This window comes from Centroberyx gerrardi, chromosome 17 (assembly GCF_048128805.1).
Source record: "Centroberyx gerrardi isolate f3 chromosome 17, fCenGer3.hap1.cur.20231027, whole genome shotgun sequence".
In the NCBI taxonomy this organism is placed as follows: Eukaryota; Metazoa; Chordata; class Actinopteri; order Beryciformes; family Berycidae; genus Centroberyx; species Centroberyx gerrardi.
The window spans coordinates 11062696-11201921 of NC_136013.1; the positions used below are offsets into that span (position 1 = coordinate 11062696).

At 43.0% G+C, this 139226-nt stretch overlaps 11 protein-coding genes across 22 annotated transcripts in view; 5 read left to right on the forward strand and 6 right to left on the reverse strand.

Moving 5' to 3' along the window:
* The first annotated feature begins 676 nt into the window (after nt 1-676).
* Nucleotides 677-3540, forward strand: LOC139913302 (uncharacterized). The gene is made up of 3 exons (XM_071901274.2): nt 677-1502; nt 1884-1939; nt 2406-3540. Exons 1-3 carry the CDS (start codon nt 1017-1019, stop codon nt 2506-2508), a joined length of 645 nt encoding a protein of 214 aa, XP_071757375.2. The 5' UTR covers nt 677-1016; the 3' UTR covers nt 2509-3540.
* A 214-nt stretch (nt 3541-3754) lies between these two features.
* On the reverse strand, nt 3755-10745 carry LOC139913297 (kelch domain-containing protein 1). Of its 2 annotated transcripts, none has more exons than XM_071901268.2 (14): nt 10641-10745; nt 10132-10247; nt 9198-9268; nt 8783-8900; nt 8412-8524; nt 7471-7558; nt 7038-7121; nt 6723-6803; nt 6535-6593; nt 6116-6225; nt 5945-6017; nt 5164-5248; nt 4306-4358; nt 3755-4123 (listed from the first exon to the last, which is right to left on the reverse strand). In XM_071901268.2, exons 2-14 carry the CDS (start codon nt 10237-10239, stop codon nt 3982-3984), a joined length of 1185 nt encoding a protein of 394 aa, XP_071757369.1. In that variant the 5' UTR covers nt 10240-10247; nt 10641-10745; the 3' UTR covers nt 3755-3981. The 2 variants fall into 2 exon arrangements, with proteins under 2 accessions (XP_071757369.1, XP_071757368.1); XM_071901267.2 differs by having other exon boundaries at nt 10623-10737.
* Nucleotides 10746-11038: 293 nt separating this feature from the next.
* On the forward strand, nt 11039-16932 carry pole2 (polymerase (DNA directed), epsilon 2). The gene is made up of 19 exons (XM_071901262.2): nt 11039-11132; nt 11380-11480; nt 11602-11677; nt 12107-12184; nt 12363-12456; nt 12596-12670; nt 12833-12916; nt 13127-13183; nt 13306-13354; nt 13657-13729; nt 13912-14084; nt 14552-14641; nt 14765-14819; nt 14927-14986; nt 15079-15156; nt 15735-15843; nt 16147-16323; nt 16515-16582; nt 16794-16932. Exons 1-19 carry the CDS (start codon nt 11062-11064, stop codon nt 16810-16812), a joined length of 1587 nt encoding a protein of 528 aa, XP_071757363.1. The 5' UTR covers nt 11039-11061; the 3' UTR covers nt 16813-16932.
* Nucleotides 16933-17509: 577 nt separating this feature from the next.
* klhdc2 (kelch domain containing 2) lies at nt 17510-24299 on the forward strand. Of its 4 annotated transcripts, none has more exons than XM_071901257.2 (14): nt 17510-17626; nt 18766-19047; nt 19162-19241; nt 19375-19492; nt 20049-20161; nt 20804-20888; nt 21160-21243; nt 21469-21549; nt 21757-21815; nt 21943-22052; nt 22177-22249; nt 22598-22685; nt 22801-22853; nt 22963-24299. In XM_071901257.2, exons 2-14 carry the CDS (start codon nt 18775-18777, stop codon nt 23084-23086), a joined length of 1341 nt encoding a protein of 446 aa, XP_071757358.1. In that variant the 5' UTR covers nt 17510-17626; nt 18766-18774; the 3' UTR covers nt 23087-24299. The 4 variants fall into 4 exon arrangements, with proteins under 4 accessions (XP_071757358.1, XP_071757360.1, XP_071757361.1 ...); XM_071901259.2 differs by having other exon boundaries at nt 17530-17626; nt 18769-19047; XM_071901260.2 differs by having other exon boundaries at nt 17594-17640; nt 18769-19047.
* Nucleotides 24300-24310: 11 nt separating this feature from the next.
* On the reverse strand, nt 24311-34281 carry nemf (nuclear export mediator factor). The gene is made up of 32 exons (XM_071901256.2): nt 34140-34281; nt 33973-34041; nt 33646-33748; nt 33335-33460; nt 33066-33214; nt 32757-32824; nt 32517-32606; nt 32268-32341; nt 32100-32170; nt 31900-31975; nt 31571-31711; nt 31136-31344; nt 30845-31021; nt 30697-30760; nt 30129-30217; nt 29872-29975; nt 29688-29750; nt 29424-29536; nt 28768-28825; nt 28570-28628; nt 28334-28454; nt 27906-28215; nt 27661-27703; nt 27497-27546; nt 26787-26934; nt 26587-26664; nt 26096-26308; nt 25486-25521; nt 25153-25259; nt 25004-25047; nt 24814-24893; nt 24311-24664 (listed from the first exon to the last, which is right to left on the reverse strand). Exons 1-32 carry the CDS (start codon nt 34196-34198, stop codon nt 24587-24589), a joined length of 3270 nt encoding a protein of 1089 aa, XP_071757357.2. The 5' UTR covers nt 34199-34281; the 3' UTR covers nt 24311-24586.
* A 1047-nt stretch (nt 34282-35328) lies between these two features.
* mok (MOK protein kinase) lies at nt 35329-39683 on the forward strand. Its single transcript, XM_071901266.2, has 12 exons — nt 35329-35361; nt 35572-35686; nt 36082-36171; nt 36296-36366; nt 36528-36606; nt 36707-36755; nt 36862-37040; nt 37236-37337; nt 37488-37661; nt 37866-38025; nt 38234-38431; nt 38653-39683. The coding sequence occupies exons 2-12, from the start codon at nt 35667-35669 to the stop codon at nt 38728-38730; spliced, it is 1200 nt and encodes a 399-aa protein (XP_071757367.1). The 5' UTR covers nt 35329-35361; nt 35572-35666; the 3' UTR covers nt 38731-39683.
* Nucleotides 39684-39767: 84 nt separating this feature from the next.
* On the reverse strand, nt 39768-47833 carry wdr20a (WD repeat domain 20a). 2 transcript variants are annotated; one of them, XM_071903419.2, is made up of 4 exons: nt 47570-47833; nt 45543-45725; nt 42368-43717; nt 39768-41441 (listed from the first exon to the last, which is right to left on the reverse strand). In XM_071903419.2, exons 1-4 carry the CDS (start codon nt 47831-47833, stop codon nt 41388-41390), a joined length of 1851 nt encoding a protein of 616 aa, XP_071759520.1. In that variant the 3' UTR covers nt 39768-41387. The 2 variants fall into 2 exon arrangements, with proteins under 2 accessions (XP_071759520.1, XP_071759524.1); XM_071903423.2 differs by lacking the exon at nt 42368-43717 and having other exon boundaries at nt 47570-47818.
* A 5433-nt stretch (nt 47834-53266) lies between these two features.
* dync1h1 (dynein, cytoplasmic 1, heavy chain 1) lies at nt 53267-86475 on the reverse strand. 2 transcript variants are annotated; one of them, XM_078289690.1, is made up of 78 exons: nt 86157-86475; nt 84780-84867; nt 84392-84565; nt 83762-84017; nt 83314-83500; nt 82939-83210; nt 82467-82694; nt 81540-82193; nt 80946-81368; nt 80542-80721; nt 80202-80351; nt 79698-79844; nt 79168-79308; nt 78720-78896; nt 78407-78517; nt 78167-78286; nt 77813-78052; nt 77445-77600; nt 77097-77210; nt 76853-76963; nt 76451-76660; nt 76048-76194; nt 75777-75943; nt 75430-75603; nt 74883-75228; nt 74571-74765; nt 74199-74481; nt 73976-74076; nt 73655-73814; nt 72533-72773; nt 72262-72445; nt 71608-71820; nt 71237-71475; nt 70908-71064; nt 70368-70592; nt 70020-70250; nt 69591-69731; nt 69177-69410; nt 68692-68898; nt 68280-68401; nt 67887-68052; nt 67454-67617; nt 67083-67212; nt 66793-66926; nt 66484-66598; nt 66232-66393; nt 65723-65937; nt 65384-65588; nt 65076-65249; nt 64765-64884; nt 64452-64572; nt 63512-63707; nt 62906-63023; nt 62405-62620; nt 61938-62150; nt 61523-61650; nt 61131-61284; nt 60880-61026; nt 60547-60697; nt 60151-60404; nt 59817-59951; nt 59628-59722; nt 59338-59512; nt 59040-59115; nt 58729-58889; nt 58515-58626; nt 58319-58379; nt 58115-58238; nt 57839-57952; nt 57531-57701; nt 57058-57275; nt 56805-56908; nt 55391-55599; nt 54992-55145; nt 54662-54804; nt 54312-54480; nt 53927-54051; nt 53267-53762 (listed from the first exon to the last, which is right to left on the reverse strand). In XM_078289690.1, the coding sequence occupies exons 1-78, from the start codon at nt 86404-86406 to the stop codon at nt 53634-53636; spliced, it is 13914 nt and encodes a 4637-aa protein (XP_078145816.1). In that variant the 5' UTR covers nt 86407-86475; the 3' UTR covers nt 53267-53633. The 2 variants fall into 2 exon arrangements, with proteins under 2 accessions (XP_078145816.1, XP_071759534.1); XM_071903433.2 differs by lacking the exon at nt 63512-63707 and adding an exon at nt 63894-64089.
* Nucleotides 86476-89076: 2601 nt separating this feature from the next.
* On the reverse strand, nt 89077-94192 carry tmem30b (transmembrane protein 30B). The gene is made up of 8 exons (XM_071903418.2): nt 94067-94192; nt 93416-93614; nt 92963-93070; nt 92736-92843; nt 91956-92046; nt 91698-91835; nt 91090-91296; nt 89077-89852 (listed from the first exon to the last, which is right to left on the reverse strand). The coding sequence occupies exons 2-8, from the start codon at nt 93602-93604 to the stop codon at nt 89674-89676; spliced, it is 1020 nt and encodes a 339-aa protein (XP_071759519.2). The 5' UTR covers nt 93605-93614; nt 94067-94192; the 3' UTR covers nt 89077-89673.
* Nucleotides 94193-94568: 376 nt separating this feature from the next.
* Nucleotides 94569-111062, forward strand: kdm1a (lysine (K)-specific demethylase 1a). Of its 5 annotated transcripts, none has more exons than XM_071903427.2 (22): nt 94569-94619; nt 95552-95603; nt 96271-96564; nt 96937-97105; nt 97663-97796; nt 97981-98059; nt 98152-98244; nt 98533-98639; nt 99094-99175; nt 99563-99657; nt 100753-100770; nt 101889-102031; nt 102177-102267; nt 102701-102835; nt 104766-104839; nt 105834-105945; nt 106144-106276; nt 106420-106607; nt 108073-108187; nt 108648-108775; nt 109342-109488; nt 109911-111062. In XM_071903427.2, exons 2-22 carry the CDS (start codon nt 95559-95561, stop codon nt 110109-110111), a joined length of 2583 nt encoding a protein of 860 aa, XP_071759528.1. In that variant the 5' UTR covers nt 94569-94619; nt 95552-95558; the 3' UTR covers nt 110112-111062. The 5 variants fall into 5 exon arrangements, with proteins under 5 accessions (XP_071759528.1, XP_071759529.1, XP_078145720.1 ...); XM_071903428.2 differs by having other exon boundaries at nt 96940-97105; XM_078289594.1 differs by having other exon boundaries at nt 94574-94619; nt 95552-95588.
* A 3451-nt stretch (nt 111063-114513) lies between these two features.
* Nucleotides 114514-139226, reverse strand: part of luzp1 (leucine zipper protein 1) — a 54228-nt gene continuing 29515 nt past the window's right edge. The window contains exons 3-8 of one of the 2 annotated variants that reach the window (XM_071903429.2): nt 133777-134189; nt 131277-133557; nt 130067-130668; nt 129667-129846; nt 121928-122222; nt 114514-121398 (exon numbers count right to left, since the gene is read on the reverse strand). In XM_071903429.2, coding sequence (XP_071759530.1) covers nt 121971-122222; nt 129667-129846; nt 130067-130668; nt 131277-133557; nt 133777-133908 — 3447 coding nt within the window. In that variant the 5' untranslated portion in view covers nt 133909-134189 and the 3' untranslated portion in view covers nt 114514-121398; nt 121928-121970. Of the gene's footprint in view, nt 121399-121445; nt 121883-121927; nt 122223-129666; nt 129847-130066; nt 130669-131276; nt 133558-133776; nt 134190-139226 lie in introns of those variants that run through there. The other variant, XM_071903430.2, reaches the window with a different exon arrangement.

Here is a 139226-nt window from a genome sequence, read left to right on the forward strand (position 1 = left end):
GAATCTCTGGGAAGCCCAAGCTGTTGGAAAGGAATGCCCCTCTCTTGTGTGGCTCAGCGCTCGAGTTGTAATCATTCACCATGCAGTGGGGCTGCGGAGCCGGGGGCCTCCCGGACCCGCCGGACAGGAACTCAACATCCCTCCTGTCCTCACTTGCCTCAATAAAACCTATTAGCTGAACACAGACGGGCAATGGGCCGGTCATTGTTGCTGATGACATGCGGTGCAGATAAATCAAACTAATTGCCCTCTGTCACTCTTTTCACGGTCATGGGCCTCGGTGCAGTCTCCTCCTTAGTCCAGTGAATGGCTGCATTCTGAAGCAGAGGTTTGCATAAGTTTTCCATTTCAGTTGATTTGTTGATCACAAAGTGCAAATAATTTCTTTCCGTGCCAAGTGAGTAAAGACAGGCATGATTGTGTGAGAGAATGGCTCCTGCATGCAGAGCTTCTAAAGTCAAAGTTAGAAATTAGTTTTTTTGTCCAGTAGAAACAACGGAAACATACAGTAAAGGGTGTCTCGTTCTCCCTCTATAAATATGACGTAGAAGGCGGAGTTTTCTCCCTGGGGTCCTGAGCCCAAACTGGTGTTATGTAACGGATACAGTGCTTGATCTCATCCTCATGTAGAAATGCTCACAAGATTGGTGATTGTAGGTCCGGTTCTCTCCATGGTTGCTTTGAGTTTTTCAGTCCAGTCTGGTCTGTGAATGTAGACTAAACTTTTGCGGGACCGTTTCATCGGCGCATCCGCACATCAGGAACGCAACATTTGGAAGGATAAACCGGCGGGACACCAGCTCAGCATTGCACTTTTCTTCAAGTCAAAGAACTGTCTCATTGCAGTAAAGCGTTGTGAAAGCCGGCCTTAACACGCTGCCTAGCTGGATCAAGTTCTTTCTCGGTGAATTTTCAGCCCCGGGGAGCTCTTGGTGGGCTGTAAGGGAATCTGGAAATGGGAGAGAGTGTGTTTGCTTTCCCCTCTAGGTTTTAGTAGCAGCGGGGCCAGACGGGACATGGGCAGCGGCACGAGCAGGGGGAAGAAAGTTGCACCTGCGCGTGTCGGCGAGGTGAACGTGACCAAAAGAGATGCCACTGTCACTTCTCCGAAACACGACAGCCGTTCATTCAAGCCGCTGACGCTTCACGCACATTTGCGCAACTGCCGCAACCGCGCGCAACTGGACTGCCACAGCGAAGGGCACGACTCGGAGTTTTCTGCGGAGGACGAGGACATTGATGCGGGACTGGACCCGGTTCTGACGGACTATGAGGACCAGGGCAGGGCTACGAAAAGGAAAAATCCGCCCAAGAAGTCTTTCATCAGATCTAAAACATACGGACTGTGTAACTTCAGTCGCGTCCACACTGACGACGACTTCAACTCTCCTCAGTCTCCAGCATCAGAGACAACCGAGGAGCCACGTGGCTCACACGGTGGTTCAGGAGATGTAAACAAGAGGGGCCAAAAACACACACCTTCCTGTCCCAGTCAGCACAGTGTAAGAGCTTTACTCGTTTATCTATTATTAGAAAAAAAATCACTGTTAGGCTACTATATTCCTATAATGGGGAACAGATAGGCTGGTGAGTTTATAGTATCCTTATCGTACTTTATGGTGTTTCATCTCCTATGACATCACTATAATATTCTTATAATATTCCTACAAGGATTTATGGTTTTATTATGATATTTTACAGTAGCCTATGCTATTACAAGAATAGTCTTCTTCTAGGTTCTTTTTAGGTCAGGAGATCATTAGTTTAAGTCAGTACATTTTGGAATATCATTAATAGCATGATGATTTATTAATTAGGCTACTGTTATGTTAAAGGATATATAATGATACAATCCTTTTATCAATTGTCACACCTCCTCACAGGGCTTTTTGACAAGGGGTCCTTGTGTGGAGCCTGTTCCCAGATCAGAAAAACAGTCGTAAGTATAGACCACTCTGATAAATAATTGATTCCCGGGCTCAGTGATGCTCACTACGAGTTCTGTAGTAAAGCCGACCAGAGCCAGATCAAATTCACCTTGAAGGGGTCGAAATACCAAGCTAATTGTTCTCAGTGCAGATCAGATTAGTCAGATGTCTGCAAGCAACCCAACAACAAACAAGCGTCTATTGTTGCTGATTTGCTTGATATGTTAGAGGTAAATGTGAAGGAGGGTTACAGCGGAACTAGGAAAAGCATGTATTTGTTTTTGCATAAAGGCCTATCCCTCATAAAGCCCTTTGTACCCCTTAAGCATGAAGCACTGATTAATCAGATGGTTGTATATGTAGTCCTGGGTTAATGTGGTTAAATCTGGCTTGAAATAATACATCCAACTGTACATTATCACTCTACTTTCTCCTCTTATTCAGCATGTTGTTGGTGTGTTCCTCCACTCTGCCCAGGTCCTTTGGCAGCTGCCATAGCTCCTCTCTCACCATGCCAGTCATCCTGTACGATGGATCAGAAGAGGAGCTGATGGATACTATTGAGAGGGAGTTTAGTTGACCCCCAGCTGAGACTGCTGCAGCGAAGTGGCTGCTGGCCTTTTCCGCTGTCTTCTTGGGATAGAGCGCAGTTGGCTGAAGAAAAGTTAAAAAGGGGTTTCTGTTGTCAAATTTTCCTGCCATATCCTGACTCCATGGGAGATAATAATGCTGCGTTCATTGTGTTTATGCAGGGTTTTCTTGGATAGATTTAGCTTTGTTTGTGTATAACCAAAACAGCTGCTCCAGTCCTTTGCCTAGCTCTTATTTAACAACATGAAGCTGTGTAATTGCCCAGGTATAACAACAACTTGAATTGATGCCAGGAAGACTCCTCAGTCGGACCAGGGGGTGTTAACTGACAGAGGCCACCTTGGTTTTATTCCCCTGCATTGGTAAGGTGTCACTGTCACCCCCTGAATCCTGTTACGCTCCCACAGAGCATGCACTTACTTATTTGTAACCTATTACTTACTTTACTTTAACTTGTCTGTTAATAGGAAACAGAAAGGACATGTGGTGAAACATTTCTGTTGTTGGTTAAACTCAGCATAGTTTTCTACAAAATACAGCCGCGGGGCACACTGTTGAATAAACTGCATGAATAGATCACATACAAAGATAGAATTCTCCACCAGCAGTTTTGCGCGCATAATGTGTGCAGTTTCACTTTTTTAGTAAGTGGCAACTGTGCAAAGGTACGAGCTGGGATTGTTTACTTAAGGTTCATTTCCTGACCACAGTTCCTGCCCCTCTCCACGCTTCCTTACAAGGAATGTGTGGCAGCAGGGAGATTTTAGATCGGCTCAGCGTGGCCTCTTCTTTGGCAGCTGCTTTTCTGCTGATGGAGACAAGTTTCCAAGTTTCAGCCACGTTCAAACATAAAGGCCTTACTGCCACTCAGTGGTGGAACACAAGAACTGTGTGCACACGTGCATTTAGGCACAAATGCACGCATGCTTGCACATGCACATGCACACACACACATACAAACTGCACAGTGTGATTGTTTGTTGTAAGGTTATCATACAGTACGTTTCAACAAGAAATCTACAGCAAGAATTTTGTAACTTTTATATTACAAATAAAAATGGACTTTTGTCTTTTTATCTTGTGTGAAGTTTTTTGTAGGAAATATGTGTGTGTGTGTGTGTGTGTGTGCGTGTGTGTGTTATTTAAACTGTCCCAACAGAACATTCCAGTCATTTAGTACAGATTGATACTTAAGATACCCGGTCATTAGTCTGACAATAGACATCAGGCAAAACCTTTTTGATGTGGCATTTATTCAACACAGTAGCTGTAGCTGTTTTTCAGCTGGCAGACAGTACAATATAAAATATCTGTAAAACAATAAAATATGCACAATATGTTTTCAAAATAAAAATGCTACCCCAAACCGTAACTAAGCTGTTCAACGGTGAAGGGAGTACAGTACTTAAATAATAAGTTGCATTGTAATGCATTAGGCTGGGCATTTAAGAAGTGCTTTAAGCTAATGCTGTTTCTTCTTAGAAGGCCTGTAGAAAGACATTCTCCTCTGTACTGCAGTCAGTAGTTTGGGTGGCAGCAGGGGGAGCTGGTTTCTAAGCATCTTGTAGGTGCTCACATTCTTCGCAATGTAATCCTCACAAATTCTGTAAGAAAACAAGTCTGTCACCTCAGAGTATTTGGGAAAAAGGATTGTATGGTATTTACAGTACAAGTAATGTCATCCACACAGCAATGGATGCTGTCAAATTATTTGTGTTGTCTTTATGTGGCTGCAGCTAGTAAATTTCTTTCTGTTGTTAATGATAAAATACGGAAAAGGTTTTACCTGAATAGAGGATATGGCTGTGTCTGGAAAACTAGAGCATCATTGCAGTGACCCTGAAGACAAATGTGAAAGAAAGGTTTATTCAGTGTCTTGTAATTCTTCACAAGCCTCACAAAATACTGCCTTTCAAAGCCGTGCATTCTACAGTCTCCAGATAATATTATTTGTGGATCCATTGTAGAGCTAAAAACAAATCGATTTTTGTTGAATGTATTGATTAAAGTATGAGTTGTGGTACATATTGACATAGCTTTTTCAACATAATTCATTTTTCACCATTTAAAAAAAGCAATTTATGGGGGGAAAATGAGATGCTATAGGATATAATGCAGGTTTTCTCTGACGTGCAGCATGATTGTAGGGCAGGGATTCTGCACAGCACCTAAATACTTTGCTTATGCCGGGATCATATTACAAGAGTTTAAATTTACAGACGTTTACATTATGCGAGTCAGGCAGCTCTCTGGCATAGCTTTTCTAATGAAAAAAATTGCAGCAGCATGGAATTTGTATTAGTAATTAATACAATTTCGATTAGCCTTTTTTATTTGATTGTAGAGCCCTAATCATTGTTCTGAAACTGTTTGTCTGAACGTTCATTATTTCCTTTCAGCAGTTGGCATCCTACCTAGTGTTTCATGCCCAACCTCTTCACAGTTCCCTTCACTTAATTTCAGAGTTGTGCCTGTGGTAATGTGAGTTTAGGTGGAACTTGAAATATTTGAAAAAAGTTGCTTGATTTAGTTTGTCATGTGGTGTTTTCAGTTCAATAACGGTCCAAATGTCTGTGAAATTAAAACAAGCGCACATCAATTTGTTCCCCTCCCCTCCTCTGTGGATTCTCTCTGTGATACCTACAGTGTCAACGAGGAGGATGTAGTCGCAACTTCCACCAAACACAATCACATCAGAGTCTTTGCCCGCACATGCTGTGTGCCACAACCTGGAGCAGGAGAAACGATGAAAGCTTTAGTAAAAACATAAAATCTGTTCACAAATTAACATATTCTCACAGCAGACCATGTTATCAACTGCGTCATTATGTGAATGATTGTAGCAGAAAAAGATCAAACTCATGTCATAAAATGTAAGGGCATTCTCATCGTGTAACTTTTGGTTACACACTGTAAGAAATACAATGAATACTGTGTTTTTTTATATGAGTAACACACTCTGTTCTTTTGTTCTTTGTTCTCAGAGTAGAGTGTCTTTTTCTCTCTACATACCATGGTGAGGTAATCAGTGCATGTATGCGTGCACGTGTGCTATATATGGTTATGAAATGATTTTGAGTGTTCTTATAGGTGAATAATAGTTTATGCTATTCATACGTGTGTTTCCGTGTGTCCCATATTGGGTGAGGTTTTTGGCTTTGAGTCAAGAAATATGAACTGTGGGTTTGGCTTTATGCCGAGATTTATGTTTTTGTTTACTCTAGTGTATAAAAGCGAGTGTATTGAGCTTCACTTCTTTGTCACTTCTTTGTTATATGCTTATCTGTAACACTGAACTGAACCATGCATGTCTGAATAAAGAATCCACGGAAGACTCTTGAACCTTTGCTCATTCATTTTGACCCACAAGGGTGAAGCTTATTTTTCCCCTACAACACAATAAACAAATATTCATACTTTGCTACCTGGGCTTGTTCTTAAACGGATGCTCCACTTCTCTCCATTTCTTTGTTTCTACATCAAGCACCCAGCCGTCGCCTGGTGAAGAAGGAAAAATATGTTTTAATGAAAAGAAACATTTTGTTATCAAGGGGAATAAAAAAAAAAATCTGAATGCATCTGGTGCATTTTCTCACTCATTGGTTTGCAGTCTACACTGAGTCCGCCAAACAGGAACAAGGCACAGTCTGACACTGCAGTGAGGGTGTGCCACGATCTGCCCACTGGGACGGGCGACTCCGGGACTCTGGAGAAGACATTTAGCACAGTGACATCAAAGATAGACCTAGCAAAAGGTTATGCCTTATTTAAATATGTTAAGAAAGAATAAGTCATTTGGGAACACTTGTGGTTTAGTCTGCATACCATGCCTTGCATGTAGTATTTGAATCCTGGCACATGCTATGCTGGCCCAACTCTCTCTTTTCCTTGTTTTCCTGTCTCTCCTTACTGTATCTGTCATATAAAACTAATACAATGCTTGAGGAGGGTGGAAGCACAACAAAGCATGTCATTTTAATATGTTTTAAGATTGTCGTTGTTGACGATAACGTACATTTCTGACCACGTCCACGACTCGAGGTCCAGACAGTGAATGTCATTCGTCCTGGTTTCCTACATTTAGAAAAAGAAGAGCCTGAGTTATGTATGGCAGACTTTGATTTATGTTCCTGGTCTTGTAACCTCCTTGTAATGACTGAATACAAACATGGAGAACAACTGAGAAGAATGTAGAGATCTCACCATGACTCTGCCTCCACATACGTATCCTTTACAGCCCAGTGTGGCGCTGGCATGGGCGGCTCTGGGGGCTGGAGCGCGACCCTGCACACAAAAACTGTCACTTTATAATGTTCACAGAGTCCAAATATCTCTGCATTGATCTCCGCACCCATTTCGTGCAAATACCTACTGTTCAACTTGCTGTGCTTTTAAAATTTAAACTTTCTTTTATTCCTTTAATAGAGAAAAACCCCTTATCTTGAAAATAAATGTCAGTAATCTGAATGTATGTGCTTCAGTTTATAAAAGTGTGGATTACACTCTTAACTGACTTACATGGGTTTGTGGTTCACTCCAACTGGCTTGCGTCGGATCAAACATGTGGACCTCATTGTTCCATCCCCAGAACACATTCTCTACCTGAAAAAAAACAAAGTGAAGAAGTTTTAAAGGGGCAATAAATATGATTTTTATTGTCCTATGGCACAAAATGACCACAATATATCTGGAGGGATTTGATAGGGTTGTTGATCAGTTCCAATGACTCAGCAATTACTTCGCCAGGCGGTGAGATTTCTGGCTTCCTAAACTCACTCGCCGGCCCATACTGTGTTTTGGAACAAAATCTCATATAAAAATAAAACACAGCAAGGACACATCACCGCCTGCACTCCCAAATATGTGCTGCTGATCTCTGTTTTTTTAAATATAAATAGCCAAAGTGCACAGAGAACTGTGAGAGATCTGTAGCCAATAATAAAAATAATACCCATGATGCCTCATCAAGAATGAAGCTTCTGTTCCTGCTATCGATGTCTCTCAGTAGTTTGTGGCCGTATCCTCCGAAGTAGATGATCCTGGAGAATAGTACAGAGAAATTACCCAAGATAGGTTGTGGCTTTGTGTCAGGTGGGTCTCTTTAACATAAAAGTAGCAGTTTGTTATTATAAGACGGGGTCCCAAGATGAGGTGAATTCTTCAAATTTGAGTTGAAAATAATAGAACTCCTGGATATACCATTCAGCTCCTTACTGACTTCTATGCATTTAATCTCTATATGTCTTGTGGATAGATCAAACAGTAATAGGATCCAGCAAAGAAAAAATTGAATATTAAAAGAAAAAATAGAATACAAACAAGAATATGACCAATAGGGGTTATATAAATGGAGGCAATGGACAATTTCAACACTATAACATGTTAAGTAGAATGTGTGAATGAAACATATGGGGAAAAGTACGGATTACAGCATCATAAGGATGTGCAAAATAACAGTGGTAGTATTTACTGTGACAAAGAAAAAGAGAATGAAGAAAGAATGAATGCAGAATATATGAAAATATACCAAAAACATGAACAATACACAGTATGAACTAGGTGGAAACATAAAAACAACAACATATTGTATATTCAATAAATAACAATGAAAGAAGAATCAAAGAAGAATACGTGAATATGAAGTAAACAGAACCAAATTAATAGCACACTTTAATTGGGCTACCCCAAAAAGTCAGTGTCATTCGAACCTTGCAAATCTGTATGTGTGTCGCATCAAAGCTGGACATCAGTAACTGTAACCAGTAACCTGAACCTGTGTACAGTTGCTCATGGAGCTACTGTAACACTGCAACCTTCCCTCTGTGAATTATGCAGCAACACAGTACTGGATAAAGTGATCCATTAAAATTCACATGTTCATATAACGCTTACCTGCCATTATAAACCCAGCAGGACAGTTTGTCTCGGGGCGAAGGAGGAGAACCAGTCTCATGTGTGATTTTCCTCCAAGCGTATTTACCGTCCGCCAGGTTGACACAATAGATCTGTTTCAAGTCAAACACGGATCACTTCATCATGCCAAAGAGAACTTACAGTAATTTAGTCTAAGATGTGACCTTACATGAGGTTTTACACATACTTTAGTATTGAAACTGTAATTCATTATTTAATCCTGCAACAATCAGTCACTCACAGACCATGTAGTTTATGTAAAGTAAACCATGTAAAGTAACTGTAGCATCATGGCATGGATTGTATGGATCAACAGTGTGATCACTAATTTCCTCCGAGATCAAGCTCACCTGATTGGTCTGTCCATTGTCATCACAACCTCCAAATATGAACATGTGTCCATTCAGAGAGCAGCTGCAGGTGCCGGACATGGAGGGCGGGACTTCCCCCGTCATTCTGCACATTTCCCTTCAGAAAAAACAATAAAAAGTGGATAAACTATCCAATCAACTGCAGATTGACAGCACTGACTGGTGTCATGACACATCTTTCAACAGTGACAGGACAAGGGAAAGCTCCAGGCAAGTAGTTGTCAGTTCAAACAAATGTATGAATGTGATATGAATGTGTCAAAATCAAAGAATGAATGTAATCAGAGAGAGATAGAGAGAGAAGAAAGAGACAGAGTGTGTTATCAGAATCCACATATTACTTTTTCTTTTTTTTCCAAAAACAGGCATATTTGAACTTATTTAATATCCTTACCATACACCTCGTTCTAAGTCATATACCCAGATTTCATCATTGGGTAGGAAAACTTCATCACCAGCAATTGACTGTAGAGAATGATTACAACATGTCTATTACTGTGAAATGGTGTGAATACGTCTAGTGTCTATCATTGTAATGGCACTGTTTCTTCAGCAATTGTGCAACACTAACCATGATGCAAAAAACACATTTCACAGATACTTAGAATATGAAGAATATGTTTGGAGAACAGAGATATGCTTCAAAACACACAACAATTGGCCAAAAAAATCCAGAACATGTAGCTGACATTCATTCCAAATACATGTTGGACACTGGAAATACATTCTTCCTATACACTGGTGACATATACATATACTACTGCTACTACTATTACTACTACTAATACTGCTACTACTACAGCTACTAACAATAATAATAATACTATTAATAATGATAATAATAATCTTTAATTAAATAGCACTTTTCAAAACAGAAGTTACAAAGTGCTTAATAATCAACCAGTAAAAAAACACACGGCAAAATAAAAAATAAAAATTCAGTTTAGTATAAAAACAAGCAAGTAAAATTATGAAAATGCAATTTTGTACAAATGGGTTTTGAGAAGTGATTTAAAGGATGGCAATGATTCAGCCAGTCTTACTCCAAAGCCGGGATCTGCAAGTATATCCAAAATACAGTTTGGCCACTCAACATTTATTGTGGGTAAATGTAATCTAAATGTACAATGTACAATTCTGGACAGGTTTTGCATATTTTGAAATATATCTCAAAACATACTCCTAAGTATATTAATAAGTGATTTGTTTGTTACTTTTTTGCAGTAGCCTATAGGTATGCATGATGCAGAGAAAGGCCTATCTTTTAAGCAGAATGTAAACCATGTAGGTCTGTAACTCTGCACACTTGGTAATGTTTTTTTTCTTACCACATATCCTCCCCACACATACAGCAGATGATCCTCCACCAGAGCTGTGTGGCCGCTCCTCTCCCGGGCCACCAGCTCCGAGCAGTGCCTTTCATGTAAGGCATCCATGACTGCTGCTATAAATAGAAAAACAAAACCGAAACGTGCCTGAGTCAGTATTAGAAAATCAATCTAAAAATGCCAAATACATTCTCAAGACTTGCCAAATCCAATTTGACACCTACAAGCTGTTTGTTGGCTGCTATGGCAAAGGAAGTGACACATGACAGTTAAAGCTAGGAGGAATGCACAGACACAAAAACAAGCTTTTCTCCTCCAGCAGGATGTTGTCAGTTCAAGGTAGAAAATGCTCTTGACGGCTTTATATGAACCTTAAAGCACTGTGGTTGACCGTATTTGTAGAAAATGTGCCACGTAAAGTAGCTTATCCAGTGTATAACAGTGACATACAATAACAAACTAAATAGTCAATAACTTGAAAACATACTCACGGGCTACAAAACACTTACAGCTGTTCTTCTACTTCCCCTCTCGCCAAAGGTAGTAGGTTACGGGGGGGTGATGTAAAAACCATAACATCACATAACATAAATGCTGGCAGACCTGTTTCTCTCATAACCAATAACAAGCTAGCCAGAATAAAAAACACAACTTCCGGTCGTTTTTTCCCCTTCAAAATAAAAGCCTTATTTTGACGAATATACATATTTTTGGTAATACAAACTATCAAAGTAAAAATAAAGAATATGTTAAAGGAGAGGGACTCTGTAGTAAATTTAAATAAAGTTCTTGTTTTTGGGTTTGTTTTTTTTCCCTTTTATTTATTTCTTCCTTCGTTTTGGAAAAAACCAAGCTTTGCTGCGCAGGAAGTGATGAAATACATGCGGAAGTTGACATTTAGCGCCAAAGCTTGAGTTGACAACAGCAGCTATGGACGTCGTTCGCAAAATAAAGACTAAAGTGTCTGCAGGCTTCAAGATGCGGGGACTTATACTGCGACCGTATGTACTTTAAATTCCGGTTGTATTCATAAAAAGTGTTTTTTTGAACGTACTGCTAGCTAACAACATCACACAACTACAACTTCTGTGGGTTTCAGTTGATTTTCCAGGCTGTCACCTCAAAGTCAGGGAAGGGATTGGATACTATCGAGACTATGTCCCTAATCTAACATTATTGGTCGCACAGAAGAAAGAATAAAAAAATATGAACGGGTTTTCATATGCTTTTTATTGTTTGGTGTTCCAGTGAAGCCAGCAGATACCTTGTGGAGGTACTGGAGTCCGTCAGTCCCATTGAACTGGATGATGTTATTGAAAAGGTCCTAGATGCTGTGGAAAAGCAGCCATGTAAGTACAGTAAGTCTCAGCAGGGGACAATATAAGGCAAGATATTAGATGTTGAGTATACAATCTTTCTGTGTTTGATGCTTGTGGTGTGTTTTGAGTGTGTGATCATGTTTTCCAACAGTGTCCTCTACCATGATAGAGCTGTCTGTGGTGGAAAGTGCTGTGCAGGACTGCAGTCAGTCTTGTGATGAAACCATGTAAGTTATATGGTGCTTCCTCTCACTTCATTAGACAACTTAATTTTTTTGTTGAATCGGTATTTTTAATTATGTTAAGTATTTAATAGAAATTATTCAGTGAAACGCTAGGCACCTATCAGTCGTTTACAAATAGGTGTTCATGTAAACAAACCTAAATTTAAAGTTGTCGTTTTGTATGATTACATTAATTTGCATGATAGCAATTGCATAACAGACTGTGGATAAGAGACTAGGACTAATAGTCGACTTAGTGTTTCTTTATGCAGGGACAGTCCTGGCATCAATGCTGTATTGTAATAATGCTGTAATTACTTAATGTGGTACAGTGAGACATTTTTATAGCTAACCAACCTAATAATTACATGTATCTCTATTATCCTCAAGCAAAACTTACTTGTTGATGAGAGTTATTTAACTGTTTTCCAGAGATAACGTTTTCAACATCATTGGAGCCTTTGATGTGCCCAGATACATTTACAGTGTGGAGAGGAAGAAATTTGTACCGTAAGTAAAGTGAAGGTTTCTCTCTCCTTTGTGTCAAAATGAACCCAAAAAATAAACAGATTTACAGCTTTTTTTTCTGCAAATTCCTGACCTAGACTTCTAGCACTTACTTATGCAGACCTTATGGCATACTGTGGGTTTCATCAAAAGTGTTTTTGATTATGTCTCTGTCTCTCAGCATCAGCATGACCAGCTATCCAGCCCCCAGTCTGTGTGGTCTGGCCAAAGACAAGGCTGAACTCTTCAGAGAGCGCTACACAATGCTACAACAGGTCAGTGAGCTCTGCTTCACTATGCCTTTCGCTGAGGTTTTAGTGTCCAGACTGAGGAACTGTCCCAAAATAACCCTCCTTGCTGCTATTTCCAATATGTGTAGTTACGATGTATTTACATAGAGATGTTTTTTTGTAGCGAACGCATCGGCATGAGCTCTTCACCCCACCTGTGATAGGAGCTGCTGTTGAAGAGAGCAGGAACAAATTTCAGGTATCAAATCTCAAACCCCTATATTGGCCACTGTATAGACTAATGGTTCTCAAATCCGGTCCTCAGCATCCAGGGGACTGGATTTGATAGCTGGAGATTGTTTTATTGAATGTAAAACACTTTTTAACTTGATTGTTTTGCTCTAAAAAATGTTTTTTCCAGCTCAAGACAATTGAAGCACTGCTGGGTAGCACAGCTAAACTGGGAGAGGTCATCGTATTAGGGATGATCACACAACTGAAAGAGGTGAGTTAGTGGTACAGATGACTTTATCCATTCCAATTCAGATGGAGAAGTTCATTACGAAGCACAAAATTCTCCCTTGACTGTAAAGTTCCTTCAAATTATTGAAAAGTTATTCAACCAAACTTGTGAATGTGTTGCTTTCCTGTTTATTTGTCAGCATACTGTGTATTTTTATGTCTAGTTTTATATAGACGTCTTACTTTTTTCTAGGGTAAATTCTACCTGGAGGACCCAAGTGGAACAGTACAGCTGGACATGTCCAAGGCAATATCCTTTCCTTCAAGTAAACACATGATGCAGTGCAGCAGGGACTGTCCAGTATAATTACTTTACATTATAGAATATTTTATGGCTATTAAAATGAATGTGTTCCTTAACCATGTTCTCACCAGTTTCATAATGGCCTGTACACAGAATCCTGCTTTGTACTGGCAGAGGGTAAGAACGAATATAGACTACTTTTTAATCCTTTATTGAATCAGATAGTCTTGTCTTTTTCAAGAGACACCTGAGAACATAAACATCCATAAAAATAACAAAGAAAATACATAATATAATTTTTAACTTTATACATTTTATTCTAAAGCATTATACATTACCCTTTTATACATTTTATTATACATATATTCATTATACATTTTATTCTCAAGCATTATTACATATTTATGGACAAGCACAGATGTTTCTGTAAAGGGAAAGGTCTTGTTGTGTGAGGTGAAGCCGTGTCCTCTGTCCTCCAGGTTGGTACGAGGACTCTGTGTTCCACGTCAACGCCTTCGGGTTCCCTCCAACAGAACCGTCTTCAACCACAAGGTCAGTCGGTCAGGAAAAAAAAGCGCTGAGATTGTAGCGACCTAATGTATCAGTCAGTGCAGTAGCTTGAACTCCGGTCGTCCCGTTGAAGCTCAGTGTTCCTGCTCACGACACGACCCTGCTTCCCTAAGTAGCTAACAACATGCTGAACATCGTGTTTGAATACTTGGCTGTGTTCCCAGGGCGTACTATGGCAATATTAACTTCTTTGGCGGTCCGTCCACCACGTCGGTGAAGGCGTCTGCCAAGCTGAAGCAGTTGGAGGAGGAGAATGAGGACGCCATGTTTGTAGTCGTCTCTGATGTGTGGCTGGACAGTGTAGAGGTGATGGAGAAGATCCACCTCATGTTCTCAGGTCTGGTATTGACCCAGTTTTATACTCTCTGCTAACTGACCACACTGGTATTTTTATGTGTACGATCATAAGTGAAGCTTTTTCTAGTGCATTGAATACTACAAGGCAAATGACAGTAGAGGCTCAATTGAACAGCAATGGAACGTATAAAACCTTAAGACAAAATTGAAATTATTACAAATTTACACCACCAATTCACCCATTTTAGAAAGAATCTCTGTGGTATCTCATATTCTTTGGTAACCACCCCTCCCACACTTGAAAGCATATTATTAACACACACACAGGTACACTTCTTCAAATCTGCAATTTATTTTCAAGCATTACAATGCTAGATAATGGACTTCAGATTTGCTCTAACTTTATGTTAAGGTTTTTATAAAGGTCGTGTTTTTCCCCTTCGCAGCGCCTCACACTGTTTATGTTTGATGGATACAGGTTAAGATATTTCATGTTTTTTCTTGTAGGCTATGCTGCAATGCCTCCCACCTGCTTCATCTTCTGTGGAAACTTCTCCTCCGCGCCTTATGGGAAAACACAGATCAAATCACTCAAAGGTGAGCGCTTTAGATTCTCATCACTCATAATGTTCTTCCTGAGATCTCTATGTATATTTAGAGGTGCAATAAAGGGATTGATAGACAACATTTCCGACTGTAATGTATTCTTTTCTTTTTTAGAGTCATTAAAGGCTCTTGCCGATGCCATCTGTGCATATCCCAGCATTCACAGCAGGTAATATCTGACGGAGTTGTTGCTCTGTTCCCTTCTGTTCTCTTCTATTCAAGTTTCAGCTCACATGACATTGTGTTTGACTTAATGTATTCATCTTAAACCTGCAGTAGTCGCTTTGTGTTTGTACCTGGTCCTGAAGACCCTGGTCCCAGCACCATCCTGCCAAGGTAAGCATTCAAAGACATCTAGCTTTGAAGTCCATGATGTGAGTTTTATTCAGTGGGTTGGACAAATATAGATGAATATGTGTTTCCCTCAGGCCTCCGTTGGCAGATCACATCACTGAGGAGTTCAGACAGAGGGTCCCGTTTTCCGTGTTCACTACCAACCCATGCAGGTGAGACAGATATGTGGCTTTTGTTAAATGCAGAAACATTTATATACATATATATATATATAGGGTTGCACGTTGTCATGACCATGGTCTTGTTTGTTTACAGACAATGATAATGACAATGATAAATTGATGTTATAAAATGCTACACCTTTAATTAGGGCTGTATGATACAGCCACAGCATAAAAATCTAAATCATAATATTGACCAATGCAATTTCCAGATCTCAAGAGGCTGCAGTTTTTCATCATGGGGAGAGGTGTTTCAGACAGCTGCTGAACAAAGCATTTCTTGTGCTGTGCAAAGTCCCAGTCTACAAATTAAGCTGTAAATCAGAGATCCAACAGATTTTTTTTTTGTTCTGTTTTGTTTTTTTGCTGAAAAGGCTGTAGAAAAAGCTGTATATCACAATTCATATTGCAGTAATTGTAATATTTGGCAAGTGATTAATCATACACCAGTTTGCCTTGGAGACGTTTGTGGGGTCATGTGACCTGACTCATGATCCTAGGTCAGTATTTCTACCTAGGAAACTGTGTGAAACCGGGCTGTGATTCTGGTGACATGTTTTTCCTGTCAGGATCCAGTACTGCAGCCAGGAGATCGTCATCGTCAGAGAAGACCTGGTCAACAAGATGTGCAGGAACTGCGTCCGGTTGCCCAATAACAGTCTTGACATTCCAAACCATGTGAGTTTCAGCTTCTCCATCCAAGCCTGTGTAGACTTGAGTGAAATACCTCTCATTACATCGACAAGTAATGAGTTGTTTTAAACCTCTATTAGACGTCTTTCCTCTTTAAGTAATATTTCTTGTAGTGATGGCTTGTTACGCCAAACCTGTTGGTAAAGTCATCATGACCTCAACTGAAAACTGTACCTGCTGATCTGGTTTAATGTTCTGAGAAAACATAGCTTGAAATATTGCTGACATTCTCCGAAGGCTTCAGGACACCTTTGATCTTACAGTCACTTTCCTCCTGTCTGTCCCCAGTTTGTGAAGACCATCCTGTCCCAGGGCCACTTGACTCCGCTGCCTCTGTACGTCAGTCCCGTATTCTGGGCGTACGACTACGCCCTGCGCGTCTACCCCGTCCCTGATGTCATCATCTTCGCGGACAAATACGATCCCTTCAGCATCTCCAACACAGACTGCCTCTGCATTAACCCGGTACGAACCCACCTATATCATTTTTAGTGAATTATCTTCGGACAGAAACTGAAAGAAAAGTGTTTTTCCAGCTGGTAGTTATTTTCTTTATGCCTTTGAAAGTGCTGTCATGGTCTCAGTGTGTACTCAGCTGGTATTTATTGACAAAGTGCCTGTTGCTAATATGTTTTGTCATTGATTTATTATCGCAGGGCTCATTTCCAAAAAGTGGCTTCACATTCAAGGTGTACTACCCATCCAACAGGACTGTTGAGGACAGGTGGGGTGGATTCGCCTTAAAGTTTCACTTTTCTTTCCAGGTTATGTAGTATAAATAATTTAAAACTTAAAAAAAAATCTTTGTAATTATTAGAACCACAGGTGTAAAAAAAAAAAAAAAAAAAGACATATAGCCTATTGTTTGGTTATAACTTATTCGTCAACTCAACAGTGTTCTTTCTAATCTGTGTCATGTTCTTCTGTGTTCACAGCAAACTTCAAGGACTCTAAAGAAAATTTACAAGATTTACAAGTGGATCTTGTTTTCATACTTATTGTTTTGTACAATGCCGTTGTAAAATATGTTTAAAATGAACTGGTAATGAACCCATTGTGTTGTTTTATTTTGTATGTACCTTTTCTATCATGAAAAATAAAGGTTCTTATTCGTTAAATGAATGTGTTATTTTTACTGAACTGCCTGACATCTTTATTTAGCACGAGCATGATATTCATAGTAAAATCCTAGTTTGAGTATGTGTGCTTGGAAGCAGCTGCATTGTGTAACCTGTCTGGAGGACAAGTGTAATGTTGGGAGACATTTCTTAGGCTACTATAAAACCTCCTTCATGCTACCTATAGGTTTGCCTGTCAGGACTTATAGTAATTTATATGGAAGCAAAACGGGTATTTTAGGGTTAGGATTGGGAATAGTTAAGATGATTTATGACTAGGGATTCCGTCTTAATCAAATTCCTATCCAAAACCTATCAGTTACGTTATGCTATGTTTACTGTCGCACACAAAATCTGTAATTGAATTGATTGGAATTCACCTACCAAACCCAAATTATAATATGATAAACACAAAGTAACTATTCATACTTTTTCATTATTGTGTTACAAGAGTTGTTTTGGAGTTATCCGGGACCGAGACAGGCTTTCTGGAACGTGCGTGACCCCCCTTGCAGATTTCTATTGACCTTCTAAAAATGGCGGCCGTAAGAAGACGTCATCTTCCTGTCGGGCCCCCAGAATGCCTGTAGCGACCTCACATAAATGGCGTGCTGCTTTTGAAATTTGCACGAAAACAAACATCTGACAAGGTAGGCCAAGACAGGTGCGAATACTTTCTACTAGAGCTGGATATGCTTTTAATACGACGCTGAGACGATATGTGTAATGTTGTACTTCATTTGCCTGACGTAGCGTTAGAGAGTAATGCATTTTAAAGTTTAAAACCGTCCTGTCTCTGGTGTATTCTCTGATGAACAGCTGTTCAGTGCTCGCTGACCTACTGAGCAGCAACTATGTGGTTTGATCAAAGATGTTAGTGATAATGGGGCTTCATTTGTCTCTCTCCGCTTGATTACAGAAACTAAGCTATCAGCTGCTACTAGGGAACCGAACTAGTCAGTTTGACGTTACCTAAGCAGGTCAGTAGCTGCACAAGTTGCAAGCTAAGTTGTGTTTTCTACCTTGGATAACGCTTATAATCTTGGTAACAAAGCCGTGACGTGGACTAAAAAGATGAAGGCTCTCGTCTAGCTAGAGTCCTGTAGACAGCAGGGTTTGGATCATCCATGAATTGAATTGAGAATGCATGGTGAATTCCAGTTCAGTCCCTGGAGCTGGAATTGGAATTGCATCTAGCTCTAAGGAAACAGAATTGGAATTTAATTCGAATGACGGGCAACAGAATATGATCCCATAAAATTCCATGAAATTCCACTTGTAAGAGAGGTTGTCTTGACTTGCTAAACATATAAATCAAACATTATGAATCAAATAAAAGACAGTCAAAACAAATCAAATACATTCAGTCATAATGTATGTATTACGATTACATGTTATACATTTAACATTTTATGATATTCAGTATTGATAATATTAGATTACTATGTGTAATCTCAGATATGTGGTAAGAAAGAAAAAAAAATGGAATTTCATTGCATTAAATTAAACTTCCTGAAATTCCAATTCTGTTTCCTGTAGGTTTTTTCAAATTTTGGTTCCAATTCCTCAGTTGAATTTGAATTGATGAGTTCCTTCATGAATTGACCCCAACCCTGGTAGACAGAGTATGCCAAGTCAGTGACCCTTGGCTAGCATGCACATGTGGCTATGTCCCATTGTCTCCTATCTGGGTGACATCATCATTTACAGACAATAAGAGTTCCTATATAAGTGGGTGATTTGTCTTTGAACCAGAGACTGACTCCTCTCTCTCTCTCTCCCGCCCCAGCAGGACACCATGGCAGAGATGGAGCAAGATGTTGGAGACCTTGCGCCGGCTGGGGAGGATGACGATGACTCAGACAGAGATGAAGAGGATAGAGAATTTGACTGGATAGCCGAAGATGACGATGACGATGAGGAGGAAGAAGAGGAAGAGGAGGAGGTGGAGGACGAACAGCCGCTGGATACCGAAGCGTCCGAGTCGTTTGAGTTGGACGCCCCGGCTGAACGCAGTGGTCATGTTGCAGTGGTTGATGGGAACTTCATGTATGTGTGGGGTGGGTACAAGGTAAGGATCTTATTACATGAATAGCCTAACAAGTGTTTCCCTTATATTTATGTATTCTGCCCACAGAGTACATGTTTATCTAAATGATTCTTTTATGTTTTTTCCTGCAACAAGAACGCTCAAAACCACGGATTCTTTGACTTGTACCTGCCGAGAGTTGAGATCTGGGCTTATAACATGGAGTCGGGAGTATGGTAATAACCATTTATATTGCGTATTGATAACATAACGGTTAGCAACCATCATCAACACTAAAATTATCATGTCACAGACGCAGATCATGAAAGGAAAGTAGGGTAATTAATAAAAATTCCCATGTATTTACAGGACAAAGCACATAACGGGAGGTAACCTGCACACCTCCATGTCGGGCAGCTGTGGGGTTTGTGTCGATGGAGTCCTGTATCTGTTTGGAGGGCATCACGCCAGGGGAAACACAAACAGGGTAAAGTTTGTGTTTGGGCCAAGCAAATTCCGCAACATCCTCTTGTCATTTTGAAATCCTAATTTAAAAACATGTGCACAGTACAGAGGTGTGACCGAGTCAACTTTGCTTAAGTCCCCAAGCCAGTTTCAAGTCTTGAGGCACATTCTCGAGTCTAAATGTAGAACACCAAGTCAAGTCAGAACAAATCAAGAGTCCAGTATCAATATCTTAAAGAAAACAAAATATCTAGGACTTTTCAATTCAATATAATTTTAATAGGATAAAATTTGGTAAGTGCATCATGAGTTTGATTTCTATAATCAATAATTCCATACAAATTCAGAAACCAAAATTTTAAATTCAGTTGTCTGGTGGAACAAATCTCACAACTTTCAATCTGATTTACACATACACAAGATCTTTTGTCAAGACTTTAGAAACCTTTTCAGGATCAATATCAAAATATTTGCTGAGTCAGATGATGTCAACCCAGTCCGAATGCAAGAGTACTGTTATTTGTGCTGATCTTCTACCGTCTCAGCTTGTAAACAACTGTATTCTGTGCTGTTTCCAGATCTACCGGCTCCCCCTGAGAGCTCCCAGCCTGGTCTGGGAGGAAATGAGGGATCTGAAAGGACTCCCTCCGTCCTGCAAGGACAAACTAGGCTGCTGGGTTCAGAAGAACAGGTGAGGGATGAATGCAAAGTTTCTCTCTCTCTTTTGCTTTTCACCAAATGTTAATCTGTTAAAGAAGATGTAAAAGAAGTATGAATAAGTTTCAAATCCCAGGTATTCACCCACTATGCTTGGGAAAGTGGTAGCATGCGAGTAAGGGATAAAGTACAGCAAGCCGATCATTATTGCAAAATAAGCCCCCCACAGGGCGACTCAAGAATAATGTGAAGCAGAAGCGACATTACAGTCCCACTTGATACAAGACTACTTACCAGACTTGAAATACAAAGACATGAAATATTGATTTAAAATTTGTTTATTAGAAGTTAAAGTAATTTACCAGCTTCCGCCAACAGAAATCAACATAATGGACTAGACTTCTTGACTGCGGAGTGATACGATTAGATGTGAAACAGCAGCCTGTTATTCAGCAATAACAGACTCAGAAGAATGTGTTCATTAGCCAATCAGAATTAAGTATTCAACAAAGCTGTGTAATAAGCATGATTAACATATTTTTTATTTCAGTTATTTTTAATCGGTTTACAGTGAGAAATGCTTAAGAGTAACAGCAGAGTACACAGAGGAATCACTGATTGTTTTCACGGGAGAGATATTGTAAACAAGTTATGTCTCATCATATTCTGCCCACAGACTAATATTCTTTGGGGGCTATGGCTACGCTGCACAAGGACCTCATCGAGGGACGTTTGAATACGATGAATCGTCATCATTTGTGGTTTGTAAACAATAATTCCCTTCATATGGTAAACGGAAACACTGAATTCAAGTGTCACATCATTTACTCTGTGTATATTTTTGAATTCCATTTGATTCAAACTAAAAAGGAGAAAAATATGATTTTCATGCTATTTATAGCAAGTTATTCAAAGAAGCTTGAGTGCCCACCTCCTATAAAGACACTTCTTTTATAACATTATAGTAATTGGATTTTGGGTTGTCGCATTATTATGACTTGAAATGTAAATTTCTCCCTGCGGTTGTTGCAGTGGGACAGTCCTGGGCGAGGTTGGAACAATCACATCCATATCCTGGACCTGGAGACCTCTACATGGAGCCAACCCATCACCAAGGTGAACATGTGCACACACACAGCCAACGTCAACACACACGCACACAAGTGTGCGCACATTGAGAGCCAACTTCTCTGAACCTCGGGCGCTTCCCAATAGCAAACAGTAGCCTCATATTTCATAATAAACCCCCTTTTTTTTTAATACATTGTACCTGTTATGTGCCGTAATCCAGTTTTTACCGCTGAGAAATACCCTTGAATCTTTCTGTCTGACCTGATGTAGGGGAACACCCCGTCTCCCAGAGCGGCACATGCCTGTGCCACAGTGGGCAACAGAGGCTATGTGTTTGGAGGACGATACAAGGTAAGAAAAAAAGCAACAATTTAACATTTGGGCCCATTTAGCCTATTTCTTGAGAATTTCTGTCATGTAAGCATGGTATTGCTAATGTAGCCAAACTATTAAAAAAATGCAAACATTCAGTTTACTACAGCTTTGCATATTATGCCAAATATGTATGATGAGTGAAATTTTATCAGTCAGTCTCACCACCTCTCATTCTCTCCACAGAACTACAGACTAAATGACCTGTACTACATTGACATGGACACATGGGAGTGGCATGAAATGTAGGTGTTGCACAGATGTCAGCCTATATCAGTCTGGCCTCACAATGACTTTTCTGGGTTACAGTTCGTTCACTTTCCGGTTTCTCCTGTCAAATCTTCCTCTTTTTCCTCCCCCGCCGTCCTGCAGGAGCGTCCCCCAGCAGGGTCCCGTGGGCCGATCTTGGCACTCCTTCACTCCTGTGTCACCAGACCACATCTTCCTCTTTGGAGGTTTCACCACAGACAGAGAGACACTGAGTGAGTGTGAGACTTGTCCTGGAGTAGCAAATGATCCAAAATGATCCCTGGTCCCATGCAATCTCTAACCCAAGTTCTTACTGCCTGTTAGTTCCCAGTTATTTTACTCATCTGTGTCTTACAGGCGATGCTTGGCTGTACTGCGTGAGTAAAAATGAGTGGAAAACGTTCAAACATGGTCACACAGAGAGCCCCAGGTAATTATCTCAGCTCATAGTGTGTGTGTGTGTGTGTGTGTGTGTGTGTGTGTGTGTGTGTGTGTGTGTGCAGTGGCATATTAAGTAGGTAGACTGTTCTTCAACCAGAGAACTGTGTTTCAGCAAGCATAATTTCGCCCTGCTGTAGTGTTCTTGTGCAAGACACTGAATGCCTACCAGCTCCAGGGGGCGCTGACCTCTGACCTCCCTGAGTAGGGGGGACAAGCAAAAACAAAATCTCCCTACTGGGTTCAATAATGTATGACAGTATTATGTGGTTATGTGCTTGTGACTACTAATAGAAACATGCATGGAGACATCTCCTGACGTTGTGCTTGTGTGTTTCAGACTGTGGCACACAGCGTGCTCTGGTCCAGACGGAGAGGTATTTGTGTTTGGAGGGTGTGCCAACAACTTGTTGTCTCATCACAGAGCAGTGAGTCGCACATCATAACTTCATATCACACACACAAAAATCAAACCGGCTCTCTGTAGAGAACATATTGAGATTCTCTTGATATTGACAGTCTCTCTTTGTTCCCCCCCAACAGGCCCACAGCAATGAGTTGTTGGTTTTCAATGTTCAGCCCAAATCACTAGTTCGGTGAGTATGAGCAGAAGGCAACTCAATGCTTAACAAAGTGGACTTGTATTTGATATTCTCCTCCTGACGCTGAATGTTCTGCGTCTCGATCCTGTCTGTGTCTCTCCAGGTTTTGTATGGAGGCCGCTCTGCAGCATAGGGAGCGCCTGGCTAGTTCCTGGGACTACTTGCCCAAACACCTCCTGCACAGCCTCCAGCAGAGAATGGCACGCGTCAACACACTGGGCTCCTAGTCTAGGAGGAAGCCATCAGTCCAGTCCAGGGGATGATATGTATGTATGTATGTATGTATGTATGTAAGAGATGGAGAAAATGAGAGGAAAAAGTACTGGTTGGTACTCTAAGAGCAGGTAGTCCTTTTTAGAGTGCCACAAAATATTTGGTTTAAAATGTTTTAGCAATAGTGAACTGCCATGGCTCTGTGGAAAGTGAATTCTGACTGTCCCACCAAGGTTCGCAGGTGATCCTCAAAGTCGTTTATATCAATCAATCAGTCAAGCACCTATGAAGCCAGTTGAATGTTCAGTAGATTGGTGCAGCGATGCTCAACCTCGTCTTAGCATTACACAGTGTGCGTTTAGCCAACCCCCTTTTCTGTAAAGAGATTACACAACCAGCCTGTAGGGTCAAAGGGAGAGTTCTGGTCCTTTAAAATCCACCCAAACAACACCTGCATCAGTGAGATGGTTGTTGAAATATTGGAAACCAAAGTGAACATTGCTAGTGAAATCGAGTGAGACTAAAAATGTTTGTGTAAAACAGAAAATCAGTTCCATGTTATCGTTGTAAAACTGTTAGATGCCTCCTGTTTTGAAAGTGCTGAATGTTGTTTTAATGAAAGTTTCCAGCCCCATTGATGTTCACTTGTCATTTTAAACTTCTGTTTCCCATGTGTCAACACCAAATACAGTGGTGCAAGGCTGAAACTGGAAGTCAAACTGGTTCCTTAAAAATCTGTACTATTGCTTTAATGATACATATAACTCTAGTTGTTCTACTAATGTTTGGCAGGATCTTGATTGCCGTAGTGTGCTACAGTTCACACAGATCTAAAACTAGTGCTTTAAAGACTATCTACTCTGGAGCCGTGGCAATTTTATTTTTAGTTCTCATATGTATATATTGTAATTTATATATTGCGTGGAATTGTGTGGTTCCTGTGTTTTGAAAGTGTTTAATTATGACTTACTGAAGAAGGCTTTAAAGCCTTTAAAATTATAATTTTCGTAAGTGACTCCTGTAGCGTTTAAATCCTATTTAATCAGTAACTGAAAGATTACTAAAGCTATATTGTTGTTGAGCCACATTGCACTGAAATGCCTCATCAGTAGGAATTTTTTCTTATTTGTCTGGTTTGCACAATCTGCCCTTGGTGTTTTTATTGTAGAATACAATGCACAAAATGTGTTTTAAAATGTTAATTTGGACTCAAGAAAGAATAAACATATGCTGGATTAAATTGTGTTATTCATCGTTATTAATTTACATGTCTTTCATTTGAAAAAAAATAATCTGCTGAAGGTCAATAACAGACACAATCCATCTAAAAGATAAAACCACTTGCATCCAAACAATCCAAATAGTGGTGCTGTACTACTAATCAGATCTCAACATTTAATCCTCATCATGTTTGTAAATATGATGTAGAAAGTCGGCACAGTATGACAGTCTGCGGTTCTGTATCCATGAATAAATCCCACACTCCTTGCCAGGCCCGTATACGCCCCCGTCTCTTATTTCTTCTTGGCAGCCAGCAGGTTCGGAGCGGACACTTTAACTTTGCCCGGCATGTTTCTGGATAGGTCAGTATCCTGTAACACACAAGAGGATGTGTGACGGCTTGCCTGGTAACACTAACCAAGACAAACTAAACTTATCACTGTATCATTTAAATTCTAAACACTTTACACAACAGACTTTTTAAAATAGATTTTCATTCCTATGCAATAAATCTCTTTACCTTGACACTGCGGAACAAGTCTTTTTCTCTGACTGAGGCCTCTTTGGCTTTCATGAAGCTGAAAACTGCAGTGCGAGCAGCTAGAAGAGACACAACCACAAATACATTTACATTATTGTCCATTCTAATGGTGATCTTTGTCACAATGGAAAAAGCATTTGAAGCAAAAAAAGTCGGAATATTAAAATACCTTTTCCTTTCTTTTGAGTTCCCGGTGTCAATTTCACCTTGTGTCTAAGTAAAAAGAAAAACGACTGATTAGCCTTCATTTTCTACAGCTCTATTTTTCTCTCTTTTGCACAGAAATAGGTAAAAAGTGAGAAATGGTATTGCACATACTTGTAGTTGGACAGGGCGGTGTAGGGAGCACAGACCGGCACAGCGAACAGCAGCACATCTTCAGGATGAGGCTGACCTGTCAGAGAGGTGAGCAGGTTCTCTGCTTCCTGGAGAGACGACAAGCACAAACAAACTTACACTAACACACTAGTGACAGTACTAGTGGGGCGACTGCATGATTTAACATTAACATGCATTTACCTCCCAAACACATCCCTTGAATTGAGGACAAGGACCTCAACAAGGAGTATAACATGATTTCTGTCTATTACAGCTCCTGTATTTATCACCGTGAAATGTGTAAATAAAGTTACTGAGATAAAAGGACCTCACCTCTGCTCCAGGGTTGTCCTGGTCCACATCATCTTCCTGAAAGACAAGGCAAATATATGTTTTATTTGATACTTTTAAAGCAAAGACCAATTACAAAAATGCAAAAGTTGTATTTGGAGGATAAAATCAATAAGGGTCACCTGCCACACTGTCCGGTAACTTTTTGAGACTAGAACAGTTGAATGCCTTGGTTACATACAGTCTATGTTTTTTTTGCCTGTCTCAAAGTTTGTCCCTGCAGGCCACTGTACACTCTGACAATGAGCCAATCAAATCAAAGCAAAACAACGCTTCAAAATTATATGTAATATGAATTCTGTTGCACTTCACAATGAAATATAAACTTCATCGATTGTCTAAGTGAGTGAGCAAGTTTTAAATTAACACATAGTACTTAATTCTGTACACCAAATGGCACTGAAAATGGGCAGGGTAACACATTTCTTTGGACAGTGTATAAATCTATACATTATTTTGGCTGGTAAAGCTTACTCTTGGCAGGTACATTTTTTTTTAGTTCAGTAGCCCTTGGCAAGTGAGCCAAATAGTTAATTTCAGACACTGGTAGTGGATCTGTTTGGTTCCCAGCAGGAAGTGTGTCATCTCCTACCTTGTCCTCCTGTTCAGCTGGACCCCCCTCCACTCCAGGCTGTCCCTCCTCACCCTCCCCTTCTCCTGTCTTTTCTGGTTTCTTCGCAGCAGTCTCCACACTATGGGGTTTCTGAGGCGGTTTCTGAGGGGCTTTCCTGGCTGGTTCCTCTTTCCCCTTCCCCTTCTTCCCTTTCTTCCCCTTGTCCTTCTCCTCCTTAGTGGAACCGGCCGACTAGGGGAGACAAGTGGTTCTGAATTGTTTATTGTGTCAGGATGAAGGATTGTGCACATGACAGATGCTTAGACATGATATGCAACAACGTTTGAGATTCTCGGCAGCTGTTGTCATGGCAATGGCATTGTAGTAACAGACGTTTGCATCCAAGATCACACCAACATAATTCAATGTCATATTCATACTCTGTTAAAGCAATAACTGTCCAAAATGTGGACTACAATGACAGCAGGACTGTGTGCTGAGGGTTTTATTGTGGTTTTTATCTTCCTCACCCCCAGCAGCTTCATCATCAGCTCCCTGTCCTCTTCATCCTGGTCTTTGTACTTCTCCTTGATCTTCTTCAGCTTGTTCTGTAGTGACACCAGAGGAGAAACACACACATGAACAACACATGGAAATATCTCATCACATACGCTTTAATGTTTCCAAGTTTTATCCATGAAATCCTTTGTGCTTTAAAGTCCTCTCTCACCTTTTGGCCTCTCTTCAGAGGCTGCTGGGAGGCTCCTCCTCCTCCTCCACTCTTGGCTCCCTGATTGGCTGCAGAGTCACCAGATGAATTCTCGGTCTTCTCCTCTATCTCACAACCTTCCTGTTTCTGCTTCTTCTTCTTCTCTTCTCTGGTGGCAAAGAGGAACACCCAAGGATTAAATGGATCATTGGCCATACTGTGCACTTGGGCAGATCGCACATGGGAAGTATTATAAAGGCTATATGATACAAAGTAGGCTGCAACTAATGATTATTTTCATTATCGATTATTTTTTGGATTCATCCATTATTCATATAGCCTATAAAATGACTGACCAGCAGCCATTTAATGATATGAAATGGAGAAAAGCAAGCAAATCTTAGCATTTGTGAAGCTGTAACCAGCAAATGTATGCATGTGTTTTTACTTGATAAATGAGTAAAACGATTACTGAAATCATAATCGATTAATTTTCTGTCAATTGATTATCGACTAATTGTTTCAGCGCTAATACAAAGTCCTCTTCAACCTCTTGATAAATGGAGGGATTTCCACTACTTATTTCAACCAGCCAGCCGTTTTGAGACTACCTGCTGCAGAAAGCCTCATTAGTGGGCCGTACTGGAGGAGCTAAGCGGGAAGTGCAACATGGTATTCATCCATCACTGTAAGCCATGCTGGGGTGTTATATTTCTGTTCCATTAGCTCACCTTCTCTGCTTGGCAGTCATGTGTTTCCTCCCCTGTGTATCTACATCAGCCTGAAGACAAAAGGTGAGTTAATATTAGCATTATTATAGAGAACCATACATTTCTAATTGGCACGATTCATATCCTTCATTAGGTAACGTTTGCCTAAGACAGTAACTGATTACCTGTGTGGTCACTTCCTTTTTGAAGCCGGCGTTTTGAGTAGTCCTGGAAAAAGGGAGAGGTAATTTAAGTCAGTACTGGGTATTGTCATATTGAATGATAGAGCTATTAGGTTTGTAGAAATCCAAAGATAATGGGAGAAAAGTAGAGAAAGACCTTTCCAGTCCTGATGTGTTTGATAAAGTATGCAGCAGCAGGATATTCTACTTGTAAAAACAGATTAAATGCTGACAGGTGAAAACGTTACCTGCTGGACTGCAAGTGGGAGAGGGAGATGGTGGTATCTGGAAAGCTGACCTCTCCACTCTCTCCGTCACTCTTCACCTCGCTCTCTTCCTCCTCCTCCTCCTCCTCTCCTTCCTCCTCCTCCTCCATGTTGCTCTGCTCCGACGGCATCCTCTCTGCGTCCGCTGTGGACTCCTCGGGGACAGCGGCCAGTTCTTCCCGCTCCGCCTCATTTTCCTTTTTTATCTTTCCCGTCTCGTCTTCCGTCTCTCCGTTCTCTCCGTCTGCTCCTCCTTTGTCCTCGCCCTCTCCTTCGTTACTGCTGTCATCACCTGCGAAGGCCACGGAAATAGTTACAGGTGTGTTCCGTGAATTCCTTTCATTTTCCGGTGCACACCTGAATATAACAGTTACAAACATAATAACTGCGGTTGATTTTGTGTCCCCTACCTATCAGCTCCTCTCCCTCCTCCAGCAGCTCAGCGGTGCTGGATGTCACCTCCTCCATGTCTTCTTCTATGGTTTTCACCTTCCTCTCCCCTCGGTGCCTAAACACACTCTGCTCATCAACCTACATGGAGGCAAAGAAGCAAATATGTACACACACACATTATTGTTTAAGGTTGTATTATTGGTGAGACTACAAAGAGTAAAAAATGTAGTTAAACCAACATGATAGTGTTTACCTTGAAGAGGAAGCTGAATCCCATCATCAAGTAAGAGGGTGGCAGAAAGTTTTTCTTTCCTGACGAGAAACATATCAAATGTTCAGTGTTCTGCTGTTGCACATCCACATCCTCATAGCTCAGTTACAAATCACACTTATTCTCTTTGGGTCTGGTGTCTTATACAATGCATATACCTTGGACGCAAGTGTTTCATACCTCTGATCATGAAACTTCCGGTGGTCAGGTACTCTCCAGTGGGAGCCGTCTTGGACACCTGTCCCAAGAGAGAACATCAGAATAAATAATAATAATAATAATTATAATAATAATACTTCTGCTGATCAGTTTGTCTATTTTCTTTCTGCTTATCTTCAGCTCTTTTTGTTTCCCTCTGATAACACAGACACTTTGAACCGGCTAGTTAAGTTTTTATCTTCAACTCCATTTGCCCAGTGATAAACACAGAGGAGATTAAAGACCACACACTGTTATAAAATACAATGATAACAAGGCAACAGCAAACATGTCGTCCCCCACGAATGATCCAGTCAGCCTCTCGGCCATTCAGTAACAGATATACCACCTTGTTTTGACCTGTAATTGTAGCGCACCCCTTGGCCAATCAGTTTAATTTTCAAAATGACGTAACACAGTGGTGAGATGCATCATTTCCCCAAGTTTTGTCAAAATCCGATAGGTGGTGTCTGAGCAATCAAGTGTGACGGACGGACACATGAAAGAACAAATGGAGACTGATCCATCCAACCCCAAAGAAATGTAAAAAATAGAAAGTAAAGAATTAATAATCAGTGCAGGAGGGATACAAAAAGAATCAAGCAAGTCAGTGCAGCGGCCTGGTATTCATGACCGACCTGGTGATGGTGGACCCACCACGCACTGGTGATGATCTTGGCATCCCAGGCAGCGCTGTAGCACACAGACATAGTGCCAGCCTCTGTCAGGGTGCGGGGAGGGATGGGATCACCTAGAGCAGGGAGATGAGGAGGAGGAGAAGAGAGGAAAGATACGTAGCATGAGTGAATTAAACAAAATGTCATCATAAAGGAACAATGTTAAGCCACAAGTAGAGAGAACAGGAGAGATAGAGAGTAGTGAAGCCAGGTGAGCAGGTTTACCTGAGGGGTTTTTGATGACACAGCTAGTCGCTCCATGGAGGTCAGCGTGAACATAGATATCACCTGACAAAAGTAAAGTTACACATGAGGGGATAAACCAACTCTAAACCATCGTCTGTAGGAATCTTTATACAGGCCTGTGTGTGTGTGTGTGTGCGTGTGTGTAGAAGAGTTTATGTGTTACCGGCCCTGAGGTAGCGTTTGACAATCATCTCATTCTGTTGCTGGTCCCTTCCTGCGATGACGAGGTAATTCTCTGAGCTGATGAACCATAAGAACTTCTCAAACCTGACAAAGAGGACAAGATGGGCGACAGAATAAAAAGGTGCAGAAGATCTCACTGTTTGTCAAAGGTATGTATATTGAAGCAAAGCCTGAATCAGTATATCTAGTTCCCCATGGTAAAGGTCTGATCTTATGAGCTGCTGCTGTGTGTCTTACCAGTAGACCTTCCTGGCCTTCTGAATGGTGGTCACTGTCTGCACATCTTTTAGTGTTTTCTTTGTTTTCTTCTCTGCAGATTTAAAGGCCTTCGAAGACATGAAAACGGAAAAAAAAGGTCAGGCGACTTGTCCACAGCATGGTCCTTTGAATCTCTAGTGCAAGCCTTGGTTTGTATCAACTTCACCAGACACTGTTCTCCTCTGATTATATAAGAAGTTGTCATCATATGCCCAGCCTTTTAACCCCACCACACTAAAACACAATGTCAACAGCAAAGGCAAAGACAGTGCTATGTGTTTAGAAGGTTTATGTGTAGCCTAACAGGTTATCATCATTAATAAATTTCACTCATTCCCTAAAGCAATCCCCAAACCTCCTTTAGCTAAAAAAAGAGTCTGAGAGGTAAAAAGTAACTAGAAGCCCAAGGTGTGGAGACTGTGAAACCCCAAAAATTAACCCAAATAAATCCTGGGTTTGTGTGTGGGCAAGAGAAAAAGCACTGGCTCCCCTCACTACACCGACCTTAAGCCTGTCTGTGGAGAAGAGGCAAAAAGAGCTTTCTCACCTTCTGTGCTGCTTCAACAGTTTTCTGTTCCTTCTTTGCAGCAGTCCGTTTGTGGTCATAGTATCTAAAAAGGCAGAAGGAATTTGGTTCCTCGAGTGCAAAAAAACTTGTGACTCTAACCACATGAAATGTTCACACCCAAACCTACTTTTTGGCATTGGCGTAGGCTGACAGGCTGAGATCCACGTCCACCAACATGGGCTTGTTCTTTTGCAGCTTGTTCTTCTGTCCTTTGTCTTTATTCTTGTTCTTCTTCCCTTTCTGCACCTCCTTCTCCTCAGCCACATCCTCCTCTTCCTGGTCCTCCTCAGTAATATATGGATTCCTGGAGAGGAAATTATACTGTGTGAGCTGAGTATTATACCAGCTGGAACTCAAATGATATAAGGGCACAGAATGGTCCACAGTACTTATGTTTCTGTATCAATGATGGTCTCACTTTAAGAGCATAGTGATGTGGTTGGTCTGCAGCTTCAGCTCCTTGATGGCGCAGGCCACCGGGTCTCCAGCAGCCTGGGCTTCCTTCACGATGAGGCCTATCTCAGTCCAGTCCACCTGGTTGGCCAGAGCGCTGCACACCACCTGCAGCGCTCGCTCCACCACAGGCAGGTTCATCTCCACCAGCTCACCCTTTATCCTGTCCACCTCCTGCAACACACACAACAGGAGACAAGATTGCTTTAGTTTGCATTTAGATTTCATGAAAAACAAACTAAAATCAGCTGACGTTTGCAGACATGAAATGATTCTTGTCATCAATACCAACGTTAACACTTTAGAGGGCAGGGGGATGAATATATGGAGGGAAGATAGAGTTAACAATTGCAGCGTCTGTTTGTGGCAAAGGAAGCTCAAAGCTGCTGCTGATGCCGACCTGTGCTTGGTGCAAGGCCTCCAGCCTGTGCTCATGGTCCCTCTTGACGTTGTCCAGCTTCTTCAGAGCCTGTTTCTCCTGCTGCAGGGCCTTCATGTCGATCCTCTGGCTCTCCATCTTAGAGTAGAACTCATCCACCGCCTGAGGGAGAGGATCACTTGAATTTAATATCACAATCTTGCAGAAATTTGACTTTTTCAGATTTTCTGACAGGTAAGTAGCTTTCCCATAATGTTGTAGTGATAGTTTGGAATTTTGCAGACCAAAAAGCTGGATTTGGAAAACATTCTTACCCTTACAAGATATACAAAGATAAAACTAATATTCACCTTGTCAAATGAATCAAACTCCACATAGGGGCTCTTTGCATACTGGGCAAAGAGGAATGGATGGAATTCCTCATACCTGTAAGTAGACAACATCATTATAAATCGATGTACATAGATAGATCAACTGAAAATTATACAACAGTATTATGTAGAGTATACGCTTATGTAACAAATCGTGTGTTAGACAAAACAAGGCTTACGTGAGCAGTTCTTCACTGGGTTTGTCAGCAGTTAAGCTTGGTTTCTTCTCACTCTTTTGAATGATGTAACCCTTGAATAAAACAAAGATTGTGAATGTCACAAAATCTATCACAGACTACCTCAATATTAACCCTGAAAATAAAAACTGGCCATTATCGATCTCTTACTTTTCCGTTGAAGCTCTCAGTTTTCTCCATATAGTTTTCTGCCATCTGCAGAGCCTCCAGGATTTTAGGTGCAACTAAAAAACAGACACATCGAATACCTTGACTGTTACGGATTTACAGAAAAACAATATAATAGTCATCATCCAACAAAATCTCAGACTAAAACCACATCTTCCGCTGGTCCATCACCACTACAATCCATATGCCAACAACCTTAACTCCAGCTGTTGTGTTGGAGAGCTACTCTACCTTGGGCAGCATCTACTTGGCTGTCGACTTTGACGGAGCCAGACAGTCCCACTTCCATCAAACAGTGTTCTATCAGAGTGGCTCCATAGGCTGGGGAAATTTGGAGAGGAGACAAAACATGGTCAGTCTGTTCTCTGTTGCATGTTAACAGAACTTTAAGACATTTAAAATTTAGAAGAAATCATAACAAGTCTGTGATGCAGTTTCAACCTTTTCATAACTGGTTGCCTGGCTACTTACGAAGGTGAGGGTTCAGGACCCTTTTCACTTGCTCTCCATTCGGTGCTTTGGAGAGGACTTCAGTGAGTCTACATGAAAAAAAAAAACAATCATAAAGAACAATTACACCTCTTTACGCCATCCAACTCTCAATACCACTGTCACATTTTTAAGTAGGGACACTCAAGGCAATCCAAGAGGCAGATGAAGCAAATTTCAAACAAGTTTTCAGTGGTACAGCAGGGATGCATTATATATTATTGTTGGGTTTGGAAGGGTGTCCATGTGGTTCACAAAGCCAACAAGCAGCACATATAAAGGTGTGTTTACCTGTCCAGACTGATGAGGGGTTCAGGGGGGCGGGCGTTCTCCACAGGATACCGCTCCCTCACGGCGATCTTAACATCCTCTGCCTCAGCTGTGCGGAACCGCAGCAGATTCAGGATGGTGTACTCATAGTCTGCCAGAATGACGTTACCCTGAACACGGATATGGACAGACCAGTGAATACACACATGATACCCAATATGATCTGAACAGCACAGGATAGACAGACTTTTAAGATTGCCTCTGTTAATGTGTGATTTACACATGCTCACCCTGTCATAAAGTTCAACGATCAAGTGGTAGGCAGCCTCATCTGAGCCAAACTGGATATCAACGATCCTGTCGACCCCAAGCTGCTTCACCTGGGTCAACCGCCTTGACTTCAGGTGTTTTCGACACTGTGGAGAAAGTAATCACAATCACAGAGACATCCACGACTCCAAAGCTTTAATTTACAGATTTAAAAACTTGAATTACAATTAGCTTTTGGCATTCAGCTTCAATACAACCGATCCAACAATAATCAAATGAACATCCAACACACTGTTTGGCAGTGACAACAACAACAACAACAGGTTCTTACTTTCATGGCGAAGCCTGAAGGCATGATGTTCTTGGGCCATTCGAAGTCTGTGGAGTGAATTCGAATCCCAGACTCAACCAGGAGAATAGCCTTGGTGTCAGGCCTGAAACAGCAGTGTAACACTCATTTACACACACTGACTGACTGGTGAGACACTAGAATACACAGGTTATAATAATAGGTAATATTAATAGGTTTCATAAAGGGGTCTGTGCCTTGTAGAACATTATTAGTGTAACTTTGACAACAGGCTTCGCTTAGCTGGTACCTGACAAGGTTTGAAAAGAGATGTCAGTTAACTTGGGTCAGAGTTCAAACAGTCCTTACTTTTGTAGGCGGATGAGATAAGTCTTATTGTCGATGTCATAGACGTTGTTTACTCTCATGCCAATGTAGCTGTGAAAGAAATGAATGGGTGATCAACATCTGTACACAAGTTGATGGCTAGCACAGGAGGCTAGCAAACTGTCTGCAGGCAAAAACACATCACCTACTTGGCATTGATCTCGGCAATGACCGCCCTGATATCCACTGTGTTGAACCTCGTTTTCATGGTGACTTAGCTGGCGGCTACAATTCAGAATATTTATTTAGATAGTGAAAGCAATTCATAACGTTAATATTGCTAGTGCAACATCAGCAAGGAACACAACCAACACGCAGGGTTCTACTGCACATGCGTAAAGAACACCAGTTTTACGGTAGCCGATATGGAGCAAAATAAAAAGCAGTACTGCGCATGACACATGGCACGTGCACAAATGCACTCGTACACACACGAAGCATTGCACGTGCATGCATGCACACACATGCATGTCGCGCGCACGCGCAAACCTGCGCAGATATGTAAGTGCAATGGTTGTGTATGTGTGTGCATGCGATGCTGCCAGGTGATGCTATGAATGCAGTTAAGCAGCCGCTGTGCCCGGGGACTGATTCAACAGAATTAAGCGTGTGGTCGGCTCTTCAGTAGTCAATGTGTTTTGTATCATATAATGATGCATTACTCAAACTGGCTTATTGGTGTTAAAAACAGAGCGTGCATTCGAAATGCATGTAAAACACCTGACACCGAATGGAACAACAGAGGAAATGTTATGGACATCATGCAAAAAAATAATCCGCAGCCTAGTCGAAAGACATCCGAGCTGGCGGTCAGCACCCACCTATGGAAAAAAGGTAGGAGGCAAATTATTTTTCTTTGAAAATGTGCAGCTCTGTTTTGTTATCACGTCAAAATTTGGGGCCTGCAACACACAATTGTGCACGAATTGCTTTTTTCATGGATGGTCGCGCATATTTGGCTGCATTGTGTCTTCCATTTGCGAATATTTCAGTGATGCAGCCCGGCTGGTGAGAGAGAGAGACAGATATCCAGCCGGAGTTTCTAGTTTCCTCCTCAGGTCAGAGTTGAGGGCGAGGCGTGCTCGGTTACCAAGGCAACGGTCAGCTAACAGGGCTTGCTAGCGGGCTAGGCTAGCCCCCGTAAGACGTGCTTAGTGCCTTTTTGCCAAGTCGATGCTGGCCAAATCAGTTTGAAACCTTGCCGTTGAAAACACTGTGATGTGTTGTCCAAACAGGCGTGTTATGGATAATCGACCTCTATGCAGCGGCCGCTTGGAAGAATGGATTGTAAGTTGTGAGCTAGCTAACCGCTCGGCGTCTAGGCATGATGACAGGTCAGACGAGCGGTCGCACATCAGATTGCTATCTAACGTTAGCTGATTTAACCCTTCATTCAGCTATAAATAGCTCATTATGTCTCGCAAACGAGTTATTTCACACCAATTTTTATTTCTCTATACCATGCTGTAATGATAATAATAATGTTAAGATGTTTGTTTTTGTCAAAGATTGCAGATTCGTTCCAGTTCGCCGTGTTACCCTGTAATCGAACTAACGTTAGTTTGTTTGTTTGTTGTACAGGCTACAAAGTAATCAAGAAAATCGGGGAAGGTACATTTTCTGAGGTGGCGAAAACTCAAAGCCTGAAAGATGGAAAGTTCTACGCGTGTAAAACGATGAAGCAGACAATTAACAGGTATTTTATGCAGTAACCATGAGTTTTCGTTAAACTGTGCGCAGGCGATCAAGGGAGCAGTCTTGAGTCTTCCCATCCACTGTTGCATCCTGTTTGTGTATGAATGAACCCACGGACCCTTGAAACCTGAGTCAGCAGCTTGACACCCCCTTGCCTTAACTATCCTATTAGATGTCAGCATACTCTCTGCCTGTGACCTTGTACTGGTGAGGTGGATGTCGGTGCCTGAAACAGGAGTTGTCCTCAATGCACTGATTTTTACAGTTGATCATGCACTTTTAATCTGTCTGTTTAATTATTCAAAGTGACATATGCCCATACACTGTACATAATGTAATAAGCTGACATGTAAAATTGCACCAGTTTGCAAATATCATCTGTTCCCTCTTATTAAGTCTGGAACAGGCCAACAACTTACGAGAAGTCCAGGCCATGAAGAGGCTCAGCCCACATGCAAATATCATTCAGCTGCATGAACTGATATTGTAAGTACTGCAGTGTTGTTCACTCTTTATCCCATTGTGAAGTCCATGTTAGACTTTAAGCTAGTCTCTATTAAGGGCTTATACAGTATTTGGCATGTCATTCCCATCTAACTCAACGTTTCAGTGACAAAGAGACTGGAACCCTGTCCTTGATATGTGAGCTGATGGAGATGAACATCTATGAGTTCATACAGGGTGAGTGTGCAAGTATGATGAAATACAATCATATAAATTATTACAAGGAAGGACTGGGCTTTAATGATATAGGATAACAATAGTGCAATAAAAAGTCAGATGTAGCCTTGCCATAAAGTGCTAAGGTACTGGCTATTAAAGGTGTTCCTTCTTCTTTGCAGGAAGAGAAACCCCACTGCCTGAGAGTACTGTCAAGCACTACATGTACCAGCTTTGCAAGTCACTTGAACATATGCATAGGTAGTTATGGAAAAGTTCACATGAAACGGCAAAATGGAATTCTGCATGAAGTGTATTGAGGTTGTGTATCCCACCCACCGTCCCTCCCTCTTTTCTACAGCTGTGGGATCTTTCATAGAGATGTGAAGCCAGAAAACATTCTCATCAAAGTGAGACAGAAATTTGCTTCATAGGAAAATAACAAATGTGATCCTGCTTTTGAGCCATACTAAGCACAGTGGTGTTTCATTTTTTTTTTTTTTTTACAATTTGCAGCAAGATGTCCTGAAGCTTGGAGACTTCGGCTCGTGTCGGAGTGTGTACTCGAAGCCTCCGCACACAGAATACATCTCCACACGCTGGTACAGAGCCCCCGAGTGCCTCCTCACTGATGGATACTACAGCTTAAAGATGGACATCTGGAGCGCTGGCTGTGTCTTCTTTGAGATCATTAGGTACCACTGCTGGGGAAGGGCACAGTGTTTGAGCTGTAGCACTATGAGCCTACAGTTTGGGGTGGGATTAGAGGACAGGACTTTTAATTTCATGGCATTATACAACTACAATATATCCAAAATGTCTATTTATTAACCTTAAATTTAAATACCTTTGGTGTCGCAGAGAGATGATCGTATGCCTGTGCATTTCAGCTTGAATCCTTTATTCCCTGGAACCAACGAATTGGACCAGGTTGCCAAGATCCATGATGTGTTAGGAACACCAGACAGAAGTCTCCTTCAAAAGTTCAAGCAGTAAGCTTTCTGCCTCAAATGTGATGTTGAACACTTTGATCTCCTTGTTAGAGAAGCACCACACATTAATACCGATCAAATCAAACATCTGTGCTGAAAAAATACAAAACAAAAAAATTCAACTTGTCGTGGTGTCCCGGTGTCTGGCAGGTCTAGAGCAATGCGTTTCGACTTCCCCCCTAAGAAGGGCAGCGGTATCTCCCGGCTCATCCCGAACTGCCCGGCCCCGGCTCTGTCCCTGCTCTATCAGATGCTCGCCTACGACTCTGATGAACGCATCAGTGCAGAAACAGCCCTGCAGCACACATACTTCAGGGAAATCAGGTGGGGCAGTAAAGCTGACATTGTCCACACATGTAGAAAAAGTTGAAAATGTAAACAGCCTATTTTCTCATTTCCTGAAAACACAATTTTTTGGAGATTTGCGTGACCCTATTTGCCAGATTTACAGCTAAACAAAGAACAGTTTAAACCTAATTCCTGTCATTTATCACGGAAATCTCTCTTTCTTGTCCTTGTTTTTCCCAGGCTGGCAGAGAAGAGAGCGGAGACCCTTCTCAGAGCTATTGGGACTGTGGATGGAGGAGAGAGTGGTGGGACACCCAATTCCTTAGACCACATCTGGCGCCCAGCTAGACATGGCAGACAAGTGAGGGGAAGACATACAAGGCAGACACCTTTAATGAGCGTAAGTCAAATCTCTTTACCTCAAATTCAACCCTATGTTTAACTTTCCCATGGTGAAGGAACAGAGTTAATGCTCAACTTCAAAAGAAAATCAAAACTAACTCGCGTGAAATGCCCAGACAAAGCTCATGAGTCCAAATTTTCTCACAAAAGATTGTATCGTACTACATTACTGCTACAACCGAACACTCTCTTTCTTCACCTTTCAGCACAACATCAAGCATGTAGCGGAGCCCCTCATAAGGCGGAACGTCCCACATTACGCAGCAGAGCTACCCAAGCTCAACATGGTTGTACCGGGACCACAGATCTCCTACCCAGTCTCCACTATGCCTGCTCTTACCATCACCCACCGAGGCACACTGCCAGCCATCACATCCAAGAAGTGCCACTCGCGGTTGACCAAGGTAAACACACTACATACATGAGGCTTTTTCAGACATCAGAGAAGACATTTACCTACAATGGTGTTGTGTAAAGGAAAAACAAGGAATGTTAATTCAATATAGGTAGCCAAATAAACAGCTGTAATCATAATGCTCTGAAAAATGACCAGTTCCAAGTGCCATGGTAGTGTTTTCTAATAAGGTGTGATTTGACATTCAGGCTGCATTTCCTCTCCCCACAGCCCAGGGATGAGTCACACCGTACGGCTTTCAAGACCTACTACATGCCACCTCTGGATCGGAAACGTGGAGGCTACTGAGCCAAAAAACACTCCAACCTTCCACTGAAGAGCTGTTTCTATGGAACAGGACAAACCTGTACTGACGTAAATACAAATATATGTAGACATTGTTTGTACAGGCCTGCTGCTGAATTCTGAATAGCAATGCAAACATGATGTTTGAGAAATAAGACAATGAAGACTGCAAAGCGTGTCATCTTAGCAGTTATGACTGCTACGACAAAACATGTAACCCTCATTGTAACAACAGATGAAATTCAATGTGATCTCCCCGCAAATAATATTGGGTTCTGTCGAATATTGGATTGAGATTTTGTAGATATAATCCCGATCTTGCCTGACAGTCAGGTGTTTCATGTTTACAATATACTCCCAACTGAGCCTATTACACAAGCTAAGCAATAAGAAGAGAACGTTCATGTTTAACAACTGAACAGCTCTTTCCCATAAATTAATTAAATGGTATAAATCTTGGATTAAGAATGTCCTCAATTCCCCGGGAAATGCTAGATGTGCAGACTTGTGACGGAGCATTTCTTTCTCATCTGTGAATGAACTCATGACAAACTGTCATATCAAGGGCAATAGTCCTCCGGTACAAAAATAAACAGCAAAAACATTCACATTAAGTGCTTCAGAATTATCCCATTTCCTGAGACACAACATTGCCTTTGGAAGACAAAATGTAAATATTGTAAAGTCCTGAAAAAAAACCAACACTTTTGTAACCACAGGTTTAGATGATAGTGTGAGGTTTCATCACACATGCTATTCTATAGCTTGGCCACTGTGAGATTTCATACACCCTCACTTGAAGCATCATGGCTTACAAAAGTACCATTTCATTCAGAGCTTTGTGCGCTCATTAAAATGGACTGTGACTCAAGCTGCACTTTATTGTGTGGGATATTCAGAGTGAAAAATGTGTCAAGTCTTATTTGTATGATGTCTTAATTAACCTGCAGTAAAAATAAATACTCCAAACTCTTTATATTTTGAGTAATTATCTACACAAACACAAAAATGTTAAGAGAACAAACTGGTGAGAATCAAACTGATGAGATTTTTTTTTTAATGAAGAATAAAGTGTGAAATGTAAAAGGTTATCCACATTAATCAAAAATATATTTGCTTCACCATCTATCTGTCTCCCAGTTAGTGTAGGGTCACTGAACTCTTCATGGCATCAACAATGATTGGTAATCACACAAAAAAATAAAGTACATTAAAACTTCAATAGTGTCAAATGGAAAAGGCCCTGGTGGTTGTTGTCCTCCACACTTGGGTTGCTTCATGTCACAAAGCATCACTGTTGGTAGACAAGATGTCAACTCTTTTCCTTGGTTGAATCTCAAGTTTCTATTTGAATTCTAGCAAATTGGAAGATAAGTGAAGTTCCAAATTTTCTTCTCAAAATCCTTTTTGAGACTGAGGCACAAAGAGCCTGTATCAAGTTGAGGAGAGTCTTTTGAGATTCAATCGTTGTCTGCAAGACTTCCTGAGCTTCATAGAAGTAAGTAAGCAATTTCACGCCAGGGGGCATCTATTATGTAAATACAGTACATGTGGGTGAACCTTGAACGAAAAGAAAAAAGAACAGAAACCTGCGTATTCAAGATTATTTTAATATTATTAATATGTATACTTTAGGCTTTAGAAATATAACTATCAATGACAAAACTTCCACTGGAGTAATGGTCGTTTGCTTAGGCCCCCATCAAATCACTGAATTACAATATACACATTATGATACAGAGCAGATTTGAATCTGAAATAATATTAAAATAAATGCTCAATAGATAAAGGTTTTAATAGTTTCATCATTTTCTTCACCTACTGTATTAGCCGTCTGTGAGTTCGGAGCACACCCAAAAATGTAAAGCCATTTTCTTCTAATAAACTAATTTAAGTGCAAACAATTTTTTTTCTTTAAAAAGACTATGATTGCAGCATCCAGCTTTATAGATTCAGGTTTCAAGACTGAGGATGTTAGCGGAGTGCAACAAGGCAAACCTCAACCCTCTTTTTTTGTTCCATTGTAGTAGTTATAAAAACAAACAACAAAATAACTAACAAAATCAGTGCAAAGTTGTTGATGGGGAGATTCTACTCAGGAAAGACAAAAGTGGTGTGTGAATGTGGATGGATGCAAATTCTTCAGATGCCCACGCGCTTGGTTATAAAAAGGACAGTTCACCCAATATTCATATTTTTGTCAGTAACCCTGAGTCTCGAGACTAGGCTAAACCACCACGTTAAAAAAAAAAAAAAAAAAAGGGTTAACAGGTTATGAAAATTGAATGAACTATCCCTTTAATCTCAAGCCTCAATTGACTGGTTTGCATCTAACAAAGCCAAGCTTAAATTCCAGAGGGGACAAAAACAGTCTGATGAGATCTGAGTGTGAAAGAAAGACACAAATTCTAAAACTTTTTAAAAATTCCAGAGAAACAATACATTAGCGCAACAGTCCAAAATTGCACCGCACCCTTTCTTGCTCCACTCCTCCTCTAGGTCAAGTGAGTGATAAACGAAAATAATAGAAAAGCAATTAACATAACCAGGGAGGGGGAGGGAGTAAAAGAAAAGAAAAAGGAAAACTTGCAATGCTTGCGGGGTGAAGAGCAGCATCAGACTCTGGGTTGCAGGGTTCTTTAGCAGCAGAAATATTGTGGCTATACTACTGTTCCACTGGGAGAGCTGGCTTGGTTTTGGGATGACAATAAACCCTGGAAAAGGAAAACAAGGAGATTTGCATTGGGAAAGTTCACATAGCAGAATCAAGCAACAAATAGCTCATTAAAAGTTAGCCTCTAGCCTCTTGTTTCCACGTCCCGCTCCCCCGCATTTAATGAAAAGCCTGTGCACAGCAGTCAAAGTGGATGCTGAGCGTGTACAGTGTAAGGCTAAAGACTGTCTTTGAGAGGATTGCTTGATCAAGGCACTTCTAATGTTCAGGACTGGACCATTTGCTAGTAAAGGTCTCACTGGACCGACTAGCCTTCAGAGCGCTAGGCAAGTTCTAGATGCAGAGACTATTTAGTGCCTCGCTCAGGCAAAATCTCTGAAACACAGACAATGGGGAAGTAAACAGTGCTGCATTACACATATTAAGCTATAAGCGTATGGCACAGAAATTGCAAAGATCTGTTTGGCAAATACAAAGCCATTTGCATAAAAGCTGAACGTGTAATAGATGGGTGTATGCAGATGACTTCTTGGCTATGCTGCTATGCATTGTGGGATGATTATGATGAGCCACTGAATGCACTTCACGAGGATTAAAGTCTTCTTTCCCCCTCATAGGTCTACACAGGAAGTCCTCCGTATCAGAGTGTATTGTATAATCAGAAACTGTGTAATATCTTCTTAGCATTGGTTATATTTGAAACTTAGGCCTAATAGGTTTTGCATTGGAAAGCAGATGTATATAAAAGAAAGTATGAGATGTTACTTGCCTGCCTGCGAAGTCTGACAGTCCGACTATAAAAGCTAAAAATGCTACTCCAAATGTCCACAGTTTATTGTAAGGTTTCAGAATACATCTTGTTGCTTAGTTACAACCCAGCAACTGATTTTGGGACACCTAAAGATGTGACAAACAGAACGTGTTCGCTTCGGATTCCCCACATTTTCTACATTAAAAAGAACTTACCACTTTGCCTGGCCTCGCCCATGTGCAAATAAATCCCTCCTGACAAGCAGTCACTAAACAGTCCTCTAAAAATATGAGTACAGTCAGTCTCTCGTGTGCTATCTTTTTACAGATGAGGGGCTCAAGGAGGGGCACATCCTCCATGCGGGGGCACAGCAGAGTGCCCAGAGTCTTAGCAGGGTCTGTTTTGGTTTTGGTCAGCAGGTTGAGCTTGTCGCTGCTCTTGCTGCTGATGTGGCCCATGCTGTGGTTGCGTTTGTGGTCCTTCTCGTGGTGGCGCTCCTTCCGGTCGTGGAGTGACAGCGTGGCGAACTTACTCACACCTGTAGCGATGGCACTGTCCATAATACCACTGCCAATTCCACCAATGCCACCACCGCTGCCAGCCTTGTTGGTATTGTTTGCTGTTGTAGTGGTGCCGGCTGAATGGGGTAGGCTGTTGGAGCGCGGTAATGTAGTTGAGAGGGAGTTCATGCCGGGGGTATTGGCACCACTGTTGTTTCCGTTAGTAGCGTTACTAGGGGTATTAGTGATTATTGTAGCGCCCGCAGGGGGGCTGGTAGCATTCATCACGTTAGTGTGTGTCCGTGTCCGTGAGAGCGGGAGGTGGGGGAAGAGGATGTCCTCAGTGAGGTCCCATAGGCACAGCTGAGTGTCCTGCCCCACTGAGCCGAACCGGTACGTAACGCTAACAGGCCGGCTGTCCGTGGAGTTGCGCTTGGAGAGTCGAGACTGCGTACTGTTGGCCCGGTCTCGTCCGAAGTGGATCATCTGATCCTGAAAGTCCTCGTCGCTGCCACTGAACTCCATGGGGTCGCTCTCCTCCACGCTGGTGGTATAGTGGTCAAACGCCACCACACTCACCCACGACTTGTGCCCATGACCTCGGGCGATGACTCGGCAGTCCAAGAACGACCACACAGTCACTAGATCGTCCTCTCCACCTGCAACTATGTACTTTCCATCAGGGCTCCAGCACACACACAACAAGCCGCCAAAGTAGCTTTTCATGGTGCCATGAAGCTCCACCGCGTCAAAGTTGAACACCCGTAAGAAGCCGTCTTGGCTCACACAGGCTAGGAACTTCCCATCAGGGGAGAAGGCAAACTCATTCAGCGCCCCCTCGCCCACTGTCCATTTCAGAAGAGGGTTCCGCGTGGACTTACTCTTACAAGTGTGTACAGAGTAGTTCTCTCCCTGTTTGAGCAGCTGGTAGTGCGGTGCCGTGGTGCCACACGTGTGCTCCACGTTGTACAGGTACATGCTCCCACTGGCATGGGAGACCAGGAACAGGCTCTCAGAGCCTGGCACCCATTTCACACACGTTACTCTGGACTTGTCTATTAGTCTCTGGGAGGAGAGAGGGAAGGTGGTGGATTGTGAGGGGCAGACAGGGGGGAGGTAGGGAGAGTGAGGGAGGAAAAACAGTGTCAAGCTGTATAGTCAGGAGATAGATATTCTGAATATTTTAAATTTTTAGTCATTTCACTTAACTAATGATGTCAAGATATCAAGAATCATACAGGAATTTTTTTTTTTTTTTTTACATGTGAACCATTTAGACAAATTTACTTTTACTGGCCAACTACATTTTTGTCCTACCAAAAACCATACACTGGGACTATTTTTTAGGGATTGGCAACAGGAACTGCCAACAAAATTTCTAGTAATACAATATTCCTGACAAACATGGCTGACGTGTAATAACATCTTCATAAAAAAAAACATGGATGCACTGATACCAATGCTGATATGCATGTAAAATTGATTATTTCTCAATAATATTTGTCCAGCGACCCCAATCAAACGGTCTAAAACAAATGGATGGGCTCGACAACAGGCAAGTTTTAGTTCTCTGAACTGGTATCAGCAAAAACTTAAAGTGTTTCAAATAGTGAAAAAGCTTCTCTGGTAAAATATTCAGATCAAATTATTAATTTCTAATTGTTAGAAAACAAGATTCTACATTTATATTTGTGAATGCGACTTTTACATATAGATTTACATGATGGAAAATATGACATTAAACATGGGTCTACATACAAAAAAAAAACAGTACTGAAGAAATTCCACAAGAGAACATTCTCAACTGAAGGAACTGTGAATTTCGACACTACCAGTGTTTCCCGCAAGCAACCAAAGTAGCCATCCATTCTGCCACCTTGATTCCATTCAAAGTATAAGTGTTGAGCAATTTTAATGTGTTTAGCTCAAAAACTGTATGGATTACTTACAGATTAATTATGAGCCATAGTGTTGACCATTGATATATACTGTAGGTTTTAGTAGAAACAGTACTTTACAACTACCACCACTATAAATGTACAAATGTATGCATTCAGTGTACTTTTAGTTATTGTTATGACTTGTATATTATGACACCGGGACGATTTTGTAAGAAAACAAACAAAAAACTAATAGATGAAGTGTAACCACTGTATTATTATGTATGTATGTATGTATGTATGTATGTATGTATGTATGTATGTATGTATGTATGTATTATGTTAACTCTTTTGGATGAAACTCTATCCTGGAGTTACAAATGTAACCTATGCTAATGTTACCACTAAACTGTAACAGAAACATTTGCCGACTATCTGTGCGTCAGGCAGGCAAAACACCTTAAATGCGACTTAAATTTAAATATACCACGGCCTGTCATGAGTTACATATTAATTAATGGTCCACCCCTTGCCAATTGTCAGTGGAATGTGTTGAATTGAATCAAACCAGTGAGTGCACTCATGTTCACCTTACGTCTGAGTGTTGAGCAATTTTGCACATCTGACAACTAAGAAGTGTCAAGTTACTGTCAAGATCACACTGTTACAAGCACAAGCGAGCAGTTTGGGGCAGAGAATCATGCGTTTCACTTTTGTTTTCACAATACAAGGCTCTGTCGATTTGGATGAGATGCAACAAGAGCAGTTCCTTTCTTCCACACTGGCTCAATAAAGTCTAGAGATGTCGGTCTGATGCGCAATTACAAGGCTCCTCGCATCAATGCAGTAATCAGATTAGGGGAAATTGCCCATATTAAAAACAAAAATTTCCATTAACAAGTAGCCAGCTGGAGAGGAGTCAGTAATTGGCTGTCTGGGCAGCAGCTGGCGCTTGTGGAAAACACTGTACACAGAACCCTAGTAATCTAGCCCATCACTCTGAGACTTACCTCCTCATTGAAGAGTTTGCTGGTCTCCTTCTTGATGGGGTCAATGAGCTGTACCTGCCCCGCTGAGAAACCCACCAGCAGGGACACACTCTCTGCTGTGGCCGTGAGGTGGTTGAAGTCATGACAGGTGGGCTGCGTTCCCTTGTAGATGCGCTTGTCTATAGGCTTGCTCAGGTCAGCAGCCTGCAGAGAGGGAGGACGAACACCAAGTCAGTGAGTTTGCAAAGAGGAGAGCAGTGACCTTTTAATGTTTAAAATGTGTCAATGTGCTTCATCTCAAACACATGAAATACTGAACTCAGAGGAAAAGGAAAAGAAAAATGTTAATTAATTCCACGGATTACAATGTGAAAACAAAACACTACATTTTGTTAGATTCTTCTTAAATCAAATGTCTTCCAACCAAAGAGTACAGGAAATAACATGAAAAGAATACTGTATGACCCTTGCAGAGCCACATTATACCGGCCTATCAAATGGCAGACTATAACTGAGTGAAATTAAACAAGAGCTCTAGGATAGAGGTATACCCTTTCTCTGCGGAAAAGGGAAGAAAAAAAATAAGGCTAGAGTGTCCAGGCTTGCCACCATATGATGTACAGCTTGTTTTTAGTGTTAGGGCAACAGTATTGTGCTGCAATATACAAAACACCCAGGACATATAGATAACCAGCATAATAACAGTTCCATTTGTAAATGATTTACAGTTTACACCCTCGGTGGAACGGAAAATACTTAATGAGTGGAAGATGATGACTCAGTGGTTCCTTCACTGCTGTTCAATGTTAACATTAGGCTACAGTATTTACACTCAATGCCAGTTCCAGAGAATATTATACATGTAGTTGAAATCAAGAGCCTAGTCAAGCTTTACAAATACACAGGCATCATACCAACACTACAGCATATCTGATATCGGCTGGCCTTTTGACCTACCAATTGTGAATGACATATCGCCCAAGAATAAATAATAAGCCCATGTCAGTAGCGTAGTCTACTTTTAAACACTGGAGAGAAAGGAGGTTATGGGTATATACTAGTAATCAACAAGCTGTCGTGAACTGTTGGATTGGTTAAGTACAGTCTGTAATACAGAGGACAGCCTTAGTGTTTGCCATACACATGTATTTGCCATGAATCTGCTGCAAAAACTAGCGTAATGAGCAATCAAAAAAAGCCAACCACTTCCTGCTCCACCTTCAGTTTTACTGAAAGACATCATCTGCATGAGTTATTCTGAGTTCATAGTCAGCGACCAAACTTCCACGTACAATAAGCAAGTCTACTGTGTAGTGATGGAGCTTTTATGGAAACTTTGAAACTTCTAGTAACAGATGACTTGCTTATATGCCGCAACGTGAATCTTTCGGACTGGCTCATCTGTCAAAGCTAGCATGGCTAACGTTAGCAACTCTGCAAGCACAACGAGCTAGCTCAGTATGACCAGGTCATATCACACAACCTATCCTTAACATTTCCTCCATACACATCCACAGGCAAACGGCTGACTTATATTACAACAGCAGCTAGCTAGCTAGCTAGCCAACTGACTGTCCATACATTGAGTTGGCAACAATGTGATTTCGACACCTGTCAATCAAAGGGCGTCGACAGGTGTTCTTCGCGACTAGCGCTGTCACTGTCAGATTGCAGACTATAACGTTACAGTGGCTACTTCAACCAAGAGAACTTGAATCAAATCAAGCTTTCTACTTTAACCTAGCTATCTAACCTGACTAACGTTACCGTCCAGCAAAACTAACAGAGTGACGGACTGTGGACAGAATTTAGCCCCTGGCCTCGAAGTGGCTGGCTCGCTAGCCAGCCAGTTACGTTAGCTACCAGGATGTTAGCTCCTAGCTCCAAGCTAACTGGCTATCAATTGATCTCAAAGTCAAGCACCTGCCAAACTTACTAATAACAAACACAAGCCTGCAGTTCAACAACACTCCAGACAACAGTCATGTCATTTGACAAGTAGCATCATGCTTTTCCGTTGACATTAGCTGCATTAGCGTGCTAGCTACCTTTCTAACGCCTTTGTAGATGTAGAAGTAGAGCTCTCGGCCCACATTGAAACAGATCCTGTCGCCGTTGCCCGACTGGTCGTTGACGTTCACGAAGGAGACTTTGACGGGATTGGAGCCTTGAGAGTTGAAAGGCACCCTGTTGGGACGGCTGTATTCGGAGTGAGTGAGGAGTTTATAGACACCTTCCCGAGTGGTGAACTGAGTTTTAATTTCGTTCATCTCCTTCCCTCCTCCCTCCGCCGCCATCTTTGAAATTAACATTCATCCTTTCCCCCAGCCCGGATCTTACGCACGGAGCGGGCACTCTCCCGTTCCCCCCAACTTCAACTTGCTTAGGCTATTTATTTTCGCTTTGGTAGGGTACACTGTATTACGACAAAAACATTGCAACATATGTTGGACAATAATGGTAAATATTGGGGGGAAATGACTGGAAGTCCTTTTTTTTATAGGTTAAAATTGACTTTTTCCAGATGGTAGACATCCTTACAAGTTGTATGGAATAGGTTGTGTCTGAATTTCTGGCAGGCCTATATTTAGACTATGCCATGCACAGTGCATTTCAGTTATCCTGGCTCCCCCATTTGGAGGTGCTCCGGGCTGCAGCTATACATACTTGGGTAATGGGGCTCACAGCTATGGCTTAAAATTGACTTTTTCAAGGTAGCAGCTATCTTTCCATGTTGTCTGCTGGAAGTTTTGTGTTTTTGGCAGTCCTATGCATAGGCCTGCATGGCTGCCAATTGCCTAGTATTGAACTCTTATTATACTTACTTACATTATGTTCTATAAGGATATGTTGGGCATCTGGGGGGCAACATTTGCGATTTCATTTAGCCTTCTACAGATGCCTCCTTAAATATTTCATGTTTTCTTCACTTTGACATATTAGAATATTATTCAAAAAGCAGTGCAACAAGTGTTCGTTAGTGTTTTATTTTGAAAATTCTGACCGGACGTCTTATGTTTTTTATTCTGGACTTAATACTGAGGTTTGCATCAACTCAGTAGCTTAGTTGGAAACTCATGCCAATGTTGTCTATCGTATTCAAAGTTGTATGTTTTTTCTCGGCTGCCCACTTGCCTGCAGCAAGGCATCTGGCTGCATCACATCAAAGGCACCTGTTACCCTGCAATCAAGGCTGCTCGGTTCATTTACCAGCTTGCCTGTAACTACTGCAAGGAGGCATTATTTGAGTTTAAATTGTTTAAAAAATAAGCTATACGCACCAAATGTCATGGCACCAAGGAGGAGACGACAACAATCACTTCCAGGTACCAGTATTTTGTTTTTTTTCAAGTGATTTTTCTCATTTTAAAACGTGCACCCCAAGGTATTGAACACTGAAAAACTTCCCTAACAAAACTCACTGTGATATTCCAATATGGACTTAATGGTAGGCTACAGCGACTTGATTGTTACTTTATCATACTTCATGGTATTTTCTGCCTCCTGTGGTATTACTACAGGATTTTTTCTGTTCTAATTTTTGAGTTAGAGTAGCTGCATGATATTTTAGTTTTGCTGATATATTTTATTGTATCCTTCTAAAAGAATATAGGATTACAATTGTTATTTTTTCATGAGGTAGCTTTCCTTTTGCTGCTTGATTTTGAGGTGGATGTGAGGTGCTCGAGTTGATTATTCAGCATTTTGTCCCCCATACAGGCCACAATGATAGACCTGCTACCAACAATATGGACCAGCTTGCTTTCAAATACATGGTGAGATTATTAGTTAGCTCTTCCCACATGCTGTCACCACATCTGGGAGCTCTCTGGTTTCTCATCCATTGGAAAATGATGAATAAGTTGCAATTATTTTTTTCGCTGTGACTTCTACAAGAGTGGAGCGAGTGATTATCTGTTTTCCATCAGGAGATGTGTAAAGTGGAGTCCAGCACAGATTCTGAGTCAGAGATCAGTCCAAGGTGGTCGGACACCAGCACTATGGTAGTAATTTTGTTCTGGATATGAACACACACACACACACACACACACACACACACACACACTGATAAGTGAGGAGGTATACCGTGGAGGAGAGATGGATATACTGTGACCCCATCTCAATATATTTTTCAATGGCAACTGGGTTGATTGGTAGGTAGACTCCAAATGCCCATAACACGGAGATGGGTATAGATACTCTATATGCCACCTTCCTATGTCAAAATAGACTTGACTCTTGAGGTTTCAGTAAGATCATCCAAAAGAGTCTTTATATCAAAATGGTCAAGGTTGAATGAGTGTGGTCTGGCTAATTACTATTCACCACTCTATAGAAGGACCACTGATATTCAAATTAATGGCACTGGTGAAGTAGACCTTTAGATAACTCCACTGAATATTAATATCTTGTGTTTTACTGACTCTACTTTCAACAATATACATTTCCTTAGACCAGTGGTTTCAATCATGGTCCTCAGCACCCAGAATCCTGCTGGTTTTTCTCTATTCATCTAATGAGGGACTGAGTTACACCTGAGGCACCAGGTGGATGCAATTAACTAACTGGTAGGATAGAAAACCAGCAGTACTAAGGGTCTAGAGGACCAGGATTGAAGACCACTGCCTTAGCCAGTCAGGAAAATGTTATTTTGACTAGATTGTACATGGGTGAAATCCATGTCAGGACCATTATGCCTATAATATGTTAGGAGCACAGATCTGGAACCAGTTTATCTCTTAAGTCAGACTGAAGTATGTCATGACCTGACCAGTGATCCTACATCAATACAATAGAAAGTCTATCCAAATCAAAAAGAAAGTGCTGTCTTTTTGATGCAAATTAAATGTAAGAATTCCTGTTTGATGTGAGCAGGGATGTGTGAGCAGTGCACCAGAGAGCGGACCTTTCCAAATGACCTTGCCGTTGTCACACAAGCCAGTTGGAAGGCATCCCTGTTGTTCTCTGGTAAGCATTCTCCTTCTCACAATCCATATCCAGCCATCTCATTTGTGTAACTGCTGTAACCGTGTGTGTGTGTGTTTGTGATTGTAGTTTTTGGACCCCTACGACGGCAGCTCTGAGGATTCTGATGAGTCAAGCGTCGCCGCAGGTTTCCCCAGCAGGCAAGGAGGAGGAGGAGGAGGAGGCTGCCGCTGCTCGGCCCGGAGCAGGCGCTTCATCCTTCACCACTCTGCCTCCAACAGAAACGGGATGAGAGATCCGGCAGCGGAGCAGCAACACCTTACGGACGTCCAGATGAGATCGGGGAGCGACTCTGAGCTGTGGGTGTGTGAGCTGGAGACTCTGTCCTCCCACAGTGACCGGAGCGGCTGCAGAGATCCTGTGGGCGAGACGTCCGTTGACTCTCGCTCCGTGGATGCGGACGCCTTCCGCCAGCTTGACGATTCGGGAGTGCACACGACCAGATCGTCCACGCCTCACACACCCGGATGCCTCACGCCCGTGGGAGGGAACTCGTCCCAGCTGCCGGACAGCTCCTCGGAGAGGTCGCCCAGCCCCTGTCAGCTCAAATCTCTGCACAAGAGGAAGCTGGGTCTCCCCGGGGCAGAGGTGCAGGAGTTGGGGCAAAGGAAGAGGCAGTGTGTTACCAACATGGAGGAAGAGCAAGGAGGAGGGGACTCTGCTTCTGAAGTGTGTTAGTTTGTCAGCACCAAGGGCCCATATTTATTAAGCCTTTCAGAGCAGGAGCGCTGAATATTCAAAGATCACTTACACCCCCCCCCCTTAACTATCTCATTCATGATGATCATAGAGGCAAAACTCCACTCTAAATCAGCACTCCTCCTCTGAAATACTAAATAAGAGCCAGTCAGGGTCGTTTGGACTGCTGATACAATACATCAGCACTTTTGAGATGTTACAGTTGTATTCTCTGCCTAGAATCATTCAGAGGTGAAATGAGAGACTGTATGATAGTTATTTGACAATGTGGACAATGCACTTTGTTTAGTCATCAATATGGCCTTCAAGTATGGATAAGTTGGAAGTGTAGAGACTTGAACAATTCACACAGATGCACTTAAGTTTTTTTTTCTACTTCAGACAGTTGGGTGATTTTGAGTATCCCACACAGGCGTCACTTTATTTAATGGAACTTTGTCTTTTTTGGCAAGATGATTATGATTTTGTTGGGAGAATTAGAAAGTAATCTGGGTCGCCATGATAGACCAAGGCACAAGTTATGCACCTTTAAAGTTCAACTTTGTGGCAATTGTAGCATATAGAAAGGTAGATTATGACATTAAATAAAATGACTGGTTCTGCCAAAGCAAGTGGATTCCGAATCTTGTACCAAGTATTCAAGTATTCATAAAGTTCCCCCCACCAGAAGCTTTTTCGATCTAAGTTGACACACAAACACAAATCTGAGCTCATGCACAAATCCCAGCAGCTTGCAGCATCTGCTACAACACAACTTCATTCTGATTTCATTCTGACTCCCCAATACATCAGCTTTGTATCTTCCTTTATTTCCAGAGCTAATAACCCCAAACTCCTGAAACAAATGAAAACAATCAAAGGAAATCTTAGGGAAATATCACCTGGCTATTGCACATCAACAACAAAAAAAGTTAATTTTGGTGGAATTAACCTTTAATAAAGGTTTATTAAACTGGCTGCAGAATAAACATGTAACTTCAGCCTTGACACTTGAACTGGGTAATTTTAAAATGCATGAACGTCAATAAGAAAACACATTCTTTCCCTCATTTTTTTAAGAACATACTTTTGGTTTTGGTACCACGACAGTGATAATGTATTCCATGTGCTCCCATGTTTGTCTGGATTCAGTCTTTATGAAGTTCCCCACAGGCAAGAATTAAACAATTAACATTTCTTTCTCTCCACTCAGTTTATTGGACAGACATTTACAAGTCTATCATTAATAAATATAAGTTTACAGAGAAAAAAACCTATACTCTCCATATTAGGATATTGAATACCATATGAATACTCCCCTAATAGTATTCTAATATTTGTCTTCCCGTTAAGGGCGTCTTGTAATTAAGTTATGCAGCCCTAGCTAATTTTTTCATGTTCTATCTTATCCTTTTGTACTTTTAGTTTATTTTCTAAAAAAAAAAAAGTTTTACAAGTGTATCTGCCTCTCTCTCTCCAGCCAGCAGGTGGCAGCAATACTCTGTCAGTGATAATGTTTACACTATTCTGTCTAACAGCTCATATCCTGGTTAACAATATTAAAGGTTTGGATGATATTAAGTCATATGTCAGTAATGGAGACACTGATGAAGGGCAGGAACTGAAGTACAGCTCTTAGCTCAGACCTGAAGAGGAAATCGAGGATTTCAGCAGCGAAATCACTAGATCCGCTTTAATCAGAACATGAACTCGTAGCTACAGACAACGCACAAACAACAGAATACATTTCTGACAAGTCAAGATTGTTTCCATTTTGTCACCTTCAGGAACAGGAACAGTAAGGTAAAAATAATGAAATATGATTCATGATTATTCTATTGTCAGGAATATTTGTTCTGTTATTTGGGTGCTGTGACCTCTGAACCTTGACCTCCATACTATTGGTTGTAGTCCTTTTAACTGTTGGCCAAATAATATACAAATATTAATTTACCTAGGCACCATGCTTTTTTCACTTGCTTGCTTTGATAATTTTGGCACTTATTACAAGGGAGACAGAAAGCATATAATATTGACTAGAAACCAAACCCGAACCTATACACAAAGACACCACACTGAAGTCATTAATGCAGTTCATTTTATTCCAATTGGCTTAATTCCATTTAAAAACATACAGGTTCCTTCTTAAAAACAGATTGCTTTACTTTCACAACTTCCCCTTCCCATATCTCTTTTTCCATTCACATTCCAACTGACAACATTCCTCAGACCTTCTACGACACTTTCCAACAACAGTAAGAATGGATGCATGTAGACTAATGTTCCACGACTGCTCCCAACTACATTTAATATAGGAATACAACAGGCTACAAACTACTTTTCAATGGTGGTTAATAGGTATTCAATGGTGGTTAATAGCTAATGAATGTAAGTGATTAAGTATGGTTTATTCAGCAAGACTTCTTCAGTCTTCATGGCGTGCTTCATCTACTCTGTGCAAAGGACAGCGACTCCACGCTCATAGAAGTTATGCGGGTCTTCCTTGGTAGCGATGTCAAAGTCGACGGTGAAGATCAGGTCTGACCTGGTGAAGTTCAGGTACACGGGCAGAGTCACCTGTAGGGAAGAGAAAAACAAAGCGTGACTTCAAAGCTGAATTTAATGGCCTCAAAGGATTTTTCACAAACTAGCCTGACAGTATCCAAAGTGTCACCATAATTAGGCCAGAATGTGTATAGTTGTGAGTGTTGGGTATGCATGAGATTGTTTGTTGTTCGTACCATGTTTCTCTTCTCGCCGCTGCTATGCTTGATCCAGCGGAGCTGAGTGAGAGGCAGCTCAGTGGAGATGGAGGTGGACAGAGAGAGCTTGTTGTTGGCACATGTAGCCCCCTGCAGTTTCAGACCTGGAAGCAACATTGAACATAACCTGCATTAGAACTGTTAACACAAAATTCTACCAATCTGCAGTACATTAGGACATGTTTAGATGACAGGCAAATGGGATTAAGCATTCACATTGTCTAGAGGCATGTGTATACCCACACACACTTGACCCCATGTATGTGTGAAGGACACACTTTACTTATTCACATGCACCTCTATTGTAATCCCAAACTCAACCTGTACCCCCTGACTACAGCAGATGACGTGCTGGTTGTCTGACCTTTGATGCCGAAGCTGCAGGCGTCCAGCGCGGCGCCCTGGGCGTTGGTGACGTTGACCTCCAGACACAGCTCTTCCAGAGACCAGCTGTTAGCCTGGGCCACGTACTGGCGGGTGGCAGTGATGTAAGCCTCCGGCACAAACAAACTGCCCAGGCACACATGGATGTTCTGGAAGGGAGGGGGCAGAGGAAGAGAGAAGGAATGAGAAAGAAACCCGTGAGTCAAAAGAAATGAGCATTACAAATGTACAACAATGCTGTGAGTGCTTCAGTCTATTTTTGAGGAATCTATCATGTTATCGAAGAGGTCCCAGGCTCGTTTGATGCTTTACACAAAGGGTTAACTGTACCTTCAGCTCCTTTGCGCCCCCACTGGCAGCTGCCTGGGAGATTTGCTGCAGCTGTTTGATTCTCTCACTGAAGTCTGCCACCCACTGGATCACAGTCATGGATGTTGGGACTGTGTAGCGACACCAGCTGCGAGGGAGAATACCTGGGGAGAAAGAAAGACCGATGTACATACCACAGGGAATTAATTTATAATCTACATGAAAAAATGTTATTGTGTTAATAAAGTTAACATGAGGGGTTTTCCTGTATCGCCTCCCTGTGAACTTGAAGCAAAAAGTATGCTCAACCCATTAAAATAATTAAAAAAACTTGGAAAACTAAGATTTTACCTTTAACAAGGTCATTGATAAGTGTGCGCAGGTCGTTGGTCTGCTTCTTCTTGCCTTCACACACGTGCACCACATCGGACAGATCCTGACGGATCTCCTGCAGCATCTTGCCGCCCATCTTCACCTCGCGCTCAAAGAACCGGAACAGTGGGTCCTGGTGTGTGTGTGTGTGTGTGTGTATAGAAGAAAATATTAACTCAAATGCAGAAGCTGGGCAGTTGCATGGGCGACAAGGCAGTTAAATACATAAATATATTTATCTTCTGAAATTCAAACCTGTACTTCCATTTGTTGATTTCATTTTACCTGTAGTTTGACATACGAGCATACAACAGAAGCTGAAAAAAAAAACCATCTAAACTCTGCTACCAACCACCTTTCCTCCATGTTTCCTGTTACCTTGATGTTCTCCACTGTGCGTTTGAGTGGATTGACAGTTTGGGGGATGAGCTGCAGCCAGTTGGAGGAAGTGGTGTGGAGGGTCCTCATCCAGGCCGGCTGGGTGTCAGACGTTGACGCGGTGCGCTGCTTCTTCTCCGTCTCGTAGGCAAGGTCATCCTCATCCTCCAACATCTGCATTTTCAGCATCTTACCCATCATGTCAGTGCCTGCGCAGCCCGGCGGAGGGAGCCAGCGAGCAGGGAGGGAGGTGGGGGAGAGGTGGAAGACAAGGCCGAGGTGGGAGGTAGGGGAACAAGAAATTAATCGTGGAACAAAGAAACAAATAGCTTACCTGAAGGATGTGTTAATAAGGGTTTTGTTTATCAAAATAAAGAGTTGTGCCAGTCAGACGAACACATCAGGAATACACAGAGTAGGATCACAGACAGAAAAGGCTTCAGGCAAAAGACCTGACTAGACAAAGACAGAGATTTCCATCAAAATTAACATTTAGCGAGGGAGATCATGCATTCGTTCGTGGTAAAATTAACTGGATTCCAGACCAAATTGGATCTGTAACAGAAATGAACACAACCAATGTAGGGTGGAGGGGCTGAGACAGAAACTAAAGGGTGGGATGTGCAGTTGAGGGATGAAGGAGAGGGGAGGTATGGAGGATGATCCAAGGGATGGATGCTTTGGAGGCTGGAACAGTGGGAGTTTGGAGGAGGTGTGGAGATCAAACTGACAGAACAGGGAGGGAGGACATGATGCTACCATCATGCTAAGGAGTGGGGGAGTGTGTGGCTTTATTCAAACTTAATCTGGGGTAGGGGTAGTATCAGAGCAAAGCGACATGATGGCTGTGAAATACAGCTGCTGGAGGGTGAGGACACACACACCCTTCCTTTGGGCAGAACACCTCCTAACACTACAGCTGGGAGCTACAACTAACTATGGCTATACACTTTATGACTACCATGTACAAGACTGATACTAGGGGCAACTACTGCTACCACAGTAAACTAACTAGAGAGGTGAACTGATGAGTGGGTCGATGTATGGAAGGAAGTTTAGCAGAGGGAGCAGTCCTAACATTTTCTCTAGCAACCACACACACTTGGTATTCTGCCCAAAGCAGATGCCAAATAAACACAAATGATCTTGACCACTTCACTCATGGCACTGAGGCACCCTGTTAAAGTAAGAACAGTTAAGACACTGGAAGAGATGCATAGATGGTAATGATAATGACATAAAATTCATGGATCAGTCGGCCCCTGTGTGTGAACCAATGAGAGAGAAGAACCAAAGAAAGTCTGAAGAGATGATCACATGACAGATGAGGAAGAAGAATCAAAAGGCTCCGTCGTCCTGTGACTACGACAGAAAACCAGAGTGCGGTAGATGAAGGTGGTTGGCCGAGTCATACCCTGAGTGGTGAGCAAGACCTTCTCAGCATTGCTAGGCAGCCCAAGCCAAGATGGAGTCTGGGTGTCGGGAAGCATCTCCACCCAGTGCATGAACTCCTCACGTCTGGAAAACAGAATTACAAACAATTTTTACTGCTTTAGGTCATCAGGAAGCATCATCATTCCAACATTCAGAAACTTAGGTGCGGTTTCCATCAATCAAGAGAGATTATAGGCTAACTACCACCTCATTAATCAAAAGTCAATACTGACCGAATGCCGTCGGGCATCTTGATGTCCTTGTGTCCGTCCACCTTGAGAGCCAGTTTGAACTCGCTGTCGAAGCTGCCCTTGGTGAAGATGCGGTCCAGGAAGGTGTTGAGCAGCCGCTGGTCAAACTCATTGTCAATGCGGCCGCCATAGATGGACTGAGCCATCAGGGTCTTCAGGGCCGCCCAGGGGATCTTGTCTGGTGCAATGTTCTGACGACCCTGTGTGTGCCATTGTGTGTGTGTGTAGGGGGAAAGTGTATCGACAAAGAAGTCATTACCACTCTCTAAAATTTTAAAGCGATGTAAAAACTGTCAGACTCTAGTAATTTATATTTTTCTAAGATAGTAAGAATTTATTAAATCATGGGTCATTGTAATAACTAGTTTCTACTGACTAGAAAGCAATTTGTATGTTTATGTAAGCAAAATGTATGCCACATATGTGCGTCACGAGGATGTGCGTTTCTCTCCGACCTTAGCAGTGTCATCCAGCCAGGTGTCAACTGTGTCGCAGGCAGAGCGGAGGTCAGACTCTCCAAACTCGTATTTCTTGGACCAGCCCAGCGGTGCGTAGCGCAGACGCTCTTGGATGACAGCATGGAACCAGGCCAGCAGGAAGTAGAGACGCGCACGCTCATTGGGAGACTGCGGGAGAAGAGGAGAAAGAGCAATTCAGATCACAACCTTGGAGGAAATGTGCAGACAACAGTGATGCTAAATGATAAAGCTTTTGGGGGGAAAGAGGTGAGGTAGGTGTGAGTGTGTGAGCCCATCTTGGTCACCTTGCACATGCGAGCCACAGGGATGTTGCTGAAGGTCCTGAGCATGTTGGCCTTGACACCAGGAGGAGGTTCAAACACAAAGATACGACCGGCACGAAGCAGGTTCACTGGCACCTGGCAGAAACACAAAACACTTCAATTGAGACTAGGGGAGTGGGAGAGACAAGGAACTTTGGGAATAGGGGTGAGAATGAATTCATAACTGTGCCGTCAAATGTTAACAAAACTTTGTTTGAATTCCAAGTCAAGATCATTTGTAAGAGTGATGTGGTTTACCTTGGGGTTGATCTCCATTGTGAGGAAAAGCCTGAAGCTGGCATGTGGCTGCATAGAGTGGAGCTTTTTCTCCAGCTGCATCAGCCAGCCGGGGGCCAGGTGGACGTTCTCCAACATCACCCACCTGTAGGACGACAACAGTCAGGACAGAACAGAACATAGTGTACATGCTCATAAAATACAATAAAAAACACTATTCCCCACCTGCCAGATTTGACAGCAGTGTTGATGTCTCTGTCAGCCTTATTGAAGCCCTCAGCAGAACCTGTGGAGAGTAGAAAAGGACAAACATGATTTACAATATCCTCACTATGCTTTTAACTTGAACAAAAGCAGGATCTGGCTTACGTGTAATTAAGTACAATGAAGAGTCAATTAAGAGTATGAGCATTTTCCTTACCGATGGAGATGGAGGTGATGTGCTTGTTTTGCTCTGCAGCCAGATCTCTGACCAGGCCGCTGGCATCGTATCCTGGCACAGAACACATCAGCACTGGAGTGCTGGGCTTCACCTACAAGAGACGAGAGAAGGATGTCAGCTAAAGATTCATTGGAAACATTGGAAATGGCAGGGGTTTCAGGGGGAGAAAATGATTGAACAAGGACGCGAGTACCTCATTATCTATGATGTTAGCCAGGTCAAGAGGCTGCTCGATGATGTTCATGAAGCTCTCTCCCAGCACCTTGGACACAACAATGTGAGACATGGCCAACAGACGGTCTGGACGGAAGGCCTGGATCAGCAACAGCTGGTGCACCGCCTGGCCAATGGGAGCTGAGCAGGAAGTGGCAACAGGTTAGAGCAGGTCATGTACACATTTAAAATATTGAAATCACTATCTGCTTGGCCTTAATGCTGTGCATGTATTTATACCATTAACTGTATCATTTGTAAAATCTGAAAAGTGAAAGTCTTAATACTCACTGGACTGCTTCTCCTCTGACCACAGATAAGGAACAGACAAATCTGGAGTGTTGCTCTCCAGCCACATGAAGAATTGCTGAAGTCACAAAAAAAACAAAGCATAATGAGCATGACTGATATAGTTCATATCCAAAGAAAGTAGCTCTTTAAGACAGAAGGTATGCTTATAAATTAAGAATATAAGTGTGATCAGATGCAACTTCTGCTTAAAGGTCCGTGTAATCAGAGAGAGTTTGGGCACAGAACCTGGCCATGGGTTGTGTAAATAGTAGTACTGACAGTATCTCTTGTATCTCACCTCATCAGCCTCGACTTTGTCCACCAGGTCTTTGAATGCTGGCAGGGTGCTGAGGCGGACCATGGCCTCACTCTGCTCAGTAGTCAGACCCTTCACCTTGGGCATCAACATGCCCGTCAGTACAATCTCCTTTCCACGGAGGAAGTGCTGGAACTCCACATCAAACGAGGGTTCACTGGAGAAGAAGGGACAGTTTGCAATGGTCAGAATAATGTTCCTGGGAAACCTTGTTTAATGTAATATTACTCTGTTCAGAATGTTATACCAGTGTATGTGTGCATCTGTCTTACCTGGTCATGCCCTTTAGGCTGATCCTAGCCAGCAGCATGGCGAAGGTAATGTGGTCCTGGTGTAGCATACCTCTAGCCACTCTGTTGAATGCCACCTACACACACAGAAACCAAACATAAGTACGGGTCTACTACATTCATTGCACCAATGCAATTGAGTCCCTTGCATTCAACAGATGTGGTTTATACCTGGAAGAGGTCCTTGGTGATGATGGAAAGTCTTTGGGTATGATCACTAATGTTCTTGAGGTTGGGGTTCTCGTACAGCACCGTGTGGTAGGTGTCCAGGAAGAAATGAAGGGAGTACTGGTACAGGAAGTGCATCTGGAGGGAGATACAAATAAACGGCATGGTTAACAGAATACTAAGATTACATTATGGACAGCATGTGCACTCTAGGGTTCTTAGCCTTGGGTGTGTGTGTCGCGGAATGTGAGTCAAAGTTTGCACATTAATGTCAGTGTGACAGAATGAGTAAGACATTTAGGAAGAGTGAGAAAATAAGACAGTGTTGTGTCCAGACCTGGTTGAGAGCCTCCATGGTGAAGTAGATGCTGCTGCAGGCGGAGGACAGAGACAGGTATTGCTGTGACACTGCCTCCACCTCGGCCATGACGATGTCCGTCTCCTCCACCTTCCTGGTCACCTCAGCAGCCTCCTTCTTCAGGTTCTCCAGCGTGGTGATGATGGTGTCGTCGTCAAGGATACGACCCTTGACCTCATTGAGGGCCTGCAACAGGGATTTTTCCAGCTGGCGCAGACGCAGCTGGAACTCACCTAAAAGAGACATGAGGAGAGAGACGGTCATTATAATTTTACTACAGTTAGTAGGAGCCTGTTCAGTGCTTGCATTGCATGTGAGGTCCATCTATTGTCCATGGTGATTTAAGTGATTCTCAGTCAGTTTTCTGTCTCTCACCCTGCAGTTTGAGGAGGTCAGAGCGTTTCTCATCCACGTCGGGCCTCTCGGCCTTCAGGACCTCGTTGAGACACTGGCTCTGCAAGCTGCTGCGTGTCACCGTGAAGTTGACGAATGTCACACGAGAACACAGGTCTGGTGGGAACTCGACCTGCATGCACAAGAGCCAAGGCAGACCACAGATTAGCTGCATGTCCACAATGATTTCACCGGCTTGTTTCATGGAGGAAAATGCTCCATTTCAGCTTGAAGCATGAAAATTTGTTTTGAAATATCATCTTATGAGCTCAGAGTAAGTATACATGTAACCTAAATGCCATTTAGACTCCTCACCGTCGGGTCTCTTGTGGAGAGGAAGATGACAAAGGAAGGTGACAGATCAATGTCCTGGTCTCCCAGGGTGATGAGGACACGTCCTCCGGTCCTGCGGACCTCTCTGTTCAGCACAGGGTTCAGAATGGGGTCGTAGCTTTCCACGTCCTGACAAGCAAAAAAACAGAGGGTGTAAGACAGTGAGAAGCACATGCAGGATGAAACATTGGTACTGTGAAAAAGGTTGGTTGCAACACTCAAGCAGCTCTTACCTGGACCAGCAGCGGGTTTCCAAAACGCAGGGCGCTCTCCAGGTTCTTCCTGAAGGCATCGTCCAGGAAGCTGGTTCTGGTGATCTTGCGTTCTTTGTACTCATTCATTATGAACTCTGTGGCCTGGCCTGATGGATCGATGATCAGAGGGTACCTAAAAAGGGCAGGGGTACAGATCAAGAAATATAAGAAGCCGCAGTCTACACAGAGTGTCTTTACTATTACAATATGTTGGGCCAGTGCCTACAGCGCCAAACACCAATGCAGTGACCGCTTACCACCAAAGGCGCAAAAAAATTATTGCTCAGTAATTGAATAGTACTGATAAAACTGAATGATATTAGAATGCCACTTTTGTCAAGGTACCCTGATCAGATGGGGAAGATACTGACCTGTTGAACCTCTTGAGCATGATGGCATTCTCAGTACAGAGGTCGTCAGCTGGGAGGGAGTTGGCCTGCCAGCGGAGCCTCTCGTCAGCGTTGGACAGGTACTCAGTCCTGGCAATATCCGTACGGAACTAGGGGAGAAATTAAGGCAATTAGGAATGATACATGTGGTACATGTGATGCATGTGGCAAGTTCTTAACCTACGTGCTGTGGCCACACTGCCTTGAGATTTTGTTCAAATGGAAGAAATATAAAAAATATCACTAATGAAATCAAACTATCCCCTTTTAAATTAACTGAAATTAATTCCCCCAGAAAATCTGGCCAGGAGCACCAGATTACTGCTCCAACTCTTGAGCTGGAGTAATTACAGCCTCTGAGAGAGTGTGTACCTCATCTATAACACAGTGCAAGTACCTGAATGTTGGCTTGCTGCAGGTGGTGAGACCAGGTAGTGAAGAGGTTCTGTCTCATCTGCTGTTCAAAGTAGCCAGCATAGGCAATGAACGCTGCAGAGAGCAAACAGTCTCCAGCGATGGTGGACATCTGGTTCTTGAAGGTCTCACTGGTCTGCTCCCAGCGCTCCCTCTCAGCTGACAGACTCTTCAGCAGGGCTGTGCTGCGGTTCACCTGGGGACAGAGAACAGAAGAGTTAAGAAAAATGCTACAAGATCTTTTAGTTAATTATAGAGCTGGAAGAGTAGCCGGTTTGGCTTTTAAAGTTCAGGATTTGAGACACCAAGAGAGACCGATGGTTCCAGCAGCAATACCTTAGACTCTATTAGCGAGGCCAGTTCAGCCTCAATAACAAACACATGCCTCAGACAGAAGAGAAGGGGAGGATAGGGAGGGAACTAGATATTAGTGATATGATGACCAGTTACCTTGGCCTCCACTGCAGCCAGGTCGGCCTTGATGGCCTGAGCCTCCGAGATGAGGACGGCATACTCCTCCTTGTAGCGAGCGATGCTGGCCTCAAGGTCTCTGATCATCTGCTCCACCTCCTCTGCCTTTGACTTGTTGTCCTTGGCATCATCCTCCAGCTTCTGCAGCTCATTACGCAGAGGCTCCACACGCTTCAGCATGTCAGCATAGTTTAGCTGGAGGAGAGGAGGATACAGAGTTCAACAGTAGACCATAAATGGCAGAGTTGGTTTAGTCATCGATACCATTACACTAAAAATTCAGCCTTTATACACATTCAAACATAACGGACTAGTGATAAAACTAGCTCAAATACAAATTTTAACTATAAGCAATGGATGACAACAGATGTCCCACAATAAGGAGTATTATATCAGTTACAGGAAGGTTTCTATTGAATTTTTGCCTTTCCAACTGAGCTATAGGATGGGTAGCTGCTAGTGTCCATGGTGCTTCCTTACCTGAGCAATGGCCCATTTAACCATGGGTCCACAGGCCAGAGAGGCCCTGTTGACTTGCTCATAGTTGTAGCTGGGGTTGGACATGTAGTTCCTCTTCATCTTCTCGCGGATGGAGTCACTGGAGAAAGTAGAAACATTGCAAGAAGTAAGACTATAGCAGCATTTATACAGTCGAAAACTTAAATGCCAAGTGTAGAGGGATGATTATGAACCACTGGAAATGAGGTAGGGATGGGGATGTAGGTGAGGGATGTTTGGAATTGTTTGGATTTTAATGCTGGGAATAGGAAGATTGTGTATATTCTACCAAATTTATTTTTTTCTTGTGAGATACAACTTTAAATGTAAATCATAACAATGACCAGAAGATCAGAAGACAATGATCTGGATAGGCTTATTTAATTCCAGGACAACCACAAGTTATGATCAGCACATTTTCTGATTCCCCAAATCAAATCAACCGCTTGTGATTTTCTCCAAACCAAACAGAAACCCAAAATCAAGCGCTAATCACAGGTGCCAGATTGATTAACGTAGTGATCGAAAATTCGATTCTGCTTTCATCCGACAATAAAGAAGAGACGCGATACGTTCCGACGCCGGTACCTCATTTCCTCAGAGGAAAAGTTGACTATGCTGCTGATGAAATTGTCCCTGATAATAACTTGTCTGATCTTTTTCCAGTCACTGGTCTCCTCGCCTAGCAGCAGGCAGATAGACTCCAGGGCCAGCTTTACTGCCGCTGGGGGGTTGGTCATGGCCCGCACTTCTACTAGGTGCTGCCGCTTTATAGAACTCACCGCTAGGTAGGGGGAAGGAGGAATAGGTTTGAAGGAAAGAGGGAATGAGAGGAGAGTGGAGAGGAGTAGTGAGGAATAGGGTAGGAGTTTAAAAGGGGGATTTAGGGGTAGGCAGGTAAGGATTGAGAAAGAGAGGGAGAGAGCACTCTTTAGTGAACAGTTGTAGTGAAAACATTCTCTCTTTTCACCTGATCTCGTCAGCAGAGAAGTTGACAATGGTGGGGATGAAGTTCTCCCTCATGATGATGGAGCGGATCTGCTTCCAGTCCGTGGTGCTCTCTCCCAGGAGCAAGCAGATGGACTCCAGGGCCAGCTTCACGGCCCCGGGCGGGTTGGCCATGGAACGCACCTCCACCAGGTGCTGCTTCTTAATGGACTTAACAGCTATCAACACCAAGGGTGGGGATTATGAGGAGGAAGGGGGCAGTGATGGAAGGGGAGCGCAAGTATAGAGGAAGATGTTAACAGGGAGCCATAAGAAAACATCGTCAAGGAAAAATATTTTAAATACGAGAGAGTGTAGAGGGGAGTAACTCCACTGGGAAAAAAAAAAAAAACAGAAACAAAAAAAAAGAATGCCCACCCATTTTCTGGCATTATAGTACTATATACACAGGTACTACAGTACAATACTTTCCATCAATACACAAAATGTATAATAAACTATCCTTGCAGCAAAGATTACTATATTTGGTCTGTGAAAACAGATTAATAAAATGCACCATAAACCATGTAAAATATAGTACCGTTTTGAGCTTCAATAACAGCAGGCTCCACCTGGTCCAAGTCTTCTTTGACGCTCAGCTGTTTGTCCTTGATTACCTCCTGCTGCTTGTACACAGATTCCTGGATCTCCTGACTCATCACCTGGAATCATCATGGAAACAAATGTAAGTAAGAGCAGTTTGATGCTCCAATCAACCCATATCTACCATGCAATGCAGAGCTGAAGGGATCATGTCCATAGCTGTCCAACAGGTAAAGAACACACCGTACCAAGAGGCTGGGTTTGTCTTCTGGGAAAAAACAATAAAATAAAAAAAACTAAAACCCAGTCACCTTTTTCTTCTCAGCCTCCTGCTGGTCTTTGACCATCTTCTTCAGCTTGTCATTGGCAGCAGCATTCTTCACCTCCAACTCCTGGCTCTTGATTCTCAGGTCACGACGAAGCTCCTCCACCTTGGTGAGGAAGCATAGATAACAATCAGGCATTTGCACAGAATCAACCAGCAGTTGGCAAGAACTGACTAAAAGACAGCTTCTTGGGTCGTGGGGACCAGCTCCGATCGGGATTTGAGGAAAACGCTTAACAAAATAGCATTTGATGCATGCAAGAACATAAAACGACATATATAACTTAATCTCTTTACCTGATCGACAGTCTCCTTGATCTTGCGGAGACCAACATTGAGATGCATCTGCTGCTCCTCCAGCTCGCTGCGTTTCTCGTTGAACAGGTTGGCATAGTGGTTGATGAAGTCTAGGTAGTGGCGAGGAGTGATGGCCATGGTGTGACCACCGCGCTTCGCCAGACGGTTGTTAGCCTGAAAAGAGGAAAAAGGACAATAGGCAATAAGTATGCAAATCAAGTATTTATTAGCTTTGCTATGCAATGTTGTCAAATACATCATTGCCGTTATACATAAACCAACCTTGCAAATTGGAAAAATAACCTTACCTGGTGGAGTGTCTGGTGTACGAACACACAGCCGTTGACAATGGCCTCGCGGTGAGTTGGTGGCTGGGGCATTTTGTCGTAGATGATGGGCATGTAGTCTGGCACCTTGTAGTTGGGCTTCTCCAGGTCCATCTTGCTGGTGAACTCCTTACCCACCTGGTAAAGGGCCTCTGTGGACCAGTCTCCAAACCAGTTCAGCACACACCTGGCACAGAGGGGAGGTTTCGGTTAACACAGAATCTCCATTCTGTTAGTATAATGTCGATGGTGTCGATTCCCTGCTCTTCTCTGATGTAATGTATTCATTCCTGCTGAGTGTGCATGTATGCGTCTCCCTACCTGTTGAAGAGGGCAGGAGATGTGGCAGCCCTGTCCTTCAGGCCCTCTGATGAGGGGTTCATGGTGAAGACGACGTGGAGGTTCCTGATGACCTGGCTGGTGAACCACTTGTACAGCTCCTCGTGTGTGTCCAGCATCAGCCCCTCTTTCTGGGCTCCCTCCTTACACTGGGTCATCAGGGTGGCATACTCATCTCCCTCAAACAGACCAGGAACCTACAGAGAGCAGGGAAACATTTCCACATTGAGAACCAGAAAATGGTGTACACACATACAGAAACAGAACAGAACTCTCATCTCAAATGCAGGGTAAAAACTAAAGGCAAAAGAAAAAAAAAACAGCATCTTGCTTTACTGGTGGGTTGAAACTTTACTCAAGTAAAGCTAATTGAGGAGGGTTAGGGTTAGAGGACAGAGGACCAGGAAGGGATTTGCATATTAGTACGTAGCAATCAGTGTAGTAGACCATAATAGAAATAGTATGAAATGCTGAGAATGGCAGCGTGTTACCTCGCCGTTGGCCAGCAGTGTGTTCATTCTCTCCAGGAAGCCAGAATCAAGCACGTTGGACTCATCCATGATGAAGGCAATCTTCTCGTTCTTACAGCCAGAGCGACGCAGCACCGTACGCAGGTCCTCGTCAAAGTCCTCTCCTGTGTACTTCCTGTGTACCTGAACACACAAACACACAAAAATCACTCAGCACATACAGGCACTTGTACCAATATGGTTCCCAATCATGTTCACATTTACTATACCAACCTTGATCTGGTAGACACTCAGTCCATTCATCCAGGCTACGAAGCGAGACAAGGTGGTCTTTCCTGCTCCGCTCACACCGATCAGCAGGAGATGGCCCTGGGGCTGACGGAAGATTCTAGAGGGGGATATGGACTTGTGAGATTTACTCAAAATAAACCAGATCTAAAAATCCACTTTTGCAACAAATGGGTCCATGTACATAAATGTTTCCAGTCACAACAAAATTGTCCATGTCCACTGCAACTCTAACACTAGACTATTAGTATATCAGCAGCATAGAGGCCAAGAGGCTAGGAGGCTGTTCCTCACCGGTCGATCCTGAGGACGTGGTCCAGCACCTCGTTGAAGAGCACCAGAGGGACGTCCAGCTCTTCTTCATAGAAGACCTTCAGACGGGCCTTCACATAGTCCCTCAGCTCCTCCTGCTCCACTGGGATGTAGTCCTGCAAGCCAGAGATTCTCAGTTAAAATATGCATTACACCAAAAAGCACTCACACTCCCTTAATTTAGTATGGACAGGTTCTCCTCTTAGAACAGGCTAAAGACCCCATTGCCAAAGCAGGAATATCACAGCATGGTCAATCTGTCAGTAGTTTACCTTGGAGAGCCAGTTGCTGTAGAGGATGGGCCTGTTGAGAGCCTTTTCTTTGTCGATGTTAGGGAAGTGTTTCAGAGCCACCATGTCGATGTTCTCATCTGTCCACTTTCTCTCCTCATCCCCTACCAGCCTGGTAAAGGTTTAGAGCAAACCGCATTGTCAACATATTGGTCACTCTTAAAATACTTGTGCAATTACCACAGGGCAGTGGAAGCAGTTCTTAAATAGCACTTATCAAATTTGTCAAATCAATGACACCACTTTTGACAAAAGAAGCATGCTTACACTTCCAACCAACTTGGCTACTTGGGCCAGAATGAGCTACTCTTTGAATGATGAAAGTCATTAGCCTCACACAAACTTCTACCCACCTATCCTGGAAGAGGCGGAGAGCCTCGTGGGCCCAGATGCGGATAAGACCCTCCACAGGCAGAGTCTCCAGGGGCCGCAGGGCCTCAAAGATTCCCCTCACCCAGCGGGTCATCTCTCTGGGGGAGTAGATATAGTGGGGCTGGGTATCCTGGGTGAACCGCTCCTGAAGGAATAACAAAGAAGGTAGATAAGATATTACGTGGATAAAAATGAATACAGCGAATGACAAGAGATTGAGTATAGGAGAATGAAACAAGTGATTCTACTCTTCATAGTATGTGGAAAACCATACTTATATCCTATTCTTTGGACACTTCTTTTGAGCTTCACAGGCTTTAAGAATCTTAAGTAAACTTAATGACGATCATAAATGACACAAGATTTATCATGAACACCTCAACTCTGTTTACTACAGTTTGGTGTATCCTTTACCTGAGACATGGTGTAGAATTCAACCATGGCAGCGGTAAGGGGTTCAGCGTAGGTGCGTAGAGAGGGGATGAGGCGCAGCATGGCGCGGTTGAAGGTTCCATAGATCTGGGTGAGAGAGGCCGGTCCTGGATAGTCCACGTACACCACAGGAACGTGACGTAGGAACCTTGAGATACGTCACAACACAACACAGCCACTGTCAGTACTCAACAAGAGCAATCTTTACCTTCCTAGTATCTTTTTTTTGAAAACTTTCCGGCATTAATATAATATCCACATTTAGATATACTGTTAACTTCAGGCAGTTATTTTAGGGTAATCCCTTTCAAAGTTCCACTCTTATGAAACAGAATTATCACCTAATTTCACAGATGTTAAGGCTATCTACTGTACCTGTGTGTGAGGGGCTTTCTGCCAGGGTCAGTGGGAGGATTACAGGCTCCCACGAACTGGATCCTCTCCAGCTTGACCCAGGTCTGGTCTGAGGTGCGGTAGAACCCTCCATGTTCCACCATCTGCAAATAAAACACAACAGGGGAGCTTTAACATACAAGGAGGGATAGTATTTTTTTTTTATGTTGTCATGATTTTAGTTTAAACAATTAAAAAATAATAATATTAATAATGATGTCCATCGTTGAAAATAGATGTTGCTGTTGAATACAAAAAAGAACATTTTCGTCCTCAAATCAGACTAATAGCCTAATCGTCATCACAATATATGGCAAAATAATTGGGAATATCATTCTAGCCATAACTGTGCAGCCCTACTTGTGACTGTGTGTTTGCAAACATTGTACCATACCTGTCTGAGGAAAGAGATGACTCTCTGTGTGCCGTACTTGTCCATGTCCGGTAGATTGATCTCATCACAGAACAGAACCAGCCACTTGCCCAGCTGGACAGGGGCGAGGACCACACCGTTGGGGGTGCGGCGGTACTCGCAGTAGTGGTCGAAGGTCTTCAGCAGCAACTCTGGGGTGGTGGCGCTGGAGAAGTTCAGACCCACGACCTGGGAGAGAGTGGAGGAGGAAATTTGACAGTTACAGAATATGTACATCACTTTATCATCATCTAAGCATATTAACAGTTCAGAATCTGTCAGTGTAAGGGCGATCCAACTTCACAGATTTTTACTTTTACCTGTGTATGAGGGGCTTTCTGATCCATGTAAGTCCAATACTGATACAAGGATATGAAAACAACTCTACAGTTTCATCCTAGTTTCAAAGACGCCTGGCTAGAGTGATTCTTCATCAACTTCAAAAATTCTTTCATGCAGTCTCTCACCTCCATATCAGGCAAAGCCCTGAGGGCGCTGAACAGAGTCATGGTCTTTCCAGAGCCGGGAGGTCCGCACAGCACCAGTGGTTTGTGCTCAGCCAGCCAGGTGTAGAGCAGGGCCTCGTGGCGAACGGTGTCCAGGGTGGGAACCACCACGTCTGGGGATGCCACCTTGTGGGTCTCCACCTCAATCTGGGGCACCTTGACCTGCCAAGACTGCCACTCGCCTGAGATGCACACCTGGGTGGAAAGGAACAGTTGTTGGTTTGTTATCAATGACTTGTGGGTACAGAGAACCAAATATTATCAACATCTGTTTGACTGAAAGAAGCTGAGGTTTAGTCTAAATGATGATCAGCTTGATAACTACTTCTGGGAGCATAAAATCTCATGTTTAAACAGTTCAAAGTTCCTCTGTACCTCGTAGTCGATGATGGGGACATTGGGAGCAGAGGGGAGGGGCACGGTGGTGATGCGACGGATGTACTCCCCAAGCTCCGCCCTCATCTTCAGCCGTCCGTCACCAGAGAAGGACCACAGCACGGCATAGATCAGATACCTCTGTAGGGAGATAACACCACAAATTTCATCAGCTATGAGACAATGATATTTTTTGTTTTGTTCAAAATTCCAGTGCTGTACTTATTTCAAAAAAGTAACATTTGGGTGATCAAACCTTTAAAAGGATTGTGGTATAATGGGGTGATTTGTTTTAATGATAACTACATTATAGCACTATTATTTAAGTTACAACGTACTGATAAAATTCCAAGGTGTTTAAGTTATGTAAGGTACAAACCATAAAAGACACCCAAGTTTCTTTCAGATGAATGGAAAGCAGAACGTTACCTGCATGTATCTCTCAAGCTGGTCAATAGGCATGGGGAAGTCGGGGTGGTTGTTGTTGTACAGAGCCACATTACGGCAGGCCTGGTGCAGCATGGAGAACAGGGAGCCCATGCAGCGCAGCCGGGTGAAGTCCATGATGTGCTCCATCTTGGAGGCATGCTCCAAGGCCTTGATCACCAGCCCTGTGGAGGTGAAGTAAGGCTGCAGGATAGATGCCACATCACGCTGGATCTGGTGGAGAACAAACAAAACAATGTTATGATGTTAAAGGATTGTTTAAGATTTGACAAAAAAGTGGACATGATTGTGGAACATAAATTAAGTATCAAACTGGGAGCACAAACCCACCTGCAGCATGGGTGATGCAGTCTCCTCCTCATCCTCTGTGCCTTTCCTCATGCGCTGAGCCTCATCCTCTCCGTCATCCAATGAGATGCTGCGAATGCGAGCCAGGAAGTTGTTGAAAATCATGTCGGTGCTGAGGACATCCTCACTGAACCAGACCATACCACAGCGAGACACGGTGGCCAGGGTTGCGTACTTCAGATCCTGTACCTCAAACATTATGCGTACCTGGGGAGAGAGGGAGTAACTCACAGGGTTTTAAACCAAGGCCAAGCAAGATCTCTGCGATACTTCGGGAACAATGCAATGCAATGTGGAAACAAAGGGTTCAGTTTTAGGTTTTCTGTTAGCTAGAACATCAAGAAAACTTTGGGAAAACTATGTAACTTAATATGAAAGGGCTAAAAGGCCATCTTGTAACTTCAGTTACATCTCTGTACTAGATTTATACATTTGTCTGTCACATGATGACAAGCACCTATCTGCTAATCCACAACAACAAAGTGGTGATGTAATGAATGTGGTGAGGTGCCATGCTCTTACGTTAGGCGGCAAGCTGAGACGCTCTCCGTTGGGCAGGGTGAGCAGCTTGTTGTCATCCAGGACAGAGTTGAGATTTTCAACCCACTCTGGGTCAACATCGCCATCGAAGATGATCCACTGGCGCTTTTGCAGCTCACCACGCACATTGTCAATGATCCTGGAGTTGGGATAATAGCAAATGTAGTCTACAAGTTGGAGCAAAACAGCACCTCTTGTTCTTGCAAGTTATTTGCTGCTGTTAAACAATAGTTCTCTTTTCAATGCAAGACGAACTGAATAGAGTTGTACGCCCTGCATATATGTATATAAGCATGTGTAAAAGAACTCACTTCCTGAGGATGTGCGTGAACAAGCCATCGGTCCACTCGCGGGTGTTGGGGTCCAGGGTTCCGTACAGGTGGTCCTTGCTGATGGCCTTGGGGTCGATGATGTGGGCCACGCCCTCAATGCCCTCCAGCCTCTCCAGGGCCTTGAGCAGCACCCTCCAGGCCATGGTCTTCCCGCTGCCTGAGGGACCCACCATCATCAGTCCATGGTTGATCTGGGTGATTTGGTACAGCTGGAGCACCTGAAACAGAGTGAATAACACTTAGATAATGTTTTAGAAAACAACACTGTCTCCAGAGGTGACAGACTTTACCACCATTATCTCTGGGCACACACCGTGTATGACTTAAGAAAACCGCGTTCAGCTACATACCTTCTCCACCCACATGCTGCCCACATCGTCTCCATCTCCATAGGTAAGGTACATCTCCGCGCAGACCTTCTTCAGCTCCTCTCTCAGAGCGGTCATCTCCCCGCGCATGTACTGCACTCCAGGGAAGACGTCCGACAGCAGGCTGAACAGCAGAGGGATGTCCTCCGCCACCAGCTTGGGAACCATGGTCTCACACACACTCTGGATCAGGATCTAGAGGGAAGGAGAGAGACATGAAATGAACCATCAAGCTCCCCAAATTTCTCCCCTGCATCAGTTGTTACAGAGTTGTTCTAGGGGGAGCCTAAAAAAACAGTTGAAATGCCTTGGGACTGAAGGGGGGGGAAATAAACTGTTTTATTTATGGTAGGATCCTCTGAATGTCATATATCAGCATATATCAGCCTGGCTAATCACTGTTACAAGTAATTATCTGTGTTGGAAAATATACGTAACAGCAACAGGACTCCACTCTTGCTTTGTTTTAATCAAGTTAAACTAGCTAGCATATGAGGAGTAATGGTACCATGAAATAACGCACCAATTGTGGTTATAATCTTTTTGTAAGAAAGGTCAACATTAAAACAATACGGAAACTTCTTTTGAAATATGGAAACTTTTTAAACTTGAACCATCAACCAATCTATTTTTTACCTCCTGCTCAGGAAGGTTCTCAGCGATCTCGTTCTCGTCAACATTCTCTCCACGCTCACGCTTCTCCCTCTTGATCTTCTGGATGCGCTCACGTTTTACATTGCCAGCACTGATCAGCACACTCTTGAGAGCTCGCAGGCCGAAATCATAGTGACTCTGGGATGACAGCTGCTCATCGCACAGCCTGAGGAAAAAGAGAGAAGGGCCCTTTACAACATACCGAGTCTTCTCAAACCAATTTTTATTTAGACAAGCACTACAAAGTACATACTTAAAGAAGGGTACTATCTTCTTGGCGAGGATCTCAGCAGTGCGGAAGCCTTGAGAGTACAGCATGACCTGGGCGATGAGCTGGCGGTCAGGCTTGGTCATGGCCAAGCTGCGGAACAGCTTCTTCAGGTTGTCAGGCAGGTTGGAGCGGCCGGCGTAGCCAGGGTTCATAGTGATGAAGATGGCCATGTCTGGGCTCACCTTCACCTGCTTGTTCAGCAGCTCTGTGGTGATGGGCACACCTGGGAGGGTAAGAGAGACAATGTCAGTTCATTTATTTATACTGCAGTTCTTGAATAGAATTAACACAACAGTGGTGAATATATGTCAAGGGCTCTTAAAGGATAAGGCCGGTGTTTTTTAATGCATTGCTTACTGTCAACAAATCCTATGAAAATAACAAAATCAACAATGCGTTTGCTCTACTCCCGTTACTTTCTGACTTCCCACGTACCGTTTTTAGCCGTCAACCCGGAAGTAATTGGCTCCAATTGTAAGCTAAAAACCTTGAAATACGGCTCACAAAGACATAGTTTCAATTTTAAAAATCGCTAACTGTTACCACGAAAAGTCAGGCTGTTGTAGTTATTACCAAATCAAATTCAAATGGGAACAAATTCTTCATTACGCCGGGGACTATTTTCAGCGCTATGGAACTACTTTCCTGAGATGGCAAAGTGTTTACAGCCGGCTTATTAAGTTGTTTGAGGAAAAAGTCGGCTGGCCCGGTGCATCGTGATGATGAAATATGCTGCCCTGAGCACCGGCATGGCTCTTTGACGTGTTTTGAATCATTTTTTTAATACAATGGAGTTCTGTGGCTGCTAGGACATGGCTTCATTGGGCACCGGCTACATGGACAAGATTTGCTGGCAAAACAAAATCATTGCTGATTTTGTTATTTTCATAGGATTTGTTGACGGTAAGCAATGCATCAAAAAACACCGGCCTTATCCTTTAATATTGCAAGACTTTGTTTGTTGTACTCCCTCAGTACAAAGTGGATTCGACAAGTACTATATTGGACCTCCTAGAACCCTGAAGTAGTGAGTTTTTTTGCGATTCTCTATCAATCCCCCAAGGGAAATTCTCTTTTTGCTTCCCCAACCTCAAGGGTACGTACTCCTGTCTCTGTTGGGGTTGCTGTGCTCCCTCAAGGCCACCTGGATATATTGGACCTGCTGGGAGACAGCAGACAGCATCCTCTCCTCCAGACGGTTGAACTCGTCGAAGCAGCCCCAGGCTCCCACCTGGCACAGACCCACGAAGATACGACCCATGGCCTAAAGAAGAGGAAAAGGTCAACAAAAACAATTTCTAGAAAAAAAAAAAAAGTCCTATATAAACAAATGAAGATGTGTTTTATTCATCTCAGGGTGTTCTTGTTTGTCTTGGCTATAAACTAACCTAAGAACTAAAGAACCTGAATACTGTATGTATGTACCTGGAAGTCGAAGGTCTCGTCACAGTTGAAGACCAGGACAAAGCGTCCCAGCTGGTGGCCGAGAGCTTTCACTGACTCGGTCTTTCCTGTGCCGGCAGGACCTACATGAAGGACAGATTCACAGTGAAGTTGAGTCTTTTACAAAACAGCAATATTCCTAAAACCACTTTTTCTTTCTTTTGTGTGTGTATGTACAAAAATGTGCTACATTCAATTTCCATACCGAAGGGTGACCCTCCAAGGCGGGCCTCCAGGGCCTGTGTCATGGTCAGATAGCAGCGGTCTGTCAGAGGGGTCTGGACAAGCTTGTCCTGGACGCCCAGGTACTCAAAGCCATAGTTGAACTTGGCGTTGGCCATCTGGATGGACAGCTGCTGCAGCACATCTGTCTGCTTGGGGTCAAAGTAGAAGCGCATCTGGCTGAGCCACTCGAAGGACTTGGGGTTGTCTATCTTGTTCTTGATCAGAGTCCTGGTCACATCACGCTGGTGCACCAACTCTGTGATCTGAAATAGAGTAGAAGAGGGGTTTCAGACAGTAAGCTCTCATTGTGCAACTTTCCTTTGAAAATATACTTTGAAAAATTGCCCCTGACCAGGTGCTCCAGTTTTCTCCTGCGGAGTGGAGGCTGTTCCATCAGCACAGTGTCAGCCAACACATTGAGGGTGGCCTCCACAGTCGCCAACACGTCCTGCATGGGCGCCATGTCCCCTCCGCCGGAGATGGTGGTCAAAGCTGCCTCAATGTTCTCAGACCAGGCAATCTGGGTGGAGAGGACCACCAGCTGGGCCTGTGGAACGAGGAGAGACAGATCAAGTTAAATTACTTGAACACATGGCCACATTTTCATGGCTGTATTAGGGCTACACACTTAATTGTGTGTACAATTAATTCTCTCAATGCCAACCTGGTAACTGTCGATCCAGTTGATGTACTGGCTCAGGTCAACGGCTGTGAATCCTGTGACCTCTGTGACGGACTCGGCTAGCAGCTTGGCCAGCGTCACCCTCATCTCCTTCTCCACCATCGTCAGCCACTCGTTGATCTTGGGGTGCTCTATGATGGAGACTGGTGTCTTGTAGACAATCTCCTCACCTTCACGGGACGAGATTCCCAGCACTACAGTGTTGTCCTCGTTGAGAAGGATGCTGGAGACGCCGGCAAACATCTTTTTGAAGTGCTTCTGGAGTTTGGCCACGTTCTTGCTGTTGCCGATTATCTCAAGCAGGTCCTCGTCTCCAACAAAGTAGAACCTGGGAACAAAAGGAAAGGGTGATAGATCAATTGAGTCCATCAGTCAATAATGAATGCATGGATCAGAGCAGAAATGTTAATCCCAAAAATTATTCCAAATATTCAACATATTAATTAACGTCCGAGTCTGCCTTGCACTCTGATCTTGCACATTATTTTCTCCATCTTTCTCTGTTGAGCCCTCAGTAACGTCTTCATACCTGGGGAACGAGGACCTCTCCCTCTCCAGGTATTCTCCTAGGGCCTTCTGGATTTTCCCCAGAAGGTCAGCCAGTCTCTCCAGGGACCTCTGTACTCCCTGTATGTTCAGCACATCCATCACCAGAGGAGACTTTGTCACCTTCTTCATCAGCGCCAGGAACTCTGTGCTGATACTGGGGAATGAAGACAAAGACAGAGATGGATTAGGTTTTAATATTTTTTTTTTAGCATTCATGTAGCAAGTGTCAATACTTTTGTTACTTAAGTTCCTTTCAGGTTCCTTAAAATGTCTAGGGGTATTTACAATTAAAATCAATCGTGCTAAATTCAAGTGCCCTCCATTTACCTCTGGAACCTCTGGGTCTCTACAGGCAGCAGGTGTTTGATGTCGGCACTGCCTGTGAAGATGCCTTCCAGGTAGACCCAGCGGCGCTGGACGTCAATCCAAACATCAAACAGTGCCATGATGCGATTCAGCTTGTCCTCCCAGCTCAGGGCGTCCTCTTCAAACACCTGGAAGGAACAGGAACGAGAGAATGGTGTTGATGCAGTTCTGAAAAATTTCCAAAATTGAAAAATACCATTTTAATGAACGTAGAATGTAAAGTTCTACTTACCTTGTAGTACGGGGACAACTTCATGGCAGACACACTGTTGATGTGTTCCTTGACCTTGTTGAAGAGATCGTCCCAGCCTCTAATCAGACGACATTTGTTCTGGTAGTTCACCAGGTCCAGCTCATAGGAATTCCACACTTCGCGGATCTGAGGACCGATAAACATATAATGATCATAATTCAAACTTTTATGAACAACCACTGTCCATCACCCAGGGGAGAGGGATGACTGAACCACTACACTGGCCTTAAAATCCTTACACATGCTGGGTAGAATCTACACATCTCAAACACTGATCAATCTGAGTTGGAGACGCTTAGCTTTGTGCAGTTTAAATTGTAACCTATGAACATAACAACTACACTGTATGATCTATCAAGCCCCACCCAAAAAAAAAAATCACCTGTTTGAGGAACTCTTCCAAAGCCATCTCTCCCTGGGCCACCAGGAGAACATCCTTCACCACCATCTCATTTTTCTGCAGATCCACATCCCAGATCTGTCCCAGGGTCAGCTCTGACAAGACCCAGTTCACATGCAAACGCTTCATCAGCTGCTTCCAGTGGCGGTCCTTCAGAGCCTCTGATTTCAGCTCAATCACCAACATGTTGACCTGGTAAAAGAAAAGGACTATTTAGTTTCAGAATGTACACATTGTCTTTCTTTTAAATACAGTGACAGACTATTTTTTTAAATTTTGTGATCTTTTTGAAAAACATAAAACTCAAAGCAATGACACCATGTTCATTTTTAATAGCATTCAAGTAAAAATTAGTGTTTAGTGGGGAACAACTAGATGCCTGACCTTCATGTATCCCTTAAGCAGCCTCTGGACATACTCGTACGAAGCGTACTGTCTTAACCTCGCTTGGAAGTTCTTCAGCTGGTTCAGAAGACCATCCAGATTCTGACGAAGCTACAAATACAAAACACCAACACAGAACAACAATAGCACAGTTGTTTGCGACAGAATTTGACAAATATACAATGTACTGAGAGATGTAATGGTCCGACTGATGATCTGAATGACAACTGTGTGTGCGCGTTACCTTGCGTGGCTGAACAGACACCCATGGCTGCTCCTTCATCTGGTCGATCTGCTCCCAGACCTTAGACAGCTCAGACCACACCTCCTTCAGGTCATGCAGCTCCTCCAATGCCACCTTGAAGTGACCACAGAGATGCAAACTAGTCAAAAACACCCTCAAAGCATCTGTTGTTTAGCCATCTGTGTTGCTGTGGACCAGGTATAAAAGTTGGAGCTATAAACCATGCATAACGGGTAAAAAAACATGTATCATATTCCTAATTAGCATGTGTGAGTGATTTGCTGCCTGTTATTTAGAAGACTTGGTTGAGTAATTTTAATAGTATTTATGTATGCGTCCTGGCATTACCTGCACCCTCTCTTCGCTGCCACTGAGCAGACCAGTGTCTGTGAGCTCCAGGGCCTCTTTGGCACGGGCACACTTCTCCCTTTCAACCTTTAGACGGCCGAAATTGCCCTCATAGATGGCCAGAGACTGCAGAGCCTCCTCTGGACGCAGGTTCCCCTAATGGAACAGATCATCAGTTAGGCATCACAAAGAACGCAAAATTAATCAGTTAAAATGAAAAAAAAAAGAGTAACTTCAGACATTTGTGATAAACTAACAGTGCAACAATTAGCAGTCACCAGTTATGCATTCATAGAAAGTAGGAAGCACTTCTAAGTGTGACTGTATCTCTCATTTCAAAAGCAATTTGATGTCTCCATTTCTCTTACAGCGACTGGTTTGGTCTTCTCCCAGTCATTGAGCAGGTCAGTGGTGCGGTTCTCCACAGCTTTGTCCTCCTGGACAATCTTCATCTGCAGGTTGGCCACCTGCTGCTGGATTGCGGTATCCTTGCGCTTCATTATGTCGCTGAAGGCACCCCATTCGCCCTCGATGTTGTCAATGTAGAGCCAAGAGGGTGGGAACTGGAACCTTTGCTTCTCCAGCAGACGCTGCCCATTACGGAACAACTGGGGGGCAGAGGAAGGAGAATTAGATTTAAAATCCAACATTGTCTTTCTTAAAGCATGGAGTGGTACAAAAGGATGAAGAAGAGGACACTGAATGTTTTAAAGAGTACTTACGTCCACATTCTTCTCAAACTGTTTGATCTTGCGTTTGAGTGTCTGGACATATGTTATGAAGTTGACAGCATCAGAGGTGCTGGCTGTGTCCACAGAATGCTGCTCCAGGTCTTGACGGGACTAGAGAGGAACAGGAAATTTTGAAGTGATAAGGAAAACAAATTATTTCACTGAATCACTTGGAAGTCAATATCTCTTAGCAATCAATATAACCAAGTGGCTCAAAGAATGTGACTTTACCTTGGAGATCTGGGAGTGGAAGTCCTGCATGTTCTGACCCAGCATCTGACCAAACTTGCTGAGCACCTCTTTGTGCCAGGAGTCATACTTCAAATTCACCTTGGACTGGACCTGGGGTCAGGAACAAATACTAACATTTAATAAAAAAAATACCTTGCACAAATAATGAGTTTAAGTATCTTTCTATCTATCTGAACAGAGCTTTCCCTTACAAAATGATTAATGGTATCAAAGTATAATTTAGAAAATATCAATTTTTGGAGTAAAACCCATCAAATACAAAACCTATAGCCATCAGCCAGCTCATTATTACCTTGCCATAGTCGATGACCACAGGACCAAACTCCTTGCGTGTCTCTGCATTGTCAAAGGTTCCACGGGCTTTGCGGATCTGGACCAGCAGAGCCTGCCACTTGGTGAGGTCTTCACCCAGACGGTTGTAGATGTTCTCAGCCTGCATGTCCCACAAGCACTGGTACTGCAGCCACACCTGGAGGGGGGTCAACAAAGATCAGAGATTGATACTCATGCCAAATATTGCACATGTGTATACATGTTTATGACATAATCTAAGGATATATGCTCAGAAAGAAACAATAAAAAAAGAAAACAATGAACAGTGATTTGGCATTTAAAATGAATTTATTTTTTAAATGAATTACTTTCTTTAAATCTGTAACTAACAAATGTCACTATCAGGAATAAGCCTAACATATACTAGTACATATTTATTTGTGTTGTTGAAGCATGATGACTCTTACCTTGACGTACTGCTCCACCTCGTTGACGTTGTCTTCAACTGCGTTATAGGCCTCCTCTAAGGCCGCAGGGCCATCCGGCATCCTGGTCAGGGCGTTCCGGTAGAACTTCTCTTCCTCCGACAGCTCATAGTGGACGCCCACCTGGTGATGAAACACAGAAATGCTTAGATAAATCCATCCACCACTCTGCAACAGAAGCATCAATTTGTCTGTCCAGTTCATATAACAACCAACCTATCTATATACTCTGTGTAATAACTATTCAAATATTGAATCTGGCCTACATTGTTCATTTAATTAATATGAACAGCTGAACAAAAAGGCAACCAAGTTAATACTACTATATATGATGATATATTTGACATGCTATTTGGTAGATACCCAAAGTACCTTGTTCTTGCATGACTGCATGCATTTTTAGCATGGCTGGCCCCTGTGGGAATCACACCCCTAACCCTGGAAGTGTTAGTGGTTAAGGTAGTGCTTTACAGGACCACCTACCACTTCTAAAACTGTAGGTGAGTCCCTACCTGGTATCTCTGGCTCTGGATCCTGGGCAGGGAAAGGATGACCATCTTCCAGGCGAACATTTCCTGGTAGAGCTTATAGCGACAGTCCTCAATCGGTGGGTTCAGGTAGATCACCTGGTTGGTGATCCTCAGCTCATGGACAACATTCTAGAAACAAAAACAAAAAAAAGATACAAAACTGTCAACTGCGTCTCAGGAAGGTATTCTGAAAATAAGATGTCTTTTTATTTTACTAAAACCAGTACATTCAGAGCAGTTACTGAAGTTCACTTTTTATTTTAGGAGTTAGTGTCATACTCATATCCTTTCCCATCTGAGTACTTGGGGAAGAAAACAATACCTGAGCCTGTTTAAGTGTCTGCCAAAATAAATCAAGCACCCAAGTGGTTTCAGTAGTTGAAACCATATTCAAATAAATATTTGTCAAGCTTTCATAACTGAGGTCTAAGCATTACACAAGATGACAAAAGGTAAACACAGGGGAATGAAAACCACAACTCCTACCTTGATCTTGGGCTCGCCTCCAGGCTTGTGGCTCACTTGTGGAGCCTCAGTGTCCATGTCCACATCAGCTTTGTCCTCCATCTGGCCTCGGAGCACCTGGGTCCAGGTCCTGAGGCCAGCCTGCAGACGCACTCCCAGGATACGCTCAATCTATAGGGCAGAGGAAGAGGAAAAAATCTCTTAATCCTGTTTTAAAGTCATACAGGCAAGCCACAAGTGGTTAGATATAGCTTGAAACATATAGAATATTTCCAGTCTTGGCCAAATTAGAGAAATTGCTCAGTATCTAACTGACGGTAATGTGAATAATCCTTTATTTTAGATAATTTGTGGTGCCAACCTCAATGTCGAGCTTGTTGACCCAGATGGGCAGATTGGAATAGGAGTGCAGATTGAGGTCATCCACAGCCTTCTGGACACGGTTGAGGATCTCAGAAAAGGTCTTGTTGTCAAACATGCAGGTCTCCAGAGAGCGAACCTCCAGATCTATCTTCTCCTCAATCAGCAGGAGGTCATCCACCTGGAAAGAACAAACAGTAAGAAAAAGGATATTAGAATGTGTGCTATGGATGTTTGGTGCTAAAATTACATTGTTTGAAACGAGTTTGTGCTGACACAGTATGTATGTATGGTGACCAATAAATTAATACCCTTATACTGAGATTGCATTAAGAATAGATAAATCCTGATCAAAAAGCAATCTGCTGCTTGGACATTTGACCTGGTCCACTCCTCCACACTGACCTTCTCCTGGAAGTTGAAGACTGTCTCTGCCAGCCTCTGAACATAGGGATCCAGCTTGTAGGACTCCCAGACCAGGGCGATGCCTTCAGTAACCAGTGCCTGAACCTCCTTCTTCAGCCCAGCCACCAGCAGAGAGATGGAGGACCTCTCCTCCACTTTCTCACAAGTGCGCTCGTAGGTGCGCACACTCTCGATCAGAGAGATGGCGAATGGGTAGAGCTGGTTAGCTTGGTGGGCTTTGTTGACGATGGCCAAAGGAACGCGGAAGCTCAACCATTTGAGGTTGCGGACCTCTTTGGACAAGGTGATGATCTCTGGGAGGAAGTTGACTTTAAGCTTGAGCATGTTTCCTGTTCGTCCACGGGCACGGCTGCTCTCGATGGTGAAGATGCGCCCAGACACACCGAGGTTACGCTGCTGGACCTGATTTCAAAAGAAAGGGATGACAGATATTTTAAAATGGAAGCTGACAAAGAAAACAATGAAAACATGCAATGCAACAGAGGGGAAAACAAAAAGTGTTAACTTCTTCCAAATTATCTAGAGAAAAATAATGTAAAAATAAAAAAACATTAATGTTCATCAACTCCATACCTTGCGAGCCCAGTCATCAAATATCTCTTGTGTGTTGAGTTTAGCCCTGAAGCTATCTCCATCCTGCTTCAGCTTCAGCCCCTCCACATGGTTCTCCCAGCCTTTTCCCAGGACGTCCTCCACCCTCTTCATGTATGCAGTCAGCTGACGGTCGATCTGCTTGGCCCAGATGATGGAGCCGGACACAGGTGGCAGGTCCCGAACATGGCTCATTTTACAGGCCTGGCTCTGAGGATACTGCACTTTGAACTTGTCATGGAGAGACTCAATGTCGTCTTTCACGCGCTGGATGAGCTGCGTCTGGTACTCCCGGATGGCACCGCGAATGTGTGGGCGCACAAAGAGAGCATTGAAGCGGGAGAAGATGCGGAACATCTCATTGGCGTTCTTGGCTGTTCCCAGCTGGTCACGCAGGCGGGCGGTGATGCGGGTCTCCACACGGTCAATGCGCTCATCATAGCGTTTCATGGCAGCTTCCCAGGCTTCCATGCCTTCCTTGGACACGTCTAGGCCATCAACCTCTTTGACATTCTCATACGCCAGGTTGACCTCTTCGATGGCATTGGCATCAGCGGCGTCAAACAGAACTTCGGCTACCTTCATATCTTGAGGCTCTACGGTCTCTCCAGGGGCGTGCTGTGGCACAGCAGAAACCTAGAGACAGACGATCGATAAAACAACCAGACATCATATTAATTCCTATAATGTATGGCTCCAGAAAAAAAACAAAGGAAGATTCAAATATAATGAATTAAGAAAATAATGACAAGACATGCTGGTGTGCTGAAATGTGGCCATCACTGACACTGATGGTGCCATTTGGAAGAACAACTAAAGAGCACACTGCAACAGTATGACAATTATTTGAAAATCATGTATTGCATAAATCCAAAGAAACTTTACTGGTTCCAAAGATGTGTGTTGTACCTGAGGCCTGAGCACACGGACGATGACAGCCCTCAGCTGCTCGTGCTGCCTTCTGAAACGTCTCATGTGGTCCAGACGAGACTGGAGCTTCCTGTGGGCGGGGCTCAGACGCCACACCATCTTCAGGTTCTCCTCTCGCTTCCTCTTCACAATGTCCCTCAGAAGCACCTGGAGTTTCTCATACTCATCCTCCCAGGTCTGGAACACCTCGAAGCAAGCCACCATCACCTGCACACAGAAGTTACGATCACATATGAGCAGTGTGTAGAAAGCCATTGAATTTCAAGTTTCACTTTTGCTTTCACAGTAGGAGGCTTTGTTGGATTGGTAGCCAACTGGAAAGGAGTCAGTAATTGACCATCTGGCTGGAAGGCAGCACTTGTGGGAAACACTGAATGGGGAGGCATTTGAATTAGCATGCACTGATAGAAACCATTTGATCTAGTTGTACCCAGAAGCCACCCACACCAACCTTTTCAAATTCCTCGTAGGCAACATGCATGAGCTTCCTGGTGCCCAACACCTTGAGGAGCTGGGAGCTCAGGTCCCTGGAGATGGCCTCCACCAGGCGCAGGGCTCTCTGGATGGGGTACTTGGTGTTACGGATCTTCTTCAGGTGTGTGAATATGGCCATCAGAGCCTGGCGGATCTTATCGAGCTCCGTAGCAGAGAGCAGGTCATTGAGAGGGAAGTCCTTCATCAGAGGATTGTAGTCGTTGACTGTCTCCACAGCCTGCTTCAGACCTATGGGAGGAAGAGGAAGGATAAACATTTATTCAGGGAATACAAGTATAACTTAACTTTTTTCTGTCAAAGCAGCTACAATACTTTTGACTATGAATCTCACCAGTGTCAGTGTCAAAGCTGACGGTGGCATGGAAACGTTTGCCGTGTTTAAGGATGTCCAGGGTGAGCAGAACCTCGGGGCTCTCTCTCTTTTCCTGGATCCTGTTCAGGGCCCTCTCCAGATTCAGCCAGAAGCTGATCTCCTGCAGGGCTGTGCCTGAAGCCGGGTCACGATCCAGCTTTGTCACCTGGGAGGGGGGAGGGGAACAAGAACAAACCCAGTGATGAGTATGAGGAGAGGAAGATTCTACCATACACCTATTATTTAATTTCCCAAAGTATTATAGCTCTGGTTTGTTTAAATGTGAGAAAAAAAGTGAATGCTTCTTAGTTCGCCTTATTTTTACATATATGTTCTGATATAACTTTTCCCATTTAGCAGCCAATATTAATGTGTGTGCCAATATCCACTCCAAGCTGTTTCAGCTTCTTGAACATCTTCCTCTTACCTTCTGGATCTCCCTGATCCAGCGGTTGACCCCAGACTGCAGCTGGTTCAGGAAGGTGGGGTCTTCCACTTTGTCCCCGAAGTCGGTGACCTTGGGCTTCTCTCCACGCTCATAGCACTGCTTGGCGATGTTGGTGATGATGGGGTGGATGAGCAGGCTGATCTCGGGAATCTCAATGTTCTGCTGCAGATGGAGAAGGCCCATCTCCAGCTCAGCAATCTTCTTCTCAACTGAGGGAGCCATCTTATCCCCATCTCTAATGGGTTAAGAAAGAAATTATAGTACTGTTGATGAATTACATGCCACAGCTGACAGTGGTGGCAAAACAAGCACAATGGGTGAGAGGAGCACGTCTGGGAGAGGCAGGAATCTAAACCATAAAGTAAGAATGGAGACATCAAGAATAATGTTGTGTTGCGCTGTTGGCTGTCAAAATACATAGTTGCAATTGAGATAATCATTCACATCATCACCGCCTACCATCAGAAAAAAAAGACTTACTGACAAACTTGCTAATGAATTCACAGCCCCACCTTCAGACTGTTCTGTCATTCCTGTGTTCATGGTTCAGTTCATTTCACAGATAGTTTTGAAACTATTAGAAAATATAAATCACTTTCTCAGAATTACCTGTCTGCCTTGCCAGACTCCCGGATGTAGGACTTGAAGAAAGGAGCGACGGCATTGCTGATGAAAGAGTGGAGTGTCTCATAGGGAGAGTCCTCGCTCAAGGTCAGGACACGGACCTGGGTCGATATGGGCTTGTCTGCATCAATGACACCGGTCCTCTTGATCAAAGCCAGGCTGCATGGGAGAAATAAGGCCTATGTTAACCTCTTGATAGTTCAGAATTAACAGAGCTTAAATGGCAGCAGAGCTTTATGCAGGGATAAATAAGCAAGGTACTCTTAGATAGACAGGATTTAAAGAAACTCGTTATCAATTTTACAGATTAAATCACATGAAATGTCATGATTGAGCAGAGGCCTCAGGCAACCGCTTTAGATTCATCAGTTACCTGTTGGACTTGACCCCATAGTGGATATCAATGTTGATGTTATAGGTGATGCTCTCTTTCTCCTCCTCTCCTTCATCTCCAACATCCTCTGTGTGACAGAAAGAATGAAATGAAAGTCTTATCTGCACAAGTCTATTCCACACTGATAGCCAATTATTAGATATAACCAAGACTGTTCCATAACAAGTTAACAGAGGCACAGCAATATCTTGTCAGTTTTTAGCACCACTATGTGACATTTACCTTGAATCCACAGTAGATTCTTTTAATAGAAATATCACTAGATTTAACTATGACCGCATCATCAAGTCACAAAATCCAGAGAAATCCCCTGTAACATACTGCAGCATGTGTGTTGAAGTTGGACTATCACCTACATGTCAACCACCAAGTATCGTTTCAGTTAAGGACTGCTTAACCCCCAACATAATTATTCTACTGACTAGGGTAAAAATAAACGTTTTAGATATGGGACACCAGGAACACAGAGTTTATTTGTTTGCACTGGACCATGATGCAGCACAATGACAGTGCAGTCAGATGATTCTCTGTTTCCATCCACCCAGGTCCCCACCCTCCCTTGCAAGTGAGGTCATGGCTTGCAGGAAAAGATACCCATCTGCAGACACTGCAATCTCTGCATTGCGCAGCATCAGTATTCTTATTCAGTGCAAAACAGGAATAGGTTGTAGCTGTCATCCCCTAGCTGGAAAACCTAAACTAAACGGCAGACTCAGTGGCTAGTCATGTGAAGGACCAAGGGATCTAAGTTCAGCACTCATAAAACATTAATACAGGCAAGCAGGTCTGAAGCTAAGTATAAATTCGCCTTTAGGGATCTGAGGATAATCTGCTCATTGACACAAGCTGACTCACATGATAAAAACGCTGAAAATAACACAGCATGAGTTGAAATATGATAACAAAGGATTCATTCTCTCTTGTGTGGCCCGTTTACCAAATGCAAGGCTACATAAATTCTACACTGTCTTAGGAAAAATGTCCATTACCTGTGGCTAAAGGTAACTGGCATCATGCCTTAATGATATATACTAGAAATCATACTGCTAGCAAGCACGTTCAAACCACACACCTCTTGGCAGGTACTGTGTTGTCATTAGCCCTGAATCTCTTCCACACCCAAAGTGGCCTAGCTTAGCAAACGTTATAGTCCCTTAGCTACAATATAACGATTTGAGGGATAACTGTAAAGTATTTAGCTAACAGACAACGTTAGCTAAAGTCAAATTGGGTTAAACACAAATTGGCTAGTAATTCTTGATGACGACACGTTACATTCACTCTATGAAACATAGATTATTTTATCCAAATTAATTTAGCTGGCTGCTCCGTGTTAATTTAGACAGAGAGACAAACCTTTGAGGCAGCTTCTCTCGACCAGGACTGTGTGAATTTGGGGATCAGACAGAAATTTCCTCATCTGCTCCACAGAGCTCTTCTCCTCCAGGGCGGTTTCCAGTGAGGCCGGAGCCTCGCCGCCATCTTCCAGGAGCAACGGAACCAGTTTACGAATATGCTTCTGCAGCACCGAGGTGTCGGCGACCGTTTGAACAGCCGACACCTCCATGGTGCCAGAGTTCTCGTCTCCTCCTCCGCCGTCGGACATTTTCCGAAGCGGTCAACAACGACGGGTGGTGGACTGAACAGTGAACAAAGAAGTGAGGCTGTGTGTGGCTGGCTGCCGCATCAACTGAAGTGAGGTGGCTGCTGTCAAAACGCCGCAGCCCGTAGCCGTCAGATTTATTCGTGCAAAGGACTGTGGTACTTGTAGTTCAAAGGAGGTATAATTCAATGGACTATATAAATGGAAAACTACTATACCCACAATGCAGTTCAGACGGACCGTTCAGCGAGTCTGATTTTTTTTTCTTTTTTTACCACGTATGACAGACAGGGGGAGGAAGGGAGTTGGCTCCATAAACCATTATCCAAGACAAAGTGATAAACCCATTAATACTAGTGCTAATGCCGCTAATGCTATAATACTGCTATAATAAAAAGGAAATACAACAACAACAACAACAACAACTACAACAGCAACAACAATAATAATAATAATAATAATAATAATAATGATAATAATAATATCTAAATATCTAAAAAAATAAAAAAAAACTTCTGTCTGTCTCTGTATTCCACTGTGAATCGGCTTTGTTGTTTCTGTCCTATTTGTCTATTCATTAATTTATATGTGAACTGGTTTGGGTTTAGAGGTTCTTCTGACTGAATACATTTGAGAGAACCCACAGAGTCCTAAACCATCCACTTCCTCTCTACCTGAAAAAAAAACGACTAGCACTGCAAAATATGGCATGTAATAGTTTTTACCCAGCCAGGATAATAACCGTAGAAACCACCTGAATATTTCTTTGTAGTTTTACTGTAGCCTAATATATTCTTATGAACATAGCCTGGCAATGCACATACACCCAGACAAATCAAGACGGGTTAGGGAATAAAAGTGTATTTTGGGCTGGGACTTGAGTCAACAGAGGATCTGATAGTGAGGCTATTCCACAGTGTAGGGTTTGTGAAGGCACGGTCATGCTTGAGCTCAGACATTAAGCCAGAAACAGCCAGGAAGCCCCATGGAAGACCTGAGAGACCTGGAGATTGCATATAGGGCTGATATATAGGCAGGGGCAGCCCATTCAGGGCTTTAAAAACAAATATCAAAACCGTAAAATCAATTTTATAAGATACTGGAAACCTGGAACACTGGAAAAGAGATTTCCCATGGGAGCACAGATGAGAGGAAAGATGGAGGACAGGGGCACTGAAGAAAGTAGGTAAATGCAGGTGAATTATTGCATCTGTTTAAACCAATATGACAAGTTGTTACTGCAATTAAGTAAGGAATAATACATGCAGCTGCTAAAGTGCCTGAGGGGTTAGCATCAGTGTGGGAACAGTTACAAGAGGTCAAATGGACAATATTATACTGGCTAAGAAAGGGCCTGGCTGTCCTTCTAGCACTTTGTGTAATACAATAACAAAGCTAGATTTGCAGGCCTGGAGTGCTACAGGCCCCTGAGACAGGACAAGACACATATGTAGCTCTCGTATGCATAAGTGCACTATGCATATAATGTAACTGAGGACCCTGCTCTACAGCACCTTCTTCAGCTAATCTGAATGATTTCCTACCCTCCTCTTCACCAGGATGGGAGTGTACTTTGTTGCACACCAGTATCCACCACCACATGCCTGTTGCACTTGTTAAATTGAGATACAGCAAGATACAAGACAAATTTTTAAGTTACTTAAAGGGTAGATTTACTGATCTATCATGAACTATGATTTATCTATCAGAGATACAGTTGATCAAAGAAAATTCTATTTTTCAGAAAGATGGCTTTGAGCCTATGAATTGGCAACAAATGCTGTTGACATCTGCTGACAATCTCAGTAACCAAAACAAAGGATTAAAGTACTTTTAGAACATACTATTCTTTGTTAAATATGACTGCATTTGTCATATGCTGATTATTAACCTGTGGCTAATCATTATATCACCACCATCATTTTATCAACAGAGCAAATAATAAAATTTAACATTATTTTATTGGCTGAGTGTATGTCCATGATTTAATTCAGACATGTAATCTTCATCATGATTGTCATGGTGTTATTCCCACTCTTGCCTGTAGAGGGAACACCAGACATGCTGGTTGCCTGGCTGGAAGTGCATGAAGGAGCAACTGTCGTCCTTCTTGCACTTAAAGCCATTCACCACAGCTCGCTTCATGGCCAAGTCCTGCCTGAGCTGAATGACTGCATTCAACATCTCCATCCTTTTGTTTACAAAATCAGATTTTACATGTTCCAGATGAACCAATCGCTAATTGTTTTTATGCCGATAAAAGAAAAACAATACAGATACAGAATTATTTATTTGTTTCAATTTGGATGCTGTGAAAAGTTTAATAATAACTTTACCAGTGATTTCTTGTGCAACTCTCCTTGTATTTATTGTACAGTCTGAGACTCTCACAGAACCATAAACAGGATTTTAATTACCCTGATAAATAACATTGCTTTCAACATTGTCATCATCTGATCCAACAAGTTCAATGAATTCATCCCAAGTAAAGCCTAGTCCCACTGTCCAGTCCAGCACTTTTGGTGCTGGACTGGAAAAGAGCCAGAAATGAAAGGCCATCTTTACCAGATTAGACACTTGTTAGTGCTGTTACTGACAAATTAAGACCTTTCATTCTGGGTTTGCAATCTTATGTGTCATAGTATCTCCATGATTCAAAGAGAAAACCGACCCTATGGTTCTGGTACTATTTATTAAAGAAAACATTAACATGCAGTAAAATCTCAATATCAAAGAATGGCCACAGTTAAAAGCAATATAGGAGACATGTAATAAATAGATTTATGTAAAAGAAGACAACTTGGGTTGCATAGCCTACACACCATATCCCTGAGCTAGTAGAGCAGTATATTCCCAGTAGTTACAGCAATAATTTCCAAGTAACACATCCTATACACATCAAATGCAACTGCTTGTCCTATACCGAATTGCATAATATGGCTTTAACATTATCACTGGCTGAAAGGAAGGAGGCGTCTCATTTTGAGGTGGCAGAACCACTACAACTTTCAGAAATGTAAGATATTGCCTATAGAGCCTGAGAAAAATGACCTGCCGTGCCGGTAACAGTTATAAAAATAGCATCAAAAATATTTAAAGTAGCATTAATTGAAGGAGCAAGAGCTACTATTTTACTTAAACTGGAATATGCTCATTGAAAAATCTACAAAGGAGCACATGAGTAGTATTTCTCATTTCTTCGCTTTGACCAGTCTCTTTTTTTTCTTAGCCCGCACATGCATCAACCCCCCCAAGTCCATGACCAGGTAATCACTCGTCCTCAGGGAACTTGAATTTAGCGTAGACAATGAGCATGACCATGGACATGACGACACACATCGAGCCAATCACTAGGTAGGCAATGCCCAGGAACTGATTCTTCCCACCCATCCAGGACACGTTGCTGAACACCACCTTCTTTCTCCCATCAAAGCTCAGCACTGGGTAGTCTGGAGGACAAAGTGTTAAGGAATTCATTCACTAGCAATGGGAATATAAGGCTGAGAAATATAGAAGACACAACTGAAAAAATTGTTGACTTAATGCTTACAGACTCTCACAGATGTATTAGAAGTTCATAAGCTATTGTGAAAGTATTAAGCACAGTAAAACCACGACCTGTGGAATTTGCATAGGCCAATCAATCATGCAGTATATTATTTACATAGCTTGTTTACTTCTTTCAAAATATTTGCCTGGGCTTTTTTTCCTAGTCAAGAAATACCAAGTCATTGTGTTCATTCCCCACAGCTCAAAAGAAGAACCACACCCAGCTGGTAAAACAAGTTAGTCTACGCTGCTGTAGCAAACAATCATAGAGCTAACTTAAAGTGTGTTGTAACATGATACACAACCTGTGGCCAGTTCAATGGCCAACCCCTTTAAGGTGGATGTGGAAAACCTTGTAAGCCTGCCCATTAACAACACTGCTTATACCATACTACTCTTATACCGGGGCAATGCTTTCAATTCAATTTAACTAAAAAAAAAAAGTAAGTGGAGTTCAGGCTTATATCCTGTTTTAAACAAATAAAAACCCCCACATACTCACCAAAACCAATGGTACTATGTGTTATACAACCATCAGAATAACACACGTTGTAATGGTTTTATGTTTGGATAATTTCTCATCCCTTATTCATGTGCAGAACCTCTCTCTTTAAGCATAACTGGCCATTTGTGACGTGGACCTTATTTTCCATTATACCAATTGATTCTGACCAAAATCTCATCAATTGCTTTACTATAGAGCTACCTACTGTACATCTTGCTTGCCTGGGTTTGCGGCTCTCCAATACAGGACAACAGACACTCAAAAAAATACAAACACAAGGCACCCAAAGTCTTTTTCAACACATTTGATTGCTTGAGCATCAATATGTTGAAAAATACATGTTTGGGTGCTTTTGAGGTTGATTTTTGAAGTATCCATTGGCCCAAAAGGACTGTACTGGAGAGCCTTGCACCGAAGCAAGCAAGATGCAAGTAGCTTTATGGGGAAGCAATTGACCAGATTTTGGTCAGAATCTATCAGTATGATGACAAAATTATGGGAAAATAGGGTCCAGGTCAAAATGGCCAGTGTAAGCTTTAAGCACATGATTCAAGCTAAACAACTGTAGCTGCCCATACCTCCAAGCTCTGTCCTTTAACTCTTCACTGAGTCTTATATTTGTATTAGGATACTGTAGGCAATTTCAAGGGAGTAGTTTCCTGCTGGCAGGCCCGTCGCGTAGTCGCCCTCTGTGATTCGTCGATACAGCTTTCTGAAGTCTGGCAGGGCTGCCCTTCTCATCCAGACCAGGAAATCCTGATTGACGAAGCCGTTATTCGCTGGGTCTGAAGGATCCAGCTCATAAGCCGGTCTGGACCAAAATATGGGCTTCACAGTACCTGCAGGAGAAACTCTGAATCAGCTATCATGATTTCCAAGTCAAACAGCACACATTCTGATTTGATTGATCCAAAATCAACATTTCATTAATGTCTACAGCTAGCAATTCTTGTCTAAAACAGTATTTGCCAACATTTTCTCCTAAAGGAGCCCTTAAATCCAACCCAGTGGTATTCTACAAGAGATAGGAAACATATTATATAAAAGTAAGCTACTCCTTTTGTCCTAGATTCTCAGTCTCTCTCCAGTGTGGCTCCTTTGCCCCATTTTTTTGAGCCTTGTGGCCACCTGACACTTTTGGAGGAGGTTCGGGATCCCTCGTTACACAGTTAACCTGCATCACAGCGTTAAATTGAACAGACAGCAAGTCATGGTAAATGGAATTGAAGTCATTGACTACCGTTGAATGCGTTCCTTAGAGGTACGACATCGGGGTTTCTGAATTTGACGTTGTAGTCTGTCCACCAAGCAATCCCTTTTCCATCAAAGGGCACCAGCTTCTTTGCCCCATTGACGATCTGATAAAGCTCGAAGGTGTCTGCAAAAAAAAAAAAAAAAAGAAAAGACAAGAATGAATATTACAATAATACAGCATACATGGCAATTAAACTACAATTCAAATTCATTTGGATGATCTTTTTAACTGCCATCACTGTACCATTGAACTTGCTGTTGGCTACTGATCCACAAGGTACAATTGGGCTATTGTTGGAGTCGTACTGGTAGGGAGTGCAGTCTTCACTAGGCTCCTTCAAGAGAGACAGAAAACAATGTTAAAGGGGAATACTGCTGCATTTCAGTACTCAAATGAAGGTTTCTAAACCAAAGAACAACTTTGTATTTACTATTGTCCTCTATAGCTAGAAATTAGAGACAAGTATAATTGACCCCGAACTGGTGATGTCAAACCAGTGTACAGCTCTTGTGAGAATGAACTCAAAAAGATGTAAAAAGGTGACTTTAAGAGTATCAATTTCTGGTTCACATCAATTGTCCATAGAGGCAGTTTAAGTATTTTTAATGGAGCAACTTGACATTTTGAGTTTTTGGTTTGTGGGTGTGGGAGAGAGCTGTTCATGTTCTGGATTATAAGTCTTCAATGAGCATCAGTTTTTTCATGGTTGGCTAGTACATTTTGTATGATAAAAGATCACAACTCTGCCCTTTCTGTATGGCCTCAAGTCTTGAAATGTGGTGCGACCATGGTCAATGGTACCACCAATGCCATTTTATTGTAGATGATTATAAGATGCACAAACCGGGGCTGTATTTATAAAACCTCTAAAAACAGCAACCCGTTGTGACGAACAACTGAAACATTTGATTGAGAAAAACTTGCGTTGCATGTGAGTTTAATTTTGCCTTGGAAATCAAAACCAGATTGTCAAGTCTGTTTTGTCTTTTTTTGTAAGTTTCATATCCTATGTTACACTCTCACCTTAAAGTTGGCCAGGTCTCCAGACAGCTGGTCGTCATCTCTGGAAACACCATACCTTCTGTAGTTCTGGAAGTAGTTGGACAAACCATAATAAAAGAACACTGGACCCTGTGAAAGACAGCAGAAACACAAAAACACAGCCAAAGGTTAGAGGTAGGTGGTGTTCAGCTTAACATATTAAAACGGTCTGTATGTGTGTGTGAATGTGTGTTAAGCTCGATGGCCACCTCAAATAGTTTGTCAAGGGAGAAGTCCAGCTTGCATTCACAGTTCTTGACATTCGAGTCAGAGCATTTGTAGCATGGTGAGTTGAGCTCTACCCCAGTGTAGTCCTTCTGTGTGAGAAAAAAACACACAAGAAAGGATTAGCATTAAATATTGATCATCACCCATCTTCCTTGTTGTGTTACTGACACCGTCACACCACACCTCATCAACCTCAAAAGTCTGATATTGTTTACCGGCATCAAGCCTGCGACCAGAAGTCCAGAAATGAGCAGGATCATATTGTTTCATCTTACATGAAAATGTAGATTGGCTGATCATTTACCTTTTCCCAATAAAAAAAAACAAACATTTTTCCTCCTCTCTTTTTGTTTGTGACATTTGACCCCTTATTCATTTCTCAGCATGACGACACCAGAGCAGTTTTAACATGAGTTCAGCAGTCACACTCATACCTCCAATACTTGGATGTTCTGTGAGGTGACGAAGAGGGCGATGCCGATGCCGATGAAGGCCAGACCGATGAGGACAAACCCTGGGATGACAATGCCAGCAGACAGCATAGGCTGCCAGGCAGGAAGCCTCTGCTGGGTGAAGGCTGTGTTGTCGGGCCGGTTCACAAACTCTGGCTCTTCCTTCACCATTCTCTTGGCTCTGTTGGATTAATCGGTTCATCAGGAGTTAGTTTATGTCTAGAAAAAGAGGGGAAATCACATGAAATCTTTCCTAATGTAGGGAAATGAGCCTTTCTTGGCCCTGCACTCAAAGTCTACCTCATTCCCTTTACTATAAGTATCTTACTCTTGTTCTGATTTAATGTACGGGGAATGCAGTCCATAAAGGTCCATCAATATAACTTATTTACATAATACAGGCCAACATGCCCCCCCAGATCATTCATATCACACACAAAAAGCTAGACAACTCCAGTTATTACAGACACTACCGGGCCATAGCCGAGAGCAAAACATGGAACAGTGTTAGGCAGGTTGAGTTTCCGCTCACATTAGTGAAACTCGCTGCTTAAGAAAAAAGTTAGTGATTACACTGATATTAGCAAACATTTCTTATTTATTGTTTGATTCTAAATTTCCAGTGGTACTCACAGATATTAGGCTGCACAATGGAGAAACAAAGGAGTCAACCAAACATCGCAGGCTACTGGGCGCAGCCCTGTTGTAGATGCGACGGTGTAGATCACCACCTTTACCTGTACTATCTTCCTGTCCAGCCAGTTCTCACAAGATGACGTCAATTTGTCTGCAGGGCTGACGATGACGCTGATTTGGGATCAGTTTTGTGATTTCTCCACCGATGGTAAACGGTAGGAAGTGGGCGGAAGGGCTGAATCCTGGTCAGCGCTAAAAGGCAACTTCAAACCAGATGCTTTCTCCACATTTTTACCTGAAAGTAATGCAGATAATGTCTTTGAAAGCAAGTGAAAAGCACAATGAATGAAAAGACGGGGAAACCAGAAGAACAATCCAGGAAAATAGTGGAGTAATAAATCATCGCCTTCTTTTAGATTGATTACTTCTTCGACCAATCACTACGCTCAGAGGTGTTAGGCAACTTTCTAGCTTCACCAATCATGTGAGAGCTCTGTGAGGGAGGACCTGCCACTGCTGCCTTTGTGTTGACATTTTCGGGGATCGAGAGGTAATATTAGTATTTCCGTTATTTTACATGCACATTTACTTCTCAAAAAAATCTCATGCATATAGGAACGTCTACCATACATTTTATTGTCAGTATATCAATGCACAACCGTTTGTAAGCGAAGCTAATGCTTTCTTCATCAGGTCGCACCTGCTACTGTACTGTGCCTCTGTTGCTGCTAGCCGGTCTCATTGTTAGCGGCGTTAGCTAACGTTAGCTAGCTGGAGAAACGTAAGCTACATGGCAAGAAATGTAGAAATTGATTTACATTTCTGTGACAAGTAAAACTTGAGGTAGACGACCACGCTACTTTAAGAGTCCCCGCACTAAAATTGAATAACAACATTTTTATATTTAGAGATAATTTGTGAATATTGTTGTCAAGAATAAAGCTAACGTAAACGCAAGCTAACGTTGCTGGCCATACCAACCTGCTGTTGGCTTTGCAGACAGTAACGTTAGTTAGCAAGCTAGCTAGCTAGCAAGTTCAGTTGGTCAGGACGGCAACTTCAGGTCTCATCAGAATCAAGTAAAGTAAATTCGGTATAAGACTACTACCTACTTCGTGCAAATGAACGAAGTTAGTACCAGGGTCTGTACGGGCTAACGTTAGTAACGTTATAGGACATTACTCGCTTCTCCAGCTATACTCGAGTGGGTAACGTTATGCTAACTAGCTAAAAATCCAGACAATCAAGATATGTTAACAGGACACCTTTTCTCTTTTAATAACTGTTGGTTAGTTTTAAAGGTAAAATCCACGATACAACAGAATTTATCTGATGTATGATTCAGTGAATATTCGTGAAGTTTACCAATTGTCCAAAATGTCTAAGATGTTATTGGATTTCGCTATGATGTGAAAGGCCAACCCTTTTTGTTTGGTCGGTCTTGTTCATAATTGTATCTCTGGTTCTGTCTTCATTTCTTAGTGTTTGAATGGATATTACCAGGTGCACGGAGAAATGGGTAAAACAAGACAAGGTTACTGTACCATGGAACTTTCATTTCATAAAACCATGACATTCATGCACAGTTTCTTATCGCATCCAGTGTTATAGCAGTGCTTTTGGGTGATGCACCCCCAAAGCCCAGTCCTACTTGGTGGCTGAAAGCCCATTGTAGCAGGTGCATTCACTGTCCCCAACAGCAAATTGTCAAACTGAGATTCAGGGATTATAACTGGTGTTTTTAATAAAAACATATCTACCAAGGATGTAATTTTGTTTAATAAAGACTATCATAAAGCTATGACTTAAACTGTGAATAAGGTCTGGAAGTATTTCTCACAGTGTAAGAACCAACTGCCATGAATTTTCTAGGTTCCACCCCACTTTTAACTGTTGTAGGCTATACATTGGAATACATCAATCCCAGTCTTAATTTGGAATTCAACATGCAAAAAAGAAACAGTATGCCATAACTAAGTGTACACTATGTAAACGGATGATTTTTTTTTCAGCACAGCTCACGCTTTTCATCATTTTCATCTTTTCTTTTAGGAATATTTTTTTTTAATCTGTTTATCATTATTTTTATGCTAGTCTGATTCAAGTTGTAACCATTTCACTTCCAAAAACAAATTTGGCTTGAACTATTGTTTGTTTTAATTTGATGGTACTCATCGCACTTTTGTTCCACTTTCTCCCAGGAGAGGCCTCCAACGTCCTCAATGATGCTGTCCAGTAAGAAGTCAGACGCTGGCTCCTCTTCCTCCTCCTCTTCATCCTCTGCAGGGGCAGCAGGAGGTGATAGGGCGCCGTGCTCTGATGCCCAGTCTGGTCCTTCAGCCTCGGTCGCAGGCCCTGCAGATGTAAAGAAGAAGGAGAGGTCCTCCCCAAGTGGGGAACCAGGAGGACCCCCTCTGCCCCACCAGGCAGGCCCTGGGGGGGTGGACCAGGACTCAGCTGAAGTCCGCAGGACTAGTCGGCGCAAGCGAGCAAAAGTAAACATCTTATGTCTTTTTTCCCTCTATCCTTAGGGGGAAAATAAGTTGCAAGAAATGAAAACAGTTGTATTTTGTAATGTCTGAAATCTCTTTATTCTAGGGAAAGAAGATTTACCATGAGTTTTATAAAAGGACTGATACGTGTGTGATCACTTAAACTATATGTACACAGTTTCTGACATTTATGTTTGTCTCAGTGTTGAGCCTAACAGTTAGAAATCATTTCTCCAGACTATTCATTGCAGCCCAGTGTTCTGGGTTGTTTTCTTCTTTGTGATTCCAGCCAGCCAGCTATCCAGCTCTGATATCGCTTCCCTCCCAGCATGCCAGAACATGGTTTTAATGGAGCTTTTATTGTGCCTCTTGTTGCAGGTGGAGTACCGCGAGATGGATGAGAGCCTGGCCAATCTGTCTGAGGACGAATATTACTCTGAGGAGGAGAGGAATGCCAAGGCAGAGAAAGAGCGGAAGCAGGTCATCCCTCCTCCAGCCCCACCGGTAGAGGAGGAGAACGACAGCGAACCAGAGGAACCATCTGGTGAGTCTGAATCTTGATGCTTCATGTAAAAGCAGTGAAATACAACAGATATCTCTGTAGAGGAGGAGAACGACAGCGAACCAGAGAAACCATCTGGTGAGTCTGAATCTTGATGCTTCATGTCAAAGCAGTGAAATACAACAGATATCTCTGTGGAGGAAAGAAACAGATTGTGTATGTGAGAGCTTTGGTATAATTAACACAGGGTCTCTACAAGTCCCTGAAATTCTTAATTTAATGATCTAAATGCAAGGCCTTGAAAGGTCTAAATACAGATAAATATAGCCTTAAGGTCGTAGATACAGTTTCAGAGGTCTTAAAAATTGAATTTTTGAAAATTGAGTTTTCTTTTTTGAATGGTGGGCATTTCACTTTGGAATGGAAGTCTCTATATTTATCCAGTCACACTGCACCATATTTAGATAGGTTTACTGTTTTTTCACTTTCCTTGAAAAATGGTCTTAAATTTATTCTAAAAGGTTTGAAAAAGCCTTAAATTTAACTTGCTGAAACCTGCAGATGGTGTTAACAACAGCGATATATATGTACATTTTCAGGTGTGGAAGGAGCTGCCTTCCAGAGCCGTCTCCCTCATGACCGTATGACATCACAGGAGGCTGCTTGTTTCCCTGACATCATCAGTGGTCCCCAGCAGACGCAGAAGGTCTTCCTCTACATCCGCAACCGTACAGTAAGTGCAGATCCACACACATACAGTACCTTCACACCCAAGAACTACCCAAGTTTTTTTTTTTTTTTTTTACATTCACACACGTAAAGTTTTGAGTTAGACAACAGTTGACAGTATGTCAAGTGTGATAAATAATTGTGTATAAACATATATATGTATCTTAATTGATATTGATCTCATCCAGCTCCAACTGTGGCTGGACAACCCTAAGGTCCAGCTGACATTTGAGGCCGCAGCACAGCAGCTTGAAGCTCCATACAACAGTGAGTTCTAACCATTATTTTTCCTTTTTCTCTGCAAGAAGATTGTAAGTTGTCTGGGCACTGAGTTCTAATTTGTTTTGTTCTCTTCTTAGGTGATGCTGTGCTGGTCCACAGGATACACAGCTACCTAGAAAGGCATGGCCTCATTAACTTCGGCATTTACAAGAGGCTCAAGCCTTTACCCAGTGAGTTCACTTCATTCACCAGTTTGGTACAGTTTGTGCACTCTACAAGCTTCTTTGGCTGGCAACCAAGCATCATTCGGAGGTCCTGTTGTATTCCAAAAATCATGTTGGCTTGTACAATGGCGAGAGTGGGTGGTCAAGTTTGAGATTTAGCAGCCACTGTGGCCTGTAGACAAAAACATTCCTAGACACTGACATTGAAATGGTCTTTTAATTCATTGTGTAAGTGTGGGTATTTAAGTGGTGTAATAATATCCAGTTACCATGCTCTGTGTTCTGTCCATGCAGCTAAGAAGACAGGGAAGGTAATCATCATTGGTGGAGGTGTGTCTGGGCTCGCTGCAGCCAGGCAGCTGCAGAGCTTTGGCATGGATGTGACAGTCTTGGAGGCCAGGGTAAGTCACAGACAGGGTTTCTAAAAAAATCTGTTATTTCGGGTATTTAGCTAGACTTATTCGTCATAGTGTTTTTGTAGCATAGTTGGTTTTTATCATGTCAAAGTCTCCAGGTAAGGTTTTTACCATGGTAAAGTCGCCAAATTCTGTTCAGTAAATCAGATTGAGACATTCAATCCTTTTACCTGTGCACAATCAAACTTCATTGCAGTTTGAATTTTCTACAAATCATATCTGTGCTTTATTATTCAGTATCTAATTAATAAAAGGAAGTAAAAGTTGGATTATTGTGAAAATCTAGCTCTATATGCTATAAGGTATGTTTAAGTCAAGTAGCCTAACATTACTGTATTCTCCATAGCTAATCAACTAGGGAAGCAGAGAGCTGAGATCACATTCAAATAAACTGTTAATTAGGTCTATAGTCATCTACTGTACTTGATTTCCCTTGCAGGACCGTGTTGGAGGCAGAGTGGCCACATTTAGGAAAGGCAACTACGTGGCCGATCTGGGGGCCATGGTGGTGACAGGGCTGGGTAAGATTCAGACACACATACATGTCATCCCTATCCATACTGAAGTCAGCCACAGCAAAAGTCAAAGCATCCTGTAGGCCATTGGTCTCCAGTCATGTGCCATCGAGGGCCAAACACTACCACAGCTGATTTCACTGATTAACACAGCTTCACCCAGAGAGGCGGTAGCTAATGAGTGGTATCAGCTGGAGTAGTGTTTGGTTGGAATGAAACCCTGCACACACTCGGTTCTCGATGGCACTTGATTTGACACAGTTGCTTTAGACGCAGCCAGATTATTTTTCTTTGGTCATAGAGAATCTGCAGTTGCTAAGATCCATCTGTAGAGGGTGGCGTTGTCCATGTAAATGTTGTCACAGTCAATTTTGTGTGTGTGTGCTTGTTCAGGAGGGAATCCCATGGCAGTGATCAGTAAGCAGGTGAACATGGAGCTGGCCAAAATCAAACAGAAGTGTCCGCTGTATGAAGCCAATGGCCAGGCTGTGAGTATAACTAGATGTCTTGATCAATATACTGGGTGATCAGTTGCCTCTTGTCCATTATCCTACCATGGCCGAGCTCTTCAGGGCATTCTTGCACTGAACAAGTTGAAGTCTGAGATAACGTAGGCTATATTATTTGGTTTTGAAAAGGCTTCATATTCTGTTTTGATTGTTACTTGCCTAAAAAATCCTAGCGTTTCTTGTAAGAAGCCAAGAGATGACCACATGGCTTGATAGATGATGAGAGGCTAATGGCAGTGGAGGCATGCATGTGATATGCTCTAGCCAGCTGATTTAAAACTTTTGTGCGAATGAAAAATATCTGGCTGCTAACTGCATATGTCATCCTTTGTTGCATATGTTAGCCTTTGTTGGCTCTGCATTGGGTTAAGTTCCCCTGCAATCAACTAACCACGGAAATAACCACCGATCATGCCAGTGTAGCTACAGCTGCATTAGATATGTGTATTCAAATTACTTGTATATAAAAAAAAACAAAAAAACTAGAACCTTTTGTTGTTTACATCCTTTAACAGAAGAGTTTTGTATATGTGCAAGATTCCCTCTCAGCACAGAACTGCATTGTGTCTGCATTGGGTCTAGAGCTCTCCTCCAGACCTGTTTCTGTCCTCAGGCAGGGCTATAGCTTTCCATGAGCTACAAAAAACATTGGATGGTGGGTTCATTTAACTGTTTACCCTAGCGTGTCATCAACAACAGCTCCAGTCCTTTTCAGAGCAGAGCATAGTGCAGAAATCGGATGTAGGCTAATGTCATTAAATTGGAAATAAACAATGTTTTTCTCTCTCTTTTCGTCTGTCCGTCAAGCAGCAGCAGCAGTAGTACGATGTTTAGGTTCATGTTCAGGGCATTTCCATTGAAGTAGACGCTAGCCAGCGGGGCTCTTCAAGCATCCACATCATGTGTAACTGGTTTCCTCTTCCACAGGAAAAGGCTAATTAAATGTACATGTTTTACTTTTGTGCAAACCTGTTTTGAGGTTAAAGTTGTTTACTTAATATGTTTTCTCTCTCTCCCCCTCCCCTCTTGTCTTCCCAACCCCTCCCATGTTCATCTTTTGGTGAACTACTAAAGGGTGAACGATGCACAAGTGTATGTATTGGTTTATTTATATACTATATTCCTTACCTTTTTTTAATATTGTGATTTTTTTTTTTTGTAAAAATCATTTAAAAAAAATCTTCTCACGATTTAAGCTCCATTTCATTTTTGTTTTGTATAACCCATCATTTCGCATTTATGTAGGAGATTAAGAGGGGAATAAATGGTAGCCCTGCTAGCTCACATTATATCTCTATTCTGGAATAGTCATTACCAAATAATCCCTTAAATGCCCTTAATTGCGCTGTTCGTTAAAGCGAAGATCCACACAATAACAGAACTTAATTGTATTCCTAAAATCTTGGTTAGGTTGTTAAGTCTCCTTAAGGTTACAAACAAGACCCAAGGGCAAGACTCAAATTATTGATGTCGTAAGGAGACACTTGCTCCTTTATAATATTGGCATTGACTATACCAGGTGAATTTTATGGGTACACCTTCTGATAAAGAATCATTTGGAGCTCATTTGGAGCTCCATTTTAGGTTTCTAGCTTTTGGAGATGAGGTTTGTGTTCACAAAATGTTGATTGGTTGTCTCAGATCATTGGAATACCATAGGTGTGGATTTTCCCTTAATTGTGAAGAGTTTCAATAATACTTTGGTTTGTCCAGAGCTGCTGCTATCCCAGCATGACGTCTGTATTAAGTGATTTTGAAAGCATGTTATTAACTCTGTCACTGCATGTTGATGAAGACATGGACTAGATAGAAAAAACATTCATTTGGCAACTGAGGGACAATGACAGGGTAATTAAATCTTCTGCTGCTTATATTAGTGGCTCACTGTCTTAAATGCATTCCCCAATGAAAAGAGAAAAGTAAAGACGCTGATTTAGAAGGTAGAATATGGAGTTTGGTGTAAAAATAACAAGTTACATCAAGACAAAGACAACATGAAGCAAAAATTTGCTTCTGCCAGTGAATAGCAGATTGTGGTTAATGAACCACAGTCTGTTATTGTACTTGGTATGAGTGAATCATTTGCCTTCTACTTTAGTCAAAGTTGCCATGCTATTCGTACTGATTAGAAAATGTCATTGTTTTTCTATAGATTCCCTCGCCACTGTCTTAAAGTGAGACTGATTGTCCAATGTTCTTGTTGTGTCCAGGTGCCCAAGGAGAAAGATGAGATGGTGGAGCAGGAGTTCAACAGACTGCTGGAGGCCACCTCCTACCTCAGCCACCAGCTGGACTTCAACTTCCTCAACAACAAACCTGTTTCTCTGGGACAGGCCCTGGAGGTGGTCATACAGTGAGTGTGTTGTACATGCGCACACAGTCAACCACAATTCTTTCTATGGGACAGGAGGTGGTAAAACAGATGTAATACTGCATGTGTGTGCAAAGAAACAATAAATGTACACACAGGTATGCTAATCTTGAGTCTGTGTGTGCAGGCTGCAGGAGAAACATGTAAAGGATGAGCAGATAGAACACTGGAAGAAGATTGTGAAGACTCAGGAGGATCTCAAGGAGCTGCTCAACAAGGTGAGGAGAAGTTATGTTTTCTCTGTGGAGGAGCGGTCTTGAGACGGGAATGTCATCGCTTTGAATCCCAGCCAAGTGAATAAGAAACGTTCTCCCCTTCCTCAACAGCCACTCTCAATGTGCCCTTGAGCAAGGCACCTAACCCCCCTGCTGTTGGCCGAGCTGTGGCCAGCAATAGAAGACTGTACCTGTACCAGACTGTGTGCAACTGAGTGCAAAACAGAGCATTTCTGGAAAAAAAGCTCTCTGTCAGTCAATCTTCCACGATTAGATAAAGTTTAACAATATGTATTTTTTTTTAAAAGGTTTGCACTGAGATAGTCCTCTCCAATGTTGCATGTCTGCCTTCTCTATGAATGTGTTTTCCCTGTTTTTTCCTGTTTTTTGACCTCCTCCTTCTATCTGTCTTTCTCTCCCTCTCTCTTCCCTTCAGATGGTGACCACTAAGGAGCGGGTGAAGGAGCTCCATCAGCAGTATAAGGAGGCCAGTGAGGTCAAACCACCCAGAGATATCACAGCGGAGTTTCTGGTTAAGAGCAAGCATCGCGACCTCACCGCCCTCTGCAAAGTGAGCTCAAACACCACTGCTGCATCTCACTGCTCTGACGTTGCTTTCCCCCAAGTCTCCATGAGGAGGTGTCTACCCATGGCCTCCTCATCCCAAATTAACTAGTGGGTTAAAAGAAAGAGGGAAGAAGATAAGTAGGCGAGAAGATGAGTGTGGGATGAGGAATGGAGAAAGAAAAGATGCAGGCGGTGTGAAATATGATATTTTAAAAAACAATGCATAAGTGTTTTTTTTTTTTTGTGTTATTGGCAGGCTGAACAGTGACATGGCAGAAAGTTAGAATGGAGTTCTCATATCACCTTAAATTTCCTGCAGATATTTTCAAGCTGCAAGCCGTTACCTAGACAGTTTATTTTCCAAAACAAATGTGACACTTTCATTACTCCCTCAGTCCTCTTGAACCAGGCAGACATCAGACTACAGGAGTTAAAATACTCTCATCAAAGCAGTAAAATTTTCACTGCTAATTTTTTCAGTTGTGTTTGCGGTCTTACATAATTTCTGTGTTTTGAAATGCACTAGTTTGAACAACTTTCAGGCAGTTTTAGATGAGGTTTTCCCAGCATGGTTATTAGGTATGCCTATAGTTATAAAAGGCCTACTGCCACTATTTCCTGTGTAGGAACTAACTTTGCTCTGCAGGATAAATTAAGAGAAAATAATTTGTAGGTGTATTAGAATGCAGAAGAACTACTAGCATGTAAAATGGATATTTTATGGACTAGCAGGTCAGGGAGGAAGCCTCACAGAATTTTAATGCCGTGCCATTGTAATTGTCTCTAAGTAAACCAGACAGGCTGTGTTTAAGTGGTTTAATGCCTTAGCAGGATGTGTTATTAGAGTGAGTGCTGCTGTTTTATTTTTGGTGCAGATAAATCGCCTCCGTTAGTGGGATGTGTATATTTTAGAAGGTGGTTTTAGCTGGTTTAAACACAGCTGGTGTCTGAACTGGAGTTGTCCTTTACCCATCCACTGTCTGAGAAACCACTTCAAGGCCTTGAATCACGGTCTGACTGTCTGTCTGTCTGGAGTTGTGCACACACACACATTCCTAGTGAGACACACTGAGAATTTAGCTCTCTGGTTGTGTGTGTGTGACATGTGTGACTATAACGCATATCTTAGATTTAAGGCCTTGGTCCAGACATTTTTGGTGGGACATTTTCCAATATTATCTTTTTGCCATATTTAAGTATTTTGCCAGGTCAGCTTGTTAGCTTTGTGGCTTCATAACGTCAGTGTTCCTGAACTTGGCTAAGTGCTGCTGCTAATGTAGCTCCAGGGGCCCGGCTAGGTAGGCGGTATTATTAAGTGCAGCTTTCTCCGGGTTAGGTGGTGCTATTATAGCCGGCTCCTTGGGATGGTTTGGTAGTTCGTTCTATTGTGGTGAACCTGTGAACAGGCTGAGTCAGCCCTTTCTGCTTGTCCTTTCTACATGACCTGAAACCCTCTGGGTGTGTACCTTGTACACAAAAACACGCATGCACCGGCATGCCAGTTTTTCTTCTCACTTCGCTAAAGACGTTTCTAGCTCCTAAAGTTGGACTTTATATTGGCTTCAGTGTGAAATATCTGTTGGATGTTATTGCCAATGAATTATGTATAATTGCGATTTTAGTTTCAACAAATAATAATTATAGAATATTGGCTCATGAAATTTAATTTTGAATGTCAGCTGTAATTGAAATTTGTCAAGATGTTGATGTAACATAATAATGACAATAATTTTGTTCCTTAAATCATTAAAACTACTAATTCACAATATCTATCTACAATATATCACAATACCTAGCAAAAATAATCAGGATTCTCATGTTATCAATAATTGTGCAGCCCTAGATCTCTGGCAGTGATACTGCCAGTGAAATGAAGATGAACAAACACTCAATCTAAATCTCGTTGCTGTCTGTCTGTCCGTCTCCCTGTGTAGGAGTATGATGAGTTGGTGGAGATGCAGGTCAAACTAGAGGAGAAGCTTCAGGAGCTGGAGGCCAATCCACCCAGGTAACTCACTGATTCATCCATCCACCCACTCACTTAGTTTCAGCACCATCTCTACTTGCTCTGCTTCACCTACAGTTGCAGGACTTTACCGAAACTAATGTTCTTACTATTTAGACAAAAGACTATTGTTGTGCACTGCAGCTCTCAACAAGCACTAGTACGGTGCCATCTGAAGCTGATGTTAGCTTAGAGCAGTAATAGTATCGATAAAGTTAGTTTCAGTTTCTATCCCCTGGGGTGATGAGGATGATGCGATCACAATGTTTCTTCTGGAGCTGCTATAAACAGTTTTGTAATGATGACCTGTTACTCTGTTTACATGTATGCAAGTTGTTGTTCCTCAGAAATTCTTCAGAAATTCATCCATTAGATTCATGATCCTATTAAGTCATGAGCCACTTCATTAATAAATTCTTTTTAGTGCAGTTGGGAGCAGTGGCAGCAGCAGCTTGTGGCTCTAGTTTGGGTCAGTGCACCAGCGACTGACATAACAGTCTGCATGCTCATCTCTGGTTGCCTACAGTCATCCATTATTCTAATCAGGAGCTATTCAGGCTTAGTTTTTCAAAATTAGTTCTTTCTCTCATAATTTTGACTGCGTATTGAACTATGAAAACAATAATTTGTTGTAGCCCTTCCTAATTGCAAGTCAGTAATTTGCATATAAAGCTAATTCATCGTAATAATCGTCCAATTAATCAGTTAGCAAAATAATCTTTTGTTGCCACCCTGATTGACTCCCTGGTCTTTTGAACTGATGCTGTGGCGAGCGGCAGATGTTTTTTTTAAATTTTTTTATTGTTTGTTAATGTTATGTTTTTTTTAATGTGTTCATATAGTGTCATTTTACAGTAAAACCTGTCTGACAATTTATTAACTGACAACTAAAGTGTTTTTAGCTCTTGCATGAGTGAACCTGTCCCTCTGATATCTTAATAGCTGTCAGTATGACTCCCTAAAACCAAACTCCCTCTCTCCCTCTCTTTCCCCACAGTGATGTTTACCTGTCATCCAGAGACAGACAGATCTTAGACTGGCACTTTGCCAACTTGGAGTTTGCCAACGCTACGCCCCTCTCCACCCTTTCTCTCAAGCACTGGGATCAGGTATATACATGTATCCCTTTTTAAAAAATCTCATAACTCACAGTAGTCTTGACAACGGTCTTGTATAAGACCTCTGACTGTCCCATGTGGATCACGCTAAGGTCAATTTAACTACGAGCTAATTTTTCCCTTTAATCTCTAAGTTTGAAAGCTCATTGTCTGTGTTATTGTAATGATGAGTTATTAACTTATGCACAGGATGATGACTTTGAGTTCACTGGGAGCCACCTGACAGTAAGGAACGGCTACTCGTGTGTACCTGTGGCCCTGGCTGAGGGCTTGGACATCAAACTAAACACAGCAGTGCGGCAGGTCCGATACACAGCCTCTGGTATGTACACAAGACTGTGTGTTTTTGTGTGTGTGTGTGTGTGTGTGCTTGGCCTTGAATTCCACTGTTGAGTCAGTAATCTATGCATGTTTGTATGGATGTAAAGTGTGTCTAACCGGTTATTTATCTGTCCGTTGCCCCAGGCTGTGAGGTGATAGCGGTCAACACTCGCTCCACCACCCAGACCTTCATATATAAGTGCGATGCTGTGCTGTGCACGCTGCCGCTGGGTGTGATGAAGCAGCAGCCGCCCGCCGTGCAGTTTGTCCCCCCTCTGCCTGAGTGGAAGACCGCTGCTATACAGAGGATGGGCTTTGGCAACCTCAACAAGGTTTGACCTCTCAACACACATACATGCATACTAGGGATGGGACGATATATTCAATAGGTATTCAATAGATTGAAATACAAAAATGTTACAATACGTATCTTACGTAATATTAGCTACATTTTATTTTGCTGTAGTAATCACAAATGAGACGACTTGCCCATCACAATTTCACAAGCTCTCCACTGAAATATATTATTAGCACTTTTGAAAATTGTTGTTTACATTCTAGCAAGCCAGTGCAATCACTATAAAGATTTGTGGCTCAGAGATAAACATAATTCTGCACAGTCAGATTTTGTTGTCATTGAACTTTTATTTATTACATTGTATCATGGTTGTATTGAATCGTGAAGCCCATATCACATATCAAATCATAGCATGAGATAAGCACATTGTCCCATCCCTAATACATACATGCATACGTACATACACTGTCCTACAGTGGACATTGAAAACAGTAGAGTTCAGTACAGGTTTGGTTCAGCTTAGGATTTATCAGACCCAATTCCTCTTAATGCTCTTGGACTGAGTTGTTGGTTCCTCAGGGAGTCTTTTCTGCTGCAGTGTCCTTACGCTGCCAACTTGACCTTCAGCTGCTAGTGGGCTCCTGCAATGGATACAGGAAGGGCAGTCAGAATTCATTTGTACAGTCTGCGTCCCCTGCAGTTTTATACTCCACTTCTCCATTAGGCTATGGCATCCCTGCTGTATTCAACAGATCTCTCTCCCTCTCCCTCTCTCTTTCTCTCTCATAAATCAGAACAGGTGTTTAATAACGTGCTCAGAGAACAAGGAGTCCCCTCCTTCATCTAAATAGCCTAGGGGATAACTCTTCATCCTGGTTTACATCTGGGCTTGGGGAGTAGGATGGAGAGAGGGTGGGATGCTGAGAGTGAGTGCTAAGTATAGGAGGGAAGAGGGAGTCGGAGAGCCTGTTGGCGTTCAGGTGGAAGATGTTTTTTTGCCAATGTGTTAGTAATCCGATCAGAGTGCTCGCTCTGTGTCACTCCCATCCCGTCATCTCTCGCTCTTCCTCTCTCTCTCTCTCTCTCTGTCTCTCTCTCTCTCTCTGGCACTGAGCATCATCCGCAGCAGCAGAGTAGTTTATCTCCTATTTCTGCTGCAGCATAGAGGAGAATGCGGCATTATTATGCAATCTGAGCTGCTTGTACCACTCTGTAACCAGCAGAGGGGGCTCTTCCTCAGAATCACATTCACTGCTGTCACTTGATGGTCACTAGAGCTTGGAGAAAAAGCAGATTTTGACATAATATGAATCTCATAGTCAGTTGAGTTATTAAGGAAAATGAGCATTGTGGTTACTGCAGTCACATGTCCGTTCTCCAATCCTACCAGCTGCACAGCAGAGCACAGGGACAGAGGAATAAGCGATGTGTGGCTGAGTGTGCACTGAATGTTGAATATGTGTGACTGTTCCTGACTGTTCGTTCCTCCCTGCCTGTAGGTGGTGTTGTGTTTTGACCGTGTGTTCTGGGATCCCAGTGTCAACCTGTTTGGTCATGTCGGCTCCACCACAGCCAGTCGAGGCGAGCTGTTCCTCTTCTGGAACCTCTACAAAGGTGACCATAGATTAATACTAGTTTTAGTTCATGACAGTCCGGATATCATTTGGATTATTTTTTATACCATTAGTTGTTCCAATACTTTTCATTCTAAATGGTTACTTTTTTACACTTATGGTTAAAAGCCTGTATTGTTATGTAGTATTATGAATTATTTTCTGTGCAACATCCATGCATGCCTTTTGCTTTTTTAAACAGAATCACTTTTGTCTTGCATTTAAAATGCACATAAACAAAAGATGACAGATACCATTGTAAGGATCCCATATTTCCATACTTTAAAATAAATATTGATAATATAGTTGTTACTGACCCAGTAGGTATTGTACCCAGCCCTACTTAGGTAGTTCAACTATCAGAAGAAAACGCTCTTATTAGACGGCAAAAATAACTCTCTATGAAGAAATGTGATTTATTATTATGATTTTTAACCGTTGTCCTGTTTATCCCTTGTCAGCCCCCATCCTACTTGCACTAATGGCTGGCGAGGCCGCTGGCATCATGGAGAACATCAGTGATGATGTTATAGTCGGACGCTGCCTGGCCATCCTTAAAGGAATATTTGGAAGCAGCGCTGTACCACAGGTATGCATGTTTGTGCATCATCTGTGAAAAGCAAAGACTCACGCACACATCACATGTTTTTCCATCTTCCTTCACTTTGACCCTTCACTTAGTGCAATTCCTCCAACTTACACCTCTCTTGAAAAAGGTATTCTCATAGCTTCAGTGTTGTATTGGTTAAAAGGCCTCAGGAAATATGGCTGGTCATATGTTTGGTTCTAAATCACGTTCACTGTATTTGCTGTCTACAGTAAAGTAGCAGTGGATTACATTTTGTGATCCATCATTAGGTTTTTCTCGGGTCCTTCCAATTCTTCAGCTGGAATGTCAGATTGGTTCCTGAATTGACCCCTAACCAGCACAGCTTTATGCAACAAGCGTATGTGAAAGGCACTCGTATCTGGAGTCGTATCCAAACCACCCGTCATTATGAATCATTCGCTATGGTTTCATATGGGAGAAAATCATATGCGTGGAGGCCAGCTTTGGAACTGTTTACCATCCAACTGTTTACAGGTCCCTCTAATATCAGCATGGAAACTCATAACATGCCTTGTTTGTGTTGTTGTTGTTTGTCGTCATGGCAGCCAAAGGAAACGGTGGTAACTCGCTGGCGTGCCGACCCCTGGGCACGGGGCTCCTACTCGTACGTAGCAGCAGGTTCCTCGGGTAACGACTACGACCTCATGGCACAGCCCATCACCCCCGGCCCCGCCATACCTGGAGCCTCACAGGTACGCACGTAAACATGCATGAAGGGACACATGCTCATTGTGAATCCTAGTCCTCTGCCTGCTATTAGTCCCAGTGTAAGTGTGTGTGTCAAAATGTGTATGTGTGAGAAAGCGAGAGGGAAGGCATCCTAGCCAGCCCACAATATTCAACCAGACCGAGGCAAACCAGTTTGTTCCCAGATGTTCTTTGGCTGTTTTGATGTTGGCATGCTGATTGATGTGAACAAGTCATATTTATGTGCTGACTGATGAGTTCTGACATTTTACTAGCCCACTTTTTTTTTCTCTCACCATTCCTGCTTTTTTTCTGCCTCTTCTCGCTCGCTCCTCTGCCAGCTAAACGCCGTTTCATACTTCCCTGTCATGTTAGGAACCAATTCTGCATGGACGCTAACGTCTTGTTGATTCCTTCTCCTCCTCAGCCCGTCCCTCGTCTGTTCTTCGCCGGGGAGCACACCATCAGGAATTACCCGGCCACAGTTCACGGCGCCCTGCTCAGCGGGCTCCGAGAGGCGGGACGCATCGCAGATCAGTTCCTGGGTGCCATGTACACGCTCCCCCGACAGGCCACTCCCACTGCCGCCAACAACCCTCAGCAGGCCCAGCCCACACCCACTGTCTAAAACTGCTTCTCCTAGCTCCTCCCCCCTCCTCAAACTCTGCGGTATTACCTTAACAGTCTATGAGAAAGCATTAAAGTTTACCCGTATGCTGTTGACATATCTGTATGTGGAAACATCTTAGCATTGGCTCAAATATGAGCCATTTCTAGGGTTAGTGAGATTCTCTGAATGCAGACAAGATCTAATTCTGAATTGAAATTCTTTCATCGGAGCATCTTACTCGCCTTTTATTTTGGAATGTTGATGACTGTCCACATTTCCAGTAAGATGTGAGAAAGTACCATCAGTCATTTAATTCTTTATTAGCATTTTACAGTGTCACCAATGCAGACAGATATTACCGAAATGACTTGCCGTTCTGTTATAAATAATTATGTTTTTATTACAGACTAATGCATCTGAAGCATTATGAAATGATTTACCAGTCTCAAACAGAAGCATGGCATTGGTTGAAGTACTTGAGTGATTCTGTGTGTTTGCAGAGCTCAGCATCTATTTATGTGCCCTATCTGAACGTTGAGGAATGGCTGAAAAGTGGTATATATATGTACACACACACACACACACACACACAAGCTGTGAGCCATAGATCATACAAAGCAGATTATATACGTCAGTAGCACTGTCTCACTCCACTGAAACTTCTTCTTTGTTTTTCTTTGGATAAGACATTTGCCACTGGCGATGCTCCAAGAGCTTTGTCTTGGTTGTCTTAAGGCTGAATAACATCGCTATGTACGGTAGTTCGTACGCCTCCTAAATATTATTTCTATCATTTAGGTTGCAAAGATTAGTGAAAATAGTTTCCTTGAATTAAATGCTAAAAAGATAGATATGTTGAAAAAATTGTGAATGTTTTTGTTACCATAGCAGTTTGATTGAAGTGTATTATTTTATTGTAGTTGTCATTACATACTTTTTTATATGGTCATTTTTTTGTTATTAAAAGAAAAAAAATGCATCTTGAAATCAGTGTGTTTCTTCCTCACTCATTTCTTTTTTCCTTACTCATTCTTGCTAATGAGAAATGAATGGACCTGCTACCCCAAAACTGATATATAACCTCAGGCTTTGTCAAGGCTACAGACAAGTGTGTAAACTGGCTAATTTGGTGATATTCAACTAGGGTTGGGATGAAATATCGAAATTCAATATATTGCAATACAAAAATGTGACAATACGTATCATGGGGCAGAAAAATGAATGTTAGCTACATTTTATTCTGCTGTAGTAATCACAAATGAGACGGCTTGCCCATCACTATTTCACAAGCTCTCCATCCAAATTATATTATTTGCACTTTGCAAGGACATTTTTAAATTGTTGTTTACATTCTAGCAAGCCAGTGCCATCACTAGAAAGATTTGTGGCTCAGAGATAAACATAATTCTGCACAGTCAGACTTTGTTGTCATTGAACTTTTATTTATTACAGTGTATCGTGTTTTTATTGAATCGGAACCCCATATTGTGTATCGTGAGATAAACAAATCGTCCCATCCCCATCTTCAATGCAGAATAAATTAATTTCTGCCCTGCCTTCCCCTGGTGATGCGGAGTTGCCTCTGTGCCCATACATGCATTTACAAAACTAACATGGCTGCTTGTTCTGTGACCTCCCACTGACCTCCCTCATCGCAGGTCTGGCTGCTCCCCAGGGCCTGTGGTACTCTGTGTGTGTGTGTGTGTGTGTGTGTGTGTGTGAGAGAGAGAGAGAGAGAGGGTCTCTGGCAGCAGCCCTGCATAGTGGGGGATCTGATGAATGAGGGGGGAGATTAAAATGGTCAACCATGAGCTATGAGCTTTGTGTGGAGTTGTATTTCAGGGCTCTGTGCCCCTCTGTTTCCATGTGTTCTCAGCGTCACTACCCTTGTTTTTCCCCCGGAGCTGCGGTTATTATTATCGTGACCAAAGGAGAGGTTTGATCTAACAACAGTAATTTGAGCTGGGGTTTTGGACTGAACGACATCGGGGTATTTTCACCTCGCTGGTAAACCAAAGGCTCAGAGCAGCGTGCAACCGTTGACTGGTGAGGTTATTTTTCATATAATAACCTGAATCCCACATCCACCGCTTATTTGATCGAGAGACAGAGAGAGAGAGTGAGATAGAAAGAGTTATAAAAGTCTTTTGGATGGGAGGCCGCAGCGTGTCTGAGCACATCTCCTGCAGCAGCCGTGTGATTCATAGAGAAGAGTGCAGACGCCACAGGTGTGGGGAGGAATGTACTCCAACACACACACGCACAAGCATAAACACACACACCTACATACTCTTCTGCATAATCTGGACATCATCCATGAGTATGAAATTAAAGATAGATCCAGGAATGATCAAGTCACTCTGCCATGGTTTGAACTGGCTTTAATATGACTGACAGTCTGAAATGTAACTATGTAAGGGGGTAACTATGTTGCATGTATTTAACACAATAATGAAGCAGTTTTTAAATCTGTAGTTCCTAAAATAAATCTCTTTGGATACATTCATTCACAGTCACATTCCTCTCACGTTTTCCCACACAACCTGTTGTAGGCAGTGAAGCCTATTTCTCTTTCTCTCACTCTGCCATCCTCCTCCTCCTCCTCCACTTGCATAGATTTGCCTGGGGTGTGACTGAGTCATTTCCATGGTTGACTTCACACCACTAATTCAGGTCAGGCATCAGCACTGAGGCTCATGAGTACCAGGGTCCAAGCAGGCACCACAGTGTTAGGCAGCACCTCCCTGCGTATGAACTTAGGACAGATTAAACCACACAGGCAGGAGACAGCGTTAACCCCTGAGACTTCCACACACAGCATCACTGCGCTGTACAAAAGTGATTCTCCCCAAAAAACAAAACAAATCATACTCTAGACCCTCTTTTGCAGGTGTGCCCAATGGTGAACTTTTACATCAAATGATTTTTATTATCCCATTTCCCTTTTTACTTCATTAATTAGCAGAAGAAGCCCTGAGGCTGCGTATATTCATGATTTGAAATGTAATAATATTGTCAAATGTATCATCTTGCAACGCTAAAATCATTTTGCAATCCTATGGAGGGTCCCAATGCAAAGTTTATTTTGATGAAGTTGAGTCACACTGTGTGCTGCTCTGGTGACATGAGCAGGGTGTATGTGTGTGTGTGTGTGTGTGTGTGTGTGTGTGTGTGTGTGTGTGTATGAGTGTGAGAAAGGGAGAGATCTGAACCAGTGTGGCATGTTCCTCAGTGAGAATAGTTAGGCTCTCCTCATGTGGAATGCACTGCAAAAAAAAAAAATCTTAAGTGATTTAATCTTGTATTAAGTCTTTTTTTGTTTTAAGTGTATTTTTCTTTCTTCGGTAGATCTCTGCACCAGTAGCAAAACTTTGTCGCCTAATGGAAAAATAAATCTTGCAAGTTGATTTGCTGTGGAAACAAGTGGGGCTATATTAGAGGAATTCCAATTTTCCTCTATTTGTATACATATATGATCAAATAATTATAAATATTGTTAAAATTTGATCCTGAGCCATAGTATATTTGAAAACAAAATCATAAGAACTGAGTAATATGGGACCTTTAAAAGGGAAAATCCAGCTCTGTTAAAAACAGCTGTTGGTAATGTACCTTGAAATTCTGGATCCATTTTATTGTTTGTTTTTTCTCATTCTCGTGGATAACTGGCCAAATGTAGACAACGTGACACAACGTGACATCACAGTGAAATATTTCCAGCACCACTTCAATGAAATACTCCCATCGCTCTCTCCACCTACACAAAACCCTACACCACCTACACCTTGTCCAAAGGCATTTTGGGAAATGTAGAGAAGGCAGGTTGAGGGAAAGTGAGTACACCAAAAAAAGTAAATTACAATACTTCATCACAAAATAACTGCTGGGATGCATTGAATGTCACAGATAAGAGTGTAAGAGTATCTGAGTCAGCACTAGATTAAATGACTATTTTAGACGAACACTTCAGGTAGTGTGAAGTGTGTGGCCTGTGAATGCTGAATGCACGGTTGTACTGAAGGTTCATCTGTGCAGTGGGGGACCAGGACCCTTCACACAGCGAGGCTTAGCTGTTTAACAGAAAGGTGTGGGCGCTGACTTTGCATTCCACAACAGCTTGTGGTTTTCCTCCTCGTTCCTGACCAATTTGCCTCATTTGTCTGCTTGCTTATTTTGCATGCTGTCAGTTGCAGTTCTCTCTCTTCTATACATGCCTGTGGATTGGAGAAAGTCTAGAGACACACACACACACACACACACACACACACACACACACACACACAGGGTGTACCACTACGAAATCAAAACTTGCTGAGCTTGTTCAGCTAAAGAGGTGAAAGCAGTGAACTTTCTAAACCACACAAGATCAGCCAGGCACACACACACACATACATATACTGACACAGATTTCCAACATGAAGACGTGTTACAAACAGGTTGGTTTTTATTTTTATTGGAATACATAGTCCGCTGTACAGTTGGCAGCTTCAAGAGACCTACATGCAGAGTGCGCCAGCCACAGTAAGGTTAAAACATGCACAATGTATTAAGTCTAAAACAGAAAAACAGCATCCCCACGCAGTCCGCCTCGCATCGCTGACACACTGAGAAGCTTGGAGCAGCAGCGCTCGTTACATCAACAATAATAAATCATAAAACCCTTTTGATCTGATTTCATTACATACATTTCCGTGTTTGACACCGCTGTCTGTCTGTCTGTCTCCCTCTTCTGCAGACATAATCCATTTATAAACACACAGCAATATAAAAAAAAACAGTTCCAACTCCTGGGTTTGATTGTACAGGCCTGAAATTCTTGTGTCTGTGCATGTAATGTCTGTGTGTGTGTGTGTGTGTGTGTGTGTGTAAGAGAGAGAGGAGATCCAGTTTTACATAAGTATATGTATTTTTTTATTCCTACTTATGTGTGTGTGTGTGTGTGTGTGTTTGAGTGAGTATCTGTGCATCGGAGGGCCTGCACACTTCTTTCTTTGGCAGCACTTACAAACATACAGCACACAAGATGCAGAAACCCTGAATTTATGAGCGAGGGAGAACGGGGCAGCGGAGACCCTGGAACACAGAGCGGCTCCCGATAAAACAGGACAACACATGGTGAACCACTCAGCACTGCAGACCTGCTCAGCTCTGATAAAACGCACATAGCTCTCATTCTTCAATGACTATGACACAACCCTGGCCCCTCTTTCTCTCTCTCTCTCTCTCTCTCTCGCTCTCTCTCTCATAAACGGTCTCTCTCTCTGATCCATGGCGTATCATCATGTCTCCAGGTCGTGAGAAATGTCTTGCATTAAAACAACGAACACAAAATACAGGAAAAAGTACTCTCCAGGAGTGTAATAACAACGAGGAAGATGCATTATCTTGCAAAAAATATCATTCTTAAAATCAAAAAAGGACAAATACTTAATATATTTCAATAATAAGGCCCACTTTACAAAATTACAAGATTTTCCTTAAATAAAATCTATCCGATATAGCTTCCAAAATAAGACATCTTTTGTTTAACAAAGAAAAAAAAAACATACATAAGCAGAAAACAAAAAAAGAAAACCCTCAAATTGAATATTTCCCCTTTATTTCAGTAATAATAGTCTTAGAGACAGGGTATCCATCTGGGGAAACATTGGCACCGTCTCCATCTGTAAACTAGAAATACTGTGGAATGATTTTGGCACAATGTTAGAAGGCTGAGACGGAGGCAATAGGGCAACAATAGGGTGCCATGCCTCCAGAAGTATTCAAAACGTTCATTTACTGAGTCCACGCGATTCCTTTCTCAATCTGACGAGATGATTTTCTAAACAGTTACTCTAAGCAACTTTTCTTAGATAAAATTCAATTTGGCCGGTGCAAAAACACAATTACCTAACTCACTAACATCTCTGACTATGGTACATTCAGCGAACAACTACTGAAAATAGACTTGGAGTACAATTTCGGGACACACAAGAAAAAAAAAAAAAAAAGCAGGGCAACTTTTGACAAAGGGGACTAAGGGGGCATTACTTGTTTGAGGTCTTAAAGTTAAGTGCTGGTTAAGTGCAGATTACGGCCTACGCCACCCAATGACACCATGACCCTGGCGTTACAATGGAGGCCTTTGAGGACAAGCGCCAGCTCACTACCCGAGAGCCACTTCCGCCCAGCCACTCCGATCTCCACCAAGTACATTCTAGACTAACTTTATAAAGAGGGAAACAACAATGACTTGTAAGTAACGGATGTTTATACATACACCACCAGAAGTTCAGAGGATTTCTGTTAACCGTTTAGCTGGCGTCTTCGCTGCTCGACTTAACCGCCTCCTCTCCTCTCGTCGGAATTTTAAATCACATCATCCACAGCCATATCTTAAATAATCCGCTCCAACAGCAGCTATTATATTGATTATCTGAGCCAAGAAATGTGTGGCAACACCACCATCAGTCAAGGACAAAAGGAGCCAACAAAATCTGAACGGCATCCAGTTGGGTCTTTATACAAGTCCTGAAACCTGTAATGTCGTCACTCGCGTCCCAGATGACCAGTCAGTACATTCCATCATGTCAACACTCTTTAACCATTAGAAGCAATGGATAAAACCTGTATTATGTGGGTAGTGGAATGCAGCCCAAAACACACAGACTACGGTCTCAACAGGATTCAACCAAGTTCACGTCAAGGCGTCCCGGCACACAGTGTCCACAGACGGAGTGGATGTATAGTACAGTTACCACAATAGTGTTAGTGTACTTTGGGGCCTGGTAAGGAAGAACGGCCGGCGTGCATAGCAGAGGATGGAGTTTCAGCTTTGCCCTTTAAAAAGCCCTGGCTTTCTTTGAAGCCCGTCTCCGGGAGGGGAAACCCTCCAACGCACATAAAACCTACAGTTTCCGACAGCTGGGCTCTTCCTGGGACCCCGACTCTGACGGGGGTGGGGTGGGGGGAGGGGAGGTGGGGGTCATGGGGGGGTCTTTTAGATGTGGTGTTAGTAGAGTAGAAGGTGAGGAAGGTAGTAGAGGCTGTATGGTGGGAAGAGGAGGGCAGGGACAGGAGAGAGACAGAGGATTTGAGGAGAAATGAAGCGGCGACAGTTGGGAGTGAGAATGGGGGAAACTAGGATTGCCTGCGTGGGAGACTGCAGGATTTGGTGGGTGGAGGGCAACAGGTGAGGCAGGAGAAGTGTGGGTGGGTGAAGATGTGTGCTAGTAAAACAGGATAAGGTGTGAGGAGGGCATTGGGTGTCAGGACTTACATCACCAGGGTGCTATATGAGCCCGAGCCAGGGTGATGTCGGCCTCTAAAAAAGAAAAATTCCCAGCTCCACATGCCACTCTGCCAAACTCTGAAAAACACGTGCGTGCATGATGCACATAGACATGCGCACAAACAGGCACACACACATTTGTCATTCAGCACCTTCTCACCAGTCTGGGCCATCTACAGCAGCTAATGACACTCCAGTTCACATGCCAAGCTTTAAACGAGAGTCCTCACTGACATATTAATAACAACATTGCATAGAAACACACTGATGGACAACAGCCACGTGCATTTCTGGCAGGGCAAGCACTGGTGGAACTGGACACTTGATCTCCTCCTGTTTTAATCATCCCTAAAGCGGACATCACTGCCAAGCTGTCCATCTTCCTCTCTCCTGTATTTAGAAGCCCTGAGTCAAGAAGAAGAGACAGGATTAGATGCAGGACTGACCTCTGACCTTTCAGCTACCCAGGGGGCCGTCCATCACTATCTGGTGACGGCCCTCTGGCCGTCAATAAAACCGCTCTCTGAACCAGCAACACATATCACTGCTGTTAAGAATCAAGGCATACCTCAAGGAAACAAGGGTCCAAGGAAGATGTGGAGAAAGGAATCGAGAAGGAGAGGAAGAGGGGAGGGAGGGAGAGAGCGCTGTAACACTTGGCTTTTCCAAAATACTAAAAGGAAGATTGGAAAAAGTTGAAAAGATGGGTTGGGAAAGGAAAGAGATGGCATTTCTCTCAGTAAATGAGAAAAGTGGTGGTAGCAACAATAACAGGGAAAGCTTTCCAAAGGAGAGCAGAGTAAAAGGACCATGTGATCATCAAGTCTTGGCATATAAGAGCTCCGCACAGTGTGGTTGTTCTGTTTTTGCTCTGAACACATAATATCATAAAGCCAGCAGTAGCCATGAAAAGGCCACATGGCAACACTAAGACTTTCTGAAGCTGCGCTGCACCCTGGGACTCTGACAGACAGATCCAAAGGACATAACTGTTTGGGCGGTGCGGTCTACATTCTTGTAAGGGGTCCTTTGAAGTTGGGTTAGAAAAAAAAAACAATTTTCTCAGGGAGCTTTTTTTTTTGAAAATGTTCTTCACTTGAATCAAAATACTTTAACAATCTTCCATTCAACAATATAACGTTTAAAAAAAAAAAAAAAAAAATCAAACCGTACAATCAATATTCATGTCATTTGTCCATACAGCAAGTGGAGGAATATAGTGTGACTGGAATACTACTGACTTTGTTGGGACAATCCACCCCTCCTAAATCAAGGCACCAATGTTCATAGATATTTCTAGAAAGGGGCAAAAGGAGAGTAACGACGACAACATGAACGATTAGTGACAGAATATAAAAATGTACATACTGAAGGGAAACGAACCAGTGAGTTTGGACTTAGCGGCCTAGTCGCTATACAGCCATCCCTTCCTATCATGACAGAGATAATGAAGTACTGCATGACAACTCTGAGATAGTTACAGACATTGCATGGGTGGAGAGTTTATTGATTGCATATAATGACTATTTCCTGCTTGCACAAACAGTAAACTGTCAAAGCTACAGGACTGTCACAGGCTGGGGTCCTGTCACCAAGCTGACTTCTTCACAATAAAAGAACATGTATATTTATATATATATATATCTATATATGGAGACTAATAAATATTACAGCTAGATGGTATGGTGCAAAAAGTTGGAGGCTGGTAGAATACAGGAGAACTGAGAAATGTAACAGGTCATTCCCACCAGAGTCTGACACAACAGCATTGAAATCCATGACAGCAGAGGAACAAGATGGAGATCGGGCTTCAAAAGACACAAGTTCTTCATCAGATCCCACGTCTCCCAAAATGTCACAGTTATGGTTACGGTGCACTGTCTCCCTTTTAGGAGATGGAGAAGGCGATGGTACGGGATTGGTTCTGTTTTCCATTGGCAAATATCAAGCCGTCAAGCAACAGGCCATTCTAAGCTGCATTCCAAAAGCAACATGGCATCCCATCTCATCATACAACAGGTTTTGGTTGGGAGATCAAAGTTCACATTGCCCGTGGTATTACAGTGGATCTTGTGTGTCAGACATGAAAGCCAGCAGGAGCCTGTTCAAAGAGTGTAACTTTAAAGAACAATCAGACAAAGTTCAGCAATGTAGAAGAGGTTTCTGTCACAGAGACGCACCAGATTTCTATCTTCACGTTTTAAAACATTTTACCTCAATGAATACATCCCATTTGATACTGGCCAATGACTAAATCTGTGTTTCTATGGCACCCCCATGGTTACTATGGCCCCAGCCAATGAGAGACAAGAGATACTCCTCCAGCCCACCAACCAGAAGTTCAGATTTTATATTGTAACAAAATAATACACCTCTATAGAAATAAAAAAAGGAGAGAAGTTTTGCGACGATTCGCACGGCGAACCCAGTCACACACAAGCTGGACTGACAGTTCCTTGTGGTTGGAGGTACAATACCCAAGTCCAACCAAACCAAACTTGTATCTTCCTATGACTGGCTGGCGTGTATATTTACAGCAGCGCTGAAAATACGTCCGCCTTGCCAGGCCAAGTTTGCTGGTACTCCAAGTTCCAATATTCAGTTGAAACAGAAACTCCATTTTGCTATTGCTCTCTCAAACTGCATGAAGGAGGACAGTTGCGACCACTGCAAAACAAAGCACCATGGGAACTGTAGCATGGTTTGAAGTGATAAACAACCCCCCTCCCCCAACCCCTTTTTTAAAATATGCACATTGCAATCCATTGAAGAGTGCAAACATCAGTTTTCTTGTTTTGATATGGTTAAGTAGAAGGGGAAAGGATGGTGCACAACAGGAAGCAAATTACTAAGAGTCAAAATAACTGGTGAAAATGGCATAAAGCATAAATAAGGTAATAGGTCTAACAGATATAATGTGTGTGTGTGTGTGTGTGTGTGTGTGTGTGTGTGTGTGTGTGTCCTCCTAAAATGAGGCCAACCAGTCATCCTTAAAGCAGAGTGCATGCTGAGTTACAATTCTCCAAGTGCTCTTCATTTATTACTTACAAACATGCAAATGCTCTCTACACATCAAATCCAGTTTGAGGTCACTGCATGCCAAAAAGTGGTGACGTATGGGCTGAAATTGAATCTCAAGATTAAACATGTGTGTGCATGTGTTTGCGTCTTTGTGTGTGCATGCATATATGTATGTGTGTGTTTGGGGGTGTGTGTCTGATTGTGAGAAAAAAGGAAACTCTAGAAATAACGGCTGGTATTGTCATCTAAGCAAATGCGAATGCAGTAAGAAAATGTTAATATCATGACACACGGCTGCAATGTGGGTAATTTGCTTCCTGTTTTTGGTCACATTTAAGGTACAAATCCTTTAGTTTGTGAAGAATTTTGCATGAAGTTCCAACCCTGCGAGGAGAAGACGCATCTTCCACATCCATCGGGGGTCGTTTCAGTAATAAAAAGTCGTTGAAATTGTGGCGTGAGCTCAAGGGGAAAGCGACATACTTCCAAAACTCCACTGGGGTCGCGGTCATGGTCCTCTCAGAAAGGCATCCTAAGCGTCTCTCTCTCTCTCTCTCTTTCTCTCTTGCTCTACCTCCCTTTAAACCCTGGCACACAGGAGGATCTCCAGCCATCCCCAGCATGCCAGCCTCTCCCTTGTCAAGTCTCGGGATTACACTATAATACATCCAACGCAAGAAGCAGAAGAGGATACATGGGCTGGTGAGGCGACCTCCAAAACACCGCGGAGGCACTGGACTCTCTTGTCTGTGGGTTTATGCCTCTTCCGGGACGGGGGAAGGTTCCGGAGAGGAAGGGGCTGTCCGCGTCTCGGCGTACGCTCAGGGTCAGAGTGAGGATGTCGAGTCAGTGGTTTGTTGTTCTGTATGGCTGCAACTGCTATTTTTCTTTTCTTTGCTCGTTATAAAAGCAGCAGATGTTGTCTGATGGAGATAGGTGGTAACAGATGTAGCCACTGGTTGATGGGAGACTGGGGTTTGGCCCTCCGTGTGCAGTTGAGAGATTAATGGAGTGCTGTGAAAGAAACAAAAGAAAAAGGTCTTAATATTCTTTTCAGTGGTGACATATAATCAAACTGATCATCACTGTTGGCATTTTATCATAACTACACATCTTCAGGAACATGCTTTTTCCATGTATTTTTTACAGTATTTTATTGATCCCTGAAGAGAAAGAGTGCAGGCTCAGCTACAGAGCAGCAACCCTGCAGCTGGTAGGGTTCAGTGTCTTGCTCATGGACACTTCAGCAGGGCGGACGCTTGCCGTTACGGGGATTGAACCCAAAACTCCCTACACCACCCTGTTGCCGCAACCATGATGAATGGACTACACCCAGTGTGTTACATCTCAGCTCTGCTCAGCTTGATACAGCTAGTTTGGTGTGAAACCCCCCTAAGAGATGTGACATGATTGCAGTAAGAGTAATTAACATCATTTTTTCCTTTAATTAGAGCTCAGAGGAGTTTCAGTCTGGTCAGGAGGCGGCCCTTCTCTCACTCTAATGCCAAGAGAAGGGAAGAGGAGAGGAGCTGCTCTCTCCTACCTGTCCTCGATGCTGTGGATGTCCTGCTCAGCCCAGGCTCAGTCTAGTGTTCAGACTGACGGTGGCTCCAAGGTCTGCTCCCCGCTCCGCTCCTCCCCTCGGCCCGAGCCCCTGACCCCTGACCCCTACTGGACCACGGCTCCCCTCTGGAGGAGGCCCCCGCCGTCTTGGACGCCCGGTCGTAGGAGCTCCCCAGGTGGTGTGAGTCGCTGCTGGGTGCCTGCCGTCTCCAGGAGGCCGGGCTGTGGCTGGGGTTGGGACTGGGGGTGGGACTGGGCTCCATGCTGTCAGCAGCCTGGAACAGTCAGAGAAAGGAGATAAAGGAAATACTTGGTGAAAAGATGCTGAATTAAAACCACTGCCCATAATCTGAACCTGGCAGCTCCAGCAATTCTTTGTTTGATAAGCGGGGATTGGGTTGGCAGCGGCTTGGTCATAATAGAAACAAAAACGCATTAAAATAGAGGTCAGATTATTCAATTAATGCCACATTGTGTAGTTTTATATAAGAGCCCAGGGCATTTTGTTTGGGTAGTGTGGGGCCTTGTTTAGTCCAGCAGTGTATTATTTGGGTATTAGATACATGCTGTTTATGTTAACTGGTGTGTGACAAGGAAAATCTGCCATGTGGATTTCTGCCAGGGGAAAAATTCCCAACCAAAAACCCCAAACATACCCCAAGCTGAGAGATTTATAATTTGGTGGGCTGACTAGAAAACAAACCCCAAGTTACTAGTCTGTGGAGGCTACAACGGCACGTCCCCTCACATAACCTCAGTGACCCTGCTGTAGGAAAGCGAGAGTTAGATGACGATGCAGTTCCTAAACACACAGAAACAGCACCCCGCTCCTGTAATTTCAGCTTTAAAAAAGCACCATAATTAGTGACATTTGGTGGGTTGGAGTTGGCTTCTGATGGCAGTTTTAGAACGCATTCTCGCTAATTGGCTTTAATGGAGCCCTGCTGGACTGCCTTTCTTGGTCTCCAGGGGCAACAGACAGGAAATCAGTCACCAGCCAACGCTGCCAAATAGGCGTGGTCAATGTGGTCACTTCCTGCTGTAGTCACCAGGGGGAGGAAACAGCAGAGCGGCACATTCTCCTTCTATGGTAAGCCACTGCTGAAGGACCAGGGGTTTTCACAAGGTTGCCATGTAATGTGCCTCCAGTGTTCCTGCTACCCCGAACTGCAGGTTTGTTCATTGTTCAGTACACTTTAATGGACTTAAAACAAAAACATTAAATAAAATTACACAAGACAATAAAAAGTGTGGCATCTATTGAAGGAGATTTCAAGTTTCTCCTTTGTCCAGAACAAAAAAAGCTTGAAAATGAGTGTAATTTACTATACAACCAAACAGTTCCTAAAATGTAAGTGGCTTCTGTAAAAGTAAAGCTTAAAAAGATTTTTCTTCCAAGTTGTTCTGTGTGAGCTATGGAGAATTGTTTTCCCATGTTGCTGAATGTTAATTTGAGAAAATATTTGGGCTGTCAGCCTGTAATGAATGTTGTTAAGTAGGTTGATGTGCCAGATTGTGCTGCCGTCATCACAGACCTGCTCCTGTTCACAACGCATTGGAATGCCTTCTGATTGGAAAGCTGGTATTTAAAGGAAGTCAGAATCAGAAGCAATAAATCATCTCTCGCAACGCAGGATGACAAGCCAACAATATGAAAACAAAAAAGTTGGGTGGAGAAAACTAGTGCTCCTACTTGTACATATCTTTTGCTAATCACTTATGTGTCAAGAGAACAGGATAGTCTCCTGTTCTGAGATAATAAACTGTGTTGTAGGCTTTGTGTTCAGATTCTTAATCTCTACCAATCCTTTAGTCAGCTCTTATCTGTCAAACGTGTCTCATGCTCTCTTGAGAAAAATAGCTTGCGAGAAATTTTCAACACAGTGCTTTTGAATTCACCCTAAAAAACCAAACAGCACAAGGCAGCCGTGAAAACATTCTGCTTTGTAATACAGAATCAAGACCAGCAGATATAAGAAATAACACAACCAGCATGTCACAGGTTCTGCAGAACAAATTATATCCCTGCTTTATATCTGTCTCCCCTTGGTTTCATTCCCGATTTCGAAGAATGATGTTGCCTTGTCAAACCAAACTCTAAATCACCTCTCCGGCACGACAATGATCATGACACCCAAGTCGAAACATTTCAGAAAAGGTTTAACTCATACTGCTTATTGAAATTTCTGTTAGAAGCATTTGATTTATCTTTAATGGTTACAACACACTTTATGGAAAGCCATTCTTCAATCAGCTTTTTTCACAGGCCATTTGTGCGGTATCTGTTGTCTGATGTTCTAACCTCCTACTGACAACTCAACGCCACTCCATCCAGCTTCAGCTCCTGCTCAGATCGTTTTTCCAGAGGGCTTTTTCTGTGCAGGTCATGTCAGGCGAACGGTGAATATAAGTACAGTCCTGATCCCACATTTCACCTTGTTGCCACTGGTTTTCGACTCAACAAAGGATGTTTTGGTATCTCGCTCATCGGCCATATCGGCCCCGCTGTCCTCAGCCAAACATAAGTTCACGGCCCATTCATTTACAGCCTGAGGTTTCCTACTGCTACAGCGGGGAGGAAATACTACAATGCCGTTCTGTTCTGTACCCCGAGGTGTGGAGTGACTGCTACAGAAAGCGAGTACTCCCCGTTTTAACACAGAACCGCTAGCCTTATTGATATCAGAATTGGACTTCAAGTGTGCTTTGGACCACATCCTATGTCCTCATTCCCCAACACTGAATCTGCTCACCACGCCCATTATCAGAGCCTTAAAAATGTGTAGCATTTATCCCAGTTCAGGGAAACTAAAGGCAGGAATCAAGGGCAAACAGCAGCCACTGAGGAAGACCATAATGATATGACCACGACCTTTCAATAGACGAAGAGGCATCACTCACTCTCCCATAAGGGGCAGAACAAATGACAACCAAATAATTTATACATGAGGGTAAAAAAAGAAAGCTAATCAATAAGCTATCAGTTTTCCTAGGTCGCTCTAGGGTACTTAAAGGAATTGGGAGTGTTGTCTCCTCCTAAATGATTATTGATCGAGAGCGCCTTTCTGGTCTAACTTGATTTTGGTCTGCACTCCTCTCATCACTTGTGTTTACTGGGAAGCCTTTGACATGGACGGTTATAAACAGAAATGAAAGACAAGTCGATATGAGATTTTAATCTATGAGATTTTAATCTCTGAGCAATACTTCTAGCAAAAACAAACCCGCAGGTTCTGAGAATACACTGAGAATTTCCCTGTGCTCCCTGTGCATTTCCAGCAGTTTTTCCAACCTACCGCTAATCCTTCAATCCTGCTATGCTCAAAGAGAATTGAGAATTTATGAGGAGTAACTTTCTAAGCACAATACCGCCATAGGCGCAATAGTCTGACCCGACATTAACCGTCTAGTCCTGCATGGTCTTAGCTAATAAATCACAGACTGCACCTTTAATAGATCAAGGGTCAGCCGCAGATAGACGAGTACAGATAACCGGTGAAAGAAACGTCAATGTGATGTTGGTTAATGATGACTAGCTACATTCCTCTTCTTTCAGACCTCGTGCCTCAATCGACAAGCTTGTAATAACACAGCTCACTTCTATCAACCTTTGACACTGCAATCACAGACTAATCTCTAACCTCCCATTGTCCTAACTACTGTTACATTTAACAAACCTCTTGGGAATAGAGGTTGTTCGGACCACTGAAATGTATTGAAATTCCAAACCAAAGCTAATTGGAAGCGCTCCAAGACACACTTACAAGACCAATTCCGATATGGACCACATTTGTTTTGCACTGTAGCAATTCTTTCTCATGATTCCTATCTGATGGACTGGCCCGTTCATAAATCTAAGGTTTGGATGAACAAGTACCCACTAACCAGGTTTAGGAAATGTGCATAACAGAGTACACAATACATAATTGACAAAAGGAACTGAAGGAATAACAACAAGACGGGCAGCTCATCAGCTCACAGCTGGTTTACCACTTCAGAGCCAGCGCTGAGCCCAGTTCCTGAGAAATACTCCATAGTCCATCTCTAAGTAGGGCTATCAAGGGTGACTGATGAGGGACAGGGACAGGAAGGGGTTGAATAGGAGGCTAATGAACTAGACTGAGAGGGGAAGGACGGGAAGCTGTCCTGAGTGTGTGTGTGTGTGTGTGTAATTAATGCAGAGCCGGGGTCAAGGCCATGTGGTAGAATTGACTTGGGCAGTGACCCTGACAGAGCTCCTCAAATACATGACTTGAAATCACTTTGTTCGGGTCAGGGCTTGGATGACAAATGAAAGAGGGGGAAGGGCAGAAACAGAGACAGGGGAGAGAGAGAGAGAGAGAGAGAGAGAGAGAGAGAGAGAGAGAGAGAGAGAGAGAGAGAGAGAGAGAGAGAGAGAGAGAGAGAGAGAGAGAGAGAGAGAGAGAGAGAGAGAGAGAGAGAGAGAGAGAGAGAAGAGACAAAGGTGACAGTCCCCTATGGCTTTTCTACCAGTCCATAGTGGTGCTGAAGGGAGGTTTGATTCAAATTCAAATTCAAAACAACTTTATTAATCCCACTAGGAGCAATTAGTTTGAGGGTCAAGGCTCAGTGTTAGACTGATTTCATTAAGCCCATTGAAGACTAATGAGACAGAGGAGCCTTATATGCATGCATGCTTGTGCATGTGTGTGTGTGTGTACATGTGTGTAATAAGGTAAAACCCAACAGCAATTACAGCTCTAAGGGCATGTTAGTCCTGGCTGGAGATGAGAGGCCCCAGCTTAAGGCTTGGGAGTCTGTATCCATTGTCTTTTCATGTTATGACTGATGCATATTGGTGTGTGGCTGTGTGTCTATGAGAAATCTGGAAATTCCATGAAATATGTGAAGGTTCAAACTTGTTACACGCATCAACCACCAATGTTGAAGATTGGAGGGAGGTGTAGTGGGAAGGACAACATGACCAGTGATCATCTGGGCCAGTGAGGGCTGCGTCAGTCAGCACTGCGGTGTGAAAAGGCTCCGAGTAACAGAACCCACGAAGCAGATAACTAGCCTCGACAATGAGCCGTTGAGCAGCGCAGCGTGGCTTTGTTGTAGAACACGGCTGTGACCCCGTAACCCCCCCCGATGTCCAGGTCCTGACCTGTCAATAACCCTCCATCAACTTCCAAAAGGAGGCCCCTGCATTCGTGGCTCAACCGCAACAGCAACATAAACAACAACATTGTAGTGGGCCGGCCATGGGCGGAGGATTCGGGATGTGTTCATGCATGCTTGTATACAAAAAACAAAGCAACAGCAAGCATGTTGTCTACCACAAATTATGTCACCAGTTGGGCCAATCTGTAGCAATTATAATCAAGCAGCAAATGCCCTCCCTCTAAATAGTATGTGTGCATGTATGTTTATGTAGTATAAAGTATATAGTGTATGTAGTATAGGTGTATCTCAGTCTCTATCTAGACTTACTGTATGTAGTCTCCTTAGCCTACATACCAAGTTTGGTCTTGTTAAGTCAAAAAATGAAAAAGCATTGAGCTGTATCTTGTGAAAACTCCTTAGTACGTCTTCAATAGCCGATTCTAGCTTGCTGTATGAATACATGACAAAATAAACTAAACTATTGATATCTTTATTATCCAGAAGGAAAACACTATCAAAGATGATGGATGATAGTGTGTGTGTGTGTGTGTGTGTGTGTGTGTGTGTGTGTGTGTGTGTGTGTGTGTGTATGTGTGTGTGTGTGTGTCTGAAATCAATCTTCAATCCCTGGTCCAGTTTATCTGCAGAGGAAAACACAGGGATCCTACCCAGAGGCCTCTAGTCCAGCCTAGTTTGTCAAACTGACAGACTGACATGTTGTTGTAGCTATGGAGCCCAGTTTGTTAGTGTTTCTACAACCATTTGACAGTGTGCTATACACCAATAGACAAGTAAGTTATTACTGTAGCTCATTTGTAATTTTCACCTCATCTTTCTGATGCCTTGTTTAACCTTTTTGCTCTCAGTGAATAAAAAGAGTAGATATGCACACATGCACACACGTGAGCGCATACATGTGCGCGCACATGTACATGAAATTACAGGGCGCAATCTGGCATTTTGGTCAGAAATGAGTTATTCATATAATGTAGGTCCACAATCTTTTACATGTGGATGAAGTTAGATGTTAGAGCGTGTTTGTGGATAAAACATTTTTACAAAGGTTTAATAAAGTTTACCATGTTAAATGTGAAAAGTTAAATGCTATCTCAAAACTACTGATTGCAGATGAAACCATATAATTCCAAGTTCGTGGCACACATGCACACTGGTACATGTACATGCTTGCATACAGGAATGTGCGCGCGCGCGCGCCCACACACACACACACACACACACACACACACACACACACACACACACACACACACACACACACACACACAAACACACTCAAGCTCCATGGAGGTGAGCCTTTGAACAACCATCTTCGGTTATGTGTGCGTAGAATAGCAATGCAGCCTGGCAGGGGCACAGACGGTAAATGTGCTGGCATACTTAAATACAAGCAAGCTATTTTCTTCTCCTTGAGGTTTTCCTAACCTTCTTTTCCCCCTGTTGAGGTCTTTTTCATTTCCATCCTCCCTCTTTTTTGTCCCACCCTTTTCTCTTTGTGCTTACTAGGGCAGCAGGAGTGGGGCCTACAGAACTGCTGTGCTAAGCTTGAAGTCCCAGGGCCTGGCGTCAGGGAAAAATACAAGCTGAGCTCTCATGCAAAGTGGACACACCAGGAGCTAAACCCTGTGGTTGTGCTTTCTGGACTCTTATCTTCAAGACAAAACTATTTGCACAGTGGAACCGATAATACCTACAATTGTACAGCAATTTTTATCTGGCAGAGTACTTTGAAAGTTAGGTGCGAGGCACAAGCTCAGGCACACTTCTGTTTGGTGCCAAACATGTTCAAGAGACTTACCATAAAAACAGGCACAAGAAAGCCCCCATTTAACTTACTGACCACTTTTTTTCTAAGAAGGGAGGAATTCAACTTTAAGTAAATTTGTTTGAAGAATACAAATTATCCTCTCTTGTGTCCGACCTCCAGATGTGATGAATTTGACATCCAGTATAAACAAAATCCTATGAAAATATACATTCAACACCAATACTAAGAAATATTTGTCATACTAATGGCGCCAAACACTCCATGTATCCTCCCTTGCCAAGTATCAATGATGACCAGACACGTCTTGGACAGTAGAAGCTATTGGAAGAAGATGGAAAAAGAACAGAAACTTTCCCTATTAGCTTCTGTTGATGCTTTCTTTGAGGGAGTATTTTTCATTCCTTATCCTTAACAGACTGAATATTCCAAGCGTGTGAAATCCCCAGCAAAATGCTGCCAAACTCCGACACCGTTTTCAACTTTCTACTGTCTGAAGATAAATAAAGAATCAAATGTTTCATCTTCAAAGTCAGATAAGAACACTTCAGGGAAATCAAGCCAATATTTTCTTGAGTTTTACACAAATGTTTTCCCTTTGCAGTGTCAAATTGTTTAAGTTATCTTAAGATACAAGTTATTTGAGATAGCGCTATCTACTTTCCCATCTTCTTTCCACTTAAACTGCTTGTTGCATCAATCATTTGTGTTAAAATTTTATATCTAGCTGCTTCATCTGAAATAAACAAGTCCTAAAAGACATTTATAAGAGACTAAACAGTGTAAAAACCTAAAGTGGTTTGTCCTACCATGGGCTGTTGTGTGTATGAGCGGCCCCAGGACTGAGAGGAGACAGGCTCGTGGGGTATGGTCCTTCCCAGGCCCCCTGCCTCCATGGTGGGAGACTGGGAGCGCTTGCCCCGGCGGACCCCCGGTTCCTGGACGTCTCTGGTGCTAGTAACCACACTGTTGATCCTACGCATGTATACCTGGGATAGTCACAGGGAGCAACAGAAAGAGCAACATAATGCAGTCATAAAGTAATTAGGGTAGTTCATTCCTTCTCTCCTCCCCTTATTGACTCAACAATTTTACTAATTTAGTCCATATTTGTTTGATACTATTCTTTCATAGTTGTGTTTCATTCTTGTCTTGTCATTTCTTCAAGCAAGTTATGCATTCCTTTCATGTATTCAGTCATTCCCTTACCTCTGCAGGGGATGGCTTGGCTCCTTTCTGTGCTGCAGCATTCCCACTAGGTCCCGCTCCGCTGTTTACCATTTCCTCTGTGTCGAGTACGGTGGTCGCCCGGTAGGCCCTCCATGTGGTCGAGGCTTCTGCCTCATCTTCCGACCCGCCATCCATCATCATCATCCTGGGACCCTCTCTTCCTCGACCGCCTGTCTCATCCACTGACGCAGGGCCCCGGTTCCTCCAGGTGCTTCTCACGGTCACGTTCCTCATCTCTGGTAAACTGTCTTGGTGGGAGTGCTGTGTGCTGTGTCTCTGGCTTCTCCAGCTGGTGACCGTGGTAGTGCTACTGCTGCTGCTCTCGAAGCCCGACTCTGTGTCGTTGAAGTCTGCGGAGGTGGTGTCCGGGGACCGGAGGCTGAAGTTGCTGCGTTGGGAGCACAGGTGGCTGGTGGTGGTCTCCACTCTAGATGAATCATGCAGGCTGGACCCTGATGAGGGGTCGTCCTGGTCTTCTGCCCCACAGTCCTGGCCCTGGCAGGGCCGCAGGGCGATCTCACTCTTGGGGATGGAAATCTCATACGGGACGGAGATGCTGCCACGGTGCTCACTGCTGGGACCTGGCAATAACCAAAATCAAATCAAATATTTTCCAGGCATTTCGAGGGAGCAACAGGTGGAAAACAATGCAGTGTCTATCATAACGTCAAATCAAAATCTATTCATACAGCACTTCATGGTTAGTCCTTAAACCAAATCTAACAAAAAGTTTGTGGCAAAAACTTTTTTAGTCTAATACCTAAAACTAAGCTACTTAGGTAGAACATGTGGATTGTTGAGAATAGAGTATCCCTTGAAGGTCTACTCTTATTATATAGAAATTGTATTTAATTGTGATGGGTCCAGTACAGATGGCAAAAAGCAGCCAAATAGGGTTTCTTTTTTTAGTATAGTATAGATACCATCCTTTATATAAAGTGTCTTGTGTGGTGCTAACATGCATATGATCTGTGAAAATGGAATATAGCTTTTGAAATTTTAGAACTTTGAGTTATGGTTAACTGAAAACTATACTTTGCAAAGCAACGCAATGAGAAGGCTAACTATAATGCAATACCAAGGACGGGCACATAATAACTAACAGATGCAATATAAGTTCTTGTATATCTTTGAAAAATGAATCTGTTGCTCTACCAATTAGTGTATGCAAAAGTGAAAAACAAGCTACCTATAAGGATGTTGCTGGTGGAGGTGTGGCGTTCTTTGATGGCCGCGGGTTCACTGGACACACTGCTGCTGCGGCTGCTGGTTCTGGAAGAGCTCGGGTCGTTGGGATAGATGGTTATACTACTGGTCATCTTACTAGTGGTGGTCACGACTGGTTTGGTGGAGATTTTGGGTTTGCCATTGGTAGCTAAAGGTTCTGACATCATCACTTCCTTCCTGTCAATCTCGACGATGGCAGGCTTGATGACAGCTTTTGACCTCAGCGCTTCGCGTGGGCTGCACACTCGCCGGATCTCGATCCCTGACGGAGTATGTGTGGGCTCCTGGGGGCCTCCCTCAGCGAACAGTGATCTGCTATGGAGCTCTTCATCAAACGAGCTCCTGGAGGAGGAACCCTCTGAATGCGAATCATGAACATGGGAGTATCTAGGATACTTGGAGGCTGCAGTCCTACTGCTTATAGTTGCAGTAGTTACCTCAGTCACAGGTTCTGGTTCAGAGGGCCTCGAACCAGTAGATTCTGTTTCAGAGGCAGAGGAATGACCCTCTGACCCCTGGTCATTGGGCAACAGTGGAGTGACATGGGATCTGTAGGCTGTGTAGGATCCATTGGCTTTGGAGAGGCTGGCGATGGAGACGGGGACAGCGGCAGAATCCTGAACCTGGTCCAGACATTCCTGATCTGAGGCAGATGCTGTCTCCTTCTCTAGTGCGGAGATGCTGTTGACTTTACTGGAGCTCTCAGGTACAACATCAGAATTGTTTGACTCGCTATCGCTACCAACGTACAATTTTGAAAACTTATCTACTCTGCTCTTTTTGCTATCCCCATCACTCTGTTTCTGAGCTGTCCTCCATGGCTTCTGGTCATTAGCTGCTGGAGGGTAGCGACTGAGGACAGACACTTTCTTGGCATCACTAGCAGATGCATTTACAGCGCTGTGAGTGGCTCCTCTAATCTTCTCCTCTGCTCCTCTTCCCGTGTCTCTTATTCCGTTATCAGATGCACTCGCAGTAGTTGTGGTTTTGGGTGTCCTCCTGCTCTTGTGAGCAGGACTGAGGGCTCTCCTGACAGACTTAGGAGAGCTCTCCTCCGAGTGGCTCAGCTCTTTGCTCCTCAGCTTGGTCTCCCTCTTGTGCTGAGGAGACAGCTCCCTGTTCCTGTATTTGGGGGAGCTTGGTTCTGAGACAGCAGCAGCACTCCTGTATTTGGGCTTCTCTTGTCTGAAACCTCCCTTCACATTAATCTCTTCGTTCTCAGCTTTGCCATTCTCCAGGACCTTAGCGGGGCTGTTGGGGCAAATGTTAGCGCTTCCATTGCCGTGTTTATCCGCATTACCAGTTCCGTTTCCTCCAATTCCGCCATTTCCGCAGAGCTGCGTCCTGAGCTGTTCCACTTGCTCGCTGAGTTGGCGAGCCCGGTTCCGTTCCATCTGGAACTTGTCATGGAGTTCTCCGTTCTTGGACTCAGAGTTCTTCAGGTCCTCCTCCACTATCTCCAGCTGTTTGAGGCGGTTCTTCAGCCTCTCTACCTCCTGGGTCAACTCTTTCACTTTGTTGTCCTCCTCCTGTGGGCCTTCTAGGCTGTTCTTCTCATTCTCAGATTTGTTCCTGAGACCAATGTTGTCGTCGGCCAACTTCAGGTAGTCAAGGCTCTTTTTGCGCTTGCTGGTGAGGAGGCCCGTGGACGACAGCTCATCTTCAATTCGTGACCTCATGAAATCTGCGCGACCGGGGTCCGCTGACATGCCGAGGCGATTCTTCTGGTGCTCCAGTTTTTCTGTCAGCTTCAGAATGATCTTCTCATCCTCCCTCTGTTTCTCTAGTAGCCTCTTACGTTCACTCACAAAGGTCTGGGTGAATCCTTTGAGTTTCTCCAGCTCCCCGGCTAAGGCCTGCTCTGCCCTGTCCAGCTTCGCCTCTGACCCCTCCACCTCCTTCAAACGGGCCTTGAGGGCCTCCAACTCAGACGAGAGCTTCTTGGTCAAGTTCTTCTCCTCATTGAGGCTGAGACAGAGCTGGCTGCAGTCTGACTTACTCTTCCCAAAAGCCTCTTCCAGTTTCTCCAGTTCGGCCATCCTCCGCTGCAGACGTTCAATCTCTGCCTTCAGCTCCTTAGTAAGGCTCTCCTCTTCTTCCAGTTTCTCTCTCACTGTGCGGCAGAGGTCCTCGGCTTTGCGTACCTCCTCATCCTTGCCCTGGATCTTCAGCAGGCGTTTCCTCAGAGCCTCCACATCCCCAAGCAGGGAGGAGTTGCTGCCTTCTGCCTGGATGACCTTGTCCTGCAGAGGAGAGGAAGTTGTTTATTCAACAATTCATGAATGTACTCATCTATTTCTTTTCTCAAATTCAACCTCAATCCACTCAAGCGCTTCTGACACGCACACACATATGTATGTGTGCATGCAGACACACACACACACACAAACACACACACACATGCAGATGTCATAACAGTTGCATAAGCATCATTAAATTGTATACATGCTACAAGTACTGACCTGCAGGTCGAGCAGCTCATCCTCAGACTTCTGCAGCTTGTTGGTGGCCTCCTCCAGTTCATCCAGTCTTCGGCCTAGACTCTGCAGCTTGTGCCGCAGGTGGCGATTTGTCATGTCTTTGTGATCAGACATGGCTACACAGTTCTTTGTGTTTTATCTGTCTTATTCGTTTTTTAACCTGGGTGAAGTTATTTGATGACAATGTTTTGGGAGGTCCACATTTGTGTGGCAGTGATAGCAAGTCCTTTGGGTTCTGTTTAAATGATTTATGGAGGCCCAGGTGAGAGGTGTTTTCAGGTGGGGAAATGCTCCTTTCTCTCAGTGATCCCACTTCTCCGTTGTTGTTTTCTCCGGTTGTAGTTTTAAGAGGCTGAGGTTCCCTCAAAGTGGTGTTCAGCAGGAGTATCTGTCATCTGTAGGAGGGAGAGAGGAAACAACAATTTATCATCCCTAACTTGTCAATGACAGCCCTTTGTATTCTCAAAGGAGGAAGCCTCTTAATTTGCTGAGGGATTAGGTGGAAAAATGGCAATGACAATCAAAGAAATCTTAATCTTAACTGCAGTTGTATTGAATAAACTTTGCTGAGGTGTAAAAAGGCCTGAGAGAGAGAGAGAGAGAGAGAGAGAGAGAGAGAGAGAGAGAGAGAGAGAGAGAGAGAGAGAGAGAGAGAGAGAGAGAGAGAGAGAGAGAGAGAGAGAAATTGATTGCACACTGTAGCAGACAAGCACAGTCAGCATATGATTTCACAGTTCCGCCTGATTACTGCGACAGAAACCATAAGAGGGGACTAGAATGGGCCAAACACCAACGCATGTATACACACACAAATATAAACACAAACACACACACACGTACCCACAAACACACACAAAGACCTTGGCAGATCACAAAAAGATAAGAGGCACGATTTAGCACGTACACACTTCAACAAATCACTATCTGGTTACATTTTAGAGCAATGCATTGTGAGTGAGATCAGGAATTAGTCTCTCAGTTGCCAAGACATGAGTTGGCCTTTATTTAGTAAGATCCCCTCATTCATAATACATAATACTCAGATAACAATACGTTATCTGTGGCAAAGGTATCATCATAACAACCAAGCTTGCAATAAGTGGACATAATATGCTTCTCTTTCTGTTTGCCACTCAACCACCATGTATTTCACCTTGCCTTATGTTGTTGAAGGAGATGGGGGGGGGGGGATGTGTATAGGGGGGTTTAGACAGACACACACTCACACACACACACACACACACACACACACACACACACACACACACACACACGCGCGCGCACACCCATTGTCGTCTCCCTGCTGTTGAGTCCACCATCATAACATTGATTCCAGCCCGCCTGCCTGCTTCTGCTGACAGCAGCATATCTCAATGACACCGGCCTCCCTTCACATACCCCCATCCGCACACATACACAGCCTTCACCATGGCAACGACTACATCATAGGCCCGTCACAACACTACACCACTCATGGTCTCTGGGGAAGGCAGTAAGAATGAAACAAAGCTGTTTTACTCCTCCGTGACAGAGAATATTGCGTAGCGACAAATTAATTCTGACATTAGGGCGGAATTTAGTTCCGACATTACAGTAATCCCATAATTGCTACAAATATAAGGCTGTTAATTGCATACTTCCAGTCATGTCACTGAATGTCAACACTGTGTTGTCCCTTAACTTGTTAGACAGTAGAGTTATGTCAGAGGTAGAACATATGTATGTTCCTACAGTCATTACAGCAGCAGAGAAGATGAATGTGCTAGTTCTCATTATGAAGCAAACCTCCACCCCCTGTAGGCCCAGCAGGTCTGTATGATGGGAACACAGATCATTAGCACACACAGAGCCAGGCTGTCAGCATGGTCTCTATAAATCTAACCAGCGCTGCTTTTGTCTCATGCATCATTCAGGTAGTGGGCTTTCCTACTCCTGCTTCTAAATCCTATCCTCCCCCTTACTCCCCCCCTTCTTCTACCAACCTTCCCCCCACTGACCGAGAGGGAATATCGACCTGAGGGTAGGGCATCACATCTGCACACATCATCACTTATCGACCCTCAAGACAACCAGCTACCCCTCCATACCTCCTCCTCTTTCCCCTTGCCTACAATAACATGTTCAAAGATTGCCTTTTCTGCAGCAACAAACCAATACACATAAATAGTACTGTAGTTTGCTGACATTTCTTTTACATTAAATGAACCGTAAAAAGATCAACCAGTGCACTTAATTTACTTATCTTTTCATCTCAGGGACTATGTACGTACATGGTATACTACAAGGTATAACTTGCCATTATGGTTTACTCCGGCATAGCCCCATATACTTTCTATCTTTTCATTTGGTGTAAAAACCCAAACCACTCTACCCACAATTCATTAAAAGTCTTGTTGAACAAGAACCAAGGCAATAAGCGTTGAGAGTCAATATGGTAATGATTATTTCATAAAAAAGCACAATGTGAAATCAAAGTGTTCTGCTGTAGTGTTTTAATTATTCCCTACTTTCATGAGGTCTAGTGGTTTGGTGCTCTTCTTGGGGGGAGGTACATGACTTAAGCAAAATAAAGGCCATGGATTGAAGAGAGAGGGGAAAAAGACAGATGAAAAAAAAAAAATGTTCGAGAGAAAACTGCTTGCCTAGCTGTCCAGTTTGGAGCCAAAACACCTTAGTCAATAAAAACATTTTGTCTTGCATTAGCTTTGCCCAGCTGTTGCTTGTTAAGTGAGGTATATGCCAATTTTTCTCTGTTGTCTTCATAAAGCTGAGGTGATCCAAACTGTCTAACCTGTCCTGACTGATCCTGGTCCAGTGGAGTAAAATGCTTCAAAACATTCAGAGATATCTATATATATATTCAGAATAAGCAGAGAGGGATTACTGGCACAAGGCATTTCAATAACTTCAATTCCATTCTTCATGACAGGTCTTCAAGCTGCACTATGTAGTTCTGGGAAAATGTAACCACTTAAAAGTTAAGAGTAATACCTTTAAACAAAGTGCCTCAAGAGAAAAAGTGAATCCCTGGAACACTGAAGCTGGAAAGTAACTGTTTTGATGTGGCGGCCCTACTGTCCTGACACATTTACACTCTATGAATAACAAAATATCCTTTAAGCTTATTTTGGGATTTCTGAAGAGCTTAGAAATAAGTTATGGGCCACGCGAATGATTATTCTGAATTATTTTTTCTCTCCACAAAACTAGTGTAGCATTTAACGCTCAAAACTCAACAACTCTGAATGCAGCACTGGTTGAGCCTTGTCCTGGTTAGTAATGGCGTTCGCTAGGTCCAGCTACTCCCGTCTTGGCAGCCTGCCTCCCTCTCCCCTCTTTTCTCCCTTTATGTCTTTGCCAGCTCTCTACCTCCCTCCCTCATCCCTCCCTCTGTCTCTCTCAGACACGCACACCAGCATGGCCAAGCGGGCGCTTTTAGGGGGCGGCGGTGCGTGCAAAGCGACTCTGGCAAGGGCCAGCCTCTGCCAAACCAATCAACATACCTGATTCGCTTATCGCCGGGCCGAGGCCTCATTAGCTACATTCAGGACAAGACAGGAGGGAACTGGGAGGGGCGGAGGGCGAGGAGGGGAAAAGGAGTAACGGGAGAGCGGGAGTGAGGAGAGGCGGAAAGGTGGAGGGGAAAGGAGAAGTGTGAGGGAGATGAGAGTTGGAGGAGAGGACAGATGGAGAAAGAGAGGTACATAAGGGAGACAGCAACATACTAATTGCTGTATAGGACGGGGTTGAGGCCATCGGTACCTGGCTTTAGTGTGGTACCATAAAGTCCCTCCAGTAGGGACAGGTACTACATTACATTACATTACTTCATTTATCAGACGCTTTTGTCCAAAGCAACTTACAATTTTGTCAACAGTATAAACCAACTGTATATCACGGTCTTCCTCAGCTAAGCTTTCAATAGGAATGGTATTAGGAAAGGTAGGTAGGTAGGTAGGAAATGTATTAGGAAAGGTAGGTAGGTAGGAAAGGTATTAGGAAAGGTAGGTAGGTAGGAAAGGTATACAATGATATACAAACCAAGACAGAGAAGAGACGCACACAGATAAGCGCTCACAAAGAGTTAATTCCTATATTCCTTTGATTTTCTACACCTGGATATTGGATACTGGAATGAAAGAGGACCTGCTCCACTGCTACTGCTGAGGCCATGCCCAAACACCACACATACACACACACACACACACACACACACACAGCAAGCTGAGCCTACTTGAGTTTGCCAATGTGATCACAGGATTTGTCTTCATAACCATGGCACGAAAGCAAAAGGTGTGGAGCTGTTTGGGCAAGAACAGGTTTGAAAGAGAGGAGAAGGGAGGGAAAGGAGGGAAGGAAGTAGGGCGGGAGGGGGTTGCTGAGGTATTTTGAACTCGGCCCAAATCGAACACAGAGTTTCATTCCCCTGTTCTTTGCTTTGTTTGTCAATTACGGAAAACCTGGAGGGGGGTAGGAACTGAGAGGCAGGGAAACTGACCCCTTTTAACCAGACACATTCCTACTGATGGACTAACCGGGGCAGTGCCAGTCCCTCTGTCTGCCTCGCCCGCTCCTAACCAGGCCACCGACAGGCTCCCTCTCTCTGCAAAGGCCCATTCCTAACCAGGGCATCGCCTGGGTTTTTATGCCCAGGACCCTTATTTATAATAATGGATTATGACCTACAACCGGGATTGGCTGAAAGAGTACATAAAAATAACTCTTCGCATTTGTTTTAGCCTGGTTTGAGCGCCAGATGGATCAGAACAATATTGACAATTCAAGATAAACTGTCAATCACAGAAATGTATACTAGATTGCTTTTCAAACACATTCTTGTGACTGTCTTAACCTTCTGGCACCCATTGTTTTGTCCTGTGTGGCAAACCTCACCCGTGTGGCAACTAGGTAAATTAAAACAAACAATAAAAAAGTATTTACAGATGCTATTTCATCCAAGTCTGACAGCAGCATATCATCCAAACCTCACACAGCTTCTGTACCATAACTCACAGCTCGGTATAAAATAAAAAGGACATAGAAAATAGCTTCAACTGAGCCCTGACTGGCTGCTCAGTACGGCTCTGAATGGCTCTGGCACCTTCCACTTCCTGAAACCTGGACAGGAACTTCCTCACTTGACCTTTCACTCCCTTTTGCACTCCGATTATCGCCTTCGCGAGCAGCAGGGCAGTGAGGCCGATGAGCGGCGGCAAGAGGGCAAGCAGCCAGAGAGAAGGCAGAAAAGCTAGCTCAGGATGAGGATGGGATGAGCCCTGTTTTGTCCACGAGGCTGTGTGGTTGGAGCCTTGAAGATAGGCAAAGATTCACTGTGGGAGTGAAGCAACCCAGGAAGAGCAAGAGTGGGGAGGAGGAGGGAGGAGAAGGAGAGGTAGATTGAGAAACTAGGGTATGAGCAAGCAGAAAGAGAA

Bases quoted from the DNA above. Each gene is read 5' to 3' on its own strand.
- LOC139913302 (XM_071901274.2), top strand. From the start codon at position 1,017: ATGGGCAGCGGCACGAGCAGGGGGAAGAAAGTTGCACCTGCGCGTGTC. The intron at 1,503-1,883 runs GTAAGAGCTTTA...ACCTCCTCACAG, and splicing joins CCTGTCCCAGTCAGCACAGT to GGCTTTTTGACAAGGGGTCC. The intron at 1,940-2,405 runs GTAAGTATAGAC...CACTCTGCCCAG, and splicing joins CCCAGATCAGAAAAACAGTC to GTCCTTTGGCAGCTGCCATA.
- LOC139913297 (XM_071901268.2), bottom strand. From the start codon at position 10,239: ATGGATGCCTTACATGAAAGGCACTGCTCGGAGCTGGTGGCCCGGGAG. The intron at 6,226-6,534 runs GTACGTTATCGT...TGTCTTCTCCAG, and splicing joins TCGTGGACGTGGTCAGAAAT to AGTCCCGGAGTCGCCCGTCC. The intron at 4,359-5,163 runs GTAGGTATCACA...ATTTGTCTTCAG, and splicing joins ACATCCTCCTCGTTGACACT to GGTCACTGCAATGATGCTCT.
- pole2 (XM_071901262.2), top strand. From the start codon at position 11,062: ATGGACGTCGTTCGCAAAATAAAGACTAAAGTGTCTGCAGGCTTCAAG. The intron at 13,355-13,656 runs GTAAGAACGAAT...TCTGTCCTCCAG, and splicing joins CTGCTTTGTACTGGCAGAGG to GTTGGTACGAGGACTCTGTG. The intron at 13,730-13,911 runs GTCAGTCGGTCA...CTGTGTTCCCAG, and splicing joins GAACCGTCTTCAACCACAAG to GGCGTACTATGGCAATATTA.
- klhdc2 (XM_071901257.2), top strand. From the start codon at position 18,775: ATGGCAGAGATGGAGCAAGATGTTGGAGACCTTGCGCCGGCTGGGGAG. The intron at 20,889-21,159 runs GTTTGTAAACAA...CGGTTGTTGCAG, and splicing joins ATGAATCGTCATCATTTGTG to TGGGACAGTCCTGGGCGAGG. The intron at 22,250-22,597 runs GTAATTATCTCA...TGTGTGTTTCAG, and splicing joins GGTCACACAGAGAGCCCCAG to ACTGTGGCACACAGCGTGCT.
- nemf (XM_071901256.2), bottom strand. From the start codon at position 34,198: ATGAAAACGAGGTTCAACACAGTGGATATCAGGGCGGTCATTGCCGAG. The intron at 30,218-30,696 runs GTGAGAAAGCTC...ATGTCTTCGAAG, and splicing joins CTGTTGAAGCAGCACAGAAG to GCCTTTAAATCTGCAGAGAA. The intron at 24,894-25,003 runs GTATTTTAATAT...TGTCTCTTCTAG, and splicing joins AACTCAAAAGAAAGGAAAAG to CTGCTCGCACTGCAGTTTTC.
- mok (XM_071901266.2), top strand. From the start codon at position 35,667: ATGAAGCAGACAATTAACAG. The intron at 38,026-38,233 runs GTAAGTCAAATC...TTCACCTTTCAG, and splicing joins GGCAGACACCTTTAATGAGC to CACAACATCAAGCATGTAGC. The intron at 38,432-38,652 runs GTAAACACACTA...CTCTCCCCACAG, and splicing joins GCCACTCGCGGTTGACCAAG to CCCAGGGATGAGTCACACCG.
- wdr20a (XM_071903419.2), bottom strand. From the start codon at position 47,833: ATGTTAATTTCAAAGATGGCGGCGGAGGGAGGAGGGAAGGAGATGAAC. The intron at 45,726-47,569 runs GTAGCTAGCACG...CCCTCTCTGCAG, and splicing joins TCTACAAAGGCGTTAGAAAG to GCTGCTGACCTGAGCAAGCC. The intron at 41,442-42,367 runs GTAAGTTCTTTT...TTCCTTTTCCAG, and splicing joins GGGCGAGGCCAGGCAAAGTG to GGTTTATTGTCATCCCAAAA.
- dync1h1 (XM_078289690.1), bottom strand. From the start codon at position 86,406: ATGTCCGACGGCGGAGGAGGAGACGAGAACTCTGGCACCATGGAGGTG. The intron at 65,589-65,722 runs GTAGGGAGACGC...CCTCTGTGCCAG, and splicing joins TCTCCTGCCCTCTTCAACAG to GTGTGTGCTGAACTGGTTTG. The intron at 63,708-64,451 runs GTACTATATTTT...CCCCCTACCTAG, and splicing joins TGTTATTGAAGCTCAAAACG to CGGTGAGTTCTATAAAGCGG.
- tmem30b (XM_071903418.2), bottom strand. From the start codon at position 93,604: ATGGTGAAGGAAGAGCCAGAGTTTGTGAACCGGCCCGACAACACAGCC. The intron at 92,047-92,735 runs GTGAGAGTGTAA...TCTCTCTTGAAG, and splicing joins GAGACCTGGCCAACTTTAAG to GAGCCTAGTGAAGACTGCAC. The intron at 91,836-91,955 runs GTACAGTGATGG...TTTTTTTTGCAG, and splicing joins AGCCAACAGCAAGTTCAATG to ACACCTTCGAGCTTTATCAG.
- kdm1a (XM_071903427.2), top strand. From the start codon at position 95,559: ATGGATATTACCAGGTGCACGGAGAAATGGGTAAAACAAGACAAG. The intron at 98,640-99,093 runs GTAAGTCACAGA...TTTCCCTTGCAG, and splicing joins TGACAGTCTTGGAGGCCAGG to GACCGTGTTGGAGGCAGAGT. The intron at 104,840-105,833 runs GTAACTCACTGA...CTTTCCCCACAG, and splicing joins CTGGAGGCCAATCCACCCAG to TGATGTTTACCTGTCATCCA.